The 144,179-nt window shown below is 40.5% G+C and overlaps 3 protein-coding genes across 3 annotated transcripts; all 3 read left to right on the forward strand.

Annotated features, from left to right (window-relative positions):
* The first annotated feature begins 353 nt into the window (after nt 1-353).
* On the forward strand, nt 354-46,222 carry LOC134602399 (bromodomain and WD repeat-containing protein 1-like). The gene is made up of 21 exons (XM_063447250.1): nt 354-407; nt 4,180-4,238; nt 5,916-5,945; nt 7,415-7,474; nt 13,544-13,694; nt 15,579-15,677; nt 15,788-15,948; nt 18,506-18,727; nt 20,431-20,531; nt 21,334-21,404; nt 21,485-21,585; nt 22,152-22,192; nt 36,053-36,154; nt 37,438-37,585; nt 38,501-38,635; nt 39,448-39,576; nt 40,170-40,395; nt 41,360-41,542; nt 42,299-42,461; nt 45,414-45,498; nt 45,720-46,222. The coding sequence occupies exons 1-21, from the start codon at nt 359-361 to the stop codon at nt 45,942-45,944; spliced, it is 2,541 nt and encodes an 846-aa protein (XP_063303320.1). The 5' UTR covers nt 354-358; the 3' UTR covers nt 45,945-46,222.
* A 546-nt stretch (nt 46,223-46,768) lies between these two features.
* Nucleotides 46,769-71,595, forward strand: LOC134602392 (bromodomain and WD repeat-containing protein 1-like). The gene is made up of 18 exons (XM_063447237.1): nt 46,769-47,008; nt 48,678-48,882; nt 49,897-50,019; nt 50,908-51,015; nt 54,019-54,143; nt 54,708-54,790; nt 55,216-55,327; nt 55,727-55,788; nt 57,789-57,944; nt 58,228-58,348; nt 58,836-58,961; nt 60,402-60,477; nt 62,275-62,397; nt 62,544-62,696; nt 64,482-64,648; nt 66,459-66,688; nt 67,545-67,724; nt 68,901-71,595. Exons 1-18 carry the CDS (start codon nt 46,941-46,943, stop codon nt 70,430-70,432), a joined length of 3,750 nt encoding a protein of 1,249 aa, XP_063303307.1. The 5' UTR covers nt 46,769-46,940; the 3' UTR covers nt 70,433-71,595.
* Nucleotides 71,596-86,095: 14,500 nt separating this feature from the next.
* On the forward strand, nt 86,096-111,153 carry PSMG1 (proteasome assembly chaperone 1). Its single transcript, XM_063442453.1, has 7 exons — nt 86,096-86,345; nt 89,758-89,867; nt 90,613-90,758; nt 91,002-91,064; nt 93,772-93,970; nt 109,836-109,972; nt 111,021-111,153. Exons 1-7 carry the CDS (start codon nt 86,215-86,217, stop codon nt 111,093-111,095), a joined length of 861 nt encoding a protein of 286 aa, XP_063298523.1. The 5' UTR covers nt 86,096-86,214; the 3' UTR covers nt 111,096-111,153.
* The last annotated feature ends 33,026 nt before the right edge of the window (nt 111,154-144,179 follow it).

The following is a 144,179-nucleotide window of genomic DNA, read 5'->3' on the forward strand; positions in this document are numbered from 1 at the left end:
CCCCTGTCAGAGAAGAAGGGACGCTTCACCGCCGCGCATTGATACACAGAAAGCAACCCGATACAAGACGATATCGGAAGTCTTAGCAGCTATTTACCCGGACTGAATCCTAACATCACCCCTGCCATACACCCACCCCAAATCCACAATTCAACTCGGCGAGTGGGGTGCGAGACAAGCGTTTAACCCACGGACTATTTGACCTCCCGCTGTCCCGGCGCGGCAGGCTGTGAGCGCGCTCAGTGTGCGAGGTGTCGGAAGGGGCGGAGCCTGGCAGCTGGGTGCATGGCAGTGAGGAGGCCGCAGTCAGGCTTGGCGGCAGAATAGTCTGAGCTCCTCTCCTCCCCCTATCACAGGCATGGCCGACCCACCGGGGCCCAGCCACCCCCCGCCGCGGCTCGAGTCAGGTAACTCTGCCCACCTACCGGCTGGACCCCGGGGACACAGTCAATGACACTTTATATAATGTATGGGGTCAGTTATACAGAGAGCAGAGCTGACACACAGTTACTGTCACTTTATATAATGTATGGGGTCTGTTATACAGAGAGCAGAGCTGACACACAGTTACTGTCACTTTATATAATGTACGGGGTCTGTTATACAGAGAGCAGAGCTGACACACAGTCACTGACACTTTATATAATGTATGGGGTCTGTTATACAGAGAGCAGAGCTGACACACAGTCACTGTCACTTTATATAATGTATGGGGTCTGTTATACAGAGAGCAGAGCTGATACACAGTTACTGTCACTTTATATAATGTATGGGGTCTGTTATACAGAGAGCAGAGCTGACACAGTCACTGACACTTTATATAATGTATGGGGTCTGTTATACAGAGAGCAGAGCTGACACACAGTTACTGTCACTTTATATAATGTATGGGGTCTGTTATACAGAGAGCAGAGCTGACACACAGTTACTGTCACTTTATATAATGTATGGGGTCTGTTATACAGAGAGCAGAGCTGACACACAGTCACTGACACTTTATATAATGTATGGGGTCTGTTATACAGAGACCAGAGCTGACACACAGTTACTGTCACTTTATATAATGTATGGGGTCTGTTATACAGAGAGCAGAGCTGACACACAGTTACTGTCACTTTATATAATGTATGGGGTCTGTTATACAGAGAGCAGAGCTGACACACACTTACTGTCACTTTATATAATGTATGGGGTCTGTTATACAGAGAGCAGAGCTGATACACAGTTACTGTCACTTTATATATTGTATGGGGTCTGTTATACAGAGAGCAGAGCTGACACAGTCACTGACACTTTATATAATGTATGGGGTCTGTTATACAGAGAGCAGAGCTGACACACAGTTACTGTCACTTTATATAATGTATGGGGTCTGTTATACAGAGAGCAGAGCTGACACACAGTCACTGACACTTTATATAATGTATGGGGTCTGTTATACAGAGAGCAGAGCTGACACACAGTTACTGTCACTTTATATAATGTATGGGGTCTGTTATACAGAGAGCAGAGCTGACACACAGTTACTGTCACTTTATATAATGTATGGGGTCTGTTATACAGAGAGCAGAGCTGACACACACTTACTGTCACTTTATATAATGTATGGGGTCTGTTATATAGAGAGCAGAGCTGACACACAGTTACTGTCACTTTATATAATGTATGGGGTCTGTTATACAGAGAGCAGAGCTGATACACAGTTACTGTCACTTTATATAATGTATGGGGTCTGTTATACAGAGAGCAGAGCTGACACACAGTCACTGACACTTTATATAATGTATGGGGTCTGTTATACAGAGAGCAGAGCTGACACACAGTTACTGTCACTTTATATAATGTATGGGGTCTGTTATACAGAGAGCAGAGCTGACACACAGTCACTGACACTTTATATAATGTATGGGGTCTGTTATACAGAGAGCAGAGCTGACACACAGTCACTGACACTTTATATAATGTATGGGGTCTGTTATACAGAGAGCAGAGCTGACACACAGTTACTGACACTTTATATAATGTATGGGGTCTGTTATACAGAGAGCAGAGCTGACACACAGTTACTGTCACTTTATATAATGTATGGGGTCTGTTATACAGAGAGCAGAGCTGACACACAGTTACTGTCACTTTATATAATGTATGGGGTCTGTTATACAGAGAGCAGAGCTGACACACAGTCACTGACACTTTATATAATGTATGGGGTCTGTTATACAGAGAGCAGAGCTGACACACAGTTACTGTCACTTTATATAATGTATGGGGTCTGTTATACAGAGAGCAGAGCTGACACACAGTCACTGACACTTTATATAATGTATGGGGTCTGTTATACAGAGAGCAGAGCTGACACACAGTCACTGACACTTTATATAATGTATGGGGTCTGTTATACAGAGAGCAGAGCTGACACACAGTTACTGACACTTTATATAATGTATGGGGTCTGTTATACAGAGAGATGAGCTGACACACAGTTTCTAATACTTTATAATGTGTATAGACAGGGGGTCTGTTATACTGAGAGCAATGCTAATACAGTTACTGACACTTTATAATGTATATAGACAGAAGTCTGTTTTATAGAGAGCAGTGCTAATACATGGTTACTGACACTTTAAAATGTGTATAGACATGGTTTGTGATACAGAGAACAGTGCTAATACACAGTTACTGACACTTTATAATGTTCCAGACACGTAGCAAGAGACTGGGGTCTGCTATACAAAGTGCAATGTCCTAATACAGTTGTCACTTGATATACATATGAGAACTGCTTATTTGTGTAATTTAATATTCTTTAAATAGAAGTACATAAAATGTCACTTTCCGTGCAAATTATCCCCCCCACCCCCCACCCCCCAAAGGTGACACGTCAGCATGGAGGTGCCAGGGATGAGAAGGGCAGGTAGCTATAAAAGCATCCTCTGCAATGCTATTATTTCCCTGTGCAATTCCATGTTAAAGGTGCACTCAAATTGCTATAATAACTAATTACTATAACCACTGTGTCTCATTATAGTGGTTATGGTGCTATACCATCCCTCTTATTTGTGTGAAACTGTTTTGGACCTATTTGATAAAGTCTGAATGGCTGCTTGGCTGATGCAGAAGCGAACTTCATCATTACACGACTAACTTTTTGGTGGTGGTAAAAACAAAGTGCACTAAAACACTCCCAGAGCTTGCTGTGTATCGTTGTTGCTCAAAGGGAACTTCCACACTTGTTGAGCAGTAAGAGAGGGGCCAATGTGAGCCACATCTTAATTTAAACCACTCATAAACAGTTTGACACAAACTGGAGGGGTCGCAGCACTTCTGAACCGGAACCGAGACTTAGACTTCTGCATTTACAGTGTCAGTTTTTTTCCCAGGTTTGGTTGACGCTCATTGATAAAGTATGTCTGCTGGCATGTAAAACCAAAAGCAGTATGTAGAGCGAGAGGACGGGCCATGGGAGGTCTGGGACCCTTGGTTTACTTCATACAGCTTAAGTACAATTCAACCCAGACCCAGCGGATGATGCAGATATATGCTGGCCACCATAACCATTACAGTGGGCTGTAGTGGTTATGGTGCTTATTGTCCCTTTCAGCTCCTGACAAATGAAGCAGTGCATTGCTGTATCACTGTTATACTCTAGTGCAGGGGTAGGCAACCTTCGGCACTCTGGTGAATGCACTGAAGTACACAATTTGGGTCTTTGGGGTAAATAATGAGAATATGCCGGATACCATCAGTTGTTGTCACTGATTAGAAATGACAAGATTAGCCAGGAGAAACAGTTTGAAGCCTGCTCTTGGCCACTTTTTGCCAAAGGCTAGTTGGAGCCTAAGGCAAAGTAGTCCCTGCATTGTTACACCTGTATTTGTACATGGAAACATCCACAAGCGCTTGATATACTTTTTAAATAGTGCTCATTCCCCTCCTCTCACCCATTGTATTTTTAAAATGTAAACAAGCAGAATGCTGTGTTGGTATCTGCTGCTTCTGGGATGAATTGAAAGATTGGTATTTGGGTGAAGAGTCAAAAGTTCTTAGAAAGTTTTGTTTCCTAAAATAGTTCAACAATGAGCTGTGATCCATAATTTATTTTCTATGGTGAAAACACCATCCTCTGCTGAAAGTACCTAATATATATATATATTTTCTTTTCCCCCCTATCTTCCTCAGAGTTGTATTTTCTAATCGCTAAATTTCTAGCTAATGGATCCTGCCGTAAATCTGCAGAGGTGAGTGAGACGTGTCTCTGTGGACAAAAAAAATTCTATTGTAAAAGTCTGTTTAAATATTCAGTGAAATAAAACAAATCAGGCTGAAATAACTAAATAGATGACTATAGCATACTTGGAGAATGATTCAAAATCAGCTGTTGTAACTTATATTTTGCTTTTTTTTTTTTCATTCAATTTACCACTATTTACTGAATTAACTCTATAGTGTTAGCTGGAATGGTAAACATATGGTATAATAATAATAATAATAATAATTAATTGCAATGCACAGTTATTCACCAAACTGTGAATTGTCATGAATTCAAAGTGAATTTCAAAATTTAGGCCACATGAGCCAGTTTTTAAGAATTCTCTCAATTTATAGTATATTCCTGAGCTCTGCATCTGTTCAGATATAGCGTTACCCACTAGAATGTAATATAATATGTAGTTTATAATCAGATAACAGGAGCTAACTCCCTGTGAGCTGCTAAAACCTTGCTTGAGATGTAAACACACTCCCTTTCACAATATAGTCTTAAAAACTCAAGTAATGGCACGGTGCACATGTATAACCCTATATGATTATCAATCAGTGTAATGGCACAAAATAAACCCTGTGAAAGGGAAGCCTAAAAAGCCATAATGCTGCTCCGTCTCTCAATATGCGGAGCGATAACAACTTGGCGATCTTATAACTCTCTTGCTCCAAAGTCAGTACATCTAGCAATTTCTCAATAAGTATGTATAAATACAGTGACAAACAAAAGGGAATAATACAATATTCACAGCAAAATGTCTGTTGGTGGTATTCCACGCATGCACCTTTTTCAAGCTGTTTGAGGAGCTACGGATGGGCTTAGAGAGTCGTCTGACTGCTCTAAGCCAGTCAGCAGCGGATTTCCCAGAATTTTGTTCTGAAGATTTTAAGATGGCGGATGTGAAAGGGGCTGAGAGACACTACACTGGAGAGGAGACTTTGGGGTTAAACAGTTTGTAAACATTTTCACTACTAAAGGCAAGACATCGCCGGGGGTCACCTGGCACCATAACAAGCTCTTTTGTAAGAAGTGATGGTGCCCAAACTGTTCCTTTTAAGATTCCGGAGCAACTAAGTATATAACATTCTTTTTCCTGGACCTGGCTTCTGCCACCGAATGTATGAACTAAGCCGAAATGTGCTACTTGGCCGTTGCTAATCTGCCATTGAGTGATCATACATGGTCCTGCTTGTCTCAGTGGAGTTAACAGGATATTTCTGCAAGGAGAATCTGGAATAAGGCCTGCAGCTCTGTGCAACTGGCAGGACCCAGGTAAGTTGTCAAACAGTTTAACAAACTATTCTGGGAAGGTGCCAGAGCATTGGTTTTCATACCCTCGGAATTACTAAAGTGATTTTTCTCCAAACTAAGAATTATTGGGAATTGGAGATTTAGGCTAGAGTTTCTAGGCTGGAAAAAGAACTGATCTGAAAGATTTCTTCCAGCTCGGCTGTTTTGATATAAAGTGTTTAATTCCCTTGTCAGTTCTCCACAATTTCCAGGTTTTTCAAAACCTTTTAAGAATCTTTTCAGCATTTTCTCAGTAAATGTTATGGATTACATAATTCTGCTTAGGAATTTGTCCGTCACCTGAGGACCTTAATATTTGTGTTTTTTTTTCTTTTTTTCTTTTTTTTTTTCTTCTCGTGTGCAGATGCTGATACAAGAGGTGAATGAATTTAAGGTAAGTGTTGCATCACAATTTTGTCGTTGCTGGGAAAATTATCCTGCATAACGAAAAATATTGCCGCTATTGATTCAGTTAATATTTTTATTTGAGTATCTAACATTTGTGTTTTCTGCGTCGTGATTTCTGTTATTGTTTTCAAAATAAAGCTATTTAGTAGAACTAGATTATTGATCAGAATGCCTTTATTAAGATGAGCCTAATAACTATGTGAAAGTTAGGTATGGGATTTTTTTTTCTCTCCCCAAACTGTTGCTTTGTAATATAAATTACTCTGTATATTGGACTGTCAAGGCTTGGCATATAGTATACATTCCCAGGCCTGTTAGATGATAGGCACAAAACATGTAATCATGGCATCTTTAGAAACATGCCTAGTGTGCATTTTTCCCCCACACTTTATGATGGAACGAAGATGCCAGAGATCTTCTATGCAAGGCCTCCTATGCAGCCTGATCCTCCACAGCTGATGCCACTCCCTTGTGCTGGAGGGGTAGCAGTGCTGCCACTGCTGTCTGTAGGTCTCCAATGCCAAATTTACAAATAATTCACATTAGCCATTGGAACTCTTTCAGCTGGCTAGTGGATGGGCATGGAGGCGGAGTTGCAGGGGGAAGGGGGTGAACACTATATGTGACATGTTGCACATACAGATGGCAGGCACCATGACCACTTCATCATTGAATCTTTTTAATGTGTTCTTTACATTTAACATTTTGCTGATGTCAAACACTTGGGATATATAATTGAGGGTTTAAAGGAACACTATAGAGTCAGGAACACAAACATGTATTCCTCACCATGTAGTGCTAAATCCACCATTTAGGTGGCTTGCCCCTCCCTCCCCTTTACCCCCCCCTATAAAAGTTTAAAACTCACCATATTTCCAGTGCCACGCGGGTCTTTCCCACAGGGAAAGCATTGGATTGGCTAAAATTGGCACGGGGGCGGGGCCAAATTCCGTTTTGGCCAATCAGGACTTCCTCATAGAGATGCATTGAATCAGTGCATCTTAGTAAAATTCAGCGTCTCCATGCAGAGCGTGGGGACGCTGAATGGCAGGGCTCCATTTTTGGCACCTCCAGTGGCCATCTAAGAAGTGTTCACTTGGAAGTGTCCCTAGAGGCAATGTAAACACTGCCTTTTCTCTAAAATAGTTCAACAATTAAAAGGCAGGTTTTACATGGGGGAAAAAGCCTGAATGGAGTTATTATACTCACCAGAACTACATTAAGCTGTAGCTGTATAGGGTCCCTTTTAACTGTTCTGAGATGATTCTGCCAATCATTGCACCCCTCCCCCTTTTGTATTCTCCCCTGACATTCCTTCACCACACACTTTCCAAATCTATTATGTTGCTAATGTCTTTCACTTGATAGGCTATTAAGATAAACTGGGAATTTACCATCAAGTTTTGATCATACTAATTAATTTTTCTTTTCTTTCTTTCTGCTTTTACATTTCAGCTGCTTCCTAAGAGAGTTGACTGGCTAGGAAACGAACATGCCCAGACCTTTGATGAAATGGTATGTTTTTGCTTTTAGACAACAATCTGAATTCTGAAAAGCCATGTAAACCTTCTCACAGTGCAGGCAATGGGAGTTCCGTGGGGGAGGCATGTAGAATCAACAAATCTGTATGTAGTATTAGTAGCCAGGACAATGATGCATCCATACGTTTAAACACAGGACGTGACCGTCATTGTCTGTGCATTATTTTAAAGGAACACTATAGGCCCCCAGACCAATTCAGCTCAATGAAGTGGTCTGGGTGCCAGGTCCCTCTAGGGTTAACCCTGCCTGCTGTAAACATTGCAGTTTCAGAGAAACTGCTATGTTTACACTAGGGTTAATCCAGCCTCTAGTGGCTGTCTCATTGACAGCCGCTAGAGGCGCTTCCGTGCTTCTCACTGTGATTTTCATGCTTTCCTATGGACTGACTGCGTGTGCAGCTCTTGCCGCGCATGCACATTCAGCCGATGACGTCCAAAGGAGTAGGAGAGTCCCTGGCGCTGGAGAAAGGAAAGTGTTTAACCCCTTCCTCCAACTTCAGCCTGGCAGGGTGGGGGCACCCTCAGAGCACTATAGTGGTCCTTTAACTTATGCTCTATCAAAGTAATGCGAACAAGAATCTGAATTCTGCTTGAAATCTGCTTGAAAGAAAGGTGTTTTTTCTTTTACCGTAAGAACAATAAGGAGGTGGAATTCTCTGCTTGAAGAAGTAGGTTTATCAAAGTCTGTACAGATGTTTAACCCCTTAAGACCGGAGGGCGTACAATTACGTCCTTTTTTTAAGCGGCTCTAAATGCCGCCGGGCGTAATTGTACACCCTCCGTTTTTTGTTTTTTTTACTTACCCGGTCGCCGGCGATCCCACGCCAGCGATCGCGGTTGGGGGGACTCCCAGGAAGCCCCCCCGCGGCACCTCCGTCCTCTTCAGCCCCCCCACCCCCCCGGGGCCATGTGAGAGTGAGGTACTTACGAGGACCTCACAATCACATGGCCGGGATAGCCGGCTGCAGCAATGCCAGCAGGGGGACTAACTGTAATGACAGTCCCCCTGCTGGCTGAAATAATAAAAAAAAGTTAAAATAAGTGTAAAAAAAAAATAAAATTATATACTTAGATCATATATATATACACACATACACTGTCTAGGTGTATTTTAATATTAATATATATATTAATATCAAATTACACGTAGACTGATACCGATTTTATATATATATATATATATATATATATATATATATATATATATATATATATATATATATATATATATATATATATATATATATATATATATATATATATATATATATATATATATATATATATATATATATATATATATATATATATATATAAAGGCTGCTCTCCGGACTTTAAAACATCACTTTTATTTAGAAATGGTTAAAAACGACCAACGTTTCGGTCCCCGCTCGGGACCTTCCTCAGGGTCAAATAGAACAGCAGAACAATACAGTACAGTGTAACAGTGACGAATATATACTCAAATAATCAATTAGTTACTCACTCAGGTGAGTTTCCGTGCGTTCCCGCCATCACCCTGTGCTCTTCCGGGTGTGCGCGCGCATACATGTGCGTCACGCCCCTTCAATTACGTATCTACGTATTGGTTTACCCATCACCCTGGAAACCGTATCAACAAAACGGCCCGTTAGTGGAAACCGGACCGTGATCCACAGGATGAAGGATTCTACAAATATACTTACAGAAAAAGTGCATCTAAGTGCTTCTAATTAAAACGATCTATTGCCAGTGAAAGAGGATGTGAAAATAAATATCCATATAATTAATATAGATGACAAAAACAATGTGCATTAACCCCATAAGGGGTATGTGGGTAATTATATATACACTAAGTGTATAATGAATAGAGTAGTGGAAACGCTACTGTTTTCCTATTAAAGTGCTAGTGACAAATGTAAAGTGCTAATGGCCATACACAAAACTGTGCAAATAATGTAAACAAAGTGCCATACCCATGCATAGAGTAGCTTAGAGTGTTTGAACTGCTGTGTATAACGGTGCATTACAATAACTCCAACATAAAACTACAACTAATAATAATACCCAATGCTTTCTATCACTAATTAAACATTTTTTTCAAGCTACTCTTTTGCATAGCTACTCTATGCATGGGTATGGCACTTTGTTTACATTATTTGCACAGTTTTGTGTATGGCCATTAGCACTTTACATTTGTCACTAGCACTTTAATAGGAAAACAGTAGCGTTTCCACTACTCTATTCATTATACACTTAGTGTATATATAATTACCCACATACCCCTTATGGGGTTAATGCACATTGTTTTTGTCATCTATATTAATTATATGGATATTTATTTTCACATCCTCTTTCACTGGCAATAGATCGTTTTAATTAGAAGCACTTAGATGCACTTTTTCTGTAAGTATATTTGTAGAATCCTTCATCCTGTGGATCACGGTCCGGTTTCCACTAACGGGCCGTTTTGTTGATACGGTTTCCAGGGTGATGGGTAAACCAATACGTAGATACGTAATTGAAGGGGCGTGACGCACATGTATGCGCGCGCACACCCGGAAGAGCACAGGGTGATGGCGGGAACGCACGGAAACTCACCTGAGTGAGTAACTAATTGATTATTTGAGTATATATTCGTCACTGTTACACTGTACTGTATTGTTCTGCTGTTCTATTTGACCCTGAGGAAGGTCCCGAGCGGGGACCGAAACGTTGGTCGTTTTTAACCATTTCTAAATAAAAGTTTGATGTTTTAAAGTCCGGAGAGCAGCCTTCCCTTATATTTTTCTACATTATTTGGAGCTCTGGTGGTGCGCCCGGCATTGGACTGTCTTTAAGCGTGAGTGCAGGGGATATCTCTATTTTCTATATATATATATATATATATATATATATATATATATATATATATATATATATATATATATATATATATATATATATTAATTCTACACATATATTTATGTAATATTTTTACATAATTGGGTATCCTAATTAATTACAGTTAGCAGGACCTGCCTGACAACCCATGCCGAAAGTAAAGGGAATTTAATTTGCTAGCACTATATTTAACCCTATAACTTTCCAAGACACCATAAAACCTGTACATGGGGGGTACTGTTTTACTCGGGAGATTTCGCTGAACACAAATATTAGTGTTTCAAAACAGTAAAATGTATTACAACAATGATATCGCCAGTAAAAGTGACGTTTTTTGAATTTTTCACGCACAAACAGCACTTACACGGACGATATTATTGCTGCAATACTTTTTACTGTTTTGAAACACAAATATTTGTGTTCAGCGAAGTCTCCCGAGTACAACAGTACCCCTCATGTACAGGTTTTATGGTGTTTTCAAAAGTTACAGCGTCAAATATAAGGCTTGTTTCATTTTTTTCACATTAAAATTTGCCAGATTGCTTACGTTGCCTTTGTGACCCTATGGTAGCCCAAGAATGAAAACTACCCCTGTGATGGAATACCATTTGCAATAGTAGACAACCCAAGGTATTGCAAATGGGGTATGTCCAGTCTTTTTAGTAGCCACTTAGTCACAAACACTGGCCAAAATTGGTGTTTTTTGCATTTTTCACACACAAACAAATACTAACGCTAACTTTGGCCAGTGTTTGTGACCAAATGGCTACTAAAAAAGACTGGACATACCCCATTTGCAATACCTTGGGTTGTCTACTATTGCAAATGGTATGCCATTATGGGTGTAAATTTATTTCCTGGGCTACTATACAGTCTCAAAGGCAACGTAACCAATCTGGCGAATTTCAATTTCAAATGTAACACGCTATATTTGACCCTGTAACTTCCCAAAACACCATAAAACCTGTACATAGGGGGTACTGTTTTACACGTGAGACTTTGCTGAATACAAATATGTGTATTGTATTGCAGTAAAAGCAAACAGTATTATGACATTGACAGTTAAAATGTCATGTAGAATTAAAAAAATAAAAAAAAATCTTATTTTCTCCTATTTTTTTCATATTAAATTATGTTTCATAGCTAAATATTTGATATAAAATGAAAGCCCTGTTTCCCCTGAATAAAATGATATATAATAAAGGGGGGGGTGCATTTAATATGAAAGAGGTGAATTACGGTTGGACAGACATATAGCGCAAATGCCAGGTTTTGTTTACATTTTGTTCTGTTCACAACTTGTACAATTGGCTCAGTCCTTAAGGGGTTAAACAGCAACTAGTTGCATACTTGCAAAAAATATAATATTCAGTTATATAATTTTTCAACTGCCATTCTGTGGTCAAGAAGGAACTTTATTTCTTCTAGGTTACTGCAAAATTGGAAGTGCTTCAAACTGTGTTTTTTTTTTTTTTTTTTGCCTTCTTTCTAATAAACTGCAACAAACATATGTGAGGAAGGTTGAACTTCATGGGAACGTCTCTCCTCAGCCTATGTTACTATGTAGGTCATTCAACTAAATGAGGCACCAACACACCTGTTGGCTGATTGCATCAGCCAGGCATTGAATGCTTAGGAGAATACCACTAATTATTCACCTGCAATCGTCTGGCTTGGCGGTCATATTATAATATCCCATAAAGTTTACAGTACCCCTCTTAAGATCAGAAAACTGGTACTACTGAATAAACTACACACAGCTGTGTTCCAATCCTCTAACTTTGCATACACATTGCTACTGATTTGGAGAGGTTGAGAGCTGGAACAGCGGGTACACTATGTATGCACAATTACAGCAAAGGAGGAAGTGAAATTTGCCAAAACTTTAAAGGGACACTCCAGGCACACAGACCACCTCTGCCCATTGGAGTGGTCTGGGTGCCAACTCCCACCACCCTTAACACTGCAAGTGTAATTATTGCAGTTTTTATAATCAGCAATAATTACCTTGCAGGATTAAGTCCTCCTCTAGTGGCGGTCTATCAGACAGCCACTAGAGGGACTTCCGGGTTTTTAAAACCCGAAAAGTGTTTTAAACGACGCTGGACATCCTCACGCTATGCATGAGGACCTTCAGCGTCGCCGGAATCCCCATAGGAAAGCATTGAATAATGCGTGTGCGGCCATTGCCACGCATGTGCATTATGTCCTCCCCCAGGGGAGGATCGTCGGCAGAGTCTGACCCAGCGCCGAGGGACATCGGTGCTGAATTCAGGTAAGTCACTGAAGGGGTTTTAACCCCCTAAGGACCAAACTTCTGGAATAAAAGGGAATTATGACGTGTCACACATGTCATGTGTCCTTAAGGGGTTAAAGGACCACCATAGTGTCAGGAAAACACTCGTTTTCCTGGCACTATAGTGCCCTGAGGGTGCCCCCACCCTCAAGGTCCCACTCCCGTGGCGCTGAAGGGGGAGGAAGGGGTTAATCCCTTACCTCTTTTCCAGCGCTGGGGACTCTCCTCCCTCTTCTTCAGTCATCGGCTGCATGCGCGGCAAGAGCCACGCGCCATTCAGCCATTCAGCCAGTCTCATAGAAAAGCATTCTCAATGCTTTCCCATGGACGCTGGCGTCTTCTCACTGTGAAAATCACAGTGAGAAGCACGGAAGCGCCTCTAGCAGCTGTCAATGAGACAGCCACTAGAGGCTGGATTAACCCATAGGTAAACATAGCAGTTTCTCTTACTATGTTTACAGCAAAAAGGGATAAACCTAGATGGACCTGGCACCCAGACCACTTCATTGAGCTGAAGTGGTCTGGGTGCCTATAGTGGTCCTTTAACCCCTTCAGCAACATGGGGTGGGAGGGAGAGGGGCACTGCAGGAACCTGCAGTGCCAGGAAAAACTGATGTTTTCCTGACACTGGAGAGTCCTTTTAAAGTGGAACAATTAGTGACATGTTGTTTGGAATAATATTACTGATCGGACATTGTTTGGGACTGTTCCCTAAGCCAGGAATTGTGAAATGGTGACAAGAGAATCCATTGTCAATTTTCCACAGTTATTAGTTTAGTGCATACAACTGAATTATATGGCTGGAAAATGTTAATGTTAAAAAAATAAAAAATAAAAATCTTGTATTGAGCCTAATATTGTTTTTTTTTTTTTAAATTCCACCAGGTTTCTCTTCACAGCCATGTGGCGCCAGACCACTTACTAGGAATGTGCCAGCATCTTGTATCTGTCCTTGACCAGGAAAGGCCACCAAATCTACGGAAGACATATTCGTTACTAGCGGTCGGCAAGCATTCTCTATTGCGTAAAGAAAAAGGTACCCTTATAGACTGCTTGGGTTTCTCGAACTATGGGATTGTTCTTGTAAGGCCCTCCGGCTCTATTTAGCGTTGAGGGTGCAGTGTCTTTAAACGCCCTCTTCCTGTCTTGTGCCAAACCTCTTCAGTTATTTGGAGGATACAAAGGTTTCCTGCAGCTCGATGTGGAAGTCACTGATTGCATTGGCCTTCCATTATTGGACAGTTGTGATAAGCTTAGAGGTGGGCTAGCCCTTCTCTCAATGTCTACCATTGCTGGGAGAGAACATGGCTCTGAATTAAGAGTGTTTGAAACCAACTTTGGAGGCAACACATATTCTTTGCATCATAATCATGAGCTGTAAGTTTGTTGCTGAGGGTTTCCATTAATGTTATGTGAGTAAAGTTTACCTATAAAATTTATAGAAAACATTAACGATTCAAAATTAATTTAACTGGTTCTCCAACTTTGTACAGGAACCTGTTGTGACCGAATGATGAACAGTACCCTAGCACAAAGTTGTTGTCCTCAGGGAATTTTCCATTCTGTCATATGTCTCCCGTTCCATGTGCATTCTAAAAACTCTGTTGCCCATTCTTTGACCAAAGTTTCACTTAACCTCTCCAAATCTAACTTTCTAGCTTGTATTGTAGCTTAATTTTGAGTTTTTGTTACTTCTGGCTTAGTGAGTGAATTCCCCATCATGATTTTTCAGTTTAAGCACAGTTTGCAGACTCCCCTGACAGTCCTCTGCCTCCCACAGATACTTTGTCTATACACCCTATCAAATGTCAGCAGGCTATATGTATACTAAACAAGTCCTTCCTAGGACCTCCAAGGAATTTAGGCTCTTGGTATCTCCTTTCAGTGAGGGAAGGGTCTGAATGAGTGACTCTTATGATCGGAGCCTCCCTACTTTGAGAAGTGATTTTATTTTTTTTCTTACTTGAATTGTTTCAAAAATGGCCTCCTCCTGCTTTGAGCATAGAGTGCCTTTCTGGGAGAGTTGCTTGTTGAAGAGTAAGACTTTCTGTTTAACTCTGTTCTAGAGAATATTAGGTGTTCAGGCCTGCATTATAACACGACCTGACAAACTAAAAAATATACTTGATATAGCCCAGTATATCTCTAGTCAGATTTTGTTATTATTGCGACGACTCCTGCATTTTATTTCTTGCTGGTTTTTAGCTACTTTGAGTCTAGTATAGGATAGGGTTGGAAAATTTCAAATTGTATAATTAGTGGAACTGTTGCCATCAGTGTTTTTTTTTTTTTTTTTGTGTGTGTGTGTGTGTGTGTGTTTAACCCCTTAAGGACCAAATTTCTGGAATAAAAGGGAATCATGACATGTCACACATGTCATGTGTCCTTAAGGGGTTAAGCGAATGTCCACCTTTGTGGAGGTATAGATTTAATCGATTCAGTATGCTGGTGAACCCAGCAAATATATAGATTACAAGATATCGTTACCTGCAGATTTCTTCCTATTAACTTATCGTGAAGTCCCGGAAGGAATAGGTGCAGTACCATAAAGTCTACATGACATTGTATTGGCTCTGATACTTTGAGGCTCTCACCACGGCCTGTCATTCAACTCACCTAGTACTCATGTGGAATTTCCACGTCTTCATTTGCTGTATCTATTTTATCCTCATCACAGTTATGAGCAGAGCATATTGGTTAAAGTGCTCAAAAAATATTTGAAACAGAACCAGAGTGTTTTTTATATATATATCTTGCAACCAATACGACAGCATAGTGGTTCTGGTGCATAGACTGCACCTTTACATAATGTAACATTTTCGCAGATATCTTCTGTTAGATGTCAACAGTGTTCATTAAAAACGGTGTGTTTAAGACTACCCAGCTCTGTATTAAAACTAATGGAATCTAAATAATTCAGATTGCAGGAATGTCCTGTGGAACCGTAAGACGTTTGCTGCTCTGCACAGAGGAAGACCTCCAGAAATCCCTCTCACTATGAAATGGCCACCAAACACTGGTAACTATGCAGAATAATCTTATTAACTTAAAATGTATTCATTTGTGTTGGGTATTCCCCTAACAAAGTGCCTCTTTTTGTTTGACGTTGTTATTTATTGTGCTTGACAGTGGAGGTGCACCTTGGAAAACACTTGACGGGTTCTGTTGGCTTTAATCCAGCCTTTCCTGTGACTATGTACCAGCATATCAAAATGAAGAAGAGAATTCTTGGCCATCTTTCCTCGGTTTACTGTGTTGCCTTTGACCGCACAGGTCAAAGAATTTTTACGGTATGTAAGTTGAGATTAAATTGTATGAGTGTCTTCTCTTGCAAGGCTGCCTCATCAGGAGGCACAGACCACATTCTTTTTCGTGTCTCAAACAGCTGGTTGTATCACATTTTACTCCTATATCAGCAGTGTCCAACTTTCACTTTCCAAATGCTGCAGGATGACATTTACCATAATAACGGGCAGAAATATTTGTACAAATATGGGCAGTGTCATACAAAAGCAAATGGAAGCACGCCTCTATCCGAAGCTGTGCAAATGTGATTAACTGTTCTTGAGGTCAGTGAGAACATTTGTAAAGAAAACATGCTTAGTACCATTACACAAATGGATAGTTGCCCAACCTCTTAATTGGGGCAGGTAGACCTAAAATTGCAATATAAAAAAAGGCAGAAAACCGGTCCCCTCTCAGAGAAGCTGGCAGTACAATGTCTAAACAAAACCACTGATGATGTTCATTCCCAAACTCGTTTTAACTGAGCAATGTAATCAAGGAGTAATTCTTTGGGTTTTTTTCGAAGAAGGAAACCAGATGGGCCCCTTCAGGTCTATCCTAGATCTAAAACATTTTAAATGATTGATAGTAAATAAGAGACTTTAATGAAATCTGTACATCAAGCTGCTTAGATCTCTCCAGTTGGAGTACACTCACGATTTGTGAAAATTCAAGATAAATACAAAAAACTCATTCCGAAGTAAATTGTTACAAATGTGCTCCTTTCAGGATTTTGTGATATGTAGTACCAGCCCCAGCTGTTGGGTATGATGGGGGTTGAACAGCTGAATAGGCTGATAGCCTATTACTTACAATAGGGGTCTCCTTTTGGTAGAAACTTTCAGTTTGCTGCTCATTTAACCAATGTAATTGTTTTTTTATGGAAGTCCATATGAACTGTTTTGGAGTTGGGGTAAAATAAATTCATTTACGGTATCAGATTTTTTTTTTTGTACTTTTTTTTTTTTTTGTATTCTTTATTTTTGAGTGCAAGGGGTTACATATGAGCTTACATTGCCACAACAGCCTTAGTAAACATTGTATTGTCATGAAGTATAAAACAGTAGTATGGCAAGCGATGAGAATGCACAATTTGTATAAGTATAACAGGAGAAGCCTAGTGTACATATCCGGTCACGACCTAGTGCTTGTGGCACTCAGAGATATAGTAGCAGGATGCTCAAGCGCACTGGAAGCGTGCCGATCGGGTAAGTAAAGGCGTATCGCCTATGAGTGACATCAGGATGGTAGTAGTTATGTTGGGCCATTGGTCGAGAAAACTATGCACATATAAACTTAGGGTAAATGTTTCCTGCCATGTCAGGACTATAGCACTGTAGCCAACCTACTATGCATGCTTAGGTAGGAGTCGTAGTGTCAGAGAGTATGATACCAAGCCGATAAACATCAATTTTTTTTTTAAGGCACATATATGCATGTATGTGATTTGCGCTGACAGTAGCTAACAAGGTGTGAAACCACTGGAGCCAAGTCGTCATTAAAGAAATAACTATATAGTAAGGTAAAGTAAAATGGCAGACATTAGAACGTTAGAGGGGTGAAATAGACTAAATGCATGACCGCATTAGTTACTTGATACACACAGTCTACAGAGATTTTTAGTTACTTGATATAGATAGTCCGTACAGCTGTAAATGTGCCCTCCAGATGCAAGTGAGGCATGTCAACTGGGAGGCATAGGAGTAGCCTATGCCGAGTGCAGGGATGTCTCTCATATCGTTGATGTTTGTCTCGTCGAAGGTGCCCCTGGCCTGGGATTCAGCTCCAGCGATAAGCAGTAGGGTGTTCAGCTGTGCGGCACCCTGGTTCGCAGCTGTAACTTGAAAGGGTGGAGGTGAGCTGTGCTGAGCGCTGGTTCTCGGATCGGGTGAGTTGCGTCTGTGTAGGGCTAGTATGGTAGTCCCGCTCTCGTGAGTGTGGGTGCAAGTGCGTGCGCCCGAGTAACATGGCGCCGTTTCCCACCCATGGGATTGTTGGTGTTTGCGTAGCCTGACTGCCTTTCTGGATGCTTGTGGTAAGTGCCTGTAATGGTGATGTCAAGCTGCTGGGCGAATCCATGTAGCCACTAATTTTACCACTAAGGTGGTAGGCCATTCCGCGGTCGCAGAGCCAGTCAAAGTCCTCCAGGGGGTGCGTGGGTGGTTGGGCATATATGCTCCGCTTCTTGGGCTTTCGCTGGGCGGCCATCTTAGCTGCGCCCCAGTGGCTTGGTGCCTCTGTAGTTAGCTTAGTCATTATATTCGCAGTCCGTCTTGGCCAGTTTGTCCTGTGGGGACCGGGATAACCCCCACCGACGTGGGTAGTACACCCTGTGAGGTCCTTGGGTTGTATATCCGCGACTTTTGCCCCAATTTCTGCCCGCCAGGCAGGAGCTCGCGTTCCACACGTCTGCATGGCTAGGTGGTCAGGCTCTGCCCCAGATTAGTATTTTTTATGTTAACTTGTGTTTTTATATGTGTGTGTGTGTATATTATTATTATTATTATTATTATTATTATTATTATAGTTGCACATTCTGATATCACTGGCAACTATTTTCAGGGCGCTGATGACTGCTTGCTGAAGATCTGGTCCTCACTGGATGGGCGTTTGCTAGCTACTTTACGTGGTCATTCCGCAGAGATTTCCGAACTTACTGTGAATTATGAGAATACCCTGATCGCAACAACAAGCTGTGAAAAACTGATCAGAGTTTGGTCTCTCAGGACATGTGCACCTGTTGCTGTACTTCAGGGTCACTCTGTTTGTGTCAACTCATTGATTGTAAGTATATATTATTGCATTTTCTTGAGCTTTTCTTTTTCAGCACATGTGTCAACTGATTTGGTTTATGGTATTAATGATCCTTTTAAAAAAAAAATTATAATAAAAAAAAATTAGATGTGTGTGTGTGTGTATATATATATATATATATATATATATATTTTATTTTTTTTTCAAGACAAATGTTTTGCACTATCATGTCTGATATTTATATCTATTTCTGAACCTGAATAGTAGGCACCGAGGCCTTGTTTTAATTTGATTTGAATAATTTCTGAATTAAGTTAAAAATAAGTTGTCTACAAAACTCCCATATTTTTATTGTAGATAAATCCATTTGAAAAGCTATTTTTTTTTTCACCCCATCATTTCATATCCAAACAAATTAAATCAATACCCAAGTGAGAGAAAATGTCTGATAGTTTTGCTGTCATTTACATAGGCTGTAAAGAGACATGTCCATCAAGTTCAACCATCCTCACATCTGGCTTTTGCTGTTCATCCAAAAGAAGGCACAAAATGTTTGAAACCCTCACAATTTTGTAACAAACTAGGGGGAAAAAAATCCAATTTTTACTCCAAAAAGCAGTCAAATTTAGCCTAGGATCAATAAGATTATTATCCTAAAATTATCATTGAATATTATGTTTTTGCAAGTATGCAATTAGTTGCTGTTTAAACATCTGTACAGACTCTGATAAAACTACTTCTTCAGGCAGAGAATTTACCTTATTACGGTAGAACAAAAAAAACCTTCCTTTGCCTTAGACTAAATCGTCTTTCTTCCAGTCTAAATCCATGAATTCATATCCTTTGTAAAGTCCTGTTTGTGATAGATTTTCAGACAATATTTCGTATTTGCCCCAGATATATTTGTGTAATGTTATCATATCCCCTCTGAGGCGCCGTTTTTCTAAACTAAAGAGGTTTAATTTGTTAACCTATCTTCATAGCTAAACTGATTCATTCCTTTTATTCATTTTGTAGCCCACCTCTGCACTTTTTCTAGTGCCATAATATCCTTCTTTAGAACAGGTGCCTAAAATTGCACAGCATATTCATGATGTAGTTTTACCAGTGATTTATAAAGAGGCAAAATGATATTCTCATCCCAAGAATTAATGCCCCTATTTATATACATGGTAATAATTACTGGCATTAGCAACTGCGGATTGGCATTGCCCATTGTTATACCATTTGTACCTTTTCCCTTCTTATCAGATAGCTGCTGCCTTCTGTGTGAGGCATTCTGTCTCCTGATAAACCGTTATGTCGTGTCTGACTGTGCATTATTGTGGTGGTTGTTCAGAAACTGTAGAGCTATATGTTGGTTACCACCAATCTACAAAATATTTTATTAAAGGGGTGATGTCACTTCTCGTATTTTTATTTTTTATTTTTTTCAATATCATGTTTAAATATCTCCTCCTTTATTTAGTAAATATGCCTTTGAGAGTTCTGTTAAATTAAATATAGAATTCCACATTGTGGATTTCCCTCTATCCTGAGACTGAGGATCACCATATGTCTTTTGCCATCAATTTCTTAAATATTCAATATATGTTTCAAAAGAATACACAGCATCACTGGGAAAGGTAGCACACATTATAGGTGCTCCTTGTTCACTTCATTCCAGACTCATAGCTCCACTCTAACAAACTAACAGATCTAATAATTTTACTTTTTGGTCATATCTTTTTCAGTTCAGTCCCTTTGTCAGAGGCGCTACAAGATACTTGATATCTACTGGAGGCGATGCAACCGTTTGCTTGTGGCAGTATGATGCGGACACATTGCAGTTTAAGTGCGTATCTTAACTTAAGAAAATTCTACTTTAACCCCTTAACGCCGTTACGGCGTACCATGCCGTCACGCATTAAATGGGCTTTAAAGCCGTTGCGACGGCATGGTACGCCGTAACGGCTTAAGCCCCCAAGAAGAGAGGTGTACTTACCTCCGCCGCAATCCTCTTCTGGGGGGCTGCCTGAGAGCCCAGGCAGCCCCCTTCCGGCAAATGAGGCCCCCGGGGGCCATGTGATCGCTCTCAAAGAGCGATCACATGGCCCCCTATAGCTGGCAGTGGATTTACCAGCAGGGGGACTATCTGAAATATCAGACAGTCCCCCTGCTGGTAGGAGGTGTAAAAAAAATAAATTAGACATGTGTAAAAATAATGTTGTACTCGTGAGACATCGCTGATTACAAATATGTGCATTTTTTTGCAGTAAAACATACTGTGTAACACACAGTGTTATGACATTTACAGTTAAAATGTCAGACGGAAATGCAAATTTAAAAAAAATCTTATTTTCTTTCATTTTTTTTTACATTTTATTCATAATAAATTATGTTCCATATATGAATAGTTAATGATAGATTAAAGCCCCGTTTCTCCTGAACAAAATGATATATAATAAGTGTGGGTGCATATAATTTGAAAGAGGGGAACTACGGGTGAACAGACATATAGCGCAAATTCCAGTTTTTGTTTACGTTTTGTTTTGATCAGAACGTGCACTATTGACTCCGTCCTGAAGGGGTTAAGAGGAAAAAAAAATTGAGCAACTTGTAAATATTTACTTTACTTTTTCCTCCTCCTAATTCAGTGATCGTCCTCTGAAGTTTGTTGAAAAATCTGGGCCCTCAGCCAAAATACTTTGTTGTTCCTGTAGTGCTGGTAAGTACCAATGAAAAGCACCTGATTTGAGTTTCTGGGTTGTAAATCTGTTTTCAGTTACACCTCTTTGCTTCTTCCAGGTGGCATGTTTTTGGCAGCTGGCGCTAGTGATCATGCAATTAGGATGTATTATTTTGGCCGTGAAACACCTGAGAAGATGTCTGAGCTTGAAGGCCACTCTGTAAGTAGTTGTAATAAATATATATATATATATATATATATGTGTGTGTGTGTGTGTGTGTTTTTTTTTGTATAAAATTGGGCCTTGCATAATAAATAAATGTGAAGCATACTTCTAGTAAGCTCTAGCGGTTAGGAACCGGATTACTTAATGTAATGTAATTTTAATGTCTAACTACTGTTTTTTTTTTCTTCATTCTTTTTCAATTCTACTATTTAAAAATATAACTGTCCGTACCGAACATACAGCGTTTGTATATACTGCACTTGATCTACCTTTTGCCTACTTTATTATAACTAAGAAGTATATGTAAAAAAAAATATAAACTCGTAACTTGTAATACCTTTTATTTAACAGAATTTTGTAATGACAAGCTTTCTAGTGAACCTTTCTTTAATAGAAGTGTGTCCCTTATACCTGCTGCACTTATTGTACCTCCCTCTACTGTAATGTAACCTGTAAAGTGTCAAGTACACTTTTAGTGCTGTGTAAATAAATTGTATATGTATCACAAATAAAAATATGTGTATATATTATTTCACTTTAATATTTTTATTTTCTTTCAGGGTATAATCGATAGCATTCAGTTCTCAAACCACAGTGAAAGGTGTGTAAATATGTAAAATGTTAATTGACGTTTATAAAATATATATTTGTGGCCGCTGCTCAATTGAAAATAATCCTAAACTCTAAAAGGGCCTCAATTGGTCTATGAAGCGGAGCCATAGTTTGTCTACACTCACCCTCTTTTGTTTTGTCAAAGTCCTCCTCAAAGCAAGCCATAAAAGCCATCGCAGTGCCCCGTAGTTGTTTATAATGGGTATCCTTGTACATAAAATAGTTCTGATACAGGACCTACTTAAGGAGATTAGTGGCAAATCCATGTTGTCTCATCAATATCTATTTGCAACATATGTCTTGTGACAGCCTGGACGCATCCATCATGCACAAAAAGGACACAGTTAGTCAAAATTATGTAATTTAGTTAGGAAATCTATGGTATCCTTTATAAAAGATCTAGTGCCAAGTACACAGGGTTGTATTAAGGAGTCCAACAAGGGTTGGAAAACGTAATTCCGTGCCGGCGACAATCGGTTGACCTGGGTGGGTTGTTCGAACATAATATGTAATACATAAAACAAGGTAACAATAGGATTCTCTTTTTTTTTATTAGGAATTTCCTCAAATCTTTGTCAATTATTCCCTGTTTAAATGCATCCTCCACAACATCAATAATACCTTGTGCAATTTCATCAGTGGGATTCCTGAGCAATTTATAATGTCTGAGTGTCCGAAAGTTGTTATATGACCTCCAAGTCCTATTTACCGTATATACTCGAGTATAAGCCGACCCGAATATAAGCCGAGGCCCCTAATTTTATCCCAAAAAACTGGGAAAACTTATTGACTAGAGTATAAGACTAGGGTGGGAAATGCAGCAGCTACTGGTAAATTTCTAAATAAAATTAGATCCTAAAAAAAATATATTAATTGAATATTTATTTACAGTGTGTGTATAATGAATGCAGTGTGTGCGTATGTGTGTGTATGAGTGCAGCGTGTGTGTATGAGTGCAGCGTGTGTGTATGAGTGCAGCGTGTGTGTGCATGAATGCAGCGTGTGTGTGCATGAATGCAGCGTGTGTGTGCAGGGCCGGTGCAAGGATATTTGCCGCCGTAGGCAAAAAAAATTTGCCGCCCCCTCCCCCCCCATATGTCATGACTTCCCCTCCTCCTCCCTCAGTGGTCCTTACCTCCCCACCCCCGTGTTCCTTCACCCCCCCCCCCAGTGGTCCTGACTCACCCCTCCCCTAGTGGTCCTTACCCTCCCCTCCCCTAGTGGTCCTTACTTCCCCCTCCCCTCCCATAGTGGTCCTTATCCCACCCCCTCCCTCTCATAGTGGTCCATATACCCCCCCTCCCTCCCATAGTGGTCCTTATACCCCCCCTCCCTCCCATAGTGGTCCTTATCCCACCCCCTCCCTCCCATAGTGGTCCATATACCCTCCCTCCCATAGTGGTTCTTATACCCCCCCTCCCTCCCATAGTGGTCCTTATCCCACCCCCTCCCTCCCATAGTGGTCCTTATACCCCCCCCTCCCTCCCATAGCGGTCCTTATCCCCCCCCTCCCTCCCATAGCGGTCCTTATCCCCCCCCTCCCTCCCATAGCGGTCCTTATCCCCCCCCTCCCTCCCATAGCGGTCCTTATCCCCCCCCTCCCTCCCATAGTGGTCCTTATCCCCCCCCTCCCTCCCATAGTGGTCCTTATCCCCCTTCTCCCTCCCATAGTGTTCCTTATCCCCCCCCATCCCTCCCATAGTGGTCCTTATACCCCCCTTCCCTCCCATAGCGGTCCTTATACCCCCCTCCCTCCCATAGTGGTCCTTAACCCACCCCCTCCCTCCCATAGTGGTCCTTATACCCCCTTTTTTTTTATTATTAATTTTTTTTTTATTATTATTTTTTTATTTTATTTATATTTTTTTTCGTCCCCCCTCCCTGCTTGATATATGGCAGGGAGGGGGGCTCTCCTTCCCTGGTGGTCCAGTGGCAGTTCAGTGGGGGGGAGAGGGGGGCTGGCAGAGCTGTAACTTACCTGTTCTGCAGCTCCTGTCAGCTCTCTCCTCCTCTGCGCCGTCCGTTCTGCTCTTCTGTCAGCTTACACTGTAAGTCTCGCGAGAGCCGCGGCTCTCGCGAGATTTACACTGGGAGCTGACCGAGGTGCTGACCGGACGGCGCAGAGGAGGAGAGAGCTGACAGGAGCTGCAGGACAGGTAAGTTACAGCTCTGCCAGCTCCCCTCTCCCCCGGTCTGTATTATGGCAATGTAAATTGCCATAATACAGACTATGACTATGAAATGGGCTGAAAAACTCTGCTTATACTCGAGTATATACGGTAGTTGTGTCCATGACCATGACCACCAGGGGCCCCTTTTATTCCAGAAGTTTGGTCCTTCAGGGGTTAATCTATTTATGTCCCTTTCGACCAATTTGACATAAACTTCCACCGAGATGTTATTTTGAGGAGGGCTGAATTTACTCACCACTTTACATCTGGTTCTATCGACCAGACAGGTGCTTTCCACTTCATAGGGAGGTAAAGACACTGGACTACAATGAAAAAAGCCTTTAGTCTAAGAGTGCTAAAACAAATTCTGTAATTCAATATCCAATGTTAGTTTATTACCATCAAAAACCTCCAGCCGATAGAACCTGAGATGAGATGTTAGTTTATGTTTCTGTTGGCGAGTGCGTCCTGGATATCTCCGTGAGTGTGGTCTCGTTGTTGTGGCCATTGCTACCAGACCCACCATGACAAGTTGTTTTTAATTCCCGTGTCTGCTTTACAAATGCCATCTAATATTAATGTAATTTAGTCTTGCTGAAACAGCTGATCTGTGATGTTTGTAAGCAATTTAACAATACCAATAGGACATGGCGTTCAAGCATAAATGCTGCACATGCAGACTCCCTCCAGCATGACCATGTCAAATCAGTGAAGTGATCATGGTGGTTGGAGTAACCCTTTAAGAGGGGTACGCTTAAATGTACTCTTGAGATTGTAGGCATGCAAGAAAAAAAGTTCCCACTGGTATTGTTTTTTTTTTTTTTTTTCAAATTTTACTTTTTATTTTTTTCAAATGAAAAAGGGAGGGGAGTTGGGTTACAGAAAGAAAGAAGGTTGGGGGGGGGGGGGGGAGACATCAAATCATAGGACTACATGTCCTTTTGTATTCACGTTCCGACATAACAAGGTAATATCATAACAAATGGTAACATAGCAAGGTTATACAGGAAAATACATTGGCCTGAGAATGCAGGATATTTCCACCTTAGATGTTTGTAGTAAAGAACTCAGGGAGTCCGACACGGTCTAACAGCTAGCCCTGGGTTTACAACCTTCAGGTCAGTCAGTAAGTCCTTGAGTGGCTTTTTTGTTTATTAACAATTTGCTTATAGAAGATAGAAAATAAAATTGGATTGAAGAAAAAAAAAAAAAAATTGAATAATGCGACTATGATATGTGTAGCTAAGTCTTGCATGTCGTGTTATATTGGGTCGTGTGAGAATAGCATGACAAGGTGCTATTTTGCTCCAGTGGTCTTTCTGGATGATGTACTCAGATCGATCCCATATTGTGTCTGCTAGTAGTGGATATTGTGTCGTCTGACGGGTAATACCGTCTCAGGCTAGCCTAAGTGTGTCTAAGTAGATAGAACGTGGGTATTTCGCATTGTTTCCTTCTTGTCAAGGGGGTCTTCGCTGTTCCTTTGACTTTTTGTTAGGCATCTCTTTATTCAGAAGTGTGAGCCAAGGTAGACATAGATCTTCTATTCGTTTTGCTGATATATGGGAGTCTGCTGAGAGCAATTCGTATCTATAGAACTGGTAGACTTTGTCGGACAATTCTTTATAGGACGGGCAATATGTAGTCTTCCAGCGTCCAGCTAGAAGGTTCCTTGTCGCTAGAATGATAATTGTGATTGCTTTCCTCGCTGCAGTGTTCCATGTAGTTGGAAAAAGTAACAGAAGGCCTTCCCGTGGGGTAAGAAGTTGTGTGTTGGGTAGTATGGTTGTTATAAGCTTTTGAACTCTATCCCACAAAGGTCTGATCTTCTTGCAATCCCACCATAGGTGCATCATAGTTCCTATATGTGAGCCGCATCTCCAACATGTGGGGGTTGCATTAGGGAATATCTGCTGCAGACGCTGAGGGGTGAGGTACCATCTGTAGACCATTTTTCTGTGCGCTTCCACATGGGAGAAGCATGAAGTATTGCCCTTGAGTGCGTTAAGTGCTCGCAGCCATTCTTCGTCTGTGAGTCCAGTCAAGCCATCTTTTTCCCATTGGGTCACATAGTTGAAGGACCTGGGAGGTAGAGTGCCTAAAAGGGTTTAGTAACAGAGGGATAGAGATTTGGGTTTAGTGGGGGCCGAGCGACATCTCTCAATAAGGGACATAGCAATATTTGCCTTTGGCTCTGATGTTTGGTTTTGGAGGTTTTTTTTTATCTTGGACTATACTTTTCAATTGGAGATATGGAAAGATGAAAGAGTTCGGTAGGTTATATTTTTCTTGTAAATCCGGGAAAGCTAGAATCCCGGTTCGGGAGCATACGTCTCCAACATAATAGATGCCGTATGTTGTCCATGTCTTTAGTGAGAGCCATGGCGATATTTCTTCTATTGCTACTAGAGGGGCATGTACACTATATTTCCCTTTGTCGGTCTTGATGGTGAGGAATTTATCCCAAATTTTCATCGTTAGAGCTGTGGTAGGGTACCATGATAACCCTTTATTCCTATATATCTTTGGTGTCCACATAACTATTGTCAGAGATGACACAGAAATTCTATTTCTCTCCATATCTACCCACTGGAAAGTGTGTGGAGTTGTGTGGAGGCGTATTGCTGATTCGAGAATGGCTGCTTCATAATATGTGCTTATCTTCGGTAGGCCTAAGCCCCCTTCCGACTGAGGATTTTGAAGTAAGGAAAGAGGCAATCTAGGTTTCTTGCCATTCCATATAAACCTGTTCAAAGTAGTTTGGAGTAGCTTAAAAATCTAGGCGGGACTTGCAGAGGCAGCATTCGAAATATGTACAGGATTTTCGGTAACAGCACCATTTTAATAGTGTGAAGTCTCCCCAGCCACGATAACTTGACCTGTTTCCATTTCTGGAAGCTAGAGATGCAGGTGTGTTGGAGAGGACTATAGTTTAAGGACACCATTGTCTGTTTGTGGAGAGCCAGTTTTACTCCCAGGTATGTAATATGTTTCTGCCGCCAGTCAAAACGGAATGTGGTGCGTAAGTGTTGTATACGTGTTGTAGGTATGTGTAATGGTAAGGCCTGTGTTTTAGCAGTGTTTAGTTTGTAGTATGAAATGTTTCCGAATTCGTGTAGTAAGGTCATAAGTCTAGGTAAAGATGACTCCGGATTGCTCAGGGTTAAGAGAATGTCATCTGCAAACATGGTCATACGGTATTCAGCATCGTTGATTTGGATGCCAGTGATGGATGGGTCTTGTCTGATCTTAATGGCTAGAGGTTCCAGTGCTAGTATATAAAGGAGGGGGGATAGGGGGCACCCTTAACGGGTTCCATTTGTTAGGGTAAAGGGTGTGGAGAGGAAGTCTGATTGGGACACTTGAGCAGACGGGCCATTGTACAATGCCATGATCTCTTGGATTAACCCCGGTTGGAAGTTGTATTTAGTTAACACCGAAGACATATATCCCCAGTGTAGTCTATCAAATGCCTTTTCGGCGTCTAAGGCCAGCGAAAGGCTTTCCATGTTTTCTTCTTCTATGTGGGAGAGTATGTTCAGAAGTTTTCTGGTATTATCCGACCCCTGTCTGCCTCTTATGAACCCAGATTGGTCGTTGTGTATCAGTCTCGGTAGTATTGGCGCTAACCTGCTCGCTATTAGTTTGGCATATATTTTTGTATCACAATTTAAAAGAGAGATGGGTCGAAAATTGGCACAGTGGGTGGGGGGTTTCCCTGGTTTCGGTAGTGTGGAAATATGTGCCCTCAGCATCTCTGCGGGCATAGTGCCCATTTGGAAGCACCGATTGAATAGGTTGGTCATGTGTGGTGCTAAAATGTGTTTGAATGTACTATAGTATAAATTAGTAAAGCCGTCAGGCCCAGGTGATTTTTGTTTTGGTAGTTGGTTGATTATGTCTAGGATTTCTTGGATTTGAAACGGTTGTGTCAGCATGCGGCAGTCTTCTGTCGAGCGTGGGAAGGTGGATATCTTGAAGAAAGTTAACTATATCAGTCTGGTTGGGGGAATTTGTGTCGCTATTGTGGGCTAAATTATATGTCACTATAATATATACCGAATTCTTCTACGACATCTTGCGGATTAGTGAGCTTTTGACCCTTTTTGTCATGTATAAATGCTATTTTAGATTGCATCATTTGCGATTTTAGTTGGGCTGCTAAAATTTTGCCTGCTCTATTACCTTCTTTAAAGAATTTTTCATTTTAGTCAGAAAATAGGTCGTTTTCGCTAGCTCCATGTCTCCGAGTTTTGCCTGTAGATGGAGGATTCGTTTCGTTGTGGAATGTGATGGTGATGCTTTGTTCGTGCGGGTGAGTTCTGCAAGTTCGGTGATCGTGTCTGTGTAGGTTTTTATTAGGGATCGACCGATATTGATTTTTTAGAGCCGATACCGATAATCTTTGAACTTTCAGGCCGATAGCCGATAACTTGCCGATATTCTGTACATTTACCATTTTGAAAAAAGAAACTATTTCTAACGGTAAATGCACAAAATATACATGCCACATGTAGTGGATGAAGTGTATTTAGACAGCGGAGCTGTGTGTGTAGTGTATGCAGTGTGTATTTGTGTAGTGTGTATATATAGTGTATGCAGAGTGTATAGTGAATGCAGTGAGTGTTTGTGTAGTGTGTATATATAGTGAATGCAGTGTGTGTGTGTATAGTAAATGCAGAGTGTGTGTTTGTATAGTAAATGCAGAGTGTGTGTTTGTGTAGTGTGTGTATAGTAAATGCAGAGTGTGTGTTTGTGTAGTGTGTTTGTGTAGTGTGTTTGTGTAGTGTGTTTGTGTAGTGTGTGTATATAATGCAGTGTGTGTTTGTGTAGTGTATGTATATAATGCAGTGTGTGTGTTTGTGTAGTGTATGTATATAATGCAGTGTGTGTGTTTGTGTAGTGTGTGTATATAATGCAGTGTGTGTGTTTGTGTAGTGTGTGTATATAATGCAGTGTGTGTGTGTGTATGTAATGCAGTGTGTGTGTAGTGCAGTGTGTATGTATTGCAGTGTGTGTGTGTGTGTGTGTATGTAATGCAGTGTGTGTGTGTGTGTGTATGTAATGCAGTGTGTGTGTGTGTGTGTATGTAATGCAGTGTGTGTGTGTGTATGTAATGCAGTGTGTGTGTGTGTATGTAATGCAGTGTGTGTGTGTGTATGTAATGCAGTGTGTGTGTGTGTATGTAATGCAGTGTGTGTGTGTTTGTGTAGTGATGTAATTTGTGTAAAATGGGGGGGGATTTTTTTATGTTAATTATTTTTAAAAAAAATTATATTTAATTTTTTTTTTTTCTTTCTTTTGGTCCTCCCTCCCTGCTTCTTACCAGGGAAGGGGGATATAGTATTCCCTGGTGGTCCGGTGGTTTAAGTACTGGAGGGGCCGGCAGCAAGCGCTGACTTACCTTGCCAGCAGCTCCCCAGTGTAAATCTCGCGGCCCTTAGTGCCGCGCGGAGCGTTGCCATGGTAACCCATGGCAATGCTCTGCGGCCGCGGGTCTCGCGAGATTTACACTGGGGAGCTGCAGGAGCTGCTGGCAAGGTAAGTCAGCGCTTGCTGCCGGCCCCTCCAGGACCGCCGGGCTTGCAATGAGCCTGGCGGTCCTAGGAGGTATTATCGGCAATATCGGTAGCTATATTGGCCGATACCGATATTGCCGAAAATACCGAATATCGGCCGATAATATCGGTAAAACCGATAATCGGTCGATCCCTAGTTTTTATACGTTGCCGTTTGTTATAGCTAGCTTGTTGGATGAGTTGGCCCCGAAGGACCGCTTTGTGGGCTTGCCAAAGTGTGTCTACTTCTATGTCTGCCGTATTATTCGTGGCGAAGTAAGTCTCCATGTCCCTTGTAATTTGCGCCACAAATGTATGGTCCCTAAGGAGCGTGTCATTGAGGCGCCACGACCTGTTGCCAGATATTGGATACTGAGTCATGTATGATACTGTAATCGGAGCATGGTCAGACCAGGTGGTGACACCAATGTCTGCTTTGGTGATCCGCGCTATTTGTGCTGTTGGGATAAGGAAGCGATCGATTCTTGAGTATGTATTATGGACCAGGGAATGGTGTGTGTAATCTCTCCCTAGGGGGTGTAGAGCCCTCCATGCATCAATATATCCGTGGTTGAGAAGAGTGTTTGCTATCAGCGAGGTGTTGCGTTGTCTTCGGCGTGTTGTTGCTTGAGCTACCTGCGTGGATGAGGTAGTGTCTAATAGTGGATCTATAAGAAAGTTGGTGTCACCGCCAGCAATAATGTTGCCATATTCGTGGGCGTTTGCGAGAGATAAAACCTGATCCCAAAAAATATGCTGGTCATTATGTGGGCCATAGAGGTTGACTAATGTGTACTGGGCATTGTTAATTATGCATTGAAGGATGAGGTATCTCCCTTTCTTGTCGCTTAATTTTTTGATCAGTTGGAACGAAACTTCGTTGCTTATCAGGATTGTGACTCCCCTTTTCTTTTTCTTATATGTGCTATGGTATCCTATCGGAAAGTTTTTGGACATGAATGTGGGTTTGTGCGTTGTCTGGAAGTGGGTCTCTTGATAGAACGCAATGTGCGCTTTATGTCTTTTGGCCTCCTGAAGTGCGAGACGTCTCTTGTGAGGGGAGTTGAGGCCTTTAGCATTTAAAGAGAAGATATTAAGAGCCATATTTGCAAGTTATCTGGTTGTTTGTAAGCTTTGGGTGTACTTTTGGAATTTCTATACGTGTCAGGTATATGGGCTGGTGGAGCACCTTTTCATATGGTCTGAAGGTTGACCCTGAGTTCTTTTGGGTATTATGGTGGGACAGAGGTGTATGTGTTGTCTGACTAGTATCTAGGCCTTGGAAAGCGTGTGGTAGCTCGATCTGTTGTCGTTGGGTGGTCTTGAAGATGGAAAGAGACAGGGGGGGGAGGAAAATAGGTAACTTGGATAGAACTATATACAATAAGATGGTCTCCATATTGGGACCGAAATGTCATAGAGACAATTGAGCAGTGAAGCTCGCGTAGGGGGAGGAGTCTTCTATGGCCCCCTTAGGGGGGTAACTCTTGATGTTTATACTTTGGGGGAAAACGCTGTCTTAATTTCTAAGTTTCAGACATATTGGATATTAAGTCTTGGGCTGTAATTGGTTACATGTTACTCGGTTCATTGAAGGTAATACATTCAAACAACCAATTATAAGATCATATCGTGAGACATCAATCTAAACATCAGTTTAAACATTAAGAGGAAAAACAGTTGACCTCTCCTGGAACATAGAAAACAGATTGTCGGTATTGGAGATAACAGAGTACACAGAGAGGTAATAGTTTACATAAGGGTCGTACTCGGGTGTTAGAAGCTCGTGGAAATTTTATAAGCAGCGTGGGCTGGTCGGTGTAGGTATTCTAAAGTCTTTGGGACTACAGACCCCAAGATAAAACATCACATTGGGAGTGTAAGAGTGACATGGGTAGATGGATGTTAAACCCGAGTAGGTCAGTAAAGTGCGCGGGGTGGTTGATATCCACTTTCGCATAACCTGGTACTATAGCTCCTGCTTGCGCCCAACCTTATATAGTTCCCACATTATATGGAGGTAAATCTGTTATACTATCTTAAGTTGGGGAAAGGAGTAATATATACGGTATAACCAAGGGTTGCTTACAGGTCCTAGGCTATATGGCTAACAGTGTGCTATGATAGTGGTAGCACATACATAATTTACCCTTCTTGTTTAGAACAATACACATTAAACAATTCAACATAACAAGAGTAGAGGTATTACACCAGTGTGGGGAGAGCCCCATGACTAGTTCACTGGGTAAACTGGGTGTTAGGTAGCCCTGTATGGGCATCATGAGATAGTCACTTAGCTGTGGCTACAGACTGCCAGTCATGCGGAATTTTCAGCGGCGAAGTAACGGCAGGTATCTTGGCAGCAGCTCCGGGTGCAATGTCTCCCATCGGGATGTTCCATGTGGTCAGGAGCTTTTCCCCGTCCACTGGCGTAGTTATATGGTACTCAGATCCGTTGTGTCGGGCTATGATTTTTCGCTGGAAAGCCCCATTTATATGTGATGTCGGCATCTCTCATGGCTTTAGTAATTCGCTTAATTTTATGAAAGTTCTCCGGTAGTGCTGGTTGTCGCCTGGATGCCTGCATTATTTGTTCTTTAGTGATATAATAGTCTAGTCTGGAGATAGTATCCCGTGGCATAGCAGTCGGGAGATTCTTGGGCCTCGGCAGCCTATGAATCCTGTCTATTAGAGTGGCTTCTTCCGTGAGCTCCGGCACCAGGAGGAGGAACAGTTGTTTGGCAAATGAGCTTAGGGCCGATATCATCAGGGATGCCTCGGATTCGGACATTGTTCCGTCTGTCCCTATCTTCATGATCTGCCAGTTTAGTAATAATAGAGGAAACCTTCGCTTCTATGGCCTCAAAGGCTGTGGACACATTGTTGTGCGCCGAAATGATCTCCTCCGTTTTGGTCTCCAGATAGTCCGTTCGCTCACCAAGTGATTGCAGGTCTGCCTGCATTTCTTTAGCTATTTTGGCAAAGTCTGATGTTAGCGATGCCTTTCATTCATTCAGCAGTCTTTGTATGGATGCATCCGTGGCTGGGACGGCTTTAGCTGATACAGAAGTAATGTCGCTTCTGTCTGAGCTGGAAGCTGGCGATGTAGGCCTGCCGGCGCCATCTTGGGTGCAGCGTGGCGGTGATTGCATAGCCGATATCTGCAAAGAGGCCGGTTTTGGCTTTACTTTTTTCATAGAGCGTTGTGCCATTATCTCGGGTGACTTCCCCGTCGTAGGTGGGTAAATGTAGGTGAGTATTGCTCTGCTGATCGCTGTTAATTAGGGACTCCCGCACGGAGCTGATCTATCAGGCGTCCGTCTCCATTAGCCGTCAGGCCACGCCCCCCACTGGTATTGTTTTAATGTTTAATTTTCTTTAAAGGGACACTCCAGACCCCTAAAACACTTCAGCTTCCTGAAGAGCTTTGTTTGAAGACTTCTATTTTTTTTCTGTTTTTTTTTTCTTTTTTAATTTTACAAAAAGGGCTGATTTTCAATAGAAATCTACACTTTTTTTTATTTTTTATTATTCGTAAATCCTGTTACATCCCCATGGCTGTCAGTCACACAGATCCTGTTACTTCCTGGTTTGGTTAGCTCAGTGGAGCTAAACTCAAGATGCAGCCGTTGCTCCGAGCAACAGTCTTACGAAGACTTCTCATTGAGCTGCATTGGTAAGTCTGTGATTGGACAGTCACAAGTCTGGGTGGGGTTAGAAGAGGGGTCTTGCAAATGTTTCAAACAAGAGATAAACCACCAATGAAAAAAATCCTGGTCTATGATGATGTCTATGTATTTAGAAGAAAATGTCACAAAATTCCCTGTTTTCGCAATGGACAAGTGTCTCAATACTTTTGTCCATGTAGTTTGTCTCTTGCAAAATGTTTGCACTTAAGACTTTTTTTTTTCTTTTTTTTTTCAATACTGTTCTTTTTCACAAAACATATTCCAATAAAACAACATTAAAGGCAAACAATAGACACCCAGGCCATTTCAGCTCATTGAAGTGGTCTAGGTGCAGTTCCCTTAACCCTGTAATTGTAATTATTGCTGTCATTGAGAAACTGCAATCATTACCTTGCAAGGTTAACCCCACCTGTGGCTGTTTACCAGACAGCCACTAGAGGTGCTTCCATGTCCTAAGCGGACTTCTGTTCCGCTAAATGACGCTGGACATCCTCACGCTCTGCATGAGGACATCCACCGTCAGCCAACACCCCATAGGAAAGCATTGATACAATGTTTTCCTATGAGGAAGTCCTAATGTGATCGCGCTTAAATCAGAGAAATTATTTTAAAACAATGAGTTGGTTCACAAAACTGGTAGCTCTCAAATTAAAGAGCAGAGTGTTAATAGAACTTATTTGTAAAATGTTACTCTGCAGAATGTTCTTACAGATAAGAGTATTGTCCTGAGGTATATGAAGCACTCTCTTTATGATTCCAAAGTCCTGCAGTCCACACCATAAATGTAGTAGCCCCTTCTAGGCTCTTCAGGAGTTCCGGGGTTATGATTCAAATAGCCATCTATAGTTATTAGAGCTTAAAATGGTGTAACAACGTTGGGCGAGAAACCTCCACCATATACACACTATGTGGAGCTCTCACCTTATTACAGTGCACTTGCACTTGATCTGTACCAGGTCCCAATTGTTATCTGGGAGACAAAGCACATATGTTCAAATACTGTAACACTTTGTATAGGGGTTAACCACACTCCCCATATGTATCCTGCTCACCTGGTGCAGGGACTTGAACTGGTCCCACAGTATATCTCACTGTATAGACAAAGAGTGAGTCTCCAATAGTATACTACACTTTATTAGTTTCTAAGAAACTAAGAGATGTATCCCTTTAACTCCAGATCAAATTGCTGCTATATGGCTGGAAAATTAAGTTATTTATGTCACATTGATTTATAGGGTTGTTCTGTATTTATTGTAATATTCATAGGTTTATTCTTATGTTGAAGTATGTTACTTTTTAAGTTAACCAATTTGCCAGATACCACTCCTAAGATGTGGGACGAATCCTCGTAGATGTAAATTACCAGAACTAAACATTGTGGATTATCTGCAGCTGTAACGCTGCAAATTACTCATCATCACGGTAGTACTTAATAGAGATCGGCACTCGGCACCAACAGACTTTGAGAAAGCCAACCCAGGCCAAACGTGTAAGTCACCTGGTGCCGACATTACGTACCTGGCGTTCGGTGGAGAGGAAGGTCTAGTAGCTTCGGTGTACCCGTCAGCAATCATTCAAAACTACCCCATGAACTGTGAGCCTGTTTAACAGATTTTTGCTGTTACTATATTGTTTTATTTTACTTTGATTTTCTTAGAAACTAACAAAGTGTAGTATATTATTGGAGATTCACTCTGTCTATACAGTGTGATATACTTTGGGACCAGTTCAAGTCCCGGCACCAGGTGAGCAGGATACATAGGGAGTGTTGTTAACCCCTATACAAACAGTGTTACACTATTGGAAGTACAGATCATATGCAAGTGCACTGTAATAAGGTGAGAGATCCACATAGGGTGTATATGGTAGTTTCTCACCCAATGTTATTACACCATTTTAAGCTCTAATAACTATAGATGGCTATTTGAATCATAACCCCGGAACTCCTGAAGAACCTACAAGGGGCTACTACATTTATGGTGTGGACTATATGACTTTGGAATCATAAAGAGAGTGCTTCATATACCTCAGGACAATACTCTTATCTGTAAGAACATTCTGCAGAGTAACATTTTACAAATACATTCTTTTAACACTCTGCTCTTTAATTTGAGAGTTTCTACCAGTTTTGTGCGCTTAATCATGGTGTTAAAATTATAACTCATTATATATTTTAAAACCTTAAATGGAAAGCGCCTCAGATATTTATTATAGATAAGTGAGTTTATTTTTTTTTCTACACCCCTTACAGCGGGACCGTGGGGGAGGCGGGAGTGATTAGAGTGCTAGGTATACACCTTTTTGTTCCTAGCGCTATAGTTTCCCTTTAACATTTGATAAGTTGTTGCAGTAAGAAAACAGTCAACCTTTGTAGACTATGGCTTTGGTTTATTTAATTTCTGTTTTTAACTTTTTTTTTTCTCTCTCCAAGGTTTCTGAGTGGCAGCAAAGATGGTACTGTTAGAATCTGGTATCTGCAAAAGCAGGAATGGAATAGTCTCTTGCTTGACATGGCCCAACTGCTGAATGAAAGGTAGCTATGTGTACCCTCTAGCTTACTTTTACTTAATGTGTTGAAGGTCCCACAAGGAATCAAACCAGCCATACTTGTGGTGTTTTTTGTTTTTTTTTGACTGTATGAGTACTTTTTTTTTGGCAGGATTCTAGTCTTTTAGAGTGTAGTTTGTAAATCTCATTATGCTGATTTAAAGTACCTTGCTTCTTAAACCACATCTAAATTGTCACTCTAAGAACCATAACAACTCTGCATCATTGCAAAGAAAGTTCTTGGAGCACCGAAGCCTACTCTCCGCTCTGAGAGTGGCTCCGAACTGCAGCTGTAATACATCACTTTAGATCGGGCAGGCCCCCGCAATACTAATTTTTTTTATATTTTTTTTTTTATATCCGTTTTGCCCAATTTGTTCAAGCAATATGTACCTTGGGCTTGGCTCTCTCCCCTGCCAGGAGAGCCAAGCCATAAACCGCGCATGTACAGATCTAAGCCTGGCAGATTGGTGCACATTGATATGCTCTATCAATGTCAACCGCCAGAGCAGTTGCTATTATACTAAATGATGAGTGAAATTGCTACGGGTCACTTCCTGGTTAGGGAGGAGTTTGCCTCAAGCTCCATGTAGATCCAGTAAACTGCATTTGATCACAAAAACGCACTTGTTTACCCAGTGCTATGTTAGGATTAATAACATGTTCAGCACTGTCATAGGATGCTACGAAGGTTCTCAGGGTTGGCTCAGTCTAATTTGCACAGTGCTGAAGTTGAAATTTCTGGGTGTAGGGAAACGGAAAGTTTTTTTTTTTTTTAATTTTTAAAAAAAAGTTTTTTCTCCCCTTTCTTCCTCTTGCCTATATATAACCATGGGTCGCAGGTTTAAATCCCGGCAGGGTTGACTCAGCCTTCCGAGGTAGATAAAATGAGCACCATTAAATTGGGTAATAGTAACATCCCCAGGACGTTCTTGAAAACCAGAGTAATCTGAATGTACCTTTGCTGGTTACATTTATTATTATTATTATCATTATTATATTGTAATTTAATTATCTATGGTTAACTTCAGCCAATCGTGATTTTAGTTGCATTTTTTTGTTGGGACTACTATTTCCAATAACTGTGTAAAATAATGGTTTACCGTATGAATGTATTGTTGGAATATATTTTTGTCATCTGGTTTGCATTGATATTCAGATCCTCCTTAAAGCTTTTGCTGCTTTAACCCTGTATTGTCATGCTGAGGTTAAATAATATACAAAGTACTGGCTATAGTGTATGATAAAATGGTGGTCATTTCTATCCAGCTCTGCTTACGTGGAAGACAGATGCTCTAAGCCAAAGGTTTTAATGCTCACATGGAATATCTCAGACAGCCTTGTTGTCACTGCCACCAGTTCTTATCTGCTGAAGGTCTGGGACTCTCACAGTGGAAAACTGCTGCATATTCTGCCGGTAAGTTAAGGGTGGTGTGTACACAAGCTGCATAGCTGATGGTTTATAAAAATATTGTTTCAAGAACAGTGGGGAGAGACAATCGCCCTGAATACAGTATACAATGTAATCAGCCAGTATATACCGTTTCTGGATTTTGATAGTGGTAACCCACTCTTAGTTATGTTTATAAATCTATATTCCTCTATTATTGCTACACTAGATTTTCACTGTGCACAAATAGCACTGCAGCCATACTGTGAACATCGATCATTTTAGACCCATTCACAAGTTGAGTATCTTTAGTTTAGGGTTTAACAGATTGCAGACAGATGGGATAGGAACATAATGTTCTTTAGCCGTCAAGCATATTTGTTCCAGCAGGAAACACAATTGTTAAGTTATAGTGACAGTCTTTGCTATGCAGATCTACTTAAAGGGACATTTCAGGCACCCACATTTTGGTTGCTGTATATATGTGTTTTTGTTTTCCTTTTAAAAGTTTTCTCCATAGGTTTTCTCAATAAGCCCATCATTTCTGCCTCTCCTATCCCAATTTGCACAGTTTGTTTTTGCTGTAATATTACAGCTGTCCTGGATATCATGGTTTAGCATTTTGGGAATTGTAGTTTGACTTTCGGCAGTAGAACAACAGGGAAAGCCTCAACTCCCAGAACATTACAACACTGCTGTACTGGGATTTATGGGATAAGCTTAGCCTTTCTATAACATTTTGAGCATCATGATTGAATCACTTTCTGACCTAATTTGGTTAAAAATGGAAACTTCAGCCTCAAGTACCCCTTTTAATATTATATTGGCTTTCTTTCTGCAGTATTTTTCACTGAAGTGCTTCAAAGGGAAAACAAATAAACCATCCGGTTGTATTTATGTACTCTTAAGTAATCTAAAAATGTTCTATTTGCCTCCATTTAGGGTCATGAAAATGACATTTATGTTCTGGAACCTCATCCGTTTGATTACAGGATCATGTTATCTGCAGGATACGATGGCAAGATATCTATATGGGATGTTACAAAGGGCGTAAGAATAAAAAGCTATTTTAATGCGGTAAGAGCATTTTGTTGGTATACTTTAAATCCTCCCCCTTCACTTTGTGTATACCCACTGGGGGGTATATTGTAACTTTACATGAAACCCTAAAGCTTGTTAATCTGTATGGATGTCAGTCTAATTCTAACCCAAGTTCTACTTCTAATTCTAACTTTACTCTAGGACATAAGGCAGATAGATATGTGAGATTGAATTGATCTGATTCTTTCACTGCAAATGGACTCTCACCAGCACCACTACAGCTCAATAGCTGTACAGTAGCTCTGTAGTGGTTTTGGGGCTTATAACCTGTCCCTGCAGGGTTAGCAGTGTAAATGCTGCCTTTTTAGAGAAAAAAACAATGTTCGCACTGCTAAGTCCACCTCTAGTGGCTATTACTAAGGAGGGACTTCTTGGCTGTCCTGCAATCTCTGCAGGGCCTATTCACAGGCACTAAATTCTCCCCATAGTGGTGCATTGATTCAGTATATCTCTATGAGAAGTTGATTGGTCAACGTAGCTATTTGCCACACCTGTACACTAGCACCCCTAATGCTTTTACCGTGGGAAAGTATTGGATTGTCTGAGATCATGAAGATTGATGATCTCAGCCAAGGAGACGAGACCAGCACCACAGGGATTGGTGCCGCGAGGACTACAAGGTGAGCATTCTCTATTGCTCTACCATAAATGTCCGTTGATGGTTTTGATACGCAGGCCCATGAAATATTGTCAATATAAGCGAATACTATAAATTGACTTATTAGTCTAGATCGGAACTCTGCATTGTGTACAATTCCGGTGACATTAACCTTTTTCTTCTATTCTAGATTGAAGGCCAGGGACATGGGGCCATTTTGGACTGTAAATTGTCTGCTGATGGACAACACATAGCCAGTACAGATTCCCATGGACATCTGCTGATATTTGGATTTGGTTGCACTAAAAGATATGAAAAGGTCTGTCTTATTGTTATAATTTTACCAGGGATTGTCCCTTTATTTTGTAGTGTTTTATTTTTATATTGTGTTGTGCCAGAAACTGCAGCGGTTATAAATAAAATGGTTATCTTACTTGCTGTAGAGTGTAGTAAAGAAGTGTTTTTCTTTCCTTTCATTTCAAGGTAATATCCACTTTGATTTCATATCATGGGAGCATTAACTGATAGGTTGCTTCTCAATATGGGAGAAACAAATAAAAACAAAAATTCTAAATTTGTATAGGACAGCTTTACCCAATAAACTCTTTCCTGTTCTTTATAGCAATAGGCTGTTGCAAGTGTAATCCTTTTTGCTTATCATGACACATTTAAAAAAAAAAAAAAAAAGGGGGGGGGGGGGGGGGGCTTTCTCTGGGATAAATTGGCCTCTTTTCCCAAGGATTGATGACACACAACACATAAAATTGAAGTGGTAATGGTGCCTGGAAATCTTCAGGCTTTGTTAGAATTGCGTATTACCTATATGATTTATAAAGGGTTCCAAAATGAAGAGGGCAGTTCATGATGGATTAGCAAACTTTGACAGAAAAAACTCCAATTTTTTGTCCCTAGATTCCAGATCAAATGTTTTTCCACACTGACTACAGGCCGCTGTGTCGTGATCAATATAACTGGGTCATAGACGAACAGACGCAGCAGGCTCCTCACCTCATGCCACCACCGTTTCTCGTCGATGTAGACGGAAATCCTCATCCACCAAAATATCAGCGTCTTGTACCTGGGCGTGAAAACTGTGCAGACAAACATTTGGTTCCTCAGTTGGGATATGTTGAAACTAGTAAGAATTGACTGTAAAAACAATTAAAACATTTGGCAATGATTCTCTAATAATTTAGACGCTATTCTATGTTTTTGTTTTTTGCCTAATTTCATCCTCTTATACGTACTTCTCGCCATTTCTTTTTTTGCATTGTGGTTCTTGATTTTTATTAATTTCCTCAACTACTTCACTGGATCATTTACAGAAGAGGACCGTTAATATTTTATCTTTATTTAAGATGCAATTTTAGCCTTTTCTCCAGTCTTTCTTTTCAGTCTACAAAATAATTCTGGGACCTTTACCTCCACAAACAGAGGACTGGCTATGAACAGTGACTATGATGAATATGGAGAATTGATGTGCAAAAGGGATTTGTACATCTCTTGTCTTTCAGGGTTGTTTACTAAAGTAAATTTCAAATTCAAGGTCAAAATAACCAAACTTGAAAATTTTCAGCTTTGGTTTTAGTTTGACTGATCTAGCTTGAAATTTAAAATCTACTCAGAATGACCCTGAATTGTGTCCGAAATGGAAATATTGAACATTCATTTACATTACCTTTGTCTGTGCTTATGTTACCCTCATATGGAACATCAAACGTTTGTACTTGCTGAATTTAATTCCCTAAATCCAACTGGGTCTGTATCCAGGTCTGGATGATTATCCTAGATTTTTTTCTAAAATTTCTGGCAATTGTAGAACGAACGGATTCCAAATTTTTGGTTCTTTCTCAAACGGACTTAATAGAAATGTTAATTAGAATGTATTTTCAGTATCCATTTGTTTAATGATTAACAGGAATTTTATACAGGCAAAATCACTTAAAATAATTTTTTTGCACATCTACATTCTGACTGCTTTTCTTTTCCACTTGAAATTTTGGTTTTAAATTTACTGCAATCCACTGTCTAGTAAGCAGACAACTGTACTGATTGTTTTCATCGCACTTCTCAGGTTAAACGCCATGTGTTGTTCTGTGCAGGTAATGGAGACGTGGTGGAGCAGGTAATCAGCCAGCAAACAAACTACGATCAGCAGAACCAAGATGCAAGTGTTCTTGATGGTATGATAAGAGCATTACAGCGATCACAGGAACAGAGGCCAGGTCTGGAGCAAGACCCTGGTGCTAGCAGGCAACCACAAATGGAGGAAATGCCAAGAAGAGGTATAGTCATTGCAGTTAAACTTGTGCTCCCAATACTTTAGCATTGGCATAAAGACCATATTACATTTACTGCAGCACCTGGTGCCTTTTCATGAATATTTCACACGAATACCTCTGCGGATTTTAATTTTATTGGTGCTGTCCCAATGGGCAGCATCAATGTGTGCTGTCAAATATCTTAACTATGTTTAAACTATATATCAAGTATACTAATCTGCAACATCTATTTCTGCTGTACTTATTTGGAAGCAGATTTCAGTGACAACATGCTATATGGCTTTAAGATTCGCTAGAATGTAAAAGTAAGCAAATATTATGGTATAAATATAAACTGCAGAGTCAAAACTGACCAGCAAAAGTGAAAAAAAAGGAAAAAGATTTTCTATGTATCTATAAGAAAACGGTAAAGAAAGAAGGGAAGGCATGTAAGCTCAAGCAGGGTATTCAAAAAGAATATCAGATGGGGAGTCAGAATATGTGAGTTCATGCCCTCTGTGAATGAGAAAAGGGGGATATTTATTTATCCGTAATACATTTTCTCATGTATTTACCCCCAATTACAAGAAGGAAATGTTGGTAAATAAAAAATCCAATTAAATGTGTGTATTTGCTTGGATTAAATATTTATTTATATTGATATATATATATTTAACCCATTTTCACACTGTTACTCTAGATTCTAGAACAACAAAGTTATTAGATTGCTGTTAAGTTCCATATCTTCAGTTTTCGTCTATTTTAACGTATTCTTTCTAGGATTTTTCTCTCCTGCTAATATTGGGCTACGTCGCAGTGGTCAAGTTGAAGGTATTCGACAGATGCACCAGAATTCCCCACGAAGTCAGATTGCAACTGAGCGAGATCTCCTGGCCTGGAAATGTAGGGTGGTGGTGCCACCAATACTCTTCCCCGTTTACAAGTATGATGGCTTTTTTTGGGAGGGGGAAAAGTTTATGAGTTCCATCTAATGTGTTATTTAACAATGCATGTAAAGGGATATATATATATGTATATATGTATATGTCTGTGTGTATATATGTATGTGTGTGTGTGTGTGTGTGTGTGTATATATATATATGTATATGTATGTATGTATGTATATATATATATATATATGTATGTATGTATGTATATATATATATATATATAATTTTCATTTGCAGACTCTGGTATCAACATGCTGTGTGTGATAATACTACCGTATATACTCGAGTATAAGCCGAGTTTTTCAGCCCATTTTTTGGGCTGAAAAACCCCAACTCGGCTTATACTCGAGTCACTGTCTGTATTATGGCAATTTGCATTGCCATAATACAGACCGGGGGAGAGGGGGGCTGGCAGAGCTGTAACTTACCTGTTCTGCAGCTCCTGTCAGCTCTCTCCTCCTCTGCGCCGTCCGTTCAGCACCTCGGTCAGCTCCCAGTGTAAATCTCGCGAGAGCCGCGGCTCTCGCGAGACTTACAGTGTGAGCTGATAGAAGGAGCTGCACGGACGGCGCAGAGGAGGAGAGAGCTGACAGGAGCTGCAGAACAGGTAAGTTACAGCTCTGCCAGCCCCCCTCTCCCCCCCACTGAACTGCCACTGGACCACCAGGGAAGGAGCCCCCCTCCCTGCCATATATCAAGCAGGGAGGGGGGACGAAAAAAAATAAATATATAAATAAAATAAAAAATAATAATACAAAAAAAAATTAATAACAAAAAAAAGGGGGATAAGGACCACTATGGGAGGGAGGGGGGGGTATAAGGACCACTATGGGAGGGAGGGGGGGGTATAAGGACCACTATGGGAGGGAGGGGGGGGTATAAGGACCACTATGGGAGGGAGGGGGGGTATAAGGACCACTATGGGAGGGAGGGGGGGTATAAGGACCACTATGGGAGGGAGGGGGGGTATAAGGACCACTATGGGAGGGAGGGGGGGTATAAGGACCACTATGGGAGGGAGGGGGGGTATAAGGACCACTATGGGAGGGAGGGGGGGGATAAGGACCACTATGGGAGGGAGGGGGGTATAAGGACCACTATGGGAGGGAGGGGGGTATAAGGACCACTATGGGAGGGAGGGGGGTATAAGGACCACTATGGGAGGGGGTGGGATAAGGACCACTATGGGAGGGAGGGGGGTATAAGGACCACTATGGGAGGGAGGGGGGGTATAAGGACCACTATGGGAGGGAGGGGGGGTATAAGGACCACTATGGGAGGGAGGGGGGGTATAAGGACCACTATGGGAGGGAGGGGGGGGATAAGGACCACTATGGGAGGGAGGGGGGGGATAAGGACCACTATGGGAGGGAGGGGGGTATAAGGACCACTATGGGAGGGAGGGGGGTATAAGGACCACTATGGGAGGGGGTGGGATAAGGACCACTATGGGAGGGAGGGGGGTATAAGGACCACTATGGGAGGGAGGGGGGTATAAGGACCACTATGGGAGGGAGGGGGGTATAAGGACCACTATGGGAGGGAGGGGGGGGGGTATATGGACCACTATGGGAGGGATGGGGGGGGATAAGGAACATTATGGGAGGGAGAAGGGGGATAAGGACCACTATGAGAGGGAGGGGGTGGGATAAGGACCACTATGGGAGGGGAGGGGGAAGTAAGGACCACTAGGGGAGGGGAGGGTAAGGACCACTAGGGGAGGGGTGAGTCAGGACCACTGGGGGGGGGGGGGGGTGAAGGAACACGGGGGTGGGGAGGTAAGGACCACTGAGGGAGGAGGAGGGGAAGTCAGGACATATGGGGGGGGGGAGGGGGTGGCAAAAAATTTTTTGCCTACGGCGGCAAATATCCTTGCACCGGCCAAGCACACACTGCATTCACACACTGCATTCATGCACACACACACTGCACTCATACACACACACTGCACTCATACACACACGCTGCACTCATACACACACGCTGCACTCATACACACACGCTGCACTCATACACACACGCTGCACTCATACACACACGCTGCACTCATACACACACACATACGCACACACTGCATTCATTATACACACTGTAAATAAATATTCAATTAATATATTTTTTTTAGGATCTAATTTTATTTAGAAATTTACCAGTAGCTGCTGCATTTCCCACCCTAGTCTTATACTCGAGTCAATAAGTTTTCCCAGTTTTTTTGGATAAAATTAGGGGCCTCGGCTTATATTCGGGTCGGCTTATACTCGAGTATATACGGTAATTAGACCTTCAAAAACCACTACACGCCCTGTAATAGTTATGGTGTCAGGATTATCCTGATTCATAGGGCAAGTAGTCAAACCGTTTAATAACTTATCTGGGGTCCACTGCCTGCTAGCCACAGCCTCTAGGAGATTGAGAAGTCTTGTGCAATAAGCTTCTGTAAGATCATTTAAGTTAAGCTCTGCAGTTGCAGGGCTGGCTTATTGAATGAGCGTAATAGCAGGGAGCTTGTGGCTCTCCTGGGGGAGTTGGCCTATGCCTAGCAAACCCAAACTATTTAAAAATGGTTTGATTACTTAACCTGGGAAGGTGCCCTGGTTCCTTAACCTAAACAGCATGTTATTTTAAAAGGAAGATCCTCTCGGTGCACTCAGACTGACAGCTGCTCGATATTCTCAGACAAATGTAGACATTGGCATTTTTTAGAAACAGTAATGTTTTGGCTAGTCCATGTCAATTATACAATCTATGCACCAAAACCACTACATTAAGTTATGGTGCTGAGGGTACTGTTAAATGTTTACACAATCTAAGAAACAGACAAAAAGTTTAAATGGTTTGATTGCCCAATGTGTCAAAATAACGAAAGAACAATTATACCATTTATTTTAATTATACAAAGAAGTACTAATCTAAAGATATTTTGCTGGTGTCCCTGCTGCCTATAGGAAACAGGAAGAATTTAGAATTGCCAAGGGAAATGAAGAGAAAATAACCTTTACCAAGCAGAGAAAATATGATTTTCAGGACAAGGTGAGAAGACTATTGAGACATTTTCCTGAAATGTTTCTGCTGACAGGAAATAATGAATTAAACCTGTTTCCTTCATATTTTACAGTTTATGGTAATGGAATCTGGGATAAATATTTTATGAATGAGCATACCTTTAGCTATAATTGTATACAGTGTCCATTTAAAGGGAGGTTAGGGTTGTTACTTCATGGTAGATATAAACCAGTATTAACGTTCCCTAGAACTGTGACGTCCCCTGTCGGAGATATCGTTCTACGCCACCCAGTCGTACACAGTCATCCCGCAGAGAAGTGGAAGAGTTTATAGACTTCTCGTGTGAAGAGGGTGAAGAAACTGAACCTTCTTCCGAAAATGAAGCATCTTCGGAGAATGAGGAGGAGGAGGAGGCGGCAAGTGTTCATATACAATGTTACCCGTTCTTTGCTTGTAAAATGCATATTGCTTAGTGAGCCTTAAAAAAAAAAAAAAGCTGCAATTCCTCTCCTTGTAAATTAACTTACTTTGTGTGCACCCTATAAAAACCAGCAATACTTTTTGTAAGACAGTGATTTTATTAAAGAATAGCCGGATAAGGACTTTTATCATTTTTACATTCACTAAAACATTTTCATTGAAAACCTGTGCATACATTGCTTTACATGTGTTTTTAAATGAAGGTGACTGCTTGTGTGCTCTTAGTAAAAGCGTGCATTTAACTAACTTTGTATTCAGCTACAATATAAAGAATATTGGGGATGAAGCTGTAAAAAAAATAAAAAATAAAAATTCCCATCCTAGTGTAACACCATATTATATGATGCTGCAATGCACAAGTATGAATGCACGCATAAGCGGTTTCTGGATAATATTGCCTTAGGGTGCCTCACCTTAACCCCTTAAGGACCAAACTTCTGGAATAAAAGGGAATCATGACGTGTCAGGCACGTCATGTGTCCTTAAGGGGTTAAAAGTCGGGGAGGATTTCCAACCCAGGAATCCGCAGTTGGTTGTGGAAATTCCAAGATTTTCTCCAGGACACAGGGTGGTGGAAGGTGGGGCTGTGTGTGTGTATAATACTGTTACTCTGTTATGATCTTTTTACAGCTGCATCCCCAATATTCTGTATTGTAGCTGTTCTGTAAGAGGGTATACTCTGGGGGATATATATTTCTTTATCCACACCTAACATTGTAGGTGGGGTTGTGGGTTGTTGCGTGTGTGTGTGTGTGTGTATAAACACTAACCTTGTGTTCCGTTTTTAATGTACTTGTGCAAGTGCACATTTAGGGTGTTTCTGATACCATATGCAGAGTTTGTTACAAATAGTATGATTGGTTTTAGAGTTCAGTCTGGTGTATGTGAAAGTAGACTATGTCCTCCTCTTCTACATTGCTGATATGCCAACACAAAATAGTTATGGCTTTCTAGGTATAGAATGTTTTTTTCCCCCTCCTCTTTTCTAGATGGACCAAGTAGCTGAAGTGTCAAGTGTTCCTGATGACGACGACTGGAGGAGTGAAAATAACACTGGGTAAATGAACTGAATTTGAAGAATGAGAGGTGAAAGTGACGCTTATAATGTAAAATTGTTAGATTGTGCTAAGAAATTGAGATTTTCTGTTGGATAGAAAAAGTAATGTTACGAAAACGCAAAGATTATTCGATCACAGCCATTAATAGAAGTGTATCTGTGTGTATATTGACTGATGCAGGAAATGATGATAACCACTTGTTGCGCAAGCGCATACTTGTGTGTGTCTGCGTATGTTTGTTTGTAAACATGAATAGTTTTTGAATATTCTTGTTGGGTTAGGTGACATTTCAATAGCTTATATTTCTATTCTGTGTGAAGCCTAACCATGCAGGTTGAGTGCTGGTGGACATAACGTTGGATTTAAACCCAAAGGCCCGAATTCAGTTTTACTAGGTTAGCAGAAACGCAAACACAAAAACTCCTAATTTTACTTTACTATTATTATTGTTTCTAACTTTTCTCTGGTATTTTCTGTACTGTTGGTTAAATGGAGATCTGGTTTTGATCTTTCTTTTACTTTGACAATCGATTCACTTTTAAATCCGTGAGACTGTTTGTGCCAGTCTGTAACTTTGTCTAATGGTGCGCAGGACCTAGCACTTGTGTACCGTGCTCTACTCTCGCTGGATGGTGCTACTAACCTGCAAAACATTGATGTTTAAAATGTGTGAAACCTACAGTCAGTGGCATAAAAGGTTTCTCAGCAGCTGCAGCTTTTGACGTTATAGTGAACATTCAAATTGATCTGTCCAACTGATAGGCCTGGATTAGTGGGAGTCTGAGTGTGGGACTTATTTTTGTATGTTTGATAGTCTGCATTATCTGAGCTGCTTGAGGTGCCAGGAGAGCCCCTAAATGTGTCACGTGACTTTAGCAGTATGACAGAAAGCAGGGGGGTGGTTTCCAAAGACTGGTAGCAGTTTAGGTGTAGTAGCTATGGGGTTTATCTTCTATTACTTTGTGCAATCTTTAAAGGGATCCTATAGTGCCAGGAAAACAGTTGTTAAACCCCTTCAGTCACTTACCTGAATCCAGCGCCGATATCTCTCGGTGCTGGGTCAGGCTCCGCCCACGCTCCTCCCCCACTGGCTGACATCGCAATGACTGCGCGCACTAGTCCTCCCCATGGGGAAAATCTGAAGCTGGTGGTCCGTGAGGACGTCCAGCATCAGATAACGGACCAAAAGTCAGTTTGGATTCTGGAAGCCCTCTAGTGGCTGTCTGTTAGACCGCCACAGAGGGCAGACTTAGAGCTGCAACGTAAACATTGAAGTTTCTCTGGAACTGCATTGTTTTACATTGCAGCACGGAGTGCAAAATGGTCACAGCACCCAGACCACTTCAATTAGCTGAAGTGGTCTGGGTGCCTACAGTGTCCCTTTAACTGTAGTGAGATCAGGTAGCAGTTTCCTGTGCTAATCCTAAAGGTGGCAGCTCGTTGACCTTGGGGACCTGTAAAGTGAGACAGTATTTAATTTATCTACCTTTATAATTTGTAAAAAAAAAAAAAAAAATTCATACAAAATTTTATGATTTAGAAACTTGTCATGGAGAATGATTTCAGCATAGCTTATGGAGAATAAGTAATTTTATTACTGCCATAATCACATAGACGATGACACCCTAATGCTTTATCTAATACATTGAATCTTTCTCAATCTGACAGCAATTCATCCAGCGATTACTCCGATTGGACAGCAGAAGACAGAGATTACCTCCAATCACCGAGGCCTAGCTCAGTACGGTGCAAGGTGAAGAAGCACACTTCAGCACGGCGCTCGATTAAGAAGCTGTCTAGCAGCTCAGACGAAGGGAGCTCTGCTGATGAGTCGTCTTCAGAGACACGGACAGTAAAACAGGATCAGAATGAAGTAAGAAAATTGTATCAACCCTCTGTTCCCTTCATAAGGACTGCAAGCTTTCAGAATATATGGTGTTGCTGTTTAGCTGTGAAAATAAATCCAAAGTTTAGGATTACATACTGGCAAAATGCAACTCTTATTCACTTCCTCGATTTGTAATTTTTGATAACTTTAATTTTCCATTTTTAATTTTGTCCATAACGAGAATACTAAAGTAAAGCAGTTATTGGGATGTTTATATAGAAAGGATGCATGCATATTATAGGCGGCATTCCACATTAATAGTCTGATTACTGATCTTTTTCTGTAATCTCTGTATAATGTATACAGACCCCTATCTACCCTTTTTAGTTTGGTAATATTACAAATCCAGGTTTATTGGAAGTTCTAACAGAGATATTTTGTAATGTTGTATATGACCCATAAGTTAATTCTACCATGTTTTGTTCAGAAAAATAGAATTTTGCCTCCATATGTATTCTACATGCCTGATTAAAATCATGGCATCGTTTTCCCTGTCTGTAAGGGTATAGAGCTGGTTAAGTCAATTTTTCTGTGGTTTTAATCAGGGGGGAAAAAATATTATAAGCATTGGAACTATTTCGGTTGCTTATTTTTTTACCTTGACAAATGATTTCCAAATGATAATTGATGTTCGGTTGTTAATTTGTCTTGAGTGACCGAGACGTGTCCATTTATTTATTTTAATGTACAATGTAAAAAAAAAAAGTTTTCTGTGACACCCAAAAGCTTAACAGTTTACCAGTTTTGCTGCCGTGCTATTTACCAAAACCCCAAAATTATTGTGCATTAAAAATCAGAATGGCAAAACCTAGTCTCTCCTATAATCACAATTTGGCATTTTGCGCCTGTAATATACCGTTAACAGTTGAATTTTTCACGATTTGGAGGATAGTTGAATAACTCTGTGAGTGTTTAGTTGTACAGACATTAACACCAGATGAGAAGATTCTGATTTATTACCTGCATGTCCAATATATACTTTTTTTGTGTGTGCCATAGGCAGTGGGAGATCCAGTAAGACCACCTATAAATGGAGAGATCTCGAACGAGTGTCGCCCACCTGTCTGGGTCACAGATACCATCCCCCACAGATCCCCCTTTGTTCCTCAAATGGGAGATGAGGTAAAACCTGCTTTTAATGATTTTTTTTTGTTTGTGCAATAATGACAAACCTGTTAAATTATTCCAGTGAAACCTCTGTATTTAGAAGTATTAATGTAGTGTTTGCAAGCACGGAACCTGTAGATCTAATGTGAAAATGAGTCGTTTGTGCAGAACATGTTGTCAATAGATTACAGATTAACCAAGTTTCTTACAAAAGGTTGTGTGTGTTTACTGTAGGGTTTATGATTATTTGAACCAGCGATTAATAATGTAAGAATAGTGTTAGGGTTATATGTGCTAATGTGTAGTGATTATCCTGTAACAGTTTACAAAGATTTTAAAATATGATCCTGTTAATAACCGTAAATCATGTGTAATCGTTTATGTAATACAGTACATACATGTTAAAGTTTTACTTCATGCTGTTTGGAGTTTATAGCTACAAATGTTAATTCCTCCGATGATGTATGCACATTTTTCTGCATTCTCTCAAGTGGCCATTTTACAGGTGCTAGAAATGCATCTTTAGTTCATATCGGTTAATCTGCAAATATACAAACTTTACTTGTCACAAAGAGAGAACTACTCTCATGGGGTCTGGAGCAAAGTACGGCATGAACACATGTTTAAATGTACTCATGCAATGATTTCAGCAGTTCCCAGTGTATGAGCAGTTCTGATTGGACATGCACAACTTTTAGGCGCAAGCAAATCGCTAGTGACACATATTGCTCCCCACACTTATTGCCATTTCCTTTTACTAATGCATTTGCAGCTTATCGTGCACTTTCATGAGATTCTCGTAATAGTAGACGACAATTAATTTCCTCCTCAAAACTTTTGAAAACCATGACTTTAATAACCCTATTTCATAGTCACCTTATTTATTCACTTTTCATCCTTTAGGTAATCTACTTTCGCCAAGGCCACGAGGCCTACATTAATGCAGTTACGAGAAATAATCTCCCCATATCAAACGTTCTAAAGGAGCCATGGAAGAAAACAGTGCTGCGGGTAATAAGACTTTGTTTTTGCATAATTTGGCTAGTATGGCGTCCAATATTAAAAGGGAAACTCTAGGCTTTATTTTCCATTTTTAACTAATTACGTGTATTCAAGCAGGAATAACGTCTTCATGTACCAAGAAGTGATTGGGATTGCATTATTGCATTGCCAATCTTGGTTCTTTTTATTTTCGTAAAAATAGGTTGTTTTCTTTAACCCTTTAAGTCCGGAGGACGTACTATTACGCCACGCAGAAACCGGCTCTAAACGCCGGCGGGCGTAATAGTACGTCCTCGCTTTTATTGCCGCCCACGTGGCCGGCGGTATTCTCCCGCTGCAGATCGCGGTCGGGGGGGATGCCTGGCCCCCCGGGCAACCCCCCCTGTGGCCGGTGACCGCGATCTGCAGTCTCTGATCGCAGTGACAGGCTGTCACTGCGACCAGTATAAAGCATGTGTCAGCCGATTTCAAATCGGCTGACACATGCGGCCGGCGGCTTTCCCCTTCTGCAGATCGCGGTCGGGGGACTTACCTGGCCCCCCAGGCAGTCCCCCTGGGGTCAGTGACCGCGATCTGCTAGGTCTGAGATCGCAGTGACAGGCTGTCACTGCGATCTCAGAGCGCTCTGATCGCAGTGACAGCCTGTCACTGCGATCAGTGTTACATGTGTCAGCCTATTGGCTGACACATGTAACTGGCACAGTGATCCCCCTGCAGATTGGAAGGGGGGAGTGCTTGTACCACCCAGGCACTCCCCCCTGTGGTCAATTACCCAATCTGCAGGAGGTGATCACAGTGACAGGCAGTCACTGTGATCACTGATCCTGTGTGTCAGCCAGTGATGTGACATCACTGGCTGACACTGTCTCTGCCCCCTGTCCTGTAAAAAAAATAAAATATTAGTTCAAAAAATAAATAAAAAAAATTACAGTTACAAATAAAATATACTTAGATCATATATATTATATATATATATGATCTAAGTATATATATACACATATACATACACACGTACACTGTATAGGTGTATTTTAATATTAATATATATATAATTATATATATATATATTAATATCAAATTACACGTAGACTGATACTGATTAAATATATATATAATTATTGTTATATATATATTTATATATAATATAAAAATATATATATGTAAATACGTAAAAAAATAAAATTAAAAAAATATTTAAAAATAAATAATTAAAAAATATATAGATGTGTGTTATTTCGTTCTAACTGTATTGTGATAATAATATATATATATTTATATCAAAATACACGTAGAACAAAATAATATATATCATAATATATATATCTATATACATAAATATATACGTATATATCACTATATATACCTATATATAAATAAAAATATTAAAAAAAAATTATATATATATATACGTATATATACACATATGTATATATATACATATATTAATTCTACACATATATTTATGTAATAATTTTACATAATTAGGTATCCTAATTAATTACAATTAGCGGGACCTGCCTGACAACCCATGCCGAAAGTATAGGGAATTTAATTTGCTAGCACTATATTTAACCCTATAACTTTCCAAGACACCATAAAACCTGTACATGGGGGGTACTGTTTTACTCGGGAGACTTTGCTGAACACAAATATTAGTGTTTCAAAACAGTAAAATGTATTACAACGATGATATCGCCAGTAAAAGTGACGTTTTCTGCATTTTTCACGCACAAACAGCACTTACACGGACGATATTATTGCTGCAATACTTTTTACTGTTTTGAAATACAAATATTTGTGTTGAGCGAAGTCTCCCGAGTACAACAGTACCCCACATGTACAGGTTTTATGGTGTTTTCAAAAGTTACAGCGTCAAATATAAGGCTTGTGTTTCAGTTTTTTCACATTAAAATTCGCCAGATTGCTTACGTTGCCTTTGTGACCCTATGGTAGCCCAAGAATGAAAATTACCCCTATGATGGCATACCATTTGCAATAGTAGACAACCCAAGGTATTGCAAATGGGGTTTGTCCAGACTTTTTTAGTAGCCACTTAGTCACAAACACTGGCCAAAATTGGCGTTTTTTGCATTTTTCACACACAAACAAATACTAACGCTAACTTTGGCCAGTGTTTGTGACCAAATGGCTACTAAAAAAGACTGGACATACCCCATTTGCAATACCTTGGGTTGTCTACTATTGCAAATGGTATGCCATTATGGGTGTAAATTTAATTCCTGGGCTACTATACAGTCTCAAAGGCAACGTAACCAATCTGGCGAATTTCAATTTCAAATGTAACACGCTATATTTGACCCTGTAACTTCCCAAAACACCATAAAACCTGTATATAGGGGGTACTGTTTTACACGTGAGACATCGCTGAATACAAATATGTGTATTGCATTGCAGTAAAAGCAAACAGTATTTTGACATCCACAGTTAAAATGTCACATAGAACTAAAAAAAAATAAAAAAATCTTTTTTTCTCCCATTTTTTTATATATTTTTTATATTAAATTATGTTCAATACCTAAATATTTAATGTTAAATGAAAGCCCTGTTTCCCCTGAATAAAATGATATATAATAAGGGGGGATGCATTTCATATGAAAGAGGTGAATTACGGTTGGACAGACATATAGCGCAAATGCCAGGTTTTGTTTACGTTTTGTTCTGTTCACAACTTGTACATTTGGCTGCGGTGTTAAGGGGTTAAAGCTTCTTTGTTGCTTTGAAATGTCATTTAGTGTGTAATACATTTCAGATGTACACAAAAGATGAATAATCTTACATAAGTTTTGCCGCAAAAAAAAACAAAACATGTTCTGTTCTACGAGAATATACAACAAATAGTATCTCTCTCGGCATCCATGAATGTCTCTAAAACATCTCAAAGGATTAGGGTTGTTGTGTTTCTCTTGACTATAATTTTATTAAGCTTGTTTTTTATTTTTAATTTCCAGGCTCTGTATTAATTTGTGATTTTTATTTATTTATTGTCTCTAGGATCAGGAAGTGGTAAAAATTGTTGGTATAAGATATGAAGTCTGCCCTCCTGTTATATGCTGCCTAAAACTGACTGTGATTGACCATGTTAGCGGAAAACTAACAGACCAGTCTTTCTCTCTTAAGTATGTTCTGGGTTCTTGGGGTTTTTTTGGTTTTTTTTTTTTTTGTCTCCTTATTGTATGTTTTTTTTTGGGGTGTGAATGTGTTTCCAAAGTAAAAAATTAGTGGGTCTACATGAATTGAGGTGGATGTTATGGCGAAATAGGGAACCCTACGAGTCAAGGAACACTATGACTTGGGTTGAGGCACTTTGAGGTTAAAGAATTTGTTGAAGTGTAGTGGAATATTGATTAGCAGCAGTAAATAAATACTAGGTAATAGAGTAATCTAGTATAGAAGAGGAAAAACAAAATGCTAACGTTGTGATGAGCTGACCAAGGCCTGTACGTTTGGTGTCGTGTGCATTTGAGCTTAGTCTATTTAAGCACAAACTGCAAGTGTATGTAATTCTTGTGTTTGTCAAAGCGGAGTAATAAATCAAAGATTTCATTTAATTCTGAGAGCTGTGCATTTTCTAGAGCTCATTTAACAGCATTATGCTTAACGTGGTCTCTGAACCAATTGACCAAGGCGGGGTTAATTATTTTTCTTTATATAATAGTCTGTTGAATTTGCTTATTCACCAGGTATCACGACATGCCAGATGTCATAGACTTTCTTGTGCTACGGCAGTTTTATGATCATGCTCGACAAAGACATTGGCAAGCAGGTAAGTCCCTAAAATACCAGACACCAGGGATTGTTTCTCCTTTATACTTTATGAACTTAAAGGAACACTATAGTCACCAGAATAACTACACCTTAATGTAGTTATTCTGGTGAGTATAATCGTTCCCTACAGGCGTTTTAATGTAAACACTGCCTTTTCAGAGAAAAGGCAGTGTTTACGTCTCCCCTAGGGACACCTCCGAAAAAGAAATAAGGTAAGTTTTAACCCCTTCAAAGAGGTCATGTTTGTGTTCCTGAACCTATAGTGTTCCTTTAAGAATTGTTCTCTCTAGCTAACAGTACTCAGCTGATACATGGTCAGTAGTAATTGTATACCCTCCTGATTGTCTACATAGAATACTAGTCTTCTAATCTTATGTTATTTTAATGTTTGTTTTTGTATTCTTTTACATCTAAATTTGTTAGGGGATAAATTTCGGTCTGTTATCGATGACGCCTGGTGGTTTGGAACAGTTATGTCTCAAGAGCCGCATCAGGCAGACTACCCAGACAGCCTTTTCCAGTGTTATACTGTTAAGTAAGTGTAGGCCTTCATAAACCATTTCAATTCTGCTTTGTGTTAAAAGTTTTGCAGTTAGAGGCAAAAACCGAAATAAAACTGCATTTTTAAAAGTTCATTATTTGGAACCAAGCTTTATTAGCCTACCCAAAGAAATCTAAGCTAAATTGATGCACGTCACTGACGAGTGGAAATGTTCTCTCCTGTGCATATAGCATATTTTAGTAATGCATCACACATAGGTCTAATGTTTGGGATTTTATTGCCACTATTTTACAACATGCTTTGCAAAATAAGGAGATGTTGGATCGTAAGGAAGTTACGTAAAACTTATTTTGTTGTGTAGATTTCTATTCCATGTGCCTCTGATTTAAATTGGGCTTCATTGTTTTAACATATTTTCCATGATTTAAACAGGTGGGACAACACCGAAATGGAAAGGCTCAGTCCCTGGGATATGGATGTTATACCTATTGAAGGTAAGTAGTACCAAAGAACTAGCAGAATTATTTGTGTGTGATCATTAAAGGACCACTCTAGGCACCAAGACAACTTCATTTCAATGAAGTTGTCTTGGTGCCAGGTACCTCTAGTTTTTTTTGTTTTTTTTTAAATTCACTGCCGTTTCAGAGAAAAAGCAGTGTATTTTTTTTTCCCTAATCCCACCTACAGTGGCTGTCTCTGAGACCGCCACTAGATGGTGCTTCCTCAATCCTCACTGTTAAAATCACAGTGAGCTGACGTCAGACGTCCTCTTGGACGTCTAACGTCATTCCCTCTAATGCAGGCAGCTCAGATGTGAGCGCGCCTGCATTAGAGACTATGCTGAGATGTGAACGCGCCGAGCGCGTTCACATCTCAGTTTTATTCCTCGGAGGCCAGTGTGTGAGAGAGAATCTCTCACTGAAGACAGAGTGCCGAAAGAAGAATCTTCCCTAACGGAATCTGGCTGCACATTGACAGTAAGTACATTTTTCTAATGTTTTTATTTGCTTATTAATTAATGTAATTAATGTAATGTTTTATTAATGTTTTTAATTTTAGTTAGTGATTTATATAAAGTTTAATTAATTAATATATATATATATATGTGTTTTTTTTAGAAAAAATGTTTTATTTAGATTGATTTACTTTTCCTGCTGGTTCCCTGGACTGGCGCTGGGTAGTGAGAGTTGGAGTGCCGGTGTTCTATCAGATTCAGAAGGTATCTGAGTCTGATAGAAGACCGGGGCTAGAGGAATGGGAGGTGGGCTAAGGGAGGACAGTGGGCGGTGAACTGAGATGTCACTCAGTTCGCCGCTCGTGAACGTGCACACTGCGCGCATGCGCGGTGTGCATACAATTTCTTCCCATTGAGATTCATTGTAGTCAATGAATCTCAATGAGAAGATTTTCATTGGATGAGCGCTGCGCTGAACGCGCATGCGCTTTCGCCCGCAATGATTTCCTATGAGAGGAAATTCATTGGCGGACGGCGGAGAAGAGAGTCAGCAGACCTGATGACCGCGCGGGAGGTGTAGACGATCAGTGACGTAGCGCTGCAAAGAAGGTAAGTAAATGGGTATTTAGAATAGTTTTTAAAAGTTAAAAGTGGGCTTCAGAGGGGCACAGAGTAGTCAGTTATAGAATAAGGCAGTTAAATCAGGTAGTTTATGGGGAACTAGAGTGGTCCTTTAAGTGTATTTTTGTTCTAACTTCTAACGTGCTTGAAAGAATTTTGTAGAAATCATAGTTGCGGTTTGATGCACAATGATTCCCTAGTGTAAGGCGCTTCAAACTAGCTTCCCAAAAACAAACCTCTGACAAAGCGACTGAGATTTTTCTTTAGCAGTTCTGCTTATCACATTGATTGCAGAGGGAAGGCTGAACAGCAATATGTGCTACAGTCCTCCACTGTCAGTGTGAGCTGAACCCGATCTCCGGCCTGTGTGCTAGTAGCTCTGTGAAAATATTTAAATTGGGCCACTTGTGTAGTGTTCTATTCTAATTTCATATATTTGGTATGATGTAGAGCAGGGGTTCCCAACACAGTCCTCGAGTACCCCCTAACAGTCCAGAATTTAGGGATTACCCTCTTGTGTCTAAAGTGTGTTTTTTTTTTTTTTTTTTTTTTTTTTTTTCTTCTTCTTCTTCTAAAAACACCTTAGACACAACTGGGTAATCCCTAAATCCTGGACTGTTAGGGGGTACTGAGGATTGGGTTGGGAACCACAGATGTAGAGTAATGACTAAAAAAAAAAAAGCATCCAGGAAATGATTTTCCCCATCATATTGATAACTTTTAATATAGAGGAAATATTGGTATAAAACAGAGGGAGGTTTTTTTTTTTTTTTTTTCTTATAAAGGCAAATTTTAACTCTAGTTGCCCCTGTGTTTTAAGCAACTTTTAAATGTTTTGCTATTTTATCCGAAATAATTAATTTCATGAGTTGTGTAATGTTCCTTGATCATTTAGTGTTAAATGAAATCTCTTTTCAGTGGTTCCCCCTGAAGAACTGGGAGCTAGCATTTCTGTAAGCCCCGATGAGCTGGACAATTTGTTATACAGTCCCCAGGAGGGTGAATGGGGGCAAGAAACTCAACATACGGAATGTGAACGTATTATTTGTGGTATTGATCAACTACTTCGTCTGGGTTAGTAACACAGTAATGGTGAATTTTTATTTAATTTTGTCAATCTGTTTTTATTGTGGCATTAACGTTACACGAGACAATTGCAATACTGCAAAGATAAACAATGTTTTAGTTATTAATGTATCTCTTCATAAGTGGTACACAGGCTACAGATTTTGTATTAATCTTTCCAAATAAATGTTCAGACGCCAGATCTTTAGAGAATTAAAATTTAGATTTGTATCTTCTGCTTTGTTGGTAATTAAAGCCTTTGATTTAATATTGTAAACTGCACCTTTTTCAGATATGGCCACTCACTTTGCAGGCCCTGTTGATCTCAACATCTACCCATCCTATTGCACGGTAGTTGCATATCCCACAGATCTCAGCACAATACGGATGAGGCTTGTAAATCGTTTTTACAGGTTTGTTTGTGCTTTTTTGGGGGGGGGGGGGGGGGGGGGGGGATTTACCATTCATTGCTACTAGGCCTGACTGCTACATGGTATTACATTAAAGCTAGACTGTCACTTGTGGGTTATTTTCATAACTTTCCCAGTGACTTATCCACTTGCATGTTCCCAGATGTTTGTTATGGGAAAACAATGTATTTACGTAAATCTCTGCAACTATAATATACCCTGTGCACCTTACATGTGCAAGGTGCACATGTTGCGGTGCTTGAATCCTCTTTTTAAAGATCCTTTGTTTAGCACAAATAATGTGCATTCCAATGACCGTAAGTAGTGATACAACCAGTAAGCCTGTGGACTGATGGGTGAATGATTAAAATCCCAATCTGTCAAACTAGTGGATGGAGAAAAGGTATTTTTGGTTCTGGAAGCCTTGTTATACCAGGTTATGTTGGTGAAGCTTTCTTACCCATAAAACACACTGGATGATGTATTGCAGGAGGGTCTGTGCACTAAAATGGGAAGTAAAATATATTGCGTTAAACGCCAGTACCTTCAATGAACCGGATAGCGCTATTGCGAAGTCTGCAAAGAAGATCACAGAACTCCTGCTGAACTTCATAATGTAAGTCACGAATATAAATGATCTAAGTATACTTTTAGAATTTTCTTTAAAAAAAAAAAAAAAAAACTTAAACTATTAAGCTGCCTTTATTCAAAGCACTTAATGCCGGTTGGCAGCAGTAATTGTCATTAAGTGCTAAAACAGAAAGAGGAAACTTGAAATGGGAAGATAAGAATTGCATTAAAAACATTTGGAGGGGGGGCGAGGGGTGGGGGGTTACAAACCCATGCCTCAAGGCATGTTATGTAAAATGTTAATTTCCTTGTAGATTTTATTGAAGCTTAAAGTAACATTCCAAGCACCATAATCACTACAGTGTGCTTTGTTAAAGAATATGATGTAGTGGTTATGGTGCAGGAGCCACTTGGAATGTTCCTTTAACCATGTGTAGCGGAGGCCTGGTATTTCACAGGTTAACTCCACTATAGATCCCAGTGAGGCTCAGGAACAAGTATTATAAATCCATAGAGTAGTACTTTCAGCAGGCAAAACAATCCAATACTATCCCAACAGCACTCCCAATAACTGGACGGCACACAGCATCAGGAACAGAACTGACTTTTAATCCACACAGTCTCCTTATAAAGCATAAGGAGGGATTCACATTAATTAGGACAGTAACCAATAATATAACCGTTACCTCCCACACATCTCCTCCCCTCAGAGTGACTCATAATTCCCTTAACTATACTGTACATTTACCCCAAACCTGGATGTACCCCTAAACTAGTACATAGTATCAATCTTAGGGTACCGCCAGGAAGCCCTGATCTGGGTGAAAAATATATCCAAAATTCACCCAGATCGGACCAGGGGTTCGGTAGTTAGATGGAGGGTGAAGTTTGACCGACCGCACACGAGGTGGTATCCGAAAAGGGTTCCATGCGTTTGGGCCCTGCGGTCGGTCTCTGTTGGGCAGTAAAAACATACAGTAATCCTAGCCATCCATACTTAAATTCACCTGTATTATAGTTCTCTTGTTCGGTACTTTGTTTCTACTGAATGGCAGTTCGTTAGGTCCCTCCGTTCGGTAGTTACGGAGCTCTGGAGGTTTCTGCGATGTTCGGTTGTTTGAGTGTCCGATTTGAGTTCCAGACACTCGACGACCAAACACCGCTGAGATTTTTATGCGTAAGATGGCCGCCGCACGTGGTTTGTATACAGAGCAGCGGCCACCCAGGCATTAGCAATTACAGTTTAAGTTGCGGTTTGCGAGAAGTTTGAACGCCTAACGAGGCGCACACTTCTCACTAGGGGTGGTCTAATGGTTCGGTAGTTTCATTCCCATGAAACTACCGAACCCACATACGAAATCATACAGAAATACATGAATACAATAAACTAATACAGTTACATATGCATGTTACAGGACAGGCTTAATACATTTTGCTACACCATGAAACAGTTGCTCCTTCTCAGCATTCCATTTTTACATTCTAGGGACAGTAGCTGTACGGATATTAATGACCTGATCAATTCTACGGAAGGGACTGAGCAATGTCGTTCCTGTGACCAGGTATGGGGTCTGATAGAACTGTGTTTTCTAGAATTTGATTTGCTTTTAAACTGTAAGCTTGCGGACAGAACTTTCAAAATCCGGGTATTTGGTTGAACTCTACTAATTTAATGTACCATTTACTTTGTCTTGGCAGTACAGAATTTTATTCTCACCGTATAATTAGATTTAATCAGCAAGTACCATTTGGCTTCCTGCACCCTGTTATCTAAATGTTTTACACAGTCAAAAATCCAAAACTATTCTTATTCCTATAAATGTTGCTTTAAAGGAACACTATAGTCACCTAAATTACTTTAGCTAAATAAAGCAGTTTTAGTGTATAGATCATTCCCCTGCAATTTCACTGCTCACTTCACTGTCATTTAGGAGTTAAATCATTTTGTTTCTGTTTATGCAGCCCTAGCCACACCTCCCCTGGCTTTGATTGACAGAGCCTGCATGAAAAAAAAAACTGGTTTCACTTTCAAACAGATGTAATTTACCTTAAATAATTGTATCTCAATCTCTAAATTGAACTTTAATCACATACAGGAGGCTCTTGCAGGGTCTAGCAAGCTATTAACACAGCAGGGGATAAGAAAATCTGAATTAAACAGAACTTAAATAGGGCTCTATTTACAGGAAGTGTTTATGGAAGGCTGTGCAAGTCACATGCAGGGAGGTGTGACTAGGGTTCATAAACAAAGGGATTTAACTCCTAAATGACAGATGATTGAGCAGTGAGGCTGCAGGGGCATGTTCTATACACCAAAACTGCTTCATTAAACTAAAGTTGTTCAGGTGACTATAGTGTCCCTTTAAACAAAACAAAATTCACCGTAAATTGCATGATGCTTAAATTTTAATTCTTTACTGTGATCCCTCACCAAGTCAGCACCCCTGATTAAACTTATTTGGGTTAGAATAATCCTCCTTATCCGGTCCCCTCCCCCCCAGCGTAATAGATCTTAAGCCATACAAATATACTAAGATGTTATGAGTAAAATCGTAAATGTGGTTATTTAAAATTTCCAAATATACTGACTTTGATTAAACCTCAACACAATTCATTATACATACAGGGTTGTTCACTAACGTGAAAATTCAAAGTGAATGTAAAATTTAAGCTTAAAGTGGCCAATCTAGAGAGATTCTCTAAGTCGTCTATGCTTTCAATATGGCTATTCTGGTCCTCACTTTAAATTCTCACTTTGGTGAATAGCCCTGATTGTTTACACTGTGAGACGTTCCTTAATGAAAAGTGCTCCCCAAAATTTTCTCTGACAAAGGGGTGCTTTGATGAAACAATGGCACAAAGAAACCACAACTATTTAAAAAATTGTGCCTTTCTGAACGATTTGCAGGAAATTAAATGGAAAAGTGTTGATCTCCCTCATTTTGTGATTTCAAAGACTAATAACACTTTGAGAGCCTCACAAACCCTCTAGTTGCAGCATCGTGCCCCACAATGGGCAAGTTATTTACTGTTACTTTGTAGCAATGGATGTTTAAGTGGTGATGTCGCTTTACAACAAAAGGGAACAGACAAAAACTTAGAGAACCGGACCAAATGGCAAGCTACTGCGTTTCTTTAAGCTTTTGTCCGTTTTCTGTTTGCAGTGCATTTGCTTGACAATTGTCAAAGCCAATTAACATTTGAGTCATTCAATTATGTGTAACTTAAAAAAAACTTTTTTTTAAATTTTATTATTATTAATCTTGTTTTACCAGCATTGAAGGCTCAATATCCGCTTTTAACGTAACAATACAATGTTTTCTGTGTACGGTTTCTGGTTTTACTTATTTGTATCATAGATGGAAGGACCCAATACCCCAGAAAAAACATGGCAAGACCAATGCATGGAGTTAGTGGACCTTATTATAGAGTGTGAAGATTCTGAGCCGTTTAGGGAACCCGTTGACTTGGAACAGTACACGGTAAGGGAATCTTTAGTTACTGTGTGTACAGACCCCTATACACCATTTAAATGTTTGTATTTGACAAACTGCGGTCTATGATCTGTCATATAATCAGATTTTTGAAAGCAAATCTGCAATTTGTTTTTGAATTTTTTTATTTTCAGGATTACCAGGACATTGTAACAACCCCAATGGATTTTGGAACCATTAAGAAATCATTGGCTGATGGAAAGTACAGAAATCCTGTGCAGTTGTGTAGTGATATGAGATTGGTTTTCTCAAATGCTAAGATATACACGCCAAATAAACGATCCAGGGTAATTCTCTTTAGCTTTACATGTATACCATGGCTGTTTTTTGTTGCCTTTTATTTCTAATTTCTTCAAGGATCAAGATGAATCTTAAGTATTGCCAGAAACAAATGTTGAAACGCTGTATTTTTGGATTCACTATTCTGAAATCTGAGCATTATTGAGATCCTCCTAGAGGTACATCAAGGTTCTCTTAAAATAAGGGAGAATTTCTTACATAAAAAAAAAAAAAAACACACCCGACAGTGAGGCAATTTATGTGAGTGTACTGGCACCATATCAAACCATTTAGGAAATACTTGACAGGTCTTTTCTCTGCAACCAGGGGTCACTACCACTTGGCCTTATTCATAGTGGGAAATTAACATTAATAAATGTGAATTTTGTTTAGCCTGAAAAATATTGGCTGGCAGCAGTGGGTTAACCTGACAATCCCCAGCACTAAATCAGAATTCTGGACATTCTAAGGGACATAATCACTACAGTGAGCTGTACTGGGTATGTTGCTTAAATGATTATTCCAAACACTATGACCACTTCATTGCTTTGAGTCGGTCTTTGAAGCATTTTCAGGAAGTAGCACTGCACATACAGAGATAATTAACTTTTGCTTCCCGAGCTGCAAATCCACTGTAAACCACATTATTAGCAGCCTGGAACAAGTTCTGGGCTGCTAAATGATACTTCTCGGCACACACAGCATGTTTGTGACAAACAACGAATGACAGCATGGTCACTCATTCGGCCTTTCTGTCCTCTGTCCCCATGAAGCTAAAGTTTTTTTTTTTTTTTTTATCATTTTAAGTTTAAGGAGACACTATAGGCACCCAGACCACATCATCTCATTGAAGTGGTCTGGGTGAAGTGCCCCTGTCTGTTTAACCCTGCAGTGTAAAACATTGCAGTTTCTGTGAAACTGCAATGTTTACATTGCCAAATTAACTCCACTTCTAGTGGCTGTCTTCCAGACATCCATTAGAGGCGATTTCTGGTGAAGCGAAATTGTACATCAACATTGACACGTTGCATGAGGGCGTTTAACGTATTTGAATTCTTGATAGGAAAGCAAGCACCAAGGGAACAGGGACACTATAGTGTTAGAATACACTCAACGAACGTTATAGTGTTCCATTAAAAACAAATAAACTTACTGCTCTCGTCCGAATGTGTACATAAAAAAAAAAGGAACCAATTATTGGATTATCAGAAAAGGAAGTGTCAAATATTTATTCATGTTTTAGCTCTTGAGGCATTCTTATTTTTGTAATTATTCATCTATATATTTTTCTTACTATTTTCTTAATCTTGGGTCAGAATAAGCCATTCTCTGAACCATGATCTTTATCACTAGAACAGCTGCTGCTTGCTAACACGGCGAGGATGTAACCTGGCACAACCGAGCAGCTTTGACATCCTTCAAAGCAGATGCTGTGTTTTTCTGTATGTTGTTTTAATGTATCAGAGCAAAGCTTGCCCGGCTTTGCTTGTCTCGCTTTATAGTAAATGCCAATGCAATAGTTAACAAGTAGCAGCAATTCGAGAGATTATGATTCTAAAAATGTGTAAAATAAATATTCCTATTTTTAGATGCCAACAGTAAAATTATATGTGCAAAGTTCCTGTGTATAGATTTATTTGTACATTTTTAACTAGCTTCTCTTCTAGCCGCTTGTGTTTTGTTTTTTTTGTTTTGTTTTTTTTTAATAAAGAATGCATCTTATGGTCCATTAGAAGAATGAAAAAAAATATGGAGAAAGGATGTAACACTTATGCTTTGCCCTGTTTGTTTAGATATACAGTATGGCTCTCAGGCTTTCGGCACTAGTAGAGGATAAAATGAAAGTCATTATCTCTGCTTACAAACTCGCTCAAGATTCCCCCCAAAAATCTGAAAGTAAATATCGCAACTTAAAGAGACAAAGGACAAAACCCATTCTACAGGGCAATAGTGCCCCTGGGTAAGTTAGAACAAATGTGTTAGTACTCCATTTTGCCATTGGGTTTGGTGTGCATTCCTGTATTTGTGTCTGGTGCACCACAAGAACAGCACTTGTTTAGAATGTGTAACCTCTAGGTGCCGAAATATGGTAGATTCCCATATGTTCTAGAACTACAATTCCCATGACACTTTGCATGCCTTTACATTGGCAAAGCTTCTTGGATCTACCTTTTTGGGGCACCCCTGCTCCAGACCCATACTCCTAGCACAAAGCATTAAATGTGTGTCAGAATATAAGGATGCACGAGATATTGCAAAACCCTGAAAAAGGAAGGCCACCAAATGGGCCAATAAGAATAAATTCCCATCTATTCCAATGTTCTAAAATTGTGAGACACTGTGAAACAACTATTAGCATAAATGACCAACCTTTCCCATGAGGTGCATATAGCAACACATTTATTTACTTTCAAATCTTTATTAGCTCAATATTAAAAACAGAAAATGTCATGGATACGGATGAATATTTGCTATAAGAAACCGTTCATTTTAAGTAATAATACAATAACTAGTGAACATCCTATATCTATTAAACAGGTCATGAGGATTCGATCATATATTCAACTCTGTATCCACATGGACTGTTTTGTAACAGAAATAATCAATATCAGAGCTCATCCCCAACACCTGTACTAATAAGAATAGTTTGGCTAGATACTTGTAATTTATAGCTACTGTGAATCCAAAACTCTTTCATAGGAAAACATCAAAAATATGCCGAATTAGCTGGCTTTTAGATACATCACTAATGCTGAACACCACACAGATTAAACTATTGGAACGTTTGTTCCCAAAAGGGTTCTGTTGATGGATTTCTATCCAATTAAAATAATAAACCGTTCAGATCGCACATCAAAAAACTGCAAACCTCCTCTAAAGGCAGTGTTAAAGTTGAAAGGGTGTAAACAGTCTACGTATGATTTCACAAAGCGGTAAGAAGAATCGGACGGTAAGATAGTGAGAACAAAAATGAAATATTCTGACCTCCTATAAAATAAGTGACTGAGCTTTTGTTCTCACAGATTATTCTCTCAGTTATTTCTATTACAGAACAATCGATGTGGATACAGTTTAATACGAGATAGAATCTTAATTGCCTGTTCAATAGATTGTTCCATATATAATTATATCGAAAAACGCACTTCTCTAAAACAATTCATACTTTGCACTCTTGATTTTATAAATGTGAGGAAGCACTTATTGTGTTGATGTGCATCTCTTCTTTGCTTGTATTCCTTGTTCATTAATATAGGATGTCTACTAGTTATCGAGTCTTTAATTAAAATAAACTTTTTCTCTTGCCAATTATTCATCCATGGAGCTAATTTTTAATTTTGAGCTAATAACGATTTAAAGTGAATTTTGCTTTTTTTTTTATGCCAAGAAAGTTATTTCAGTGTCTTTTCTAACACTGGAAAAGATGTGAATTTATTCTTAGTGGCCTATTTAATGGCCTTCCTTTTTCATAATCTCTTTAGGGGGTAAGCCCTCAAATTTGTATTATCCGGATGGTGTTATTTTTAGAAAAACCCTGTTTATTACTTTTACAATACTAAACACAGGCTCCCTCTGTCCCTTTATAAAGCTGTACCAGAATCACAAAATAACATGAACAAGACAAGATTAAGATGACAAAAATGTTATAGATTGCAGCAAAATAACTTGGAGATGTTTGTCTACCTTTCTAGAGATCTGCAGTTTCAGTAGTTTTTCATGTTTGTCTTTATGCTGAAATGTTCTAATTTGTCGTTTTGTATTCCTGTCGTCAGACGTCTCAAGCAACAAAAGACCCGGTCATTGTTCGAGGATGAACCTACTCTCGAGCCTTGTTCATCACAGTCTACCTCAAATGGCGTAATCCCCGATTCTGACCAGAGTAACGAGAGTGTCACATCTGGGAGTTTTCGTGGGTCATCGCCTGCTAAAGCTGGTACGGTTTCTGCAGAAAGTAGTGCAACAAGTTCAGAGAGTGACTCTGAGCAGAACCGCTCTGATTCAGGTAATCAGATCGTATCGTTTGTACATATTGTCCTGAAACAATCACATAAACTGTAAACATTAAGGTGCCTTAAAGAAACACCCCAGCATCACAATTTAAAAACTTTTTTGTAATGCTGAAGTGTTTAAAAGTACCTTCAAAGTAGTGCGGCTGTTGTTGTTTTTGTTTTTTTTTGGTTTTTTTTTTCTGTAAAACTGCAGCAGCAGTCACGTTGGGTTGAGAATATTGGTCTGACCCAACATGGCTGCTCAGACAGATTAAAAAAAAAAAAAAAACCCTGATAATTTCTCAAGAAAATCAATATATATAATTTAAAATAAAAAACAATTTTTTATAAAGTATTTTTTTATTATTATTTATTTATTAAAAGTAGAAATTTTACAGATGTAATTTTAAATGTATTCTAGCTAACCTCGACATCCTAATTACAATTCGGCATCATCAGCTAGGTTAAAAAGTTTCCCCTGCAATGCCTCTCGTAATTAAAATGGCTTACCCATATGAATCTCAGATTCAGGCTGCAGGTCAATTTTAAATCCATGCCACTGCCTTGTGTACGCCTTCACTAATCTATATATTTATAGATATCCATTTTTTGCCTTGTTTGTACCCAGTGTGTTTGTTAAAGTGACTTTTTATTTTCTTAGAAACTATTGAGGAAAGTAATGTACTTGTGTTTAGGATTGCTGCATAATCTGCCATTTTGCCAAAAGATGAATAATGTAAAAGTCCTAAAATGGCAAGAGTTTTATTTATCTAAATTGTAGCTATAGCTACAGGGCTGCTGCCTAATACACATTCTCCTATTCACACACTGTATTCGTAACATGTATCTTTAACTTATTGCTTCCACTAGAAAGAGAATCTGATTTAACATCATCTTCTACCTCGTCCTCCGAACATTCCACGTGCTCGCAGTCTTCTGACAGCTCTAAAACGGAAACCAAAAAAAAGTCCGCATCACGACCTAAGATAAGCCACTTCAAATCCAAGGAATCCAGTGCCAGGAAACAGAGATATGCAACTAAAAATCCAGGTGACCCTTTGCTAGTTTTACATTTGCATAACTCTAAAAATGTAAATTGAATGAAAATGTCACATGCATGTTGCACTGTATCATTATTTTTTATTTAAAGGGACACTATAGTCACCTGAACAACGTTAGCTTAATGAAGCAGTTTTGGTGTATATAACATGCCACTGCAGCCTCACTGCTCAATCCTCTGCCATTTAGGAGTTAAATCCCTTTGTTTATGAACCCTAGTCACACCTCCCTGCATGTGACTTGCACAGCCTTCCATAAACACTTCCTGTAAAGAGAGCCCTATTTAGGCTTTCTTTATTGCAAGTTCTGTTTAATTAAGATTTTCTTATCCCCTGCTATGTTAATAGCTTGCTAGACCCTGCAAGAGCCTCCTGTATGTGATTAAAGTTCAATTTAGAGATTGAGATACAATTATTTAAGGTAAATTACATCTGTTTTCATGCAGGCTCTGTCAATCATAGCCAGGGGTGGTGTGGTTAGGGCTGCATAAACAGAAACAAAGTGATTTAACTCCTAAATGACAGTGAATTGAGCAGTGAAATTGCCGGGGAATGATATACACTAAAACGGCTTTATTTAGCTAAAGTAATTTAGGTGACTATAGTGTTCCTTTAAAATAGTTTCAGGGTTATTCATTAAACTCCACATTTTGAGGTAAAAACTGTTTATTTGGAAAAGATTCTCATATTCAGCTATAGTCACAACTTGGTTATCGATGACTTAGTTTTAACATTTGGATTTTTAGTGAATTGTCCTGTGGGTTCCCCCAGTTCTCTCAGAAATTCATGCATGATCTGCTTATTGGTCTTGCAGGATCCTCCTCAGACCTACACTGGAATGTGTGTGAGTGCAACACTAAAGGTGGCAGGGTCTATCTTCATTCTGACCCCGGGCTGCCGCATACAAAGCTGGGTTGTCACCTAAATGGTCATTTCCAAAATAGAAAAGCGCTTCTTTAAAACAACCTAAGAATGATTATTAAAGCCTAGTTTGTTGGGTTTCCTTGCCCCCGTTCCTCAGTATAGTTAATGTGAGTAGTTCCTCAGAATATAATAAATGATAATGAAGAACCTCTGAATGTACTTGGATTCTATGTCCAGACATTCTTATCCTTGATTTCTTTGTGTATGAAATGTAACGATTTGTCTTTATCTCTTTGGAATGTAGCGTCTCAGGGAAAAAAGAGAAATCTGCCTAATAAAAGGAAAAACACAAGGTATTCTGATGATTCCACATCAAGCCGCAAAGCTCGCAAAGATAAAAGTCCGAAGAAAATACTTCGGAAAAGTGCTGCTGTGGCGGCAAGCAAGATAAAATGCATGAGTGATGTTGAAGGCAGTGTTCCCAGTTCAGACGGTGACTACAGCGCAAGCAAAACCAGTAGAACGTTACCCCACCGGACAGCTGCAGCAGAAGCCAAGAAACGGTTAATTGGTGCTTGTGAACTAGAAAATGGTTTAAGGAGTGACAGTGAAACTGAAATCCCTTGTCAGAAAAAAACAGATGGTTTCAAAAAATTAGAAAGTGTTTCCAATGGAAGCAGCTCAGATAATAGTTCAGAAAGTGACGAACATAGGGTAAGCAAGAAGAACCTGGACCAAAATATGGAGGAGCAGTCTTCGTCGGATTCCCCTTGGTTTCTTCCACCTACCTCCACTCAACGGAATGTTGTTGACACAGAGTCAGGGATGTCCTCCTCAGATGAAGACATCCAGGTAAGTTCGAAAAAAAATAAGCTTAGGAGAAAAAGGTCTGAAAAAAGAACAACTGTGAGAACAAGAGAAACCCATCCAACTACCTCTGAAGAATGTCCGGAAAGTTCAAGAAATATAAAGGCACCTTCTAAACCAACTAGAGTTAATCGCCAAAACATATACACAGAATCTGATTCTGAATGGGACATCAAGATCAGGCCTGTTCACAAGAGGCAGACCTCTCGCGTTTCTCCACTCTCTAGTAAAGTAAAAGTATTGTATGATTCAGAAGGCACCTCGGAGTCACAAAATGAACACAACAGTTTTTCAAAGAGTAGTAGTTCTGAGGAGGAAGTAGATGAGCCCAAAATATCTACTAGCGTAGATTCTTCCTCCGATTCCGCATCTTCCCCTTATGATTCTTCCCAGAGCTTTCATGAAAAAATGAATGGAAAACAGCCTTGTGGCAAAGTATCTAAACAAAAGAGGAAACTGAGACAGTCAAAGACTAGATGTGATTATGAGCGGAAGTGCCTAAATGGTGGTAAGTATGAAAGCTCTTCAGAGACTAGTTGTGATAATGGCTCAGAGGACATGAACCGTGGAATGCAAAAAAAACGGTCATCTGTCATTTGTGATGACTCTGACGAGGACAGTGCGAAGCATAAAAAGAGGTCAAAGACTGTTCGTTATGATTCTGAGGTCATGGACAGCAGAAAGTCCAGTAAGAGATCAAAGAGCAGTGACTCGGAGGACAGTGTGAAGTGCAGGAAGCGTTCAAAGAACAGTCCTGATAATGACTATGAGGACACTGACTGTAGTACACGCAAGAAATTAACTCGTCGTTCTAAGATATGTACAAGAAACCAAGGTAAGAGGACTGTGAGTTACAATGACGAGGACAGCCTTGTGTCAATGGATGAAAATGTGAGGCCGAGGTCTTCCAGACAGAGCTATTCACAGAAGGTTGTGTCCAAGTCAAGAGTAAGTCAGTTCTTTCGCTGAACAAACTACAGTGGAGTGCACACTTGGCTACATGCAAAAATTCAGGGAATATTTTAATACGTTTCTAAATAATAAAAAGAAAAAAAAAAAGTACTAAAACAATGAATGTGATTTAAGCCGTGATGTTTTGTCAATTTGCACTTTTGTCTCTAAAGCACAAATGCCAACCTGTGCCTCAAGTCTAATATCCGAGATTGAAATTATTTTTTGATTTTGTTCTTATGAGCTAGAAATGTCTATTTGACACTAATTTTGCACTGTGTAACTTTGTGTTTACAAGCATCATTTGATGTTAGATTTTGTATATAGCTTTTGTTTTGAAACTTGAACATCAAATTCCTTGATACAGAGGGTACGTTAGTGCCACTTACTGCACCAACAGTATTTAACTTTTGTGATAAATATTTTCACTAAGAAATTGAAATGCCTTCATTTATACGTGGTTTGCTTGCTTTAGCTAATACAGGTTGGCTTTCAGCTTCCTTTCAAAAGCCTAGAGCCATTTTGATGTTAAGATCCATTTTTTTTTTCCTAATCATTTGCATAGCAAATGTTTTTTTGTTTTTTTTTTTTGGCTAAGAAAGCATAGTTTACATAAACATGTTAACTGGCGCATTCATTTATTTTATTTTCATTCAGATTTATGCAGTGCTGTGTAGATGGAAGATTCAATTATATGACAAAAACTTACTTTAAATGTTATACTCTTAACACTCTGTATATTTAAGAAAGTTTTTTTTTTTTTTTGGTATTCATTACATTTGATATTGGTTCTTACTCTGTTATCTGCCAAGTCCATTGTGCAAAAAGCGATGGGATGGGACTAATTAATGAAGATCTTGCAACCAGGTCAATCAAACCATTTGCCATTTACCCTCGTTTTAAAGGGATCGTGTGTGAGGTGCTGCTTACGTTATTTAATAAATGAATACACATTTCTTATGTTTTAATAGGCATGTGAGTTTTTATTAGGTTGTTGTTGTTTTTTTCATGAATTGATCCTAATACATGAGGCAAATTATTGCACTGCACTGTTTGCAGTCAGCCACACTTCAGTGTGTTGAACCCTGGCAGGTTTTCATTCTAAAACTTCTTTTTCCCATTGTCAAATTATTTTCTTTCCCAGATAAAGTTCTATGCAATATTAAAACAATTATTAAAAACAAAAGCAAACTGCGTTCTTCTTTTATGGTCAGTAATAGGGAAGGAGGGAGGGACGCTAGAAAAAGGTTAAAGGAACATTGCAAACACCACATCAGTGCTTCTGGCAGTAAATGAAGTGGTGGTGTGTGCCTGCCTTGAACCCAAATACGATGTTATACTTAAATGGTATGACTAATGTGGGAGGGTGTAAACTAGTCCAGTGTAAGACATTTTCTTTGCTGCATGTTTTACTTTTCTGCATTAAAGGGTTAATTTAACCGTTCATTATTCCGCTTTTTTATTTTATAGAACCTAAAATTACCTATTAGGTGTTACTAATTGGTCCCTTCTGGTGAAATGCTGGTATAAAAACAAAACAAAAAAAAAGGCAGAATAATGAAGGGTTTCAGAGTTTTAACTTACCTGTAATCCAGCCTTCCTCCTCGTCCTTCTGTCACAGGATGCCATGCGTGCACTCTGGGCTTGTTAGGGGAGGGAGTGGGGTGGACAGCGGAGGGGATTAAAAAACAAAACAAAAAAATTATGGAGAAGTGGAGAGGGCATAATGGATGCAGGGATGGAGTGGTAATGTAGATTCCCTTTTCATGCCTGCAAGGGGGGGGAATCATATTACGTCTGTTGGCAGTGTGCTGTGTGCGCTGTCAGCAGATATATTTTATGCACAGAATTGACATTGTGCGGCCCGGAACAGTTCTAGGCTGCATAAGTCACATGTGCGGAGTATGTACCGGTAACTATCCCCAAGTACACAACTAAAATAAACCTGTGTTTTAAGCAGAACCACAGCACATACATACTCCTACCACCATTGGCCTCTTCAAGTTACTGAAGTGATTGTGGTGGCTGGAGCAACTCTTTAAAGTTGACCCAGCTGTGATTGGTAGGGCTTGCCAAAGGTTTGTGAGGCCTCTGCACTTAAGCTGTGGATCTCACGGACACTACAATCCAAACTGCTACTCCCCTCTGGCTGTCCATGGTCATTATTGTAGAGAAGCTGTGTGGTGTGCCAGTACAGAGCTGCATCTTTCATCTCAGTTTTGTAACTCTGCATGGCAGGGGCCTTTATTGTGAAATAAGTGTAGTAATACTATTTGCCCTGTCCCTAACACATGGAATACTCAGGCTGAAAATAAAGGCACAGTACTGAGATGGCGAATGATGGAATTAAAATTCCCATGATTTGCAGACTACCCATGGGCATAGTTGGACCTTATGTGAATTGTACTTGAGAAACGTGGAGGCCTGGCCTTTAAAGAGGTTTTGAACTTGCTTCCTGCAAGGCAGCATCCCTAAATGCCGGCTGAGCATTTGAATTACACGTTACAATTGCCCATTGCATAAGTCAGGGGTAGGCAACCTTTTAGCAGCACTGTGCCGATATAGGATTGTGATGTCCCGTAGCGTGCTGGTCCTATTTTTTTAAAATTGAGGTGTGTATGCTGCCGTATTCTGCTTGTGTTATTTTTACTGTAATTGCTTTGTATCGTTGTATTTGTGCGTATATGAGCTATTGTATCTGTTCATTAGTAGTTTGTGGTATCGTGTATGATACATATAAATGTGGGCTGTGTATGGGGGCTGCTTGTGGAATTGTATGTGTGTGGATGGATATGTCACATTGTGTGTTTGGTAGTGTGTGTGGGGGCTGTTTGGGGTATTGCATGTGAGAGGCTGCATGTGGGTTCGTGTGCATGTATGTGGATTGTTACTGGTGTTGTGTTTGTGCGGATTGTGTGTATGTTTGTGTGTGGGCTGTCCGTATTATTTGTATGAGGGGAGGCTTATTCTGCAGGTCTGTGTATATCTAGCAGTGTGGGTGACTTCCCTGGGTTCCAGTGGGGACCAGGCCAGCCAAGTAAAGGTCAAGGACAGGAGTTGCAACAGCAACTGCGAGCTGCTCTACTACAGTGTGGATTCCCATTCACAAGTGCTGGAATTACGTGCTCTGAGATCATTTCCTCTATGTGCTGCAATGCATACATTGAGGATTGTCCTTCACCACCTTTTCGTATTAGCAGATATCTGAAGTTTTACTGGGACTCCTGATAGGCCAGAGGCTGTTTGGCTCTAGCAGCCTTGAGTGCCGTGCAAAGACACCTCGAGTGCCGTGCATGGCACTAGTGCCGTAGGTTGCCTACCCCTGGCATAAGTCATTGGAATTCATGACCCGATGTTACACAGGTACACACAGTTTTGCACATACAAGACTACTGACACATCCACTAACATTGCGTGCACACAGAAGCTCTGATAAAATGTGTTAATTAGCTAAAATATATAGAACTTTTAACACATTCACAATGCGTGTACACACACACAAATCTTCACATGCACATACCAGTTTATTTACAAAGCCCTGTATCGTACCTCTCTGACAATCTTATGTGTATTGGGGAGAGTCAGTGGCTCACAGCTATCGGCAGCAAATGATAGTTTGTAATATTGGGGAGGGGAGGATGGCAGACAAGTTTTACAAAGGGAGCCTCGAGGCCTAAGGAAAATCCTGGAGGGTGGAATAGAATTCTCATTTGTATCTTTACAACAGAATTGTAAAAATAATTTGCTCAGTTAAAAAAAAAAAAGTGTTTTTTTTTTCCTTAATGTATGTGATTGATAGAGCAAATGGATGTGACTGCTTCTAGCCATTATGCTATTTTTTATGTATGTGTATGGAGTGGTGGTAATGGGAACGACGTCCTAGGGAGATGAAGGGAGAGTGGAACTGTTTGAAGTTTGTGACAATGGTAGCAGTGAAGTAACATCGTTCAGCAGAAGAGACATCAAGAAAGTTCCTTCAGCGGTTCTGTGAACTCCGCCCTTGCAGTCGTCTAACAGTGTGGGCTTTTCTTTCTTTCATGCAGCTAAGATTATATACAACAATCTTGTCATTGTCACCTAATCCATAGGATCCAAAGGAATGCATCGTTCTGAAGCTGTAACAATGTGAAATAAATTTCATTTTTTATTTTTAAATCAACACTAAAGCAGTGCCTAACAGTCCTATTTTTAAGACTATCCCTCTAATCCACAAACCGAAAAAAAATGATTTGTATAAACAAGGTAATAGTAAGATCACACTGTAATTAATAAGAATATTGGGGCAGCAACGCAAATTCATGGTACAATAAAGGCAATAATTTCCATTATAAAAAACAATCTGTGAGGTACCACATGCCCGCCATGCGTGTCTGTGATTGACTGGGGGATTATCAGTAGTGATGGTCTACGGCCAGGAACTCTCTTTCTGGTGGGTTAGAAGCAATCTGACCCTTTATTTACAGGTAACGAGGTTGAAAGGAGCACAGAAGACTCACCAACACCCCAGCGTTTAATTGTTTTTTTTTTTTGTTTTTTTTTTTAAGTATTGTTCTTTCTGTATAACTGCAGTGGTAGTTTAAGGGACATACTAAAATAAATGACAGATTGGAATGCTCATAGACTTTAACAAGGCAGTGGAATGCCCATAGAGAATAGTGGAAACAAAAGATTTTCAATTAGAGACAAAACTATTACACATATGAAATAAATATTTTGCCACAATATTCTCCAGATTCAGTGTTAATTTTTGAAATTGAGATTAAGTGGGATTATCATTGTTTTCTATGGAATGACAATGGTGAATGACTAAAGAGAATGCCCATAGACTATAATGGGAGGCAACACATAAACTCATTTGCAGGTAAATCTGTGTAATGTAGCAAATTCATCTTTACCACAGGTGTTCCCCAAGTACAGCAGTAGATTGTAAAATTAAAAGTAATTGGGATTATAGCTCTTTTCTTTGGAATGACAGGTAAATGATACAATGGAATGCCCATAGACTATAATGGGAAGCAATATGTGACTTGGAATCTGAACCGTAAAACATATCAAGTAAATCTTTTGCAGGCATACTCTGCGAGTTCAGTGGCAATTTTTAAAATTGAGATTAAGTGGGATTATCATTGTTTTCTATAGATTGACAATGGTGAATGACTAAAGCGAATGCCCATAGAGTATAATGGGAGGCAACATATAAACTCATTTGCAGGTAAATCTGTGTAATGTAGCAAATTCATCTTTACCACAGGTGTTTCCCAAGTACAGCAGTAGATTGTAAAATTAAAAGTAACTGGGATTATAGCTCTTTTCTATGGAATGACAGGTAAATGATACAATGGAATGCCCATAGAGTACAATGAGAAGCAATATGTGACTTGGACTCTGAACCGTGAAGGTTCAGTGTAAATTCTTGAAATTGCCCAAGCCACACGTGTAGCGACGGAACTGCCGCCGGTGCAGTTGTACCGGGGCCCGCACGCTAATGGGGCCCATTGGGTGGCCCATGCACTTAGTGCCACCTGATGGGCCCTATATCTTCAGGGGCACTGTCAGCACTGTGACCGTGTAATAGCGCGACAGGGCCCCTTGAAGAAAAAATAAATGCAGCCGCAATGCAAGTGCTGCTCGGAGGAAGTGACGGCCGGTCACTTCCTCCCAGTTCACTGCGCAGGAGGAGAGGCAGCATGGAGGCCTTGAAGAGGGAGAGCCACGCTGACTCCCATCAGCCCCAGTCACCCTCCTGCAAAGAAACGGTAAGAAACAGGAGGGTGGCTGACAAATGAGCTGTCTGTGTCAGTGTGTATGTCTGTCAGTATGTATGTACGTCTGTCAGTATGTGTATATATGTAGGTCTGTCAGTATGTATATATGTATGAGTATCAATGTATGTCTGTATGAATATATGTTTGTGTGTATGTATGGATGTCAGTGTCTGTCTGTATGCATGCATGTCAGTATGCATATATGTATGTATACCAGTACCAATGTATGTCATTATGAATGTATGTCTGTGTGTGTGTGTATGGATATCAGTGTCTGTATGCATGTATGTCAGTATGCATGTATCTATGTCTGTCAGTATGTATGCATGCCAGTGTCAATGTATGCCAGTATGAATGTATGTATGTCAGTGTCTGTATGTCCTTATGCTTGTATGTGTCACGATTCGGGGAACCTAACACGGTAACACACACACAGAAAGGGTGCCGTACCGGACCTTAGAGTGGCCGGGCTAAGCACACACAGAATAGTCAGGAGACAAGCCGAGTAAGGGGAACCAGAAGACAGGATAACGAGAAACAAGCCGAGGTCAAAGGGTAGGAGAAAGTCACAAAGTCAGTTTAACAAGCCAGAGAGTACGTAACCAGAAACACATGTTCAGTATCAATACTAGTAAGCAAAGACCACAACAGGGCAGGGAGGAACAGGAAAGGTAAGTATTTAAACCCTGTGGTTAATTCTGATTGGATAACTTCCAATCAGAATTAACAATCACACGTGGGAGATATCTATGTCTCCCACTGTGATTGTCGTACTGTGTCTTTAACGCCGGGTCAGGTGGCTGACCGCGGTGTGTACAAGAGTGGGCGGTCCCCCAGCGTTCAGCGTCATGCATGCTGCCGCTGGGGGACGGAGAGGAGGACGCGGGCGGCATCCGAGGCTGGGAGGATGCCGCCCAGCGAGCGTATGCCGGGAAAGGACCCGCGAACGGCTGGAGGGTGAGTGCCGCAAGCGGAATGCAGCCTCCCCTCGCAGCCGCCCGCGGGATCCTGACAGTATGTATGTTATTATGTGTCTGTCTGTCAATATGTATGCCTGTGTGTCTGTATATGTGTGTCAGTATGTATGCCTATATGCGTGTATGTCTATTTCAGTATGCGTGTCTGTTAGTATGTATCTTTGTGTGTATCTGTGTCCTTTTGTATCAGTGCGTGTGTTTGTGTCTGTGTGTGTATTCCTGTGGGCGGGCTTGGATGCGGGCTCTCAGGGGCCCAGACACGCAGCTAAGTTAGGGGCCTTAAAATTTCGGATGGCGGCCCTGTATACAACCTAGAAATTTTGACTTGGGGTGCCCTGGGAAAATACTGAAATATTAAGGGCACCTTTAACCTAAAATGTTTGGGAACAACTGGATTAGCCAATGGAAACAAAACATAGCTCACATAGCTAAACAGCAATGTAACCAAACCACTTTATTGGTATTTATATAGCTCCAACTTATTTCACAGCGCTTTACAATATTAGAAAAGAAGGAAATTTAATGAAATGAGACAATTATAAAGTCTTACATGAACAATAGGTTGATGAGGATCCTGCTCAGACAAACTTACAATATAGAGACACTTAAAACAGATGAAGTGATCTGGTTGTCTATAGCAGGCCCGGACTGGCCATCGGGCACACCGGGCAAATGCCCGGTGGGCCGCGATGGCCGTGGGGCCGAGGCCGGCGCTATCCAAGCGCCAACCCTGCTGTGTGTCTCCATGGACCGGTGGGGAGATCAAAGATCTCCCTCACCGGCCCAGAGACACTGAGATGCGGCCGCGGGCTGGGGAGGGAAGGAGGGAGGCAGGAGAGAGTACCGGCGGAGCTCTAGCCAGCAGCTCCGCCGGGTCCTATCGCGAGGTCTGAGCGTTGCCGCGGATACCGCAGCAACGCTCAGATCTTGCGAGAGTGAACTCTAGCCTGCAGGTTAGAGTTCACTCTCACCACTGGACCACCAGGGAAGGAAGCATGGCTCCCCACCCCCAGGAAGAACGGATCCCCACCTCCCTCCCAGGCAGACCGGCTCCCCACCCCCTCCCAGGCTAAGGTAAGAAGGGAGTGGGGGGGGGGGGATATATATATTTTTTATTATTATTAATAAAAAAAATATATATTTTAATTTAAATTAAAAATACATTCCCACACAGCACCCAGACAAACACAGCACCCAGACACACACAGCACCCCCAGACACACACAGGACCCCCAGACACACAAAGCACCCCCAGACACACACAGCACCCCCAGACACACACAGCACCCCCAGACACACACAGCACCCCCAGACACACACAGTACCCCCGACACACACAGCACCTAAACACACACAGCACCCTCAGACACACACAGCACCCTCAGACACACACAGCAACCCCAGACGCGCACACAGCACCCATACGCACACAGCACACCCAGACGCACACAGCACACCCAGACGCACACAGCACCCCCGAGACGCACACAGCACCCCCGAGACGCACACAGCACCCCCAGACGCACACAGCGCCCCCAGACACACACAGCGCACCCTCAGACACACAGCACCCTCGCTCACACACACAGCACACTCCCACACACACACACATATATATATATATATATATATATATATATATATATATATTAAATAACCCTCAGTGAGTTAACAAAGAAAATTAGAAACATAGAATGTGACTCGCAGAGTATGCCTGCAAAAGATTTACTTGATATGTTTTACGGTTCAGATTCCAAGTCACATATTGGTTCCCATTATACTCAATGGGCATTCCATTGTATCATTTACCTGTCATTCCATAGAAAATAGCTATAATCCCAGTTACTTTTCATTTTACAATCTACTGCTGTACTTGGGGAACACCTGTGGTAAAGATGAATTTGCTACATTACACAGATTTACCTGCAAATGAGTTTGTGTTGCCTCCCATTATAGTCTATGGGCATTCTCTTTAGTCATTCACCATTGTCATTCCATAGAAAACAATGATAATCCCACGTAATCTCAATTTCAAAAATTGCCACTGATCTCGCAGAGTATGCCTGCAAAAGATTTACTTGATATGTTTCACGGTTCAGATTCCAAGTCACATATTGCTTCCCATTATAGTCTATGGGCATTCCATTGTATCATTTAACTGTCATTCCATAGAAAAGAGCTATAATCCCAGTTACTTTTTTTTTTTTTTTTAATTCTTTATTTTATTTGTGCATAATAAGAAGAACATACGTTTGCACTGCCACGACAGCTGGTGCATACAGATTCGTAAACATATTATAACATTGGTATGGCATCAATAACATAGCACATGTTTTATTTTTAAAAGTCAGATTATGTAACAAGTCGAGCGTTGGTCATGCTTATACAGTTCGAGCTACTGCACGTTTTTAAATCAAGAGATAATCTAGTAATGATTTTTAGTAGTATGTGACCTTTAGTTTAACAAAACTTTGTGTAAACATGTGTGTAGATCAAGCATTGAAACTTATATAACATATGCAGTGTGACTAGTTGCTGATATTCAGTTATACAAAGGGTTGGCACTCTGTCTAAACAACTTAGTTAAGTAGGCTCAGACAATTTAAGAACATTATTAAAGTTAATAACATGAGCTTAGCAATGAGGGTAAAATAAACAGTGTAAATGGTGTCAAAAACGATTTAAGATTAAACGCCCCCGTGCATTTGTCATTAGTACCAGTTGCTCTGTGCCATATAGCTAACAGGTGAGATTATCAATGGAGTTGAATGGCTAACACGATGTAGGTTTGATGTGGATTAATTTAGAAATAAACAAATATGTTTAAATGTCTATCTGTTCCTGTCCAAATCTGAGATGATTAAATTGCGTATACGCAGAAGTAAGCTCACACTGACACATGGAGTTCAGGTTAAAAGCACTTCAGAAAATTTAATACAATCTGGTTGGAAAACAGTTGTGCAGATCTTTTTAAAAGCAAAATGACATCATCATTGAATATCAGATAATGACTAATAAACATCATTGATTGGATTAAACATTATGTGACTAACTTCGTGTCCACCCACCAATATTATTAATTGGCTCAGGGGTTTGAGTGACCAGCTAGGTGTCCTCCCACCGGGAGGTGGTATTGTTCTGGGCAAGGGTGTGGACAGAAGGCTCAGGCGCCATCTTTCCCAGCATGAGGTTTACTCGGTGGAAAGGGGGGCTTGAGCGTCATTTTACACAGTCAGTGATATCAGGCCTCATGTCCAGGTGCAAGGTCTCTTATGAATAGAACATTTCATTACTACTGTGTTCTCGTGGCCTTCAAACTATACTATCTTACAAGTCCTAAGGAGTAGCCGGCACCTCCTGGTACTTGTCCTTGTAGGAAACACGGTCTTTGTCTACTGTATTAATTGGGTTGGGAAATTCAGTCACGTAAGGTAGTTTTAAAATGAACAAGTTAAGTCATGAGGACAAAATGGAGAATTTGAAGAAGTCAGGTTAGGAGGACAAAATGGAGGATTGTCACAATATAAGGTTAAAATGGAGTTAGTACAATAATTCACTACAAGTACAATAATAATTTTTAATAATTCCACATCAGGTTGATTGCAGGCCTATTCAGTGTGAATGTGTCAGCCAATCAGCATGTTGTGTGTGATATGTGGCTAGGTACACGTGATTCTCTATCACTAGGCGCCTAAATAAGGCAGGGACTATACAAATAATAATATTTTCACTTGTACACATTTTTATAAGTAATACTCAAAAATGGTTAACATTAACTTCATATTTGACTGTGGATAAACCCACTGCAGAGGTAGATTAGTCAAACAGTGGTTTTGAGAAAACATGCACATTTTTAAGGGTAAAGTTGATATGTCTATGCAATAACAATCAGGTTAAGAGTAGATTTGTCTGCAGCTTCCTGACCACTTTGGTACTGAAAACTATACATATAAGAGTAAACAATTGTATGCATATGGATAGTTAGGGCAAGATAGATCATGTTAATTCTAAGGTTTGTATCGCATTACAAGAAACATCCTAGAGGAGTGCCAGGGAACACATTTAGGCTAAGCCATAGAGAAATTATAAGGCAAAAACATCTGTGCTAAGCTAATAGTTAGTGGGTCGGCATAATTAGGGCAGTTAATGTAGTTAGGCAAGTTTAGTAGAGTGAGAGTATTCAAATTGACATACTGACTACATGTAAATTGTAAGGTACAGGCTTATTCAAGGTTTATCTGTTGCATATGTCTGTGACAAAAGTAACGATGAAAGTAACGATTAATGCCAAGGGCGAAGCAAAATAATAATCATAACCATATCTTCGTGCAAGAGGGGTCCGGCAGATCAGGTAGCTCCGGCGTGACTCGTGCGGCAGAAGGTAAGTCCGCGCTCAGCCTACTCCCGACAGCGGGAAGCGTGGAGAACCCGGAGGGTGGTAATCGGCACGTGTGCCTGCTAACTGGTACCCGGGTGGTCTGATGGTAAGTCCACTCACCGGGGTCGACAGTGCCCGCTCGCTTGGTGCCAGCCTCTGGTGCGGTGAATGTCGCTTTACGCGCCTCCATGTTGAGGCCTTCTTCATTGCCGCTGGCTGCTTCTGCATAGGGTGGTTCTGACCTCTTGCAGGTAAGCTCTTTCTGTTAGGTTGGTGGGAGGTCGGGCTACTGTGCGTCCGCTGGTGTACTTGTCGGCTCCCTGGGGCTTTTGGCGTGCTCCTGTTGCCATGCTTGGGTATAGGGCTGTGTCTTGGGGCCTGTCCGGGTGTCCCACTCCTCCGCGGGTGAGGGCAGGCGTGTGCGCCCAGTTTGTGTGCCTGCCACGCCGGCATTCGATGTCGGTGCAGCCGGGCGGCCGCCTGGAAGGCTATATATGGGTGCTCGTAGCGGCGTCTGCGCATGGTTGGCCTAACCCATGAGGCCACTAGTTTTGCTGCTCGCTGGTAGGTCACCCCCCTGTCCACCAGTGTTGTGCAGAAACTCAGGTACAGCCGGTCAAGGGCCTCCAGGGGCTGGGATGGGGTACGGCTGGCCGCTGTCTTTTTTCTTGGTCCTTGCTGGGCGGCCATTTTGGCTGGGCCTCAGGTGCCTCGTGTGTTTGCGAGGTGTGTGGTCGGTTCAGCTCGTTCACCGTGTTAGCGTGCTTGGATCAGGTATCGGTTGTGTCAGTCGCTTGGATGTGCCGGGATATCCCTCACCGGCCAGGGGGGGTTAACGGGGTCATGAGGGTCGCAGTGTTTTCCCGCTGTGCCGCTGGCGCGGAGGTCGGCCGCCTCTCCCGCGCCTGCATACGTTGGTAGGCCGCAACCCTATATCTGCTTCAGGTCGCTTCTCTGAGTTCGGCGATCCGGCTAAGTGAGCCTCGGGGATCACACCACTACTCTGCTGCTTCTTTGTGGAAGGTTCGGTGTGGTATTTTTAGGTATTTGTCGCTTATTTGCCGGTTCTTTCACGGAGCTCTGGTTTGGTGCGACCAGTCTGCTCGGCAGTCAGACCCCGCCCCCATCCCAGTTACTTTTAATTTTACAATCTACTGCTGTACTTGGGGAACACCTGTGCTAAAGATGAATTTGCTACATTACACAGATTTACCTGCAAATGAGTTTATGTGTTGCCTCCCATTATAGTCTATGGGCATTCTCTTTAGTCATTCACCATTGTCATTCCATAGAAAACAATGATAATCCCACTTAATCTCAATTTCAAAAATTGCCACTGAACTCGCAGAGTATGCCTGCAAAAGATTTACTTGATATGTTTCACGGTTCAGATTCCAAGTCACATATTGCTTCCCATTATAGTCTATGGGCATTCCATTGTATCATTTACCTGTCATTCCATAGAAAAGAGCTATAATCCCAGTTACTTTTAATTTTACAATCTACTGCTGTACTTGGGGAACACCTGTGGTAAAGATGAATTTGCTACATTACACAGATTTACCTGCAAATGAGTTTATATGTTGCCTCCCATTATAGTCTATGGGCATTCTCTTTAGTCATTCACCATTGTCATTCCATAGAAAACAATGATAATCCCACTTAATCTCAATTTCAAAAATTGACACTGAATCTGGAGAGTATTGTGGCAAAAGATTTATTTCATATGTGTAATAGTTTTGTCTCTAATTGAAATCTTTTGTTTCCATTATTCTCTATGGGCATTCCTTTTGTGTCCATTATTCTCTATGGGCATTCCACTGCCTTGTTAAAGTCTATGGGCATTCCAATCTGTCATTCCTTTTAGTACCATACACAGACAGCCCGAAACCATCACAAACACAAGCAGTCCCCATCACACATTGACAGCACAAAATGATCACACAAATTCTCATCACATACAGCCAGCCCAATGCCAACACACAGTTTCCATCACATGTACACAGCTAAATAACATCACACTATCGCACACAGACAATATAATACATCACATGCAGCCAAATATATCACACACAAACTGCAGCCATTACACTGAGAAATCCCAATATGCAGTCCCCATTACACCTTGACACCCCAATACATCACATGCAGTCCCCACTATACTCAGACACCCCAATACATCACATGCAGTCCCCATTGTACTCAGACACCCCAATACATCACATGCAGTCCCCACTATACTCAGGCACCCCAATACATCACATGCAGTCCCCATTGTACTCAGACACCCCAATACATCACATGCAGTCCCCATTGTACTCAGACACCCCAATACATCACATGCAGTCCCCATTACACCTTGACACCCCAATACATCACATGCAGTCCCCATTGTACTCAGACACCCCAATACATCACATGCAGTCCCCACTATACTCAGGCACCCCAATACATCACATGCAGTCCCCACTATACTCAGACACCCCAATACATCACATGCAGTCCCCACTATACTCAGACACCCCAATACATCACATGCAGTCCCCACTATACTCAGACACCCCAATACATCACATGCAGTACCCACTATACTCAGACACCCCAATACATCACATGCAGTCCCCACTATACTCAGGCACCCCAATACATCACATGCAGTCCCCACTATACTCAGGCACCCCAATACATCACATGCAGTCCCCACTATACTCAGACACCCCAATACATCACATGCAGTACCCACTATACTCAGACACCCCAATACATCACATGCAGTCCCCACTATACTCAGACACCCCAATACATCACATGCAGTCCCCACTATACTCAGGCACCCCAATACATCACATGCAGTCCCCACTATAGTCAGACACCCCAATACATCACATGCAGTCCCCACTATACTCAGGCACCCCAATACATCACATGCAGTCCCCACTATACTCAGACACCCCAATACATCACATGCAGTACCCACTATACTCAGACACCCCAATACATCACATGCAGTCCCCACTATACTCAGGCACCCCAATACATCACATGCAGTCCCCACTATACACCAGTAAAGACTCCTGTTTGTAATAGGGTGCAGGGCCGAACTACCCTGGGGCTGCTGTGGGATGTGGCCATTAAGAATTTGGCAGTGGCGGGATGCAGATACGGCCGTGAGAGAGTAAGAGAGTACTCTCTCGGCCAATGTGATGCCGCCTTTGTTGCCGCCGGAAATCTCACATCTGGCATCTTTTTCCTTATGCATGGTGCTTTTATATATTGGCTTTTATATACTGCACCATTGGGTCTCCTTGTTTTTGTCTTGCATATAAGCGGGACGGTTGGACCTCTTGGGACTACACCCCAAAACAGGAACCTTATAAAGATACTTACTTCTGAGTGAGACCTCAATATTATCGGACTTTACCTTCAGTTACTTCATCAGAACTTTAGTCCCACCATATCAGTGAGACCAACTCCGTTATATTGCCCTCCCTATTCAGACAAACTATTGTAACCGCTGCCTGTTGTAAACGTATTCTGTATATTTCTCGTCATAAGTACTTGTACTTAAACCTGTTTAACAAAGCTGTTTATATTGTGGTAAAATAATATATATGAAAAACATGTTCCATTTCTAACACCTTGTCAATTTGCAATTTCTCTTAAAGACAAAGTACACAGTTTAAGAAATACAAGATTTCATTCTAAAACTTGTAATATTTGCATTTGCCCATAACACTATTGTACCTTTTAACTATTGGCGCAGCCCTTTTCCTGTATTTCTTTGTGTTACATGTTCTCTCCTCAGAGGGTTTGAGGGTTACCTTCTGTTGGGCCACTGTCTACCTTACTTCGATTTTATTAGCGCTGACCCTTCTCTTATTTTTCTATGATTGCAATATGGTGACCAACATTCCTCTGGCACATCACCATCCTCACACAAGTCTAAACATGGTGTAAATATGTATTTATGATTTGAGGTTGATAACACAGATTATTATTGGCATCGTATATGGAGCTTTGCTATTTCATGAGTTGCAGTGATTGCATATCGCACGCAGGGCTTTGAGTGACTGCTAGAAACCTCAGAAACTTTAAATTCTTTTTTATAATTTAATTTTTTATGGGACAGAGAGGATTAGGAAGCAAAATATAATGCTGCATATGTTTCTTTCATTTCCCTTTACATGGTGGAGAACGTGTATACGAACAGCACCTTTAAAAATTTACTTTTTTACTTTTTCATGATCCTAGATACGCCTCTGGTCCCCAGGTGCTAAAAGGATGGAGAACACTCTTTTAATATATTGAAAAAAAAATTATCAAAGATTTATCGCCCTCTAGTGGTAATGTTACTGTACTGCTAGCACCACACTTTCCCATTGTATGTCTGTGCACGTTCTCTGTCGCCCTCTGCTGGTCACTAGCGCTCACTGCCGGCTAGGTTTATCGCCATCTAGTGGTATTGTTATTGTACTGCTAGCACCGCACTTTCCCATTGTACGTCTGTGCATGTTCTCTGTCGCCCTCTGCTGGTGACTAGCGCTCACTGCCGGCTAGGTCCACCCCCAGCACAGTGAGGCCTGGCCCAGCCTGGGAGTTGGGTGTCTGTGTCATCTCTCATGGCCTGCGCTCAGCCTGGGGAGACCAGGAAGCAGCACAGAGCAGGTTTCAGCACTGAGAATGGCCACGTTTTTTGGGGAGGTGATGTCTGTGTTCTCCAGGGCTGTAGAGGAGGATGATGAAGATGAGGAGGAGGAAGAGGAGGATGAAGAGGAAGACAAAGAGATTAAGAAGGAGTTAGAAAAGAAAAGGTAAGTCCTGCAAATCCTATCAGGGTTGCCAGACACCCAGATTTACTGGTCACAAATAATTTCATCCTCTGGATGGGCAGTACATGGGGAATGCCCTGCTGTGTGTGTACAGCATTCATATGCTACAGGATTTATTAATAATATTAATTATATGAATTCTGCATAACACAGGGCATGACTTTTCATGTACTGCCCATCACTGTTGTAGTGATGTGTTCTGGGAACAACGTACAAACTAATTTCAAACACTCATACAGTGACCTAGTGACCTGTTTATATTGTGTAGAATGTAAGCTCTTCAGGCAAGCTTCACCCTTCTGTAGATCAGCAGGCACTCTCATCATACAGCATAGATTGGAGAAAGAAAGTGGCCCCAGTGAGCGTAAGCTCAGTAGTCTATTAATTAAACTGAGTTTGCTAGGTTTATGTCAGCGTACGATCATTACATGAATCAGTTGATGTATCTTGTAATTTGCACGGTTTGGGTGGTTTATGAGCCCAGGCAAGTTCATTCAGTTAAAATGATATAAAATTCTACAACCTGGACTTTTAAATTTTGCTAATGGGGTTTATTTACTAAACCGTGAATTGGTAAAGAAACGTGTCACTTTGCAAAATGGCAGATTTACAAATATTCTGAAACTAATCCATTATTCGAGCATTGCTATTATTTCGATTGGATTATAAAGATCAATAGTTCGGGATCTTTTCTGGATACAGACCTGTCTTATTGCAACAAATAATTTCCAAGGTAATCCTGCTTATTTTACCTCTGCCGACTGACCGGGCATTATCATCATCATAATAATTTTATATTAAATGAAAAGGTCTGATTATTTATTTTAAATGGCCGACCCCTCGCAGCTTCTGCTGGGAATACTTCAATAAGGCATATTCTGATCCTTAGTGTACCTTCAATTCTGTAGGGAGCCTACACAATAGGCAGGTGATTTTAATTCTGATGGCTTTTACCACCATATTGCGTAGAACAGAGATGCCCAAAACGTAGATTCCTCAGATGTTGTAGAACTATAGCGTTTGAGCAGGGTCCTCTTCAAAATATTGTTCCTGTAATTTTTCTTTTAATTGTCCTATTTATAGTTAAAGAATTACTATAGTGTCCTGACACTATATACTCCTTAGGACCCCCCACTCAGGGCCCCTCTCCCTTGGCGCTAAAGGGGTTAAAACCCCTTCGGCTTCTTACTGTAATCCAGCGCCGGGCTCCTTCGGCGCTGGTGACCTCCCCTCCCCGCTGACGTCCGCTCCCGAGTGGAGCGGAATGCGCATGCGCGGCAAGAGCCGCGCGCGCATTCAAACAGTCCATAGGAAAGCATTTCTCAATGCTTTTCTATGGATGTTCTGCACGCTGAATGCGATTTTCGCATTCAGCGTTGCAGAAGCGCCTTTACGAAAAAACAAAAAGAAACACAGACTCCTAATAAGGTGAATGTGTGATGTCTACTAGATATCCGAGAGGCAGGGGGCAACCCTAGTAACTTGAAAAAAGAGAAAGGAAAGTGATCAAGGGTTCAAACAAGTTGACCCTAGATCAAAACCTCAGATATCTATAGAAATAGAGACTGGTCTGTATACAATCGAATGAAAAAAATAAAAATAAAAAATGCTTTATTAGATAAATATTCCAACTACCTGCTATACACAAACACCATATAGTGAATCCCAGAGAGGAGAGACTCATAATGCCAAATAACCTTGCTGAGCCGCCTGTGAGAACAATATGTCTAGAGAAGGATGCAAAGGGGTTCTGAAGGGGTGATTACAACGAATCTACCCTAAATATAAGCAAAATGCTAGTAGAAGAAAGTCCTATCACGCCCCTAAGACATATTGACACACAGTATGATTGCAACATAGAATTCTTGCAAATGAGTATCAGGACGTAGCCAGTATTGCAAAGGTGTTAGCTTAGAGATTGCAACAATTGCAATAGAGAACACACTTGACTAAATACACACTGGACTAGTTGCCTAGTACCCTTTAGGAGAGAGGGTTCTGAGTAGAAGTCTGATAGAATCTAATCAGGGAGACAGCCACTAGAGGCTGGATTAACCCTGCGATGTAAATACAGCATTCTCTGAAACTGCTATATTTACATCTGAAGAGTTAAAACCTGGAGGTCATTGGTCTGAAGTGGTCTGGGTGACTATAGTGTCCCTTTAAATCCCCCCTCTCATAATATTGTAAAGCGTTACGGAATCTGTTGGCGCTATATAAATGGCAATAATAATAATAATAACTACAACTCCAATGATGCTTTGCATGCCTTTTAGAAAGCATTAGAATGACAAAGCATCATGGAAGCTGTAGGTTAAAATCATTTTGGGATCTACCTCTTGGGCGCCCCTTGCGTAGAATAAAAGTATCTGTGGTAGCGTCTGCCCCCTTTGTAACCTGTGCCTCCATTAACCCATCATCTGCAAAGGCTTGGTACTGCTACAGACAGAGCCATCCCTCCTCAACAAGAGACCCTGCAAACAGGAACCGATCGTTCAGATCAGTGGTGGTCTGTTCCTGTTCAATAACACTCCATTCTGAGCTGGGGAGGATTGTGGGATAAGCATTCCATGCCGGCTTTGTAAACGGATAGAAGCCGTGATAAGTGTGTAGAGAGGGATTTTTACTAAATATACAGAGACCCCTGAAAATAACAGAGCCACTTTAAAACTCTATAGCTGCTCTTTTAGGTTTAATTAGAGAATAATGTTTAAAACAAATAAAAATAAAAAAAAAGTCTTTATTTAAATAATTATTTACACTGTGTGCCAACTCGGGTGCTCTGTATGTGTGTGTGTTCATACAGTATTATTCAAGTAGTACACGCCTGGGGCACTTTCCAAAGGGCTGCTGAGAATCATGGGTGGTCATGTTGCCAAATAAGTGTTTTAAGAGCATTTACTGGGGTGAAGGACTGAGGAACTGTCCCGTCCAGAGAGCTTTTCTAATATCGTTAACATGAAAATACTTTAATGCTAAATGACCTTCATTCTTCCAGGTGTTAGCTCTGCATTAATCCCATCCGCTACATTTACCCATTCAGATTGGGCGTGCGCCAGGGTCTCAGGACATAGTATGTATTTGGCATTAGAATAAGGTGCCAATGGTAGTAAGTCTGAGATCCCAGAGATGCAGGATAATGGAGGGGGCAGAGTTAGACTGGGAAATGCAGGCCGTTCCCTGTATAGCAAGACAGTTGTGTAACATGCAGTATTTATCTACGTTTCTTCCCTCAAATGTTAGTGGATGCCTGGAGAAGCCTACCAGCAGCAGGGGTAGTGCATTGCTAGACTTACGGCTTAATAAAACTGTAAAGGAAAGCGGTTTCTTCCCATTGTAAACAGGCGGAGACATTATTCACTGGTTGTGATCGGTTGTCCAATATTTGTTACAGAGAGGTTGTTATCTCCTGGAGTCCTGCGACTGTCACAAGCATTCAGAGCTCCCCAGACCAGAAGCTGCCGTGTCGTAATGTAATATTGGCCATTGGAGGGAATGCAGCAGGTTAGTAGGATAATAATACTAAATATTGTAATGTTACATGTGTTTTAGCCTTGCCAGTGCGGCACTTGGTCTCCCCTAGCAGGAGAAGTTGAATTGTTCTATGGAATAAAGCAGGACCATCGAGGACTGCTGGAATTGCCAGAGAGCTTAGTTATCTCAGCCAATAAGAACATTCTTGCGTCGGCCGGGCCTTATTCTACTGAAATCCACCCTTTCCTACTGGAGAATTCCATATTCAGTGTGGGTGCCAGGCGGTATCCAATTATGTTGTCAAACTATGCTAAAATCGATTTGACATCTTACCATGAGATGGCGCCAGGGTGCTCCTTGCACCATAAGCACTACAGCCGAACTGAATTTAATTCCCTCTAGACCCACACACATTATTGCCATTTATGGTTTTTATTGTTCTATTATTAATAATAATCTTCTTTATCCCCCCAAAAAATAAGCACAAAAATATTAGTTTTGCTCATCTTTCCCAATATGATGTCATGGTTTTACTTCCCGTGTCCGCTTTCTGTTGTTGAGAGATAGCTACCAGAAACCCTTGCTTTGCCCATAGCACAATTAATGGGTAATTTCTTGGTTTCTTCTCACTGCAGAGTATGAAATGCTGTACGTGAGCGTTAGCTGTGATTATCTGTTTATGTAATGTTTTTATCGTGTAAAACTGTAAATACCGATTCTCTCTAGTTTGGAGAGTTTCCTGTTTACATTTCTCGGTGTGTCACTCTCTCTGCAGCCTTCGCATCGTCTCATATCCTGAGCTCCGGGAATTGGGAATTAGCCGGGTCTATCCGATTGTGGAATGAAAGATGCCGAGACTCCAGCAATGCAAGTCTTCCCGCCTCACCATCCTGCACTTTCTATTGGTCGACCACGAAACAGGTGAGAATGTCCGCACCAGCATCATCCTCATCATTCTGCACTTTCTATTGGTCAATCAAAAACAGGCGAGAGATCTGCGTTTTCCTCCCCGGCCTCGGACTACAACATATTTAAATTCCTTTAGGTTTTTCAAGCTGTATGCAAGAAATCAAAGGATAAAAAAAAAAAATCAGTAATTCTAAATACACCGCTTCCTTAATTGGAATTTGATGACCGAGGTTGATCTTCTCACCTTTATTCCAGGTCTTGGTCTGTCAGTGCACCTGCCATGTTGCAGAAGACCAGCTGTTCCAGTGGTGTGAGAAGGCAAGTGGAAATATCACATTGTGGCAGTGTATGAGATGGCTGTAACGTAGCATTGTGTATTAATAACTTAATGTAATGTAGCTGGACTGGCACTTCCACTATAGTGTGAGGAATACAAGCCTGTATATTACTATAGTACTCCTGTCCCTATTTATATACAGATCTCCCTCCCCCGTGTGCAGTAAAGGTTATCTTACCTTTTTCCTTCTGTACTTGCATCTAATGCTTCTCATTCACATTGAGTGGAAGTGATCTGGGTGACTATAATGTTCCTTTAATAACTGGCTGGCGGATCCATCGTACAATATTTCCTGGCTGTAATGTAGCCAGTATTACCACTCGCTGTTAACTGATTTCCTATAGGTCAGAGAGCTAATTGATGCATTGTTTATGATTGCCTGGTGCATTATTTTCTGCTAGGTGAGAGGTAGCATTGTCTGTAAGCTGGAAGATGCTCACTTGTCTTAATTTATTCATACTTACCGTCATTTTCTTTTACTGGATAAATCCATGGCGGCATCACCAATGGGTAGCTTCTCCTCTCTTGGCGAGCAGGACAGGAAGTAGAAATTATAAAAGAAGCCCCCACTCCATTGATCCTCAGTCTAGTAACAAGTACTTATTAAAAGTAACAAGGGGGGGGGGAGGGGGTTGAAGCTGCCATGGTTTTATCCAGGGTGATAAAATGACGGTAAATTTGAATACATTTTCTTATTCCTGGACATGCCACCTTCTCCTATGGGCAATATCCAAACTAAACAAACTACAAGAGTGGGAAGCAAAAACAAAACAAGCATGTGCAACTGAGTACAGATGTAGTGTAAAATTTAAATTATACGTAAAAAAAAAAAAAGGATTTCATGACCAAATTAAAAATCCTTAGCTGATCGGACATTGAGACTGAAGTACCTCACAATGACCAAGTAGCAGCTCTGTAAATGGCATCTACTGGTATGTGCTGGCTGCATGTTGTATGTCTGTTGTGTGTGTGCGCTGGTTGCATGTTGTGTGCGCCGCCATGGTTGCATGTTGTGTGTGTGCGCCGCCATGGTTGCATGTTGTGTGTGTGCGCCGCCATGGTTGCATGTTCATGTTGTGTGTGCGCGCTGGTTGCATGTTTCTGTGTGCGCGCGCTGGTTGCATGTTTGTGTGTGCGCGCGCTGGTTGCATGTTTGTGTGCGCGCGCGCTGGTTGCATGTTTGTGTGCGCGCGCGCTGGTTGCATGTTTGTGTGCGCGCGCGCTGGTTGCATGTTTGTGTGCGCGCGCGCTGGTTGCATGTTTGTGTGCGCGCGCGCTGGTTGCATGTTTGTGTGTGCGCGCTGGTTGCATATTTGTGTGTGTGTGTGCGCACGCTGGTTGCATGTTTTGTGTGTTTGTGTGTGTGCGCGCTGTTTGCATGTTTGTGTGTGCGCGCGCTAGTTGCATGTTTTGTGTGTTTGTGTGCGCGCTGGTTGCATGTCTGTGTGTGTGTGCGCGCTAGTTGCATGTTTTGTGTGTGCGCTGGTTGCATGTTTTGTGTGTGTGTGCGTGCTGCTTGCATGTTGTGTGTATGTGCTGGCTGCATGGTGTGTGTGTGTGTGCTGTGAGCACACGTTTGCTGCAGCTGCCCATGAGGACGAGAGAGCCCTAGTTGAATGTGCCTTCATCCCATCCAGAATCTGGACTTTCATACTTTTTAACAATTGCAGCCACAATCCATCTGCTCAAGGTGGGCTAGGATACCATTTGTCCTGTATTAGCGTCACACTCACACAGGGAAAACTTAACTTTTTAGCCAGAGCATAGGTACTTTAAGGTAACTGAAATTCCAAATAAAAAAGATAAAATCAGTAAACAATCTAAACTATTAAGTAAACCATTTACAAAGAACTAACTTTGGGAAGACTGCAGCATAAGGCCCTAGAGAGAAATGTCCTGTAGCCAAGAGAACAGAGAAAAGACTGAGGATCAAGGGAGGGGAGAGGCGCCTTTTATAGTCTGTACTTCCTGTCCTGTCAGCCACGAGGGGAGGAGCTAAGCCATTGGTGACATTGAATTTCCAGAATAAAATCAGTCCATGCCTTACGTGATCTGGTTTATACAAAATGCTAAATAATGTTTTTGCTTTGAAATATTTTCAATAATGAAGAGAAACAATATATTTATAGAGTTACATTTTATCAGAGGATACTCTCTGCCAGTTCTACATTCGGACTTTTTATTCTGTTTCCTGTAAACCTGTTCTCTCCTAATTAAAACATTTATTTGAAAGGAACGCACCAGGCACCATAACCACCAAAGCACACTGTATGGTGCTTGAAAAGTTACATTAAAACCACCTGACTTACTCTCTGAATTGAGAATTGGGTAAACATTTGCTAATTCTACGTTAAAACAGTTAATCTGGGGGAAAAAAGGAAGAATTTGAGATTTATTTTTTTAAATAACTTTTTGTCTTAAACTTTGCAGTTCCTTGTCTGTTCTCCGTGTGTTTCTAGAAATAACACTTTTGTTTGATTGAATCTGAAGTTTAACCCTTTAAGGACACAGCTTCTGGTATAAAAGGGAATCGTGATGGAATATTTCCGTCATGTGTCCTTAAGGGGTTAATCTCTTTTTCAATCCTTTGTCATCGATTCTGTGTTGAATTTAATGGGTTTCTCATGCTAAGCGCTGCGTTAGACGTATTACATTGATGTGTGATGTTCTGATTTTGCCCTCCATCAGGTGTTTAGCAGTCTGCAGAAGGAAGGATTGTCAGTAACTGTGCTCTCCACCTGTCCTGTCGCAGAATACAAAACCACAGAATCCACTTACGACCTCCCTGTCCCGTTTCTAAAAGCTTTAAAAACAAAAACGTACACAGAGCGTACTCCCTGCACTCTGATGGAGCAGCCCAATATTGTAGACGGTCTGCCTGGAGCAGGTAAGAGTCCTACTAAAGTTGGGAAACTGGATAATGCAAATTTAGGATTGTGTTGCATTTGTTTCATCTCCTCCGTACATCTCCCGAAATCCTTACTTGCTGGGAGGTTTATTGCTGTGAAGCTCTGTGACTCCCTGTGCTGCACATATCCATTATCTATTCATGTACACACTGCACATTACTGTGAGTTTTATTGCTGTGGAGCTTTGTGATATCCTCGTACACACTGCACATTACTGTGAGTTTTATTGCTGTGGAGCTTTGTGATATCCTCGTACACACTGCACATTACTGTGTGTTTTATTGCTGTGGAGCTTTGTGATATCCTCGTACACACTGCACATTACTGTGAGTTTTATTGCTGTGGAGCTTTGTGATATCCTCGTAAACACTGCACATTACTGTGAGTTTTATTGCTGTGGAGCTTTGTGATATCCTCGTACACACTGCACATTACTGTGAGTTTTATTGCTGTGGAGCTTTGTGATATCCTCGTAAACACTGCACATTACTGTGTTTTATTGCTGTGGAGCTTTGTGATATCCTCGTACACACTGCACATTAATGTGTGTTTTATTGCTGTGGAGCTTTGTGATATCCTCGTACACACTGCACATTACTGTGAGTTTTATTGCTGTGGAGCTTTGTGATATCCTCGTACACACTGCACATTACTGTGTGTTTTATTGCTGTGGAGCTTTGTGATATCCTCGTACACACTGCACATTAATGTGTGTTTTATTGCTGTGGAGCTTTGTGATATCCTCGTACACACTGCACATTACTGTGAGTTTTATTGCTGTGGAGCTTTGTGATATCCTCGTACACACTGCACATTACTGTGTGTTTTATTGCTGTGGAGCTTTGTGATATCCTCGTACACACTGCACATTACTGTGAGTTTTATTGCTGTGGAGCTTTGTGATATCCTCGTACACACTGCACATTACTGTGTTTCATTGCTGTGGAGCTTTGTGATATCCTCGTACACACTGCACATTACTGTGTTTCATTGCTGTGGAGCTTTGTGATATCCTCGTACACGCTGCACATTACTGTGTGTTTTATTGCTGTGGAGCTTTGTGATATCCTCGTACACACTGCACATTACTGTGTGTTTTATTGCTGTGGAGCTTTGTGATATTCTCGTACACACTGCACATTACTGTGTGTTTTATTGCTGTGGAGCTTTGTGATATCCTCGTACACACTGCACATTACTGTGTGTTTTATTGCTGTGGAGCTTTGTGATATCCTCGTACACACTGCACATTACTGTGTGTTTTATTGCTGTGGAGCTTTGTGATATCCTCGTACACACTGCACATTACTGTGTGTTTTATTGCTGTGGAGCTTTGTGATATCCTCGTACACACTGCACAATACTGTGAGTAGATGTTTGAAATAGGCAGAGGACGGATGACGTGAAGGCGTTGACGTCGTGAGGCGGGTCCAGGAATGCCCGCGAGTGAGATGCAGAGAGCGCAGAGAGCGCGAGTGTGAACGGACAAAGTGATACGAGAGAGAGAGAGAGAGACGCTGAACTGAACGCTGTTTGTACGCTTCAATAACTTGCCGATCAGCTACGCTGCAAACCGGAGAACAATAACAATAACAAGGTAGTTGTGAACGGAGGTGAAGGAGAGGAGGGGGAGTCCACAGGGAGACCGACCAGATTGATCAGAGAGACAGCGGCAAAAAAAAAAAAAACGCGAAGGTAACCAGACCAGCAGGGACGAGCTACTGAGAGAAGGTACAATGTGTGAAAGTGGTTAAAAAGTGGTTAAAAAAATTGGGGGCTGGAAAGACTAAAGACTAAAGCTACCAAGCCACCAAGGGCATTACTGAGGGCAATTACCAAGGGAAGTGTTAAGAAAAATAACAAAAGGGAGAAAAAGACACAAACAATTATTTTTTTAGCCTTTACTAACATACTTCCCAACCCTCACTAATTTACTTTTTGCCAAGCCATTTATGCAAACCATTTCAAGCGACTTTGAAGCGGGAATTTATTTCTATTAAACTACCAACCCTGAACAAAGCTTGTATAAAGCCGGAGGTATTTCAAATGCCATAGAGGACAAGTGGGCTATTAGAAATACCTAACAGAGTAAAAGAGTAAAGAGCAAAGAGCAAAAAGCAAAATACTGCTTCATAAAATCTCTAAAATCTCTAAAAATCTCTAAAAATTAAGTTTCCGGTCGTGTGTTTTTTATTTATTTATTTATTTATTTTTTTTTTTTTACAACTCGGTCAAACCCTGCTACACCTGCCATATTAACCCCCCTCCACCAGCATCCTCCGCTAACACCGTTTATATAAAGGCAAGGACAACAACAAACACCTAGAAACTAAGGAAAAGGTCTAACAAAGAAAGACATGGCTACAAAAAAAGCTCTAGAGGAGAGGAAGAAAAAAGAAAGGAAAGAGCTCCAGCCTGATAAAAGACTTTCGGGGTATTTTTCACCTTCACAACAAAAGCCTCAAATTAACCCAGAAGACTCTGAAGAGAATATGGAAATAAATTACAGCTTAAATAAAGAGGCTCAACTAAAAACAACTATGACGGAAGATATACTGACAAAAAATCTGGAGAAATTCCATAGAGCCATAGGTGAAGACATGACGGCTAATACGAGAGAATTAAAGCAGGAATTTAAAACGATTCAAGTCAAACTTGCTGAAATGGAGGAAAACTTCAAAAAATTTGAAAAAAAATACAACATAAGTCAAGAAACGATTGCAGGACTTACAAACAAAATAGGAGTACTGGAAACTAAAATCTGCGATCTGGAAGATAGATCCAGAAGAGCTAACATCAGAATAAGAAACATTCCAGAAGAGGTTTCCAACGAAAAGCTTGAAGGATTTCTCCTGGAATTCTTTAAAAATTTGATACCAGATGGGGATACTCATGATTATATGACAGACCGGTGCCATCGACTGCCTAAACCCTACAACGCTCCGGAGACTCTCGTAAGGGATGTAATGGTAAAATTTCACTCTTACAAAACAAAAGAACGAATAATGGCAGCTATGAGGAATAAGCAGACATTGGAGGAAAGGTTTAAGAATCTGATCATATTTCAAGATCTATCATTCTCAACTAGAACGTGGCGAAAAACCTTCAAAGACTTACTACCGACCCTGAGACAGAAAAATATCAATTATAGATGGGGCTTCCCTTCAACGCTAAGGGTGTTCTGGAATGGGAAAGCTGAAAACTTTGACTCTAAAGAATCATTGAACAGTTGGATGGAACTAACAAAGATCAAATAATAATTGAACAAAGTTCAATTTTTTTTTTTTTTTTTTTTAAAGATTACGACTCACACAGTATGCTGTACTTATAGTTTAAAGTCAAGGAGCAAGGTTTATAAAACATAAGAGGGTGAAGAAGATAAAAGCACGTAAAATAGTACATGCACAAAAGCACTAATAAATGGCCTTGACAGGGCTTAAAGGTCAAAAATAAAATGGTAACGGAAGAAATAGATAAAAAGTAGTAGAAATAGAGTTTTTTTTTTTGTTTTTTTTTTACTCATACAGAAGGACGTACATATAGTTTAAAGATAAGGAGTAAGGTTTACAAAACTTAAGAGGGTGAAGAAGATAAAAGCACGTAAAATAGTACAAAGCACAAAAACACTAGTAAAAGGCCTTGACAGGGCTTAATGGATAAAAATAAAAGGTTAATTGGAAGAAATAGATAATATGTAGTAGAAAAAGAGCTGTGGTTTTTTTTTTTTTTTTCTCTCACACAGAATGATGTACATATAGTTTAAAGATAAGGAGTAAGGTTTACAAAATATAAGAGGATGAAGAAGATAAAAGCACGTAAAATGGTACAAAGCACAAAAGCACTAGTAAAAGGCCTTGACAGGGCTTAATGGATAAAAATAAAAGGTTAATTGGAAGAAATAGATAATATGTAGTAGAAAAAGAGTTGTGGTTTTTTTTTTTTTTTTTTGACTCATACAGAATGATGTACATATAGTTTAAAGATAAGGAGTAAGGTTTACAAAACATAAGAGGGTGAAGAAGATAAAAGCACGTAAAATGGTACAAAGCACAAAAGCACTAGTAAAAGGCCTTGACAGGGCTTAAGGGATAAAAATTAAAAGGTTAAGTGGAAGAAATAGATAATATGTAACAGAAAAAGAGTTGTGTTTTTTTTTTTTTTTTTCCTTTCTTTTTTTTTTTTTTTTTTCTCTCTCCTCTAAGAAGTTTTTGGTTAAAAGGTGCATTACTCACAAAAGCGATAAAGAGGCACAAATAGGTTTCTGGATATTTAAAGAAAAAGGAAAAAAAAAGAGGGGAAGGGAGAGTAAGCAGAATTTAAGATAGAAGAGGTAACAAAACGCAGGATATTATAGATAAGATGCTGTAGGATTAGATAGAAAATATGTATTTTTTTCCCTCTCTCTTCTCTCTGTAAGAAAATAAGTTAACTCACTCAGGTATATAACTAAATATGATACTTCTCACTTAAGGGCATTCTCTTTTTGCTCCCTGCCATGTGTCCGAGGTTGAGACACAATAACCGATAAGGTGAAAATTCTAAATTCACCTATCGAAAAAATGGCTCCACCCTTTCCGACGGGGGAGAGGCCATTCTTTCCTATCTGGTGTACAACTAGAAAGGAAGGGAATGAATGTTTTAGTGTTTGTCCTGTTTTGTTGTTAGTGTTGAACATGCCGTCTGGGATGATGGGAGACTTTTGTGGGGAATATGGTTAAAATGATATCAGTTAACACTCAGGGCCTGAACTCTCCTTCTAAAAAAGCATTAGTATATGATTTTTTGGTCAACCAAAAGATAGACGTTGGTTTTTTGCAAGAGACGCACTGGAGGCTGAGGGATAATGTAAAATGGGGGGGGGACAGATTTCCATACGTGTTCCAGGCTTCGCTTAGCGACAGTAAGAAAAGGGGGGTTGCTATAATTGTGGCAAATACAGTGAAATTCGAATTAATCTACCAATACGTGGACAGGGAAGGAAGATTTTTAATTATAATTTGTAAACTAAACGAAATTAAATATACGCTGGTCAACATCTACCTGCCAAATGCTTTTCCTGTGGTTACACTGAGAAGGATTTTGGAACAGGCAGAAACGATCAAGACAGGAGTATATTTGATGGCAGGCGATTTCAACTGTGTGTTGGATCCGGTTTTAGACAAGAAATTTAGCCTCAATACTCAAGCGAACAGAGCTACAGTTAAAATGGCAAAAAATCTTAGAAATATAAAGAACGAGTTTGATTGTTTTGACTTATGGAGATCTTCATATCCAGAAAAACTGGAATACACTTTTTTTTCTAGAGTCCATTACTCATATTCGCGCATTGATATGGTTTGGGGGGGATATAAACGCACTAGAAAATTTAGTGAAAAGTGATATCTGGAATAACACATGGTCGGACCATAGTATTAACATATGGACTATGAAAGATCAGTGGAATACTAAAAATAGTACGACATGGAGAATTAATGATTATATACTCACTAAGGAAAAAAACCAAGAGGCTCTTAGATTTCAGATAGAAAGATTCTTTTTAGATAATCAACCTGACGAAACTTCACATTCTAACAACTGGTGTACCTTTAAAGCCACAATAAGAGGCAGTTTAATAAGTATAGAATCGTACCTTAGAAAGTCTAAAAGAGAAGAATTAGCTCCCCTATTAGATAAATTAGAGAAAAAATCTAAAGAGAACAAACAAACACCCTCAAGAGAGAACTCGGAGGCGATTGTTGAGATCAAAAATCAAACTAATCAAATCAGAATTGAGAAAAATATAAAGATAATGGGGAAACTGAAGCTGAAAGAATACAGTACAGGTAACAGAGCAGATAAACTGTTAACTAAGAAGCTGAGAGGAAAAATCGCATCCAATAAAATAACTAGAATAAAGAGGAACGAAGAGGAATATATCTCCCCCAAATCCATAGGCCAATGCTTTAACTCTTATTACAGCGAATTATATTCTCTAGTAACTCAGGATAAGGAGATAGACAATTATTTAGATGGTATTAATACTCCAGTAATATTAGAGAATCAAAAAATAAGTCTTAATAACTTAATAACAGCACAAGAGGTGGAAGAGGCCATCAAAAAAATGGACAACAATAAAACCCCAGGCCCAGACGGATTTTCAAACTTATTTTATAAAACTTTCGGAGATTTACTTATAAAACATTTAGCAGATTTATTCAATAATATAGTCGATAAGGGACAATTCCCAAAGGAGATGCTGAGGGCAAATATATTACCCATTCCGAAACAGAATAAAGACCCGGGAGAGGTGGAAAACTATAGGCCAATTTCCCTTATAAATACCGACGTGAAAATTTTTTCTGCAATTATAGCAAACAGAATAAAACCGACCTTAGACAACATCATCGACCCTGACCAAATAGGATTTGTTCCGGGAAGAATTTCTTCGGATAATACAAGATGTATAACAGATATTATAGATCTAGCTAATAGAACAGAAACACCTATGACAATTCTAACTGTCGACGCAGAAAAAGCGTTCGACAGGGTCGACTGGGAATTCATGAGTAAATCCTTGCTGAAATTCGGCTACCAGGGCTGGATTCATAGAGCCATAATGTCCCTGTATTCTGGTCCCTCAGCTAGGACAGTAGGCCCTAATATATGTGCGGACTGGTTTAATCTCCATAACGGGACAAGACAGGGATGCCCGCTCTCCCCAATCTTGTATATAATAACTATGGAGATTTTGGCGATAAATATAAGATCAAACAATCTAATAAGGGGTATTACCACGAAAGAAAGAGAGCTGAAATTAAAACTATATGCAGACGATTTGATACTCACCCTAACTAAGCCAGTTACATCTATCACTGCTTTTATGAAAACTGTTAAGAGATTTAGCGAAGTTTCGAACTATAAATTAAATGAAAATAAATCCATAATTCTAGATATTAACCTAGATACAGCAAGCAGTAACCATATAAAGGACAAATATAACTTTAATTGGGTTAATACCAGCACTCCATATTTAGGGATATTGCTGACAAAGAAAGCCTCAGACCTAGCGCAGGTTAATTTTCTAAGCTGTTTTAGAAATATGATGAATGCATTGAATAAATGGAAAAAAATTGAAATTACATGGTGGGGAAGAATGAACCTTATAAAAGCCTACCTCTTACCCAAATGGGCCTACATGTTTCGAATGATCCCCTTAAAAATCCCCAGACCATGGCTGGATATGATTCAAAACAAAATTTAATAATTTCATCTGGAAGAACAAGAGACCGAGAATTAACAAAACTCTACTGGCTCAAAAAACTAAAGAGGGAGGCGTGGGCTTTCCAAGTATTATTGATATTTATTTAGCAAACAAATTCTTTCATATATATAGAACTCAATTGAATAGTGTAAAAAGGGAAGGATGGTATATCCAAAAAGTGAGAGCTGCCAAGTAAAGGAATTGAGTGCTATTCTTTGGTACAGGTATACAGACCCGAAATTACGGGCTATTAGGCAATCTAACTTGTGTATAGAGTCAATATTAGAATTCTGGAAAGAAATAAAAAAAAAAGCCAATATGGAGAATAAAATTACAAACAATCTTAAAGTAGAACTACTCCCATATTATATTAACGACTTAAGTATAAAAAGTTGGATCCAAAAAGGGATAACTCAAATAGAAAATCTGTATAACAACGAAAAAATGAAAACCTTCCCACAATTAAAGCAAGAATTTCAACTGTCAAATAAGGAACTATTTACATTTTTGAGAGTGAAAAACTATTTAACCCAAAACATTATAAGACACCCCCAAGAAGGAACCAAACTGATCTGCTCACTTTTAAACTATAAACAAATAGAGAAAGTTTCCTCCAAGGCAATGAATGCTATACTGAAACTAGAGGCTCCTCAGGTTATCATCGCAAAACAAAAGTGGGAGAAAGATTTAAACATAATAATAAACAAAGAACAGTGGTGTGCAATACTACCCCAAGCGTGTGAAACTATACATTGTCTGAATTTATTAGAAACTCTGTTTAAAGTCATTAACAGATGGTATCTAGTGCCCACAAGAATAGCCAGCATGTATAGTTCAAGCTCACCGATATGTTGGAGATGCAAAAGGGACTTGGGTACCTTCCTGCATATCTGGTGGGAATGTGAGATCGTAGGCAAGTTGTGGCAGGAATTATTTAATTATTTAGAGAACCTTTTATGCGTGTCTATTCCAAAGCTACCTGAGAACGCTTTACTCCACCTTAATATTGATTCACTAAAGCAAAAAGAAAAGGCAATTTATATTCATTTTATGATAGCGGCCAAATTAAGTATAGCACGTAACTGGAAGAACTCTTCTCCAATTTCCTTGGACAGGGTGATTTCCCAAGTCAGGTTTCAACTTGGAATGGAAGGTCAGTTGGACAGGGTTCAAGGAAGAGACCCAAAGAAGGTATATAATGCCTTCTGGTTGAAGAAAATTGAAGGAGAGGGTTAGGCGGAACTTGAGTGTACAAGTATGCATGAGTTAACCTATTCTCGAGAGTTCTTTAAGGAATTGGCTATCCCAGTAATCCCGTCGGCATGGGAAACGATATGTCGTTCGCGGGGTATTACGCTGTAACTGTAAGAGGAGTTTTAGTGCATCGGAGGTTACTCCATAGGTTCAAACTAAAACTAAAATTACTCCCTGAGACCGACTAAGTTATTACCAAGGTTAATCTCAGCGAACAACGTATCGTATGGTATTGTAATGTATTGTATTGTTTTGTATTGTATTGTATTGTATTGTGTAATATTTTTTGTAAAATAATTTATTATAATGCTATCTGTTTTGTTGATACGATGTGATAAAACAATAAAAAATATTTAAAAAAAAAAAAAAATACTGTGAGTAGGGACATGCAGTGGGACATGAATGGGATGTGCAGTTCCAGGCGGTGGGCAGGCAGTTTGTTTTGGTGTTTAGCACCGCCGCAGGCAAGCGGCAGGACTGCTAGAAGTATGACAGTGTTTGGGGCACAGCGTTTGAGCACTATACTTCCAGCACTTTCAGACCTCAGTAGAAGACAAAACTGCGGTTCTAGCGTGATCTACTGAGTCAGAGCGCCTTGCCAGAACCCAGAGGAACAGAATTACTGAGGTCGTAGTCTGTGGCATCATATAGTGGATGCATTGTTTGTATACTCTATGCAGTGTGTGTTTTGTATGCATTGTGTGAGTATAGTGTATGCAGAGTATGTGAGCATGGTGTCTGCAGAGTAGCAGTGGATGAAGGGCCAGTGCAAGTATTTTTGACGCTGTCTCTCCCCTTACAAAAAAAATGCATCTTCACCTGTGTGTCTCTTAACCCACCTTTTATTTTTCTTACCTTTTTTTGTGTTTCTTATCCCATCATTTGATGTCTGACCATTTTTGTGTCTTTCATCCCCTTTAGTGGATCTAATCCCCCATTTTTACACTTTGTACCTTATCTCTTACTTTCCCCTTTATGTGTCTTTCTCCCCAGCCCCATTGTGTGTCATTGCCACTTCCCCCATCTCCTCTGTGTGTGTGTGTGTCATTGTCCTGTTCCCAGGCCCTCGCTATATCATTGTCCCATTCCCTTACCCCTGTGTATCATTGTCTCCTTCCCCCGCTCCTCTGTGTGCGTCACTGTACTTTTATGTAGCGTGGCTGAGCGGACCGTGGTAGATGAGCTTCTGTTTCCTCTACCCGCACTTGCTGTCAGACTGGATAGAGGATAAAGATCCTCTAATACGGTGCGGTCCACTTGGCCACGCTACATGAAGTGACTGGCAGGAGACAGAGCACTGTGTGCTCTCCACCTGCCTACCTCTTCACTTTCTCTTTCACAGACACAAACCCTGCCCAATGCGCGCACAGACACCCACTGCCCAAAGATACACTGCCCTTGCAGGGTCTTCACACTGGGACTCCATGAACTGGTCCCTGAGGTTGGTGGGGACACTGTTGGTGTACCGGCGGTTCGGATCGCCCTTCCTGCTCCTAACGGAGCTATAATCCCCATTTCCCTTACCCGGGAGCAACGGGGCCAGGCTCGTGGCTGCCAGAGAGCGCTCTCTCCGGGGCTGCCTAAGTGGAGGTAACCGCCGGAGAGAGGCGCAAGCTCTAGCGGAATCCTTGGAGCTGTGAGTCGGCTACGCAGCCACAGGGGTCCCTCTCCACCCAGAGCGCAGATTGGTGCAACCGGGTTTTGCGCCCTTTCTTCTGATTGGGCGGCAAAACCCCTCTACTCCCCAAGCGCTGATTGGCACAAATTGGTTTTGCTACTTTTGGCTGATTGGTTGTTGCTTGGTTTAGGTGCGAAGTTTCAATTCACTGGACTAAACCAAGCAACTCCATGGAACTCATTTCGGGGATGTACAGAGCCTCGAACTCCCCCAGACTTTAGACGATGATTTCTCAGGCTCTGTTCATCTGATACTACTGCCACTTACAGGTATGCTTGATGGGACCCGGGGCTATCTAGTGATATGTGTTTTATATGTGTAACCCCTCTCCTTCCAGTGGCACAGAGCCCCTAAGTGTTCCCCCCCTATAGTTAATGTGTTTATCTGTATGTGCTGTTGGTACCTCCCAAATGGGAGATGGCTATCTGTAACCCAGCCCCCTCCTGCCTGGAATTGTGTTGTACTGAATGGAGACCCCATTTGGGGGTCTGCCCATAAAAGATGTGTGTTCCAAATAAAGATTGTAAGAGTTTGTACCTCCAGAACTGTGTCTCGTCTAGTTACTGGAGGGAAGGGATATTTGACCCCTGTGTCTGCTGTTCCAGCTTGCAGGGAAAGTCCTTGTAAGCACTAAGAGAGCGAGTTCCGCTATCAGTTTCCGGGTTCCAGCTAGGAAGCAGCCCTTTGGTGGAGGTACCCTGCCGGGGTACAGGGAGCTCCACTACACTGCCTGATTGGCAAGACGCGCGTTGGGGCTTGGCTCACTTAGTCACTCCAGCAGACTTTGTCTTTACAACTGTCTAGTGATTCCACATTATTTTGTGTGTTGTTTTTTGTTCTTCTATTTTAAAAAATATATATTTTATTCTGACTTTGTTCTAGGCAACTCATTTTTCCTGTTAGTGATAACTATGCGGGTTGTTTCAAACGGAGCCTTCTTTGATTATTTTAGGTTTTAGCTGCAGCAGATTAGCTATTCTATTACTAGCGTAGATGCCGACAAAGGCACAGTTTGGTAGTAATTGTTATTTTGTTTGTAATTTCCAATAATACGCAGCTTTAACAATACCTTTACAATCCTGCTTTTCATTTGTTTTATTCATGTATTATTTTGTTACTTTTCACTGTACACAGTTTCCTCTAGAACACGGTTTATTTAACAGTGTTTAACTAGCTCTGTGTCAGACCCTTTTCTGAGCATTATTTATAACTGAGCTTCGCAGCCATTTTTAAGGGCATTTGCAGCTTAACCAGTTGTTTGTGATATAAGAAAAGTGCTCTGAAGATTTAGTTAAAGGTTAGTAACGCTATTTAGTTATTTTTTCTCTCTCTGATAGCTGGGCCAGGCATAAATAGAGAAGCAGACCTGGTGGGTCAGAGAGAATAGGGCGCCCCCTAGTGAATATTCATACATATATACAGGGAATAAAACGTAACTTTTAATAGTTGCTGCATAAAAGTATGCCTATAGTGAGGACAAAACAAGAAAACAAAACAAAATAATAATAATGAATAGAAAAACTAAAAGAAAACAAAAATGAAAAATTGGGAGGATATAAATCAATGTGAGAACGTGCTGGATGGGGATAAGTGACCTTAGGTAATATCCTAGAGGTTACTATTAGAATGAGCCCCCCAACATCTATACTGTGACTCACAAGTGCACTGTCATCTCTCTGTTATATAGTGCGATTGTCCCTCAGTATAATACCCACTGACAGTATCCAAAAAAACAAAACGGAATCTGATGGGGTAAATACAGTGGCAGAGGGTAATCTGCCTATAAAAGGGACTGTAGCAAAAAAAGAATAACACGAGAAATAAGTGTATCATAAAGTAGAGACCTGATCTGGACGGTTATAATGTATCTAGAAACGATACAGCTGTTTGAGCACTGTCTCGGGGGGTACGGGAACGAGTTCAGCGTAAAGCGAGCAGTCACTGTTTGTCTTACGGCGCTAGAAGGAACTAACTAGCAGCCGTACAGCGTTGTCTTTGTAATTGCTCAGTACACTTCAAACGTCCCCTTATCACCACCCCTCTTATATATAGACGATACAACAGTTTGAATATGGCTTCAAGGGGGTACGGGAACAAAATCGGTGTGGAGAGAGCACCCAATGACTGACATGCAGTGCTTGAAAAAGCTGACTATCAACCAGCCGTCCAGCACAATCTGGGAATGAGGATCACCAATTGCTCAGTTCCCAACCCTTGTCCCCTTATCACCACCCCTCTTTAGAAAAACCTTGTAACTCTAATGAAGACCTGCTCGAAATTGCTAAGCTTACTAGCTGCTCGTCCATAAGAACAGTCTCGTACCATATCCTCCCTAACTGCCTGCCTGACACGTGTTTCGGCGCCACTACATGCGCCTTCTTCTGAGGCTAAACGTACAATGAGCAACGGGAGCCCCTTAAATATCCATAACCACTGAGTCCAAGCTGTGGGCGTGTGCACCACTTTCGCGCCCAGACTGGCCGGGATCGAACAAGTTACACCCCTTAGTGACGTGTCGGAATCGAATAGGGTTATGCTAATGAGGTGCCCGATACCTGGTTAACCCCTTCAGTGCCATTGTGATAACATAGCTACGGCTATGCTCGTCCGTGTATGTGTAATCCTTAATTGTAACGAAACAGCTTAAATAGTAGAGCATACATCCAGGAAATAATTTGGTAATACCGGTAAAAGCAGGTAACCAAAAGATGTAACAGAGGGTAAATCTGAAGTAGAGACTAAGCTGAACCTTAGCTGGGCCAGGCAAAGCAGGATTCCGATTTATATATATATATATCTCATTTGGTTTAATTTTTCCTAATCTTTCACACAGGCTGTATATATACAGTTCTATTCTATTTTTTTTGCTTTAACATTGCCTGAAGACACTAAAGAATTTCTTTTAAGCCTTTCACTAATTTTAACTCTTTGTTCCTTATGCTTATATATGGTGGTCTGGGCAATTTTCAGTGGTTCTGCCCAGTGCCCTCCATTAATCCCCTCCCATTTGAGGTTTTTTATTTTCCTTGGACAAGTAGATTTTTATTTTTTTTTTATTTTTTTTTAAATGTCCACACTCCTACTGTTTTCCACAAACAAAATCCATAGGGTTCACAGCGTGGTTTTCTAAATGATGGGATTTATTAGAATGATTGAACAAAACCGCAATAAGTTTCAGCATCAAGCCTTAATCATGTACACAGACAGCGGATATACACTAACAGGGTTAATCATGTACACAGACAGTGGATATACACTAACAGGGTTAATCATGTACACAGACCGTGGATATACACTAACAGGGTTAATCATGTACACAGACCGTGGATATACACTAACAGGGTTAATCATGTACACAGACAGTGGATATACACTAACAGGGTTAATCATGTACACAGACCGTGGATATACACTAACGGGGTTAATCATGTACACAGACCGTGGATATACACTAACAGGGTTAATCATGTACACAGACAGTGGATATACACTAACAGGGTTAATCATGTACACAGACCGTGGATATACACTAACAGGGTTAATCCTGTACACAGGCCGTGGATATACACTAACAGGGTTAATCATGTACACAGACCGTGGATATACACTAACAGGGTTAATCATGTACACAGACAGTGGATATACACTAACAGGGTTAATCATGTACACAGACAGTGGCTATACACTAACAGGGTTAATCATGTACACAGACAGTGGATATACACTAACAGGGTTAATCATGTACACAGACAGTGGATATACACTAACAGGGTTAATCATGTACACAGACAGTGGATATACACTAACAGGGTTAATCATGTACACAGACCGTGGATATACACTAACAGGGTTAATCATGTACACAGACCGTGGATATACACTAACAGGGTTAATCATGTACACAGACAGTGGATATACACTAACAGGGTTAATCATGTACACAGACAGTGGATATACACTAACAGGGTTAATCATGTACACAGACCGTGGATATACACTAACAGGGTTAATCATGTACACAGACCGTGGATATACACTAACAGGGTTAATCATGTACACAGACAGTGGATATACACTAACAGGGTTAATCATGTACACAGACCGTGGATATACACTAACAGGGTTAATCCTGTACACAGGCCGTGGATATACACTAACAGGGTTAATCATGTACACAGACCGTGGATATACACTAACAGGGTTAATCATGTACACAGACAGTGGATATACACTAACAGGGTTAATCATGTACACAGACAGTGGATATACACTAACAGGGTTAATCATGTACACAGACAGTGGATATACACTAACAGGGTTAATCATGTACACAGACAGTGGATATACACTAACAGGGTTAATCATGTACACAGACCGTGGATATACACTAACAGGGTTAATCATGTACACAGACAGTGGATATACACTAACAGGGTTAATCATGTACACAGACCGTGGATATACACTAACAGGGTTAATCATGTACACAGACCGTGGATATACACTAACAGGGTTAATCATGTACACAGACCGTGGATATACACTAACAGGGTTAATCATGTACACAGACAGTGGATATACACTAACAGGGTTAATCATGTACACAGACAGTGGATATACACTAACAGGGTTAATCATGTACACAGACCGTGGATATACACTAACAGGGTTAATCATGTACACAGACAGTGGATATACACTAACAGGGTTAATCATGTACACAGACAGTGGATATACACTAACAGGGTTAATCATGTACACAGACCGTGGATATACACTAACAGGGTTAATCATGTACACAGACAGTGGATATACACTAACAGGGTTAATCATGTACACAGACAGTGGATATACACTAACAGGGTTAATCATGTACACAGACCATGGATATACACTAACAGGGTTAATCATGTACACAGACCGTGGATATACACTAACAGGGTTAATCATGTACACAGACCGTGGATATACACTAACAGGGTTAATCATGTACACAGACAGTGGATATACACTAACAGGGTTAATCATGTACACAGACCGTGGATATACACTAACAGGGTTAATCATGTACACAGACCGTGGATATACACTAACAGGGTTAATCATGTACACAGACAGTGGATATACACTAACAGGGTTAATCATGTACACAGACAGTGGATATACACTAACAGGGTTAATCATGTACACAGACAGTGGATATACACTAACAGGGTTAATCATGTACACAGACCGTGGATATACACTAACAGGGTTAATCATGTACACAGACCGTGGATATACACTAACAGGGTTAATCATGTACACAGACCGTGGATATACACTAACAGGGTTAATCATGTACACAGACAGTGGATATACACTAACAGGGTTAATCATGTACACAGACAGTGGATATACACTAACAGGGTTAATCATGTACACAGACAGTGGATATACACTAACAGGGTTAATTACTTAGGTGAAAATTCAAAGTGATTTTCAAATTTAAGGTGAGAGAAGCTGAACTTAAAGCATAGCTGACTTAGAGGATTTGTTTAAGTTCAGCTTTTTGGGCTCCAGTTTAAAATTGACTTTGAATTCTCGCTTTAGTTAATAACCCAGATACAGTTGCAGGCTGTGCTGGCTGTCACTGGTTTCCCTTGATGATGATTCATTGTCTGTCTTTCAGTGCTGACTTACTGCCAGATTTGGGAGATTCCAGCCGTCCTCTACCAGTGCTACACTGACATCACTAAGCTGGATTCCGTCACCATCGAGGCTTTCTGCCCTCTCCTGTCCTGTCCCAACATGAGCCGTCTGGCTGCGGTAAGCTTTCTTTGGCTCTGTTTATGATGGGCTTTGCTTATTGTGTAGTGAGGCTATTGTTTCGTCGGATATCTGTTGTAAACTACATTTTCCATTTACTCACTAATTTTGTGTAAAAAACAAACAAAAACCATCATCAAACTGTGATATCTCATCCAGGGTATATAGGACTGTCGTCCAACTCATTGACATCCTGGAGGTATAGTGGAAAGTTAAAGGAACACTATATGGTCAGGAACACTAACATGAATTCCTGACCCTATAGTGTTAAAAACACCATCTGGCCCTCCTTGCCTCCACTAAATATAGTAAATCTTACCTTTATTTCAGTCTGCTGCTGCTGGCTCTGCCCCTGATCTGCCTGCTTGGCTGAACTAATCAGAATGTTATTCAAAGCCAATCACAATGGTTTCCCGTAGGAAACTATTGAATTGGCTGAGACTGTCAAGGAGGCAGATCAGGGGCCGAGCCAGCACAAGCCAAACACAGCCCTGGCCAATCAGCATCTCCTCGTAAAGATAAATTAATTCAATGCATCTATCTGAGGTAAGCTCAGTGTCTCCATGCAGAGGGTGGAGACACTGAATGTCCGTCACACTCTGCAGCACTGCCCCAGGAAGCACCTCTAGTAGCCATCTGAGGAGTGGCCAGTGGAGGTATCCATAGGCTGTAATGTAAACTCTGCATTTTCTCTGAAAAGACAATGTTTACTGCAAAAAGCCTGAAGGTAATGATTCTACTCACCAGAACAAATGCAATAAGCTGTAGTGGTTCTGGTGACTATAGTGTCCCTTTACGATTTTGTTTTAAAAGGACACTGACGGTGTTCACTTTGTTTTAGCCATATACTATATATAATGCATTAAAATCCTTGTTATTGCTAGCCTTTTCCCTTCTATACTCCAATTTAGATTGAAAAATAAAACCAGTTATAAATTTTAAAGAAGTAGACTAATCTATTGCTCGCTAGAAGCACTCCGTGATGGCATTGTTACCATAGGTGTGTCAGCATTGTGTTCATTTTTATCCATTCTTCTTTTGTCTGTAGGACTCAACAGATATCAAGGAAATACTGAAGAAAATGGTCAAAGACTCGGAAATTCAAAGTAACCTCTATATATGACCTAGACTTGGAGGCAACTTCTGTAGTGACAAATTAAACAAAATAGTCAAAAACCAAATATGTTTTGTACAATATGGTATTTTGTAAAAGGGGCATAATAAAATTCTGTAGTTTGTTTTGTGTAGTAGTTTGTCCATTTTATATTATTTGGCTGGATTTTATATGATTGCATATTTGACATTACAGAGGGGAGAGAATACAGGGTAATTCTTAGGGCAAGCTACTTATCAGTCTCTAATTACCATTCAAGGTTAGTTCGATTCGCAAATATGATATAATATAATATAATATCAAAGTGTCATTTGTTTGGTTTGTCTGAGTAACTATTTAGGGGCTTGTCTATGAGTGCCGAGGGGAACCCCAGTTTTTGTAAAACTTCTCCAAAACAGTTTGACAGAAACCCAGGGGATGGCGCCCATTGAATCATTACACCATAACCACTATACTGACCTGGAGTGCTTATGGTGCTAAAAGTATACGACTGACTAGCAGGGAATTATAGTGAAACACTGCCTATTTCTATTCCTGTCTGCTCCTTTCTCATAACTTCAAGGGTATGAAATAAAGTGTGAATTGTTGGGAAATCAAAGTGAATTCCAAATTCTAGGCTACAATAACTAAGCTGCACCTTTTAGTTAAACTATTTTTGACTGAAATTTGGAATGTCCTTTTCATGACTTTAGTTAATTAATTACTTCACTTGTAACATCACAAATGTTATTTAACCCCTTAAGGACACATGACATGTGTGACATGTCATGATTCCCCTTTATTCCAGAAGTTTGGTCCTTAAGGGGTTAAGGAAGCAATCCAATCAGGAGTGCCCGGGTGCCCCCTCAATGTAAGTAGCCAAACAGCTTACTACTGGTTTGACTTCTAAGCTGGGATTCGCTGCTCTCTGCTCTCTGCCTCTCTGTAGCTGGAAACTGTCTTCACTGACCTAACGTCGGCTGTGCAGCACCCAGCTTATTGACTGATACAACAAATGACTCTCAGCCAGTGAGCTGGCGCTGCACTGCAGAGTTAAACTCACTAGAGTTAACAGAAGTACTTGGCAGGAGCTTCCGATTCTCACTTCTGGCTACAGAGAGCCAGGAAGCCGCGCAAGAGAATACCGGGTAAGAGGTCAAACTGTTGGCACATGGTTTAACTGTTTACATTGGGGGGATGGGGGGACTCTTCTGGCACCATAATCACTACACCTTGCTGAATTGGTTATGGTGCCAGGAGTGTTTCTTTACTTTTGTAGAATGGCAAACTCTGTCTATCTTTCAGAGCTCCCTACTGGAATATTTGCATAAAAGTGCAGATTTTTAAAAGAATCTCAACATTAATCACATATTAAAAAGAGAAGTCCTGCGCTCACTCCCATCACTAATGAGCGGCAGCAAAGCCTAAGTACACATCAGCCCCAATATATAGTTAAAACCAAAGAAAAACAAGTTACCTGCGCTCTCTCCTTAATCCCTGTGTATTGTTAAACAAATAGTTTTTTTTAGTTACCTCCAATGACCATGAGAGGATAAGCCCACCTGCCAACTAATCACATGTTGCCTATTTTAGCTTTAACATGCAATAAGAGTTACAATTCACTATAATTTGTGTGTAGTTATTAAAACCCTGTTAGGATAATCACTAAACTATGTACTGAGGAGAACGGACAAAGGAATTTCAAATTATAGGCCGAAATATTTACACTGAAGGAGTAGCGGAGTTTTAGACCTTATATTTTTTAACTATATCTAAGTGTGCAATTCCCTTGTCTATTCTATGCAATTCTTGGTTTGTGAATAACCAATTAAACTATCTCTACATCCAGATACATTAAATCTGTTGCAATTGACTTTATAAATACCACAAAGACATTCATAACTCTATCACATATACCCTGTTACACAGGCCTCTGGGATAGGTTGGTTGCATAAGTGAAGTTTTTTATTTATAGCAATTCCACAATGAGAACACTAGATGGCAGGATTGAATTCTAAGCAGACTTAATTTTTTTTTTTGGAGGGCAATGTTTGTGAATATAAAGGATTTGTCTTAATTTCCTTGGCAATTTTAATGACTGTTGAAAACATTGCTTTTTGTCATGGGTGACGGTAGCTATGTGTTGACATTATACTGAATTTCAAAGAATTTAGGTGGAAGTGAAGACCTCAAGTTTTAAGAAATGAAAACGTAGTTTCGGATTTGATTGTTTGTTGTGAGTCATGCACTGACCACGTGACGAGTTGTCGTTGCGTTTGCATTTTTTTTTCCTATCTCCTTTTGTGGTGACAATGACCTACGTAGAGGAAGCAGACTGGTATTAACAATGACAGTGAATCACAAACTTTATTTTTTACCTTGTTCTGTCTCTAAACAATTTGTTGTTTATATCTAACTCTATGACTACACAAAGGATATTTTCCTTGAAATCCATTGATATTAGAAATCTTCATAAACCCAGGGATGATCCTCAAGAATGACAATAGATTGGATGAGTTGATAATTCTATCTGTGAGAAATATTTTCCTTTGAGAAATCCCATTAAAATAAAAACACCCAAACTACAAACAAAATAAACAAAACAAAAATATTTAGAAATGTTTTTAGAATGTTTTGATTTTATAACCCATCTGTGCACTCAGTATCACTCAAGACTTGTCAAAAGCATTCAAAATCTTTCGGCTGATTGACCAATCAGATGAGTCGCTCAGGGTTTGAATGACAGTGGAATGTGTTGGTAACAAGTGATAAACAGTTTGATGAGGTTGATCAGCGTTCGTGCTGAGCTCGGGAGCAGGCTCCCGACAGAGGGTCAGCGAACATTTTGGAAAAGGTTGAAGAGTTGTCATCTTCCATCAGCTTTAACTGTATATAGTTTAACCCTCTCCCTTCATGTTCTCTATAACTGATCTTTGTTTGTCTCCTTCGTTTCCAAGTGCCCAGAAGCCGGTCTTTCTCCGTTTGTTTTGCGTAAATCCATAAAAAGATAGATCGGTGGAGATTTGGAATGATCTATGTTTGTTAATGTTCAGTGTAAGGTCTTGCAGATCTCCGAGCTTGATTTATCAGAATTATAAAATGAGAATTTTTGTCAAAGCCTCATCTTGCTGTTGAAAGTAAAAAAAAAAAAAAAAAAAGACACAAAGTCGTAGTAGACACATGGGAATGCCTTACAGCATAGAAAGAACTATAAACTATATAATTGTAGAATAAGCGGACAATTAGAAAATGGATGGAAAATTCTACTTATCAAAACGGAAAGAAATGCTTAATACAAAGACATAATTTGATTTAAAAAAATGGATCAGGTTGAAACCCTTCGTGACTGAAGCATTTTTTAAGATTCTGTGTATTTGTGAAATTTTTTTTGCTGTATGTTATTTCAACAGTACTTATTTATACTGTGTATTTGGTATTTTTCTTTCTTATACCCTAGGCCTAGAGTATAAGACAATATTATTTATCAAATATTAAAGGAACACTTTAGTCACCTAAATTACTTAAGCTAAATAAAGCAGTTTTAGTGTATAGATAATTCCCTTGCAATTTCACTGCTCAATTCACTGTCATTTAGGAGTTAAATCACTTTTTCTGTTTATGCAGCCCTAGCCACACCTCCCCTGGCTATGATTGACAGAGCCTGCATGAAAAAAAAAAACCTGGTTTCACTTTTAAGCATATGTAATTTACCTTAAATAATTGTATCTCAATCTCTAAATTGAAATTTAATCACATACAGGAGGCTCTTGCAGGGTCTAGCAAGCTATTAACATAGCAGGGGATAAGAAAATCTTAATTAAACAGAACTTGCAATAAAGAAAGCCTAAATAGGACTCTCTTTACATGAAGTGTTTATGGAAGGCTGTGCAAGTCACATGCAGGGAGGTGTGACTAGGGTTTAGTCACTAGGTGTGACTAAATGGCAGAGGATTGAGCAGTGAAGCTGCAGGGGCATGTTCTATACACCGAAACTGCTTCATTAAGCTAAAGTTGTTCAGGTGACTATAGTGTCCCTTTAAAATGTGAAAAAAAATCACTGTTTTGCTTATAGTAACTACATAGCTAGTGAAGCTAAAAAATAACTCAAAATCGATTGGTTTATTTGTACTGATTGCTAAAACGGTTCATTTGACTTCAAGGTTTCAGTAAAGTTTTGGAGAAGTTATATGACAAACATTGCAAGGAGTGAATTGCGGGTTTTAAGGCTAAACTGTTGCTACATTTGATATGCTGAAACTGTAACAGCAGTCGTAGAATCCAAATCTGCTAAACAAAAGTACCGTATATATTTGTAGAAAGCAAACCCTCCGAGGTATTTAACTCGGACCATTTTTCAATTTTCATTTAAGTATTTTATTGCCAGCCTGTGCTGATTAGATTTTATCTTTTGCATTTTTGCACATACTTTGTTTCATTTTCAGGCAGATTTTGGCAGACCGTGAGTGTCCTACTACTATGACTACCCCGGGTTTGTGTTCTGCTACTGTCTCCAAATACAGCAGTTTCCTCCATGCTACTTAATACGCAGCAATTTGAGTCTCACAAATCTCACAAATTTTATTATTTGGTTCACATTCATATATATGTTTAATGGTTAATTTCACAGGCCTTGTGTCTTACTACTTAGAATCCCACAGATCTGCATCTATCGAGTACAGCAACACCACAAATGTAAACCTTTGCCAGATTTATGGAGAACCTATAGGATCAAACTGGGGACAGGCCTTAGTTTTGTTCAGTGTCCAGGGGCCTATTTATTTTAATGCTTTTTATAGGTAATGTGTTAATAACATTTTGTTTTTTTTTTACAGATTTTATTAAGTCTTTGTTACAAATCCCAAGAGGTTGCAGCTCTGCCAACTCCCATTATTAATGAAAGGACCACTAAATGCACACAGACCGGTTCATGTCAATGATGTGGTCTGGGTACAGTTGTCCTGTAGCTTTAACGAGGCAATGTAAAACATTACAGTTTTGTAGAAAGTACAATGTTTCTATTGCACGTTTCAACATACGTCTAGGTGCTGTCTTCTTGACAGCCACTAGAGGCACGTCTGCCACTACAACTGAGTGACAGAATTAGCTCACAGGAGAGCACTGAATTCAACCCCACAGTCTAAAGATTCCATTGGACACTAAAGCGTTATGGTGCTCTGCGCTGGGGCTGCAATGAATAGAGTTATCTAATACACAAGCCAGTCAGCCTGGTCTGCAGGAAGTTCTGTAAGGGTCTTGGGCTGGTCTGTCCTCATCGCTGCCCACTTGTGCAGGGTTTACTCACTTTGTTCCACAACCATACCACCTACGGTTCAATCATGCTTAGTGTCCCTTTAATACAGTTCTGGATACATGTGTATGATGCAATAGGCCGTGCTCACTGTTGCCTTATCAACTCTGCTGCTCTGTCTCCTATTCGTTGCCAGATCACACAAACCTGACTCCAGTAATTGGCAGACTTCATTTTAACCCCCTTTAAGGGCCTCTAGGGTATCGTAATAATGGGAATAAAATCTTAGCAAACCAATATAAAACAAACTGCACAAAGTGATCACACAAAGTCAGTTTCTATTCGGAGGTGTTGACATATGGCTACCAGACCTTCAAACTGTGTACATAAAACATGAAAAGCCCAAACATTACGTGAAAAAGCCAGCTTTGAGTATAAACCATATTTTAATAATTGGGCCACCTGCAGAATATCCTAATGATCCAAAAATAGAGATCTGGACATCCTCCATGTCTTGATGTGGAGCAGATGTTCTGCCTCCTGGTGTTTTGTACACGTTTACACGCTGACATTATATGCAACTTGCTCACAAAATCAGGATTTAGTCTCATGTTACAGTGTAACGTTCTAATCCTGCCGCAGTGTCAATGCATCCCAACCTTGGCCAGCCGTAACCTTATCTAATCGCCTTCACAGGGTTTACATCTGTATACATTTATTCTTTCCTGTAACACTGCTGCTTCAAGGTGAGATTATCCAACAATAATTTATAGTCCTTTCAGGACGACATTAAAGGAACACTATAGTGTCAGTCATACAAACATGTATTTCTGACACTATAGTGCTGGAATAAATTATTAGGTCCTCTGGAGCCCCGTCTTTGTTGAGATGAAATGTTATTTTATTCATCTCTTCTCCCAGGCTTCGCCGGTCTTGCTGAGGCTGTCCCTCCCTCCATGGCAGAGATTATCAGTATTGATGAGCTCAGTCAATCCACTGCTTTCCCATAAGAAAGCTCTGGGAGACTATTGCACATGTGCGATAAAACGCTGCGCCAATCAATGCATCTCTTTATAGAGAGATGCTTGACACAATGCTCAACTAGAGTTTTTTTGCACTGGTGCAAAGGGGCTAGTTACACCCCTGGCACACATAACTCTGTCTAATGCCAATTCTGTGTTTAAATGTTGTAAGTGTTGGTATAACACTTTAAAGATCATAATGTCACCTTCCTATAACATATATAAATTGAGCTTATTTGCTAAACTGGGAATTATGAAAAACTGACTAGAGAATTGCTAAATTTGGGTCAAAATTGCCAAACTAGAAAAATTACCCTCTGGCTAATTGGGAATAATTCCTCAAATTCACGTTTTTGTGTATAAATCCTATGTGTTCCATATATTGATATATATTATTTTATCGACTGTATTATACATACGATGACAGATTATTATTATTGTCATCTAATTATCTTACTCTGTGCACTTTGCTGGCAACTGAACCTGCTAGCGTCCAGAAGAGGAATCTATATGTCCCTACACGTCAAATGACAAATAGGGACACTTTCATTTTAGGGGTGTAGCTGGTCGTGTGCCCAGGGCCGGGGTTATGCGGAGACATTTTAGGTGACTTACTAATAACAATTGTCACAACTAAAATGTAATTTAAGAACAGTGTATCTTATTTATACCGACTGATTCCTAAACACATTTCTTGTCGTTTACCCCCTTAAAGGGCCACTATAGTGCCAGGAAAACAAACTCGTTTTCCTGGCACTATGGTGTTAATAGGTCCCCCCCACCCTCATGGCCCCCCTTCTGCCGGGCTCAAGAGGGGTTAAGGGGTTAAAGGATCACTATAGGGTCAGGAACACAAACATGTATTCCTGACCCTATAGTATTAAAACCATCACATAGCCCCCATGGGCCCCTCATGCCTCCATAAATATAATACAAATCTTACTGTATTCAAGCCAGAAGCTGTAGATCTGCATTCTGTTGCCTAAAAAAACCAAGCAGTCTGCTGACATCATCAGAAGTGGTAGCCTGATCCAATCACAATGCTTCCCCATAAGATTGGCTGAGACTGACAAGGAGGCAGATCAGGGGAAGAGCCAGCATGATTCAAACACAGCCCTGGCCAATCAGCATCTCCTCATAGAGATGAATTGAATCAATAACTCTCTATGAGGAAAGTTCAGTGTCTGCATGCAGAGGGAGGATATACTGAATGTTTGGATGCATTTTAGGCAGCTATGACCCAGGAAGGATCTCTAACAGCTATCTGAGGAGTGCCCAGTGAAGTTATCACTATGCTGTAGTGTAAACGCTGCTTTTTATCTGAAAAGGCAGTGTTTACAGCAAAAATCCAGGAGGTAATGATTCTACTCACCAGAACAAATTCAATAAGCTGTAGTTGTTCTGGTGACTATAGTGTCCCTTTAAACACTTACCTTTCTCCAGCGCCGGGTTCCCTCTGTTCTGGGGACTCTCCTCCCTCTTCCGACGTCATCTGCTGAATGCGCATGCGCGGCAAGAGCCGCACGCATTCAATCAGTCCATAGGAAAGCATTTCTCAATGCTTTCCTATGGACGGCAGCGTCTTCTCACTGTGAAAATCACAGTGAGAAGCGCGGAAGCGCCTCTAGCGGCGGTCAATGAGACAGCCACTAGGGGCTGGATTAACCCTAATGTAAACATAGCAGGGTTAACCCTAGATGGACCTGGCACCCAGACCACTCCATTGAGCTGAAGTGGTCTGGGTGCCTATAGTGGTCCTTTAAGGACGGAACCAATTGTACAAGTTGTGATCAAAACAAAACTTAAACAAAACCTGGAATTTGCGCTATATGTCTGTTCAACCATAATTTACTTCTTTCATATTAAGTACACCCACACTTAGTATATATAATTTTGTTCAAGAGAAACAGGGCTTTCATTTTATATCACATATTTATATATGAAACATAACTAAATCTGAATAAAATCTAAAAAAGTATGAGAAATTAAGAAAATTGTTTATTTTTCAAGTTCTGCATGACATTTTAACTGTGAATATTTTACTGATAGATTTTACTGCAATAAAATACACATATTTGTATTCAGCAATGCCTCACGAGTACCACAGTACCCCATCTACAGGTTTTATGAGTTTTTGGAAACTGTGAGGTCAAATATAGAGCTTTCCTCTTTTCCATGTTTGCTCATTGAAATTTGCCAGATTGGTTTGCTAGGCCTATGTTGCCCTTGAGACCATATGGACAGGGGCGTATTAGCCGCGAGGCAAACAAGGCATTTGCCTTGGGCGGCATTTTCCAGGGGGCGGCAAAAAACGCCGCCCCCAAATGCCCAAGGCCCCCCCCACCCCCAGCATTCCCAAAGGTAAGGAGGCTGGGGGGGGGGGGGGAGTAAATAAAAAAAAAATGTGTTAATGTGAGTGTGTGTGTGTGTCTCTGACTGTGTGTGTCTGATAGTGTGTGTGTGTGTGTGTGTCTGTTAGAGTGTGTGTGTGTCTGTTAGTGTGTGTGTCTGTTAGTGTGTGTCTGTGACTGTGTGTGTTAGTGTGTGTGTGTGTCTGTTAGTGTGTGTGTCTGACTGTGTGTCCGACAGTGTGTGTCTGTTAGTGTGTGTGTCTCACTGTGTGTGTCTGTTAGTGTGTGTGTGTCCGACTGTGTGTGTTTGTTAGTGTGTGTGTCTCACTGCGTGTGTCTGTTAGTGTGTGTGTGTCCGACTGTGTGTGTCTGTTAGTGTGTGTGTGTCCGACTGTGTGTGTTTGTTAGTGTGTGTGTCCGACTGTGTGTGTTTGTTAGTGTGTGTGTCTCACTGTGTGTGTCTGTTAGTGTGTGTGTTTCCGACTGTGTGTGTTTGTTAGTGTGTGTCCGACTGTGTGTGTTTGTTAGTGTGTGTGTGTCCGACTGTGTGTGTCTGACTGTGTGTGTCTGTTAGCTAGTGTATGCGTATCTGTCAGTGAATGTGTGTGTATTTAGAAGGCGGGGCAGGGGGGAAGGGTTGGGTGGGGGTGGCGCGCGCGCGGGGGGGGGTGTCTGAGTTTTGTCCTGCCTAGGGCAGCACAAAACCAAGATACACCACTGCATATGGAAGCCCACGAATGAAAATTAATCCCATCTTGGCATACCATTTGTTAAAGTAGACAACCCAGGGTATTCAAAATGGGGTATGTCAAGTCTTTTGTGTAAGCCACTTAGTCACAAACCCTGGCCAGAATTAGCATTTATATTTGTTTTAGTTTTTTTTGCATTTTTCACAAATACACTTCCCTTTCATCGATGATATAAACAGTATTATACATTTTACTGCTTTAAAACACTCGTATCTGTGTAGAGTAATGTCTCACGAGTACAACAATACCCCTCATGTACAGATTTTATGGTGTTTTGGAAAGTTACAGGGTCAAATATAAGATTTTCCAATTTCTATTTTTGCAAATTGAAATTTGCCAGATTGGCTATGTTGCCTTTGATACGGTATGGGAGCCCAGAAATGAAAATTAACCCCATCATGACATTTGAAAAAGTAGACAACCCAGGGTATGTAAAATCGGGTATGTCCAGTATTTTTTTGTAGCCACTTAGTGACAAACACCGGCCAAAATTAGCGGTTATATTTGTTGTTTGCATTTTTTACACAAAAACTGCACTTTTACTGGTGATATCATCATCGTCATAAGTTTTACTGTTTTACAACACACATATTTGTGTACAGGGAAGTCTCCCAAGTACAATAGTACTCCCCATACCCAGGTTTTATGGTGTTTTGGAAAGTTTCAGGGATAAACATAGGACTTGCAAATTCAATTCTCTGGACTTGCTGCCTGGGTTGTCAGGCTGGTCCCTCAAATAAAAATTAATGAAATTACTAAATTATGTAAAAAGATTACATAAATATACACATAGAATTTAAATATATATATATATATATACATATTTATATAAATGTGTGTGTATTTAAATCCTACATTTATATTTATGTAATTATATCTATTTATATGTATATATTTTTTAAATATATATATATATATAATTCAATCTATGTGTATTTTGATAACAATATATTTATATATATATATATTAATACCGAATTACTTTTAGAATGAAATTGCATATATCATTTTTTTTTTAAATCGTTATTTTCATTTATTTAATTAATTTATTTATTTAATGTATTTATTATTTTAATTTTATTAAAATATATATAATATATACACTTACTGTATGTATATATTATATATATGTAACTCCGTAATAAGTTTTGTTTTATATTGATATATATAGCTATTAATATAAAAATACACTTATTATAGGTAATAGGCCTGGATCTTGGGCATAACATTAAGATTTGGGAATAGGATTTTGTCTAAAATTTGGCACAATCTCTCTCGGCCTTTGTTCAGATAACATGCGACCTCAACATGGCTACCCCCATGGTGCAAACAACAAGTTAGGATTAAAAACACAAAAAGAAAAGATACATTATTTATCTATATATATGCTTTACTAAATAATAAACAGTCTCATAAAGTAAACTGTCCTTTAAATATTTGGAAGTTCTCTGTGTGCGTAACTGACCCAACATGCTTTGCAGTCCGTTATGGAATGTTGTGTGCACAGGGCATTCTAGAACAATATTAAGACAATAAATATGCATTTTAATACTGTTTAACAAATGTTTCTTTGAGGTCATGTGTTCACTTAAACAATATATTTATAGTCTTCTGCATTGTAGTTTTTTGTTTCCCTTAGAAATAAGAGGAGGGAGGAGGGAGGAGGGAGGGGGGGGGGGGGACTGGGCAGAGGGAGCAGAGCTGTTGCAAAATGGGCAACCGGCCAGTAACATTATTTGGAAAGGATCAGGTTTAATTCATTGATTTAAATGCAGAAACAAACTACAAAACTGTTTAATGGAAAGGTTGTAAGGGGTAATGAGCTGTCAACGCAACCTTGGAAACTTGTGTTTTTAGCAAATATGGAGCCTATATATTTCTCACTCGTTGCAACATCCGAGAATGTGTTTGTCTACCCCCCCCTCCTTTCTTTAACACTATGTAGTTATGGTTTCTGCCATCTCTCACAGTATACGTTTCTATTGTAGATTTATGGTCTAGGACGTTCATGACCATATGGTTTTCATATGAGGTCCATGTTGCTCTTGTTAGCCACCTCCGAGGTGATCTGACATGGAGGTTCCCTCTGGAAGATATATAAATTGTGTACTGTATTTCTTGTTCAGGCTGTGTTCTCCACTTTAAACTTGGCTCTGTGTCAGAGCAATCAAAACTCAATCAGGTATAACCTCAGCTCCACATGTTCTGTTCTCGTTCTTCGTTACCGAGAGGAAGCTTGATCTTGTTTCAATAGGTAGCATGAGAGAGGCGACATACCACAGACCTTTTGTGTGTTTCCGCGTAAGCAACAAACATTACAGCTCCTAAAATTACCTCAATGTTGAGTCGTGCCAAAAAAAGCCTCCTCTTAAAAAATGGATGGGGGCTGTTTGAACAGATATATGAACTGACACACTGTCAGGCATAAAGCTTTCTGCTTCTAACTCACATCTTTGTTCTGGCCAGCTTGCTTTGTTAAAGGGATGCTATAGATACCAGAACAACTACAGCTTATTGTATTTGTTCTGGTGACTATAATGCAGTGTTTACATCACAGCCTAAGGATACCTCCACTGGCCACTCCTCAGATGCCTGCTAGAGATGCTTCCTGGAGCAGTGCTGCACAATGTGCAGCACTGCCATTCAGTGTCTCCACCCTCTGCATGGAGACACTGAACGTTCCTCATAGAAATGCATCTCTCTATGAGGAGATGCTGATTGGCCAGGACTGTGTTTTACTTGTGCTGGCTCTGCCCCTGATCTGCCTCCTTGACAATCTCACTTAATCCTAAGGGAAAGTATTGTGATTGGCTCACAGAATCACTTCTGATGATGTCAGCTAAGCAGGCAGGTCAGCGGCAGAGCCAGCAGCTGCAGACTTGAATATAAGTAAGATTTTACTATATTTAGGGGGGGCAACAGGGTCCAGGAGGGGCTAGATGGTGGTTTTAACACTATAGGGTCAGGAATACATGTTTGTGTTCCTGACCCTATAGTGTTCCTTTAAGTTTACCTTGATGCTCACTAAACTACTACTGACATTTTAAAATGTTAACAAAGAGGATCAAATGCCAAACACAATATTCAGGCCAAATGCACGGGAATCAGCAAAAATAAAAATCACTATCCTATGGAATTGTCCCTTCAACATCCCGATTATCATACGTTTCTAAATTAAGTTCTAAATTAGAATTTTGCAAAAACAAAAGAAGAGTATATACACTAAAGGTGTAAAAACGTATAACTGGAAGTGATCCCAGGTGTACTTCACAACAACCTAAGAAAATATGCAAATATACAAGAAAAGTGGAAACCACCCAGAATTCGTAAATATATATATATATATATAGAGAGAGTAGAATAACCTGTATTCAGGTAGAATATCCGAGGATATGCTCTGTGTGGAAAAATCAAATAGCTAACATAGCGTAAAATAGTATAGCAATAAAATGTGAATAAGTGGAAATATGGATGCACTCACAAACGAATGAGAAAATCAGGCCTTTCACCCACTCAGGGGTACTGCAATGGATATGAGTTGAAGTATCGTCCAACCAAGTATGTAAAATAAAGGAAATCAAATATAGTGAAGATTGTTATAAAATTATATAAGACACATTTATTGGTCGCACTTACACATAGAAGATATAAAAACAGCGTGTCTCCAAATAATCATGGGACTAATCATGTATAAACCAACGTTTATACATACTTCTTTAAAACCTAAATCTAATTTTTTTCCCTGGACAGCCAAAAGTAAATTTTTAGAAGTATTTAATGATTTAGTCCAAGAGGACCTGAATAAAATCGCAGGTAACAAATTCAAACCCAATCTTACTCGGAAAGAAAAATCAGCACTAAATTCTTTAACAGAAAATCACAATCTGGTTATAAAAGAGGCGGATAAGGGGGGTGGTATTGTAATTATGAATAAATCATGTTATTTACAAGAAGCCTATAACATCCTTAATGACTCAAATATATATCAAACTTTGGAAAAAAATCCAACTTGTGAATTTTTGGTAGAATTAAATACACTATTAACAACAGGTTTGGAAAATAAAGTCATCAACCAAGATGAATTTAGATTCATCTACAACCCTAAATGTAAAGTGGTAGTTTTTATTTTCCACCAAAGATCCACAAGAACACAAAACAACCCCCCGGTCGTCCTATTATTAGCGGAATTAACTCCCTGTCTTGCAATTTATCCGAGTATGTGGATTTGTTCCTACAGCCATATGTGCCTTTACAATCTACCTTTATTAAGGATACAAAACATATTTTACAAGAGTTACAATCTATACATTGGAAACCCTCATATATTTTAGCCACTGCAGACATTACAGCTTTATATTCAAACATTCCTCATCTAAAAGGCATCGCTTGTATCAAAGACACACTTAAGTTGCAACAAGACTTACAGGATACTCAAATTGATTTTTTGATTAGTTGTATTCAATTTGTTCTTACTAAGAACTTTTTTTGGTTTAATGGACAGTTTTTTCTCCAGCGGTGCGGGGTCGCCATGGGTACCAAATTTGCCCCCCAGTTTTGCAAATCTATATGTGTCCCATTGGGAACAACAGCATATTAGATTGGGTGATCAGAATGGGGGCTGTTTGGTCCTATGGCGACGCTTCATCGATGATGTATTAATCATCTGGGATGGTACTACAAAAGATCTTGATTCATTTTTGAGTCAAGTGAATAATAATGATTATAATTTAAAATTTACTTCTGTGTCTAGCAATTCCACCATAAATTTTCTGGATCTGACCATATACATAGAACAAAACCAGTTAAAAACCAAAACTTACTTTAAGCCCACTGACTGTAACACAGCAATAGAATATTCAAGCACTCACTAACAGTGTGTCTCCACACGCACAGGAAGTGTTTATGGAAGGCTGTACAAGTCACATTTAGGGAGGTGTGACTAGGGTTCATAAACAAAGGGATTTAACTCCTAAATGGCAGAGGATTGAGCAGTGAGGCTGCAGGGGCATGTTCTATACACCAAAACTGCTTAATTAAGCTAAAGTTGTTCAGGTGACTATAGTGTCCCTTTAAGGACAGTTTGACACCTTACCTAGGGTCTGCCAGGATAGGAGCTGAAGTAAGGGAAAGGGACTATAGTAGGGCATAGAGGTAGTAGTGTGTGTGAGGGATGCAGTGTGTGTGTGTGTGTGTGTGTGTGTGTGAGAGAGAGATGGGTGCAGTGTGTGTGCAATTGCCCCGTTGCCCCCTCCAAATCCGCCAGTGCATGTGTGATAAAACACTGCGCCAATCAGTCTCTCCTCATAGAGATGCATTAAAAAAAAAGTGCACCCTGCAGGGTCTGTCCTCATTGGTCCAGGCTGACCTGTCAACCCCTTTGGGCAATCACGTAACTGCCCCTCCTCGCCCCTTCTACCAGCATTCCAATGCTGGAGTTGGGAGGCAGGGGCGGGCTGGGCCGGGGGGCAGGGAGGCAATTGCCCCCCAGGCCGCCCAAAATTCTTTTAGGACCGGCCGCGGCGGGCCAGCCCTTTAAATGCTGCAGCCGCCTGAGTGCTCTGTAAAGAACGCTCAGGCGGCTGCCGCACTGCCTCACCTCCCCTCCCCTGTAACGTGGCCGAGCTGCTCTCCGGTCCGCGGTGCCGGCCGGAGTGATGGGAAGGTGCACACGGAGTGTGCACTTCCTGTCAGTCCGGCCGGTTACAGGAAACAGAAACTCCTGTTCCGAGTTTCTGTTTCCTGTAACCGGCCGGACTGACAGGAAGTGCACACTCAGTGTGCACCTTCCCATCACTCCGGCCGGGCACCGCGGACCGGAGAGCAGCTCGGCCACGCTACAGGGGAGGGGGTAAGAAGAAGAGGGGAGGGGGAGAGAATAAGAGGAGGGGAGGGGGAGAGAATAAGAGGAGGGGAGGGGAGGGGGAGAGAATAAGAGGAGGGGAGGGGGGAGAGAATAAGAGGAGGGGAGGGGGGGAGAGAATAAGAGGAGGGGAGGGGAGAATAAGAGGAGGGGAGGGGAGAATAAGAGGAGGGGGGAGAGAATAAGAGGAGGGGGGGAGAGAATAAGGGGAGTGGGGAGAGAATAAGAGGAGGGGAGGGGGGAGAGTAAGAAGAGGGGAGGGGGGAGAGTAAGAAGAGGGGAGGGGGGAGAGTAAGAAGAGGGGGGAGAGTAAGAGGGGAGGGGGGAGAGTAAGAAGAGGGGGGGGAGAGTAAGAAGAGGGGAGGGGGAGAGTAAGAGGAGGGGAGGGGGGAGAGTAAGAAGAGGGGAGGGTAAGAAGAGGGGGGGAGAGTAAGAAGAGGGGAGGGGGGAGTAAGAGGAGGGGGGGAGAGTAAGAAGAGGGGAGGGGGGAGTAATAGGAGGGGAGGGGGGAGAGTAAGAAGAGGGGAGGGGGGAGTAAGAGGTGGGGAGGGGGAGAGTAAGAAGAGGGGAGGGGGGAGTAATAGGAGGGGAGGGGGGAGAGTAAGAAGAGGGGAGGGGGGAGAGTAAGAATAGGGGAGAGTAAGAGGAGGGGGGGAGAGTAAGAAGAGGGGAGGGGGGAGAGTAAGAAGAGGGGAGAGTAAGAAGAGGGGGGGAGAGTAAGAAGAGGGGAGGGGGGAGTAAGAAGAGGGGAGGGGGGAGAGTAAGGGGAGGGGGAGAGTAAGAAGGGGGGAGGGGGGAGTAAGAGGAGGGGAGGGGGAAGAGTAAGAAGAGGGGAGGGGGGAGTAAGAAGAAGAGGGGCGTAAGAAGAAGAAGGGGGAGTAAGAAGAAGAGGGGGAAGTAAGAAGAAGAGGGGGAGTAAGAAGAAGAGGGGGGAGTAAGAAGAAGAGGGGGGAGGAAGAAGAAGGGGGGTATGAAGAAGGAGGGTAAGAAGAAGAATGGGGTCAGAAGAAGAAGGGGTTAAGAAAAAGTGAGGGTAAAAAGAGGGGGTAAGAAGAATAAGGGGGAGTAAGAAGAAGTAGGAGGGTTAAGAAGAAGAAGGGGGGAGTAAGAAGAAGAAGAAGAAGAAGGGGGAGTAAGAAGAACAAGGGGGTAAGAAGAACAAGGGGGGAGTAAGAAGAACAAGGGGGGAAGTAAGAAGAACACAGGGAGGAGGGGGGGTAAGAAGAACACGGGGGGTGAGGAGAACACACAGAGGGTGGAGGGGGGGATGAGAAGAGCACAGGGAGGGTGGGTGAGTGTGAGAAGAGACCGCTAGGGGAGGGTGGGGGTGAGGAGAGACCACTAAGGGGCAGGGGAGAGCTCTAAGGGACAGAAGGGACAGCTCTATAGGACAGGGGGCAAGACAGAGAGCTCTTTCACACTACGCGCACACACACACACACACACACACAATGCATCCCTATACATACACAGAAACACACAATGCATCCCTATACATACACAGAAACACAACATGCTTCCCTTACACACAGAGAAACACACAATGCATCCATTACACACACACACAATGCATCATTTGCACACATACACAGAAACATACAATGCAAACCCTTACACACACATGCAAACACACACACTGTTTTTATTACATACACACAGAAACACAATGCATCTCTTACACTCAATGCACACACATACAGACACACACCTTGCATCCCTTATGCATACAAACACAGATTCACACAATGCATCCCTTACACACAACCAGAAACACATAATACATCCCTTATACACAAATACACACTGCTTCCACTACACACAAACACACTGCATCACCTGCACAAACTGGTATCCCTATACACTACATAACATAAGCACACATATTAGATCCTCTACAATAACACATCCCCTACACACTCCACTCCCTGTGAGCGAACTCATGGGTGGGTGGAACATATAAGTGGACTTATGAGTGGGCCTTATGGGCATACCCACCGTCAGGCCCTGGGGCCCAGACCTTGAGCTGTGTAAGAGGCCCCCAAAAAATGGAACTGCTTCCAATTCTCCCAGAACATTGAATTTTGTGACCACAGTTGCAAACAGTCTCCAGAGATCCTGTTCTACACCAGACCAGTGGAGCCAAACTGCAGCCCATCATCATCCTCATCTAATTGTAAGTAGGCAATCTAGTATATTATTAGTGACACTAATCTATAATTTACCTCACATTAAAGGGACACTATAGCTTAATGAAGTGGTTGTGGTGTCTATAGCTGGTCCCTGCAGGCTTTTTAATGTAAACACACACTGTGTGCAGCACTGGCGTTAGTTCATATGGCAGATCATATGGGTGGGGCATTGTGATGTCACATGGGGGGGCGGCAAATTTATATTTTGTCTAGGGTGGCAAAAATCCTTGCACCGGCTCTGATCCTGGGCAGGTGCACCAGTCTACTGGTGACCCACAAGAGGGGAGTGCACTGATTGCACTGCACTCTCCTCCTGCCCAGACCTTGTCTTGACTGCAGTGCAAGTGCCCACTGCCCTCTGCCCCTAATTTACAGTGGCTCACACTCACAACAAGCAGTGCCTGGAGCCCTTTGCAGAGACGGAAACAAAGAGGTTCTGCGAGCATTACATTAAACAGCTGTTCCCCATGCAGCCACAGGTGGCGTTGTGCTGGGAGACTGTGATTACTCTTCACTTCCTCCCAGCCTACAGAGCAGCGCATGGGGGAGAGAGAGGAGGAGGCATGATTTAATCTTACAATAAATCCTCTCAGCAAACCTTTTTTTGGGGGGATCAGCTCTGTTTCCACAGTTTATTGGTGTTTACTCTGATGTCTGTATTAATATTGAGGGATGTCTAAGTAGTAACGTCAGTGTGTGTCAGCAGGGCCAGCCGTTGGGGTGGGCAAGCTGTGCGGTCACGCAGGGTGCCATGACAACAGAGGCACCCGGCGGCCAACACAGCTCGCAAGTTGGGTACACCAGCATATTTAATTTAAATGATTCGCTGGTGGTCCACTGGTGCGCACCAGCAGTAGGTGCAGTCAGATCATATCCTCTCCCTCGTGGTTCCGGCGCTCAGTTAGTGAGTCAGAGCACAGGCTCAGAGATTCTCAGCCTGTGCTCTGACAACATTGAAAGTCAGAGCCGTGAAGGAGTGGGTATGGCAAAGAGCTACTGATTAGCATAACATCAATATCCGTTATAAAACCAGAAAAAGGTGGGCATGGATGGTGAACTGATTTGGTGGCGCAATGGGCCACTTGACTGGTTTTGCCCCCCAGGCCTAAGGCTGCCAGCCCTCCCCTGTTGGGAGGTATGGTTTAAGCGGTACATTGTGTAGTTTGTCTCTTAATTTCCTATGTTACGGGAACTGAGAAAATGTATTTGTAACACTATAGTGTTCTATCCACTAATTAGATGTTCAGACCCCACTTGAGGATTAAAAACTAAGTTTCAATTACCTTATTTCACTTGGTGGACTGGTCTCTGTCCTGCTGTCTGACCTTCCTGGCTGAGATCATCAATCCTGGTAATCTCAGCCAATCCAGTGCTTCCCCACAGGAAAACATTGTGAGGCTATTGAGCATTCACAGCAAATCAAAGCACTGCACCAGTCAGCATCTCCTCACAGTGATGCATTGAGTCAAGCTTGACAAAGACCTTTTGTTAGGTTGAAACGTTGCTGTCTTTTCTGTTTCAATAAAACTGCCTGCGGCTTTAACATCCTGAGTGCCTGGAGATAGCCACTAGAGGTGGTCATAGGCAGCAATGTAAGCACTGGGTTTTCACAGAATAGGAAGCATTTACAATGCTCAGCCTGCAGAGACAGCCTATATGCCCTACAAGCTGTAGAGATTTTGTTGTCTGTAGTGCCCCTTTAACAACAATATTGGGGTACATTGATGCAGTTGAGGGCTTGACATATTGACTAAATGTCTATATTTTGTGCTCTATATAGATGGTTTTAATTAGCCTTGTAAGATTATTTTTCTTTTGCATCTGTGCCTAACCATCAGAAATAGTTCTTTCATTGACAGACACTTTCCCCCCTTCACTCTCAAATAGGATAATTGGTGTCAGGAAAACCAATAAATAAATTAACAGTTTCTTGGAAGATTGTCTTTCCATCAACATATTTTTGGAGTTAATTTGAGTAAATTGTGACTGGAAAATGGCAAAATGTCCTTCCTAAATCTGACAAACTAGAGATGACATCTGATTGGTTTATTCTGGTCACTTGACATGGCACTGACTGCTCCAAGATGGCAGAAATGGCAGTACTCACGAAAAACATGCATTTTTTGCCATGCATTTCTGCCCCTTCGCGAATAGGCACATTAATAGTTCAGTTACAAAACTGGATTGAGTTTGACTCAAATCTCAGAACACGATGTTTGTGCTTGATATACAGCGTCGAACAATACTGTCTTGACCTAACGTTGGCAGTAGAACTAAAAATGTGTTATTTTTCTGTTCTGTCATTTTCCAGACTGTTGTTATTTTCATTGATAAACCTAGAATTGATCTGCATCATGGATAAGCCCAGTTCAAAGAACCTTTTCTGTTTGTCAAATTAACATATTCAAAAGAATTAGCTGCAGATTTTGTGGAGCAACCGACAAGGGGTGTACCTATGAACTTAGTAAGGAATAAGATTGAGCTTCTTATAAACTCTGTTTACATCCCAATATGCCTCATATAGATTTCCTCATCTCTTTTATAGGTGGTTATATTTACATCCCGAATAAAAGCTCCCCAAGGTTCTTTAATCAACCCACAAAAATAATTATTTAATGGTGACAAGTTCCAGGTAACTTGAACTATAACAACTCTTATAGATTTAGTAAACGTATCAGAAATTATGGGAACTGCAAATTAGAGCCAAAAAGAGTAATATTAGAAATCTATACCAACCAATTTATTTTTCCAGACGGGTTTATTTTGACCTAAATGTTGCTATCGCTTTGCCAATTCTCCACAATTCACATTTTGGTGAATACACCCTTTCCTGTTTGACTCACAGAACCAGGGTGTTCAGGCCATAGTCTGTATGAATGGGCAGGCTGTTGGGGTTACACACCCCAGGGCCTACACGCTATGTTTTATCCTGAATGAATTAGAATTAAAATACTGTCTGAATGACGCAGCACTTATATGTCAAGAAGCATCACCAAAGATGAAGTTTGCACCACTGGTGAATACTCACTTCAGCCCCATCCCAACCGGCCCCCCTCAATCATGGCTTAATACTCGCCAATATTAGCAAGTCTGATTTCAGCATCATTTCATGTGCCATCTTCTAATTTGAAATCCCCATAGTCAGTTCTCTTCAGTGTCTGGTTTAGTGAATGCATTTTAAATTGTTTAAAAAAAATTAGCATTTTTCATAATGCAACAAAGGGGTTAAACGGTCATCGGTGAGTAAAATGAAGAAACACGATATATCCCAGTAAATAGTTAAGATTATAATTTGTTGGCCGGATGTCTAATGCAGGGCAGACAGCTTAATAGCTGTGGTAAGTTTGTCTGACATTTCTGGAAACTGTCGGGTGCTATAATAATCCACCCCAAATCAGCAGAAGTAGATATTTAAATCCTAACACCCCCAGATCATTTTCTTTTGGCTCTTGGTATGCAAACCCAATGGCTGAGCTCTGGAATCTTGAAAGTTTAATTCCTCAAAGTTCTTATGTATTGGTTGGTTAAAATTAAGTCCTGCTGACCATGCAATGTAGCATAAGCTAAATATTGAAGTATTTTAAGGTATCGGACAGAGCTGTATAATACTATAAATCTAATGTGCGTGTAGAAGACGCATGGATTATCTCTGTATTTCTCTGTTTTAGCAGAGCCTGTGCTAGGCTAATTCTTGGCTTTTTAAAATGATTTGTTTATAAAGTGTTTACATATTCTCTGGCTTTTTGATCCAACTTGGATCTAATCTACTTTAATCAAACATCATGATTTGCTTTTATGTTTGTATTTAGAGGTTTGTTTTGTTACATAACCTGGTTTCCACTCATCTTGAGTAAACCGACACTGCTTCAATGCTGATACCTTACCTCCTCACATGACATCATCTAGCTTTTTAAGGACGCGTTGATGTCATAACTATGGTTATAGTGGTTGCAATCCCCTGGTGCCACCCTTCCATTTAGCATTAAACCATTTTTAATGTGGTTAAGCTAAGCAAGAATCCCCAGCAGCCCATCACATCTGTGCTGTTTGGGTTAATGAACAAGCATTAGACTGAGAAGCAGTGGGCATCTGATTGGCTGAGATTGTCACCTTTTTAGCCAATCACAGCGTTCACTGCTAGTATGAACCAGTAGAAGGGATTGTATAAATTCTGCCTCCAGTAGGGGTCGGGCTGTGGCCTGCTATGAACCCTCATTAATTGTTAAACTGTTTGAAAATGGTTTAACACAGAATGGAGGGACAGTGCCGCAGGACTCCAGGCAGTATAACAAATTCAATGACCTGAGATGGTTATAGTGCACACAGTGTCCCTTTAAAAACATTAACCACATTCCTAATGTTCCATTTATAGAATCCTACAAGGGAACATGTTCATACTCTTATGCTTTCCTGCATTCGCTATCGTAACTCTTTTCTAATCGGTTTTCTAGAACCCACACTGAATGCTGCCACAAAACTGATTTTCCTTTCTGGTCTATCTCCACTTTGTCCCTCTGCCAATCACTACATTGGCTTCCTGTATCCCTTAGATTGCAGTTTAAGATACTAATACTCACATGTTAAGCTCTTAACAAGCTCACTCTTATTACATTTCCAATTCATAGGTGCACCCCTTCTCGGTTACTCCACTCTCCTGTCCTCGGCTGGACCTGCACTGATTCTCACCAGCAGAACGTTTCCAGTGCATCTTAATTACCATGGAACAGTCTCCTATTTCAGTCTATCACCGTTAAGAGATGCATTTAAGAAAACCTCTTTGGCCAAGCCTATTGCATCCATTCCTTAAATGTCAGTCTCTTCTCTCTTTCCATAATGAGTCGCTCCACAGTCCATATAGATAGAAAAGAGGGACAAGTATTTGGGTTAAAAAAGTATAGACTTTTGAAGGGACACTTTGAAGGTATGATATTAATAATGTGTCACACATATCATGGATCCGCAAGATGCAATTTCCAATCAGAATGGCGCTAAAACACTAATTGCCAGCACGTGCATGGGCCATAGAGTTACTGCATAATCTCTGTTTAACAGAAATTGATAGACTAATCATTATTAAACATTCCTAAAATTAAATATTTCAAATAAAACTGAGAGGAAAAATCACAGGTGTTATTACAAATAAATATATCTCAACCTATCAGCGGCACTCCTGCACGGCGGCACTCTGCACTTCCTGAATCTGGAAATTCAGAAGCCAGAGGCAGCCAGGCGGGGAGCCTCCTGGCACCATAACAACTTCATTTAGATTAAGTTTTTTTTTGTGTCAAGTGTCCCTTTAATAAAACCAAGCATCTTTATTTACATTGAATTGTTATCAGTTTACATGATTGTATACCTTCCAAATGTTGCAGTTTTTCGGGTGTAAATATGTATATAACATTTTTCAAAATAAAGGCATCGAAGATTATATTGCATTCCTGGTATTACACTGTTTACCTGCATGTACTTAGATGATGAAAATTATTCACTACTGCATTTAGTCACCAGCAGAGGGTGCTCTGATGCTGTTAAAACAACTTGTGATCAACAGGATGTTCAGGGCTTTGTGTGAGTTACAGATACCAAAGCTAATTGTTAAGGTTGTATTCTTATGAATTCTGATTTCCAAAGGTGTTGAGAACTTAAGGTCAGACCTGCATCCTACACAGTATTTCTAAGGAACGTAGTGTTCTTCTGTGAAGGTTGGTTTAGCATTCTTGTCTTTCACCTATTGTAACACTTCTGTTTCCTTATTCACAACATATGATTCATTGAACCATCTTTCTATTAACAACTCATCACTTACCGACTGGCGATGTTAACTAGTTCCATGCCAAATTGTTTGTATTTACAGCCCACGTTGTAATTAAGAAGCCCTGGTCCTGCAGTCAGGAATTCAAAAACTATTGGGAATTTTATCGTTGAGTGGAACCTGTTAAGATACCCGGCTCCCAGTTAAAAACACACGACTGAATTTTTTTTATTCGAGAGAAAGCTACGGTACAGAAAAAAAATGTAATCTCCGCAATGTGCTACACTGAGGGATGTACCCATGCATTATACTCATGCCCCAGCCGAGTTAATGCTAACTTGCATTAGCCATACTGATGTATCTAAACTCCGTTGGAAAGTTTCAGAGTGAGCTTATAGTAGGTGCATAGGATGCATTGTGTTTAAAAATACTGAAGTATTTAAATATTTACATTTCGTGGATTAAAACACTTTGCATGCTTATAGGTAAGGAGAGGTGTGATTTGTACACTGCCTGAAAACCTATTATTGAAAGAACCTTTTTTTTTTTTAAATTGGATGTGCTCGTGTCCCCTGTTACATTAAAAAATGAGTGGCTGACCCACTCTCTTTAAAATAAATAAATAAAAAGACAATTCACAATCACCTGGAATACAATGTCGGGGCAGTCTGTCTCTTCTAAAAAAAAATTCGGATGATCTCTCAGACCAATCCAGTTGATCTCACGGAGAATCGTTATGTTCCACCAATCCGATGCATCTCAATGAGAAGCATTTAACCCAGGGCTACAGAATATGTTGGCACTATATAAATAATTGTAATTGCCCTACAGCTAGGGCATCTAACTGTAAATACCACAGAGGACATCTAATATAAAAATGGATTTTTATTCTCAGAGTTGGTAAAATTTTTAGCCAATGTTATTAGGGGGTCTCTGAGGGTCCATGTATAAAAGGGAATCTGAGGATGAAGTTAAGGAGCCAAAGCCCTGGTTTGCCGGGGAGGTCTTGCAACTGTTAGTCTGAGGGAGCACGCACAAAAGGATGGATATTTTTTGATGTGCATAATTCAGTGATGTTCTAACTGTTACCTTTTACCCTTTTCATAGTGTTCCCTGTGTTTTATTTTCCAAATTGATCTATTCATTAAATAAAAAAAAAAAAAATGTCCTCCTCCTGATTGATTTCCTTTCTACACACATTCCTTGTATTAATCTTCAATAAGACCACCCACAAGCTTCATGTGATTAGTAGAACTGTTGATGCCAAACTGTTTTTGTTCTTCTGGGTTCTATAAAGTTCTATGGAACATTTTCAGTTTTTTTTACTTGCCACAAGAGGACTATGAATTTTCTGAAGCTGTGAAATTAATGATTGGACTACTTGAACACATCAGCCCCAATATATAGTAAAAACCAAAGAAAAGAAAAAGTTACCTGCGCTCTCTCCTTAATCCCTCTCTTTATTTAGACAAATGGGGGTCCATTTGTCTAAATATACATAGGATTAAGGAGAGAGCGCAGGTAACTTTTTCTTTTCTTTGGTTTTTACTATATATTGGGGCTGATGTGTACTGTGGTCCTTGCTGCCGGCCCAGTAGTGATGAGAGTGAGCGCAGGACTTCTCTTTTTGTATTTGTATTCACTTTTTGTATCACACAGCTTTGTTACAATGCTGCCGCCCATCCCATGTGTTCCCTATTAAGGGTTAATAAGTATATAGGGGTGTATATAAAAAATACCCCTCTCTGTCTCATTAGAGATATCTTTGCCAGAAGCTCAAGGAAGCAAGCTGAAGGGTCAGTGTTAGGACCCGCTTAGGGGGGTCTGCCTTGACGTTGGCAGGCGGGCATTCCCTCCAATGGCCATTGGAGCAACTAAATGACCTCCATTTGTCTAAATATACATAGGGATTAAGGAGAGAGTGCAGGTAATTTTTTCTTTTCTTTGGACTACTTGAACGACGTATAGTTTTTCCAATTCATATATTATGGCTCAGAATGTTGAGTAAGTAGGAAGAGAATGTAAGAACATGGTGTTAACAAATCATTAACCCCATTAGGATATGGTTTTGGAAACTCTGTCATTATCAAGACAGTTGCTAAATGTCAATAATTGTAAAAGGCTTGAAGGATACTTTAGTGCGCTTTTCTGATTGCTTTTTTTAATGAATTGTGTACATTATTCATTTAGAAATTAGCATTTATAATGATCAGGAATCTTAATGAAAGGGTTTATTTAAACACTTGGTTATAGTATCCCTTGCTGGCATGGTCCTCCCAACAAAAAATATAGTTACATAGTTAGTTACATACGGTCGTTACTGAAAAGAGACATGTGTCCATCAAGTGTAGCGTTCCTCACATTTGTTTTTTGCTGTTGATCCAAAAGAAGGCAAAAAAAAAAGCAGTTTGAAACACTTCCAATTTGCAACAAACTAGGAAAGTTACATAACCCCATAGTTACATAAAATATATATTATATAAAGAAATAAAAGATAAACTTATGTGCTCTTACCTGCAGCCCGATCTGTCTTTGGCGATGTTGGCAGGAGGAGGGCATACCACCATCAGTCATGCTGACAATGCCTTTGATGCACAGAATTCACATTAGTCCGCATATATTAAGCTAGGTATATCTTTTTACTATGATTTTCAACATCTGGGTAATTCACTAAATAGCTCTGAACCAAATGGTGCATTATCATCTGATGATGTACAGGTCACAAGGAATGCAAAATACAGACATTGTTCACACTTAATAAATTTAATAAAGTCTGGATTTTGCAAAGTAGGCTATGAAAAATCCTGAATTTGGTCCAGTTTAGGTTGGACCAAATGCTGCCGGATGGCTGAAATTTGGACCTGAACTGTTACAATGATGGCCCAGATTAATCACATCAAGCAGCAAGCAGGCAAATAATTTAAAAATAGAAGTTTTAATAGGTTTAATAGTTTAAAAAATGACTGCGGCGCAAGGATTAACCATGTGGTGGCTGGCCAGCATTTACTATCCGGACGCCACATTAAAAACTTACAAAATAGAAAAAAAAAACAATGGAGTCAATTTGACCCCTATATTATCATAAGGGACATTTTAAAACCTCCTTTTTGCCCCCACCCACCAAGTTCGGGGTGGGGGACATAGATACTAAACAGTGCCTAGTGTAGCATGGGGATAGGGCCAGCAAAAAAAATTGAGGAATACGGTCAATTTGTGGGGCCGAAGAAAAGAAAATCTAAGAAGAAATAAGATATCTGATAATGATTACTCAATTCTTTCCACAGCTATTAGTTTTTATTATTTTAGGTGAGGTGGGTAGGTACACACAGTCAGATATGGCCCCACTTGCCACATGGCTGGGGGGACAAGGGGAGGTTTTAATCCTCCCTTGTAGTAAAATGGGGTGTAATATTGACCACCATAGGCTTTTTTTCAAATTTTACACGTTTTTAATGTGTAGGCTAGCCACATGGTTAACCCTTTCAGCGCAACTATTTGCCTGATGGCAGTACATTGATTGGTAGATAATGTACATAATATTTATATATATATATATATATTTTGCAGTAACAGTAACACCGATTGTCCAATTTTCTCTGCCTTTTTGGTTTGTTTCCCCATTATTTTCCATGGATGATATTCAGATGAGCCGAACCATCATGTGAATAAATATCAGAGGTCCCAAACTAAATTTCAGTTTTGGAAAAAAATGGTTTTGTTGAACCCATTTTCTTCTGCTGTTGACAAGTTTACTGTATATAAGAGTTTGTATCTCTCTGTCTGTGTTTGTGTGTCTATATGTATCTATCTTTTATTATCTACCGAAATAAATCTGTGCACCTCCAGAATTCATATTCTTGTATTCGTCCCTGAATGAGGCTGTATTATGTATGATGCTTACTGTATCCCTTTACCCATTACATGCATGCATTATATTATTAACACTTCAATCAGTTCTTGACAAATATCATCATGGTAAAAGTGACATTACAGTTTAATTTTCTCTGATACCTTTGCTAAGTAACAGGAGTAAAAGACAGCGTGATACACAGTTTCACCATAGCTGATATTTCTGAAGCCGATGCTTAATACACACATCACAGGAACTGGACACAGCAGCAACGTGCGTCACTAGGGTTTCCTGTGTGTTTAATCTGATCCTTCTATAAAAATAGGTCATGTCTAAATTTAAACTAGCTTTTGCCCAAGTTAATGCAAAAAGGCTGGCACTGAAAAAAATAATAATAATTCCTACTCAGAAAAATGAGTAATCAAACTCTTATTTTATTTTTTACTCTTAAAACCAGTTTCTGCTACCGGAACTTTACGGAAACCGTTGCTGGGAATTCTATGTGAATTAGTTCTTTTAATTCTATTTTAATTTCTATTGCTTGTTACGCAGCAGACATTGGTCTTCTTGGTTCTACCATTCCTGGTTCTCGTCTTCTCCTACGAACCATTCAACATCTTTTTTTTCCAGCAAACTTTTCTCTCCACTACCCGTTCACAGTTGGAGTACCATAGTTTCCAGTTAAGGAATCCCATTTCCTTTCCTTTTACGCAGAGCTGAATTTAAAAAGCTTTGTATTGCTCTATCACCCATATGTCTCTCAGAGACAATCTCTTTTCACTAATTCTTTAAACTTAATCTTTTTAAAAAAAAATGTAACGTCTTTTCTTTCTTCTTTTGGTAGCACTGACCTCCAGATCTCTTCTGGCAATGGCAAAACTATGATACCTGACCCACCACTTTTTTTTTTAACATTTATTATAGAATTATATCTAAAACCCAAGTGCGGGATATAAGGAGTAAAGAGTACGTATAGTAAATAATAGTTACTGAGATGGAAACAGACCAATAAACTGTATTTTTTGGGGGGGGGGGGGGTATAATTATTATTTATTTCGATTTCTTTCCATAAAACACATAGAAAGTACATATTAAAAAAAGACACATCAAAAACATATATCCTGAAAAAAAAAAGAGAGAAAAAAAAAAAGAGAGGGGAGGGGGATAATAGTAAACACAAATAAACAAGATCCACCATGGGGAACCAGAGTAATGCTAAATGCTTCAAAGTATCTTGTACCACTGGAACCCTTCTCCAATCATACCTCATAATAAGTTAGACCAAAAAAAATAAATAAACTGATTTTGATCAATGACCACAGGCTTATAGTTTACAAGTAATTAGCACATTGAATACAGCTGAATACAAACTGTGCACCAATAAGCTATTTATTAATTGAGAAATGTATGGAATTCAAACTGAATTTAAATTGCTTTTAAAATTCTTTGAAAATAGCCAAATTAAACAATTATTTTCTAAGTCAGCTATGTTTGCAATTTGCCTGAATATTCCTTTTGAATTTACTTTGAATTACTCACAATTCACTCTGTACCAAATAATCCTCCAAGTATTCTCTCACAATGTCTAGATATTAAATAGTAGGCCACTTTCATAACACGTAAAGCCTTTTCTTCGGGGCCATTGTATTTAGATTTGTTTGGCATCTATTTCTTAAATGTACAGAGCTGAATAATGTTGGTCCTTTATTAGTAAATTCATGTTTCTACAAGCACTCCTTTTAACATGTATTTTAAACGCATAGGTCCAGACTTATCCTTAGAGAACATTTTAATGACGGTGGATGTTGGGCTCCAGTTTATATTCCCTTTCGGACATTGAAGTATTGACACATATTGACACGCTCCATCATCTCAGAAACAGTGCCTTTCATTGTCTGTTCAATAAAAATGTCGCATTGCCCCGAGTGAACCTGATACATTATAAGTAATGGGTCACAAACAATTACCTTAAATCTATGTTAAAGCCCAACTCGGCAGCAGAACAGGTTGTCCAGAACAGCTTAATAAGACTGCTTTGCAAGGCAGGTGCTCTGGGTAATTGTTGCCTCTTGAGTTTGAGAATTGTTGCCTCCACTGAGCCAAACTACCAGGAAGTAACAGGACAGCTTGTCTGATTGACAGCCAGAGTGGGTGTAACTAAGTTAATTTCAATTTCTATTGAAATCTTCACTTTAAAAAAAAAAAAAATGAAAACAGACGGCACACTCTTCACATATAAAACTTTTATGCAAACGGAAGCACTTTAGGTGTTTGGAGAGTCCCTTTAAGCTCAGCTCAGATAGGAGTGCTTCTGAAAGATATAATTGGTACTCCAATAAGTAAGTGCGTCAAAGTGGAGTCAATCACGAAGACAGCTTAAAAGTTAAAGCTACACATATCATCTGTAAGAATTTGTGCATTAAGAGCGTATGCCACCAGTCTTCCCCACAAACTCAGTTCTACTTTTTCATCCTGTAGGCCTGGCAGTCCGCCTCTCAATATGTCTAACATTCTGTTTCCCATGACGTATGATTTATTACTTATAAAATGTAAAGCAAGCTTGAAAACAATCAGGTATGAACATTCCGAGGGTGAATGATTGTGACTTGCTAAGTTATTTGTATTTTACTCCTGGTAACAAGCATGAAAAATACATGTCTAAATGTCTACTGATCTGAAAGTTGAAGGTTAAAGGATGTGGACCCACGAAGGATGATCTTGTGACACAGTAATAAAGCCTAATTTCCTGTCGTTTTAGTTGCTGGCACTCTGATGTTTGTCCCATTTCCTCCTGCTGTGATCTTTGACTCGTTTCTTTCCCAGTAGCCCAATAGACAATTAGAATGTTTTGTCTGCGCAAATACATACATGCGCACATATAAAACAAGCATTATCTCAACTATGTGCTAAATCAAACTCTGACACCAATAGAGTTTGCCTGCATTTTTATAGATTCATAATTTTTATTTAAAGTTTTATTCATAATTTTTTTTTAATCAAGTTTTTTCATAATTTTTATTTATATTTTTACAATAATGATAAAATTGATCAGCATGTTTTTTAGTGCCAAATGGGTAAAAAACAAACAAAAAAACACACACATTACAATGGTATGGAAGAGGGATAATGTTTCTATTATAAATATTGTGGCTATTTTTTAATATTTTATATTGTTGACCTGAAATCCTTCAATATATATATACTTATCCAACTCTCTCAACGCAATAATTGAGGAAAAAGCCGTGACAAAGAATACAATAATAACCTAATTAGCAGAAACTATTTATAACTAACGGAAATACTGACATGAATATCTTCCAAAGTAGAAAGAAACGGGATGATATTGATTTTCAAGCGGATGTTTGATTGGAAATCCCAGAGATAAGAGCTCTCAGAGATGAAATAGAGACAGGAGATGATCATCACTAATTTAGTAAAGGGGGGGTTAACATATAAACGGTGATAGGCAGTATTATATGCCTGAGCTCACGGAATGCTAAGGAAATTAGTATCCAAAAGGGTATATTCTTTCCTTTACTTGCCCTATCCCATTGTACAGCGTTATGGAATCTGATGGCGCTATATAAATGATAAAATAATAATAATAATAATAATATCTGCCTTTTTTGATGGCAATGTGATGACTGTTCGTGCACACAGAGTAAATCTTAAGGGTAATGCTATTACTTGAAGCACATGAAAAGTCTCGGTATGGTAGATCTGATATCTACAGCCCAGGTCATAATTACGTGACTTTGTGGGGAAACTCACCTGTGCCTCGGTGCATCGTTGGAATACGTACCTGTGCCTCGGTGCATCGTTGGAATACGTACCTGTGCCTCGGTGCATCGTTGGAATACGTACCTGTGCTTCTGTGCATCGTTGGAATACGTACCTGTGCCTCGGTGCATCGTTGGAATACGTACCTGTGCCTCGGTGCATCGTTGGAATACGTACCTGTGCCTCGGTGCATCGTTGGAATACGTACCTGTGCTTCTGTGCATTGTAGGGTGCTTTTCTATGGCATTTGCTCCAAGTCTTTGTTGGGTGATTGTGCATCATGTATTGACACTAAAGAATAAACATCCCAATAGTGTAATTAGTGACACGCCAGTAGGTTATCGGGATTTCCCAATCCAGACCTTCACAGGACGCTAGAGTTTACAAGGGTGAACTCCTGTCATTAATCTGAGTTCCATCTTAGAACAAAGGAGCTCAGGTCCTTTCAAACATTATGCATGACTGCATTCTGATGATATACAGTACTGTTTGTTTTCCATTTTTGTTACCAGAAGCGTTGTCCAGTCAGTCTTGATACCCCACACTGTAAAATATGATATCACCTGCTTTGTTTAATTTTTGTGTTTTTTTTTCTTGTGCACAACGAAAACAAATTTGAAAAAATTTAGAGGATGGCAGAATTTAAACCATACGGCTGTTCTGCTCATCTGAACTTTTCTTAAAGGGACTCTCCAGTGCCTGGAAAACATGTTAGTTTTCCTGGCACTCAGGGCCGCCATCAGGGGGTGACAACCATAACGGTTGTCAAGGGCCCGGCGGCCCTGGGGGGCCTGGCCGCCCGGGCCCCACGTGGAGCGGCAAAACTCCCGCAGGGGCATCTGCACCAGGGCCCATCAGGTGGCCCAAGCATTTAGGGCCACCCGATGGGCCCTATATCTTCAGGGGCCCGGTCAGCGCTGCGGCCGGGTAATTGCGCGACCGGGCCCCTTTAATAAAAAAAAAAATTGCGGCAGCACCGCAAGGGCTGCTGGGAGGAAGTGACGGCCGGTCACTTCCTCCCAGCTTACTGTGCGCGGGAGGAGACCGGAGGGAGAGGAATAAGGAGAGAGGAGAGGCATCCGCTCACTCCCATCATCCCCAGCCACCCTCCTGCAACTTAAAGGTAAGAGGAGGGTGGCTGATAAATGAGGTGTGTGTATGTGTCTGCATATCTGTGTGTATCTCTGTGTGTATGTCTGTGTGTATCTCTGTGTGTATGTCTGTGTGTATCTCTGTGTGTATCTCTGTGTGTATGTCAGTGTGTATCTCTGTGTGTATGTCTGTGTGTATCTCTGTGTGTATGTCTGTGTGTATCTCTGTGTGTATGGCTGTGTGTATGTCTGTGTGTATCTCTGTGTGTATGTCTGCGTGTATCTCTGTGTGTATCTCTGTGTGTATGTCTGTGTGTATGTCTGTGTGTATCTCTGTGTGTATCTCTGTGTGTATGTCTGTGTGTATCTCTGTGTGTATCTCTGTGTGTATTTCTGTGTGTATGTCTGTGTGTATCTCTGTGTGTATCTCTGTGTGTATCTCTGTGTGTATGTCTGTGTGTATCTCTGTGTGTATCTCTGTGTGTATCTCTGTGTGTATGTCTGTGTGTATCTCTGTGTGTATCTCTGTATGTATGTCTGTGTGTATGTCTGTGTGTATCTCTGTGTGTATCTCTGTGTGTATGTGTATGTCTGTGTGTATGTCTGTGTGTATGTCTGTGTGTATGTCTGTGTGTATCTCTGTGTGTATGGCTGTGTGTATCTCTGTGTGTATCTCTGTGTGTATGTCTGTGTGTGTGTCTGTGTGTATCTCTGTGTGTATGTCTGTGTGTATGTCTGTGTGTATGTCTGTGTGTATCTCTGTGTGTATGTCTGTGTGTATGTCTGTGTGTATCTCTGTGTGTATGTCTGTGTGTATGTCTGTGTGTATGTCTGTATGTATGTATGTATGTATGTATGTCTGTATGTATGTCTGTATGTATGTATGTGTGTCTGTCAGTATGTATGTATGTGTGTCTGTCAGTGTGTGTGTCTGTATCTGTGTATGTGTCTATATGTGTGTATCTTTCTGTGTCTGTGTCCTTTTGTGTCTGTGTGTGTGTGTATTCCTGTGGGCGGGATTTGGAGGCAGGCACACAGGGGCCCAGACCTTGAGCTGTGTTAGGGGCCCCACAATTTCTGATGGCAGCCCTGCTGGCACTGCAGGACCCTACAGTGCCCCTCTTCCTCCCACCCCACATCCCAAGTTGCTGAAGGGATTAAAACCCCTTCAGTGACTTACCGGAGTCCAGCGCCGATGTCCCTTGGCGTTGGGTCAGGCTCC

This window comes from Pelobates fuscus, chromosome 1 (assembly GCF_036172605.1).
Source record: "Pelobates fuscus isolate aPelFus1 chromosome 1, aPelFus1.pri, whole genome shotgun sequence".
In the NCBI taxonomy this organism is placed as follows: Eukaryota; Metazoa; Chordata; class Amphibia; order Anura; family Pelobatidae; genus Pelobates; species Pelobates fuscus.

What these genes read in the sequence shown, in the direction of transcription:
- LOC134602399 (XM_063447250.1), top strand. Translation starts at nt 359, where the DNA reads ATGGCCGACCCACCGGGGCCCAGCCACCCCCCGCCGCGGCTCGAGTCA. An exon ending in AAGAGGTGAATGAATTTAAG is followed by an intron (nt 5,946 to 7,414) that starts GTAAGTGTTGCA and finishes TTTACATTTCAG; the next exon opens with CTGCTTCCTAAGAGAGTTGA. An exon ending in TTTGTGTCAACTCATTGATT is followed by an intron (nt 18,728 to 20,430) that starts GTAAGTATATAT and finishes TATCTTTTTCAG; the next exon opens with TTCAGTCCCTTTGTCAGAGG.
- LOC134602392 (XM_063447237.1), top strand. Translation starts at nt 46,941, where the DNA reads ATGGACCAAGTAGCTGAAGTGTCAAGTGTTCCTGATGACGACGACTGG. An exon ending in AGGAGTGAAAATAACACTGG is followed by an intron (nt 47,009 to 48,677) that starts GTAAATGAACTG and finishes TCAATCTGACAG; the next exon opens with CAATTCATCCAGCGATTACT. An exon ending in TTGACTTGGAACAGTACACG is followed by an intron (nt 62,398 to 62,543) that starts GTAAGGGAATCT and finishes TTTTATTTTCAG; the next exon opens with GATTACCAGGACATTGTAAC.
- PSMG1 (XM_063442453.1), top strand. Translation starts at nt 86,215, where the DNA reads ATGGCCACGTTTTTTGGGGAGGTGATGTCTGTGTTCTCCAGGGCTGTA. An exon ending in CATTGGAGGGAATGCAGCAG is followed by an intron (nt 89,868 to 90,612) that starts GTTAGTAGGATA and finishes CTCTCTCTGCAG; the next exon opens with CCTTCGCATCGTCTCATATC. An exon ending in TGTTCCAGTGGTGTGAGAAG is followed by an intron (nt 91,065 to 93,771) that starts GCAAGTGGAAAT and finishes GCCCTCCATCAG; the next exon opens with GTGTTTAGCAGTCTGCAGAA.